Source organism: Lepisosteus oculatus, chromosome 25 (genome assembly GCF_040954835.1).
Source record: "Lepisosteus oculatus isolate fLepOcu1 chromosome 25, fLepOcu1.hap2, whole genome shotgun sequence".
NCBI classification, from domain to species: domain Eukaryota; kingdom Metazoa; phylum Chordata; class Actinopteri; order Semionotiformes; family Lepisosteidae; genus Lepisosteus; species Lepisosteus oculatus.
Genome location: NC_090720.1, coordinates 15,163,267 through 15,307,445, shown reverse-complemented (window position 1 = coordinate 15,307,445; position 144,179 = coordinate 15,163,267). Strand labels below are relative to the sequence as shown.

The 144,179-nt window shown below is 42.2% G+C and overlaps 1 protein-coding gene and 1 non-coding gene across 2 annotated transcripts; both read left to right on the top strand.

Moving 5' to 3' along the window:
- The first annotated feature begins 3,113 nt into the window (after positions 1–3,113).
- On the top strand, positions 3,114–3,254 carry LOC138225111 (U4 spliceosomal RNA). Its single transcript, XR_011183690.1, has one exon. It is a non-coding gene; the product is annotated as a U4 spliceosomal RNA (small nuclear RNA).
- A 26,380-nt stretch (positions 3,255–29,634) lies between these two features.
- On the top strand, positions 29,635–136,748 carry LOC102684299 (zinc finger and SCAN domain-containing protein 2-like). Its single transcript, XM_006643091.3, has 3 exons — positions 29,635–30,319; positions 134,788–134,988; positions 135,515–136,748. Exons 1-3 carry the CDS (start codon positions 29,968–29,970, stop codon positions 136,381–136,383), a joined length of 1,422 nt encoding a protein of 473 aa, XP_006643154.3. The 5' UTR covers positions 29,635–29,967; the 3' UTR covers positions 136,384–136,748.
- The last annotated feature ends 7,431 nt before the right edge of the window (positions 136,749–144,179 follow it).

Below are 144,179 nucleotides of genomic sequence, written 5' to 3'. Positions count from 1 at the left end.
AGCAGGCAATGCTTTTCTGGAGGGGCTCAAAGCAAGAGTGCTGAAGGAGGTGAGGGAGGACTTGAAGGGCCCTATCACAGTGGAGGAGCTGAAGGCAGTGCTTTGGTCCATGGAGAATGGCAAAGTGCTGGGGCCAGACAGATTCCCCATGGAATTCTACACCTGCTTCTGGGACACCCTGGCGGTGGATCAGGTGGAGGTGGCACAGGAGATCTTCCACCAGGGGAAACTAAGAGACACTATGAGGGAAGGCATCATCTCCCTGCTCTTTAAGGGGGGGATGTCGCAGACCTCAAGAACATTGCTCTGCATGGATGTCAAGATCCTGTCCAAGATACTGGCCAACAGACTGAGGACTGCCCTGCTCCACATCATCAACAGCGACCAGATGTGTGCGGTGGAAGGGCGATCCGTCAGCTGGAACCTTCAGCTCACCAGGGACGACATTACCTGGACTGAGGACTGAAACATGCCCATGATGGTGGTGAGCCTGGACCAGGAGAAAGCATTCAACAGAGTTAACCACAGCTATCTGTCCAGAGTGCTGGAATGCTTCTGTTTCGGAGAGAGTTTCAGCTGCTGGATAAAGATACTGTACTCTGATGTAGGCAGCAGGATCAATGTAAATGGACACCTGGGGGATTTCCTTTCAGTAAGGAAAGGGTGTACTCTTTTACCTCTTCTTTAGGTTCTCTTCACAGAGCCATTAGCGGAGATGGTAAGACAGGACCCTGTCATCGATGGCCTGGTGATACTGGGCGGCATGGGGGAAACCCTCAAGATCTCCCAGTACGCAGACAACATGATTCTGTTCCTGAGCTCAGACAGGGGGTTGAAGACAGCCCTGCAGGTCATGGAGCAATACTCCAGGGCCTCATGATCAAAGCTCTACCACCGGAAGAACAACCTGAATTTCTTCAGTCCTTGGAAGGACAGGATGACGGCACCGGAGGGTCTCGAGCTCTGCACAGAGCCCCTCAAGATATTGGGGATTTCATTCCAGAGCCAGGACAATGAGACCATCAACTGGACTGAGAAGATCGTCAAGGTAAATGTGAAGCTGGGTCTGTGGTCGCTGTCACTCACAGGGAAAGTGATGGTGTTGAAATCACATTTGGTCGGCTTCAGTTAACCTGGTGGTAGTGTACAAGCTGCTGGCCAGACTCATAGGTGTCCTACAAGGGATGGTCTTCAACTTTGTCTGGGGAAGCAGGTACGAGTACACAAGAAACCAGACGTATCAGCTTGTCAAGGAAGGGGGGAGTCATGCTGCATTTCCCCCTGAAATTCGACTGCATCCTATTCTGCGATGCAGTGACTCTGGCTAAGGATCAACTCTGTGGCTGGAAGGTTGCCAGTTCGTATCCCATAGCCTGCAGAGGAATCCTACTCCGCTGGGCCCCTGAGCAAGGCCCTTAATCCCAACTGCTCCAGGGGCGTTGTATAAATGGCTGACCCTACACTCTGACCCAACCTATTCTCCTTGTCTGTATGTCAGTGTGTCTCATGGAGAACACATTGGAATATGCGAAAATACAAATTCCTGATACAAGAAATTGTATATGACCAATAAATTGATCTTATCTTATCTTCTGCAACCTCTGTCGGGCACTGTGGGAGCCCATATGTCACAAGTACCGGTAATTTGTCAGGCTGTGGTTCTCCTTCTCGATGAGGGACCCATTCCAGTAGACAAACACTGGACCAAAAGCAGAAAAGCGACCACAAATCTACACCCACGCAGTCAAGTGGAGCCACTGTTACGAGGCCATGAGACATCTAGAGCTCTGCACCAACTACAGTGCCCTGTAGAAGGAGGCGAGGGGGTGTTCAACCCGACTAAAGGCTGTGGGTTCCCAGAAAAGTCTGGAAAGGACGCAGCCAATGGAATTAGACAACAAGCTGAAGGACTTCAACTGGATGGCTGTGCACAAGAGGCTGGTGACCAGAGAGGTCCTTTACAGACACAATTACCAGGAATCCACATTGCATCCGGGACACGTGCTTCACCAAGGAGACACAGGAGCACTGTTCTGGAGCTGCCCCTTCGCCAAAGCAGTGCGGGAGCAGAATGGACAACACCATACAACTCCCGGGAGTGAGAACAGTGCTAAGCTACCAGAGTATCCTGCTAGGATTAGCACCTACCGGATTGGATAAAGGGACAAAGTACTTCTTGCTTTGGCTACTGGTGTCCCTGATAAATCAAGGACTGTGGAATGCGAGGATCACTCTCATTCATCACAACACAGAGGAGGAGCAAGGGAGCTGGAGGAGAGGATCCTTGTGGACTTCAGAGGGAGGATGAAGCACGATGTCGCCAAATGGGGCTTCTCCATGGCAAGGGAGTGCTGGAAAGGACTTTGAGCCCTGTACAGGAACTAATGGACAAAAGTAAGTGGTAGGGTTTGGAGGGACTCTTTGATTGTGCAAATCTGGCCTCATCATCCACTTGCATTGATATATAATGGACAATTGCTTATGTCAGAAAGTTTTTTTTCATGGTAGTTTTATAATGTGTACAGATTGTGAGACTGTTTAATATTGTGAGATGTTTTTTTTAAGTTTATTTTGATTTTAAAAATCTGTCTCCAGGATTTGAGCTGATTCCACATATTGTGAATGAATCGTGATATTGTTAATTACTCTAGCTAAACATTCATATGAGTTTCATGGCCAGATGGATTGTTTCCTAACGAGTCATTGAAGTGAGACAGCACAATGCCAGCAGGATCATGTCACGCTGAACTCCACAAATTTTGATTGTCCAGTCATGTCAGTTGTCCTGCAGCTACGCAATGTTGGACATTAGGATTTGTTTGTGCAACATCCGAAAACAGTCATTGTGACTTGAATGTGAACTGTAGGTGCCCGCCTCCTTTCATCGGTAGTGTATGAGTTACTTCTGGCATGCTGTTGGTCATTGCTCTGTCTTCTTTTATTTAAGGGGTTGTATTTTTGCTGCTGAAAATGAGCAGCAAGTGTATCAGAATGGAGCATGTATCAGAAGGAGACCTTGTCTATCATGAAATTCTTTAAAACCTAAAGTTTTAAGAAGAATACAAATATGATCGCAATTTCCATAGGAGCCCCATGCTTGGATGGGAACTGTCAGCTTTGCGCAGCGGCAATATTGTAGCCTATGAGGTTTAGCCGAAGTGCAATTATTGCTAATTAAAAACTTTTCCCTATATCTCACATCCACTGATTTGAAATACAATCGGTGAAAGCAAATTTTGACAGTCCAGTGAGACACTGAGCAAGGTGTTCAAAGAGATTTTGTCATTATAAGATCACAGCAGAAAGAAGCAAGTTTTTGAACCTCAACATAAATATATAGCTCTTTCAGTGTTATGCAGGGAGCAACATCTGTCGAGATCACCTTTGAGTCAGTGAGAAACGTTGTCTGTCATCAGTTTGATTTAATATTGCTCATAGTGGCATGCTCCTTTTGTTTGTGAAACGATAAGGTTCTGTTTCTTCATGCTGAATCGTCAGCATGAGTGGAGCTTTTTAAATGTCTGTACTTACTGTGCTCCAAAAGAAAAAATTTGTCCAAGTTCAAAAGATTTACATTCACAAAGCATTTCTCACATGACAGATTGAAATGAGGAATTGATTCTGTTCCTGCGTTTGCTTTTAACCCCAACACCCCTTAACCTTTTACTGACAAAGACCCTTTTAGCCAGTGTCAGCCTGGCAATTCCACCCCTTAAACATTTTGTTATTTCTCTGCAGCACAACATAGCAGGAGCCTGGTTCAGGTCTTAAATTAAAGCAAACCTCCTTGACTTTGAGTGTAAAGAGTCAAATTTCTTGTATTTCATAATGTGTCCACTCGGCAGAAAAAGAAATGAAAAAAAAATAGCAGGTGGAATTTTTGTTTTGGTCTTCAAAGGTCAGAATTTTCCATTCTAGGCCTGCCAGGTAGCTGGAAATGATTTGTAGGCCTTGTCCTAGGTGTCTACTAGCTTGGATAAAAATCTGTGACAAATTGATAAATTTGAAAAAAATCTACATAATGTTTTGTGAAGACTGGACCTGGAATGAAAGTTCTCGCATATAATAAATAAATCATAAAAATATTGAATGCAATAACAATAAAAAAAACATTGCAATAGCTATAAAAACCTTAAGACACTGCTAGAGAGCCTTTTTCTGCTGTAAGGCATTGAAAAAAAACTCAGAGTTGCATTCTGGTGTGTAAAAATGAACACTGATAAGAAACGATAAAAAACTGATTGATAAGAAACTGAGTCAATGATTGACAGCTAGAAGGCAAGCAGAATGCAGCCTGAGGCTTCTAGAGGAAGTCTCACCCCCTAGGGGCTCTGTGTGGCCGTAAATACAATGAATGACAGCGTTTTTTACCAATCAAATTGCCTTGTTTCTGGCGGTCCTGCTTCTGTCTATTCCAAAGTCAATAACGTTCAGTTTCCTCCAGGTCTGGAGGTGGGTTAGTCTAGCCTTTTGTGGATATATACCATGCTTCAGAATAAGGTAAAAACATAGGATATATATATTTTGCTGGTTGTTGCTTTTTCAGTCTTGTTTTGCTGACTTATTGATTACCTTATTGATGCATTTTGGAAGTTTGGAAGTGCTTCATAAGATAAAAAGTGACTTTGTGATTGATTGTCTTGTTTTTTTAAAAAAAAACAATTTTTTAAAGCTCCAGTTGTCCTTTTTCGATTAATAACACGTTTTTGTGGTTTTGTTGGTAAAAAAAGATTAAATATGACAGAGGAATCAAAAGTAAATGTTGATTTCCACCATGGATGCTTGCGAATATGCCAAACACGGGACACATTTGATTAAATGAATGTTTTTTTTTGGTTCTGAAAACAGTTTTGTGAAGCTCTAGTTGAAACGTTTTCGATTGATAAAAGGTTTTCTGTAAATGTTTTGTGGTTTAGGTGATGTAAAACGCTGAAGTGAGATGCTCCTTTTAAATCACGTTTCTTAGACTGTAGCCCCATGTGGCCATGTTTGCACTAAACCTGGGCTTTAACCACCGTCTGGTGCTTTTTGCATTCTTAAAGCAGAATTTAACTGGAGCTTTGCCTGGCAGATAATAATATTAATACACAGAATGACAACAACAATAAATAAAAAGAATACACAAGATAAAACACAATTACAATATATAGAGGAGACCGTGGATGGTGGTACTAAGAAAAGCAGAGGGGTGAAGAATGGAACCAGTTAAGTAAAGGCTTTTCTAAAGAAGAGGGTTTTGAGTCTGGATTTGAAGAAGTTCAGAGAAGATGACTCTCTGATATCCTTGGGGAGACAGTTCCAGAGCTTGGGGGCATAACAGGAGAAGGCCCTGTCACCCATACAACGTAGACGGGCTTGAGGGACAGTAAGGAGAGCAGAATTAGAAGAGCGAAGGTTGCAAGGTGGGAAGTAGGGCGATAATAGTTCAGACAGGTACTGAGGTGCCAAGCCATGCAAAGCATTATAGGTGAGCATGAGGATTTTAAAGTCTACACAGAATTTGACCGGAAGCCAGTGCAAGGACTTCAGGATAGGAGTAATGTGAACACTTGCACTAGACCTGGTCAGGATTCTGGCTGCTGAATTTTGGACATACTGCAGTTTGTTCAGATTAGATTTAGATACCCCGGCAAATAGAACATTACAGTTGTCAATTCAAGAGAACACAAATGTGTTGATCAGCTTTTCAGCCACAGTTAGTGATAGCATAGGGCGTAGTCTAGCGATATTTCTGAGGTGAAAAAAAGATGTTTTGACAGTATGCTGCACATGTGGGTCGAATGTTAAGCCAGAATCTAATATAACCCCAAGGTTTTTCAATTTAAATTGAAGCTCAAGTACAGAACCATCTGCAGATAGAGTTATAGGACTGGCTTTGTGAAGTTGATGGGGGGTGCCAATAAGCATGCCTTCAGTCTTGTCGCAGTTAAGATGAAGGAAGTTTTGAGTCATACACAATTTTATGTCAGAGATGCAGTTAGATAGAATAGAGACAACCACATCAGTGTCAGGTTTGGTATGGATGTATATTTGAGTATCGTCAGCATAGAAATGAAAGCTGAGGTCATGTGATCTTAAAAGCTGACCAAGTGGAAACATGTAAATGCTGAAGAGCAAGGGGCCCAGTATTGAGCCCTGAGGAACACTGGAAGCGTTTGACCAGAGAAGAGAGATACTAGCGCTAGACCCAACAGTCTATCACAATAACTGTTGATTCCAATAACCTTAACTAAAGCAGATCAGCTTCTGCTCACGAAATTTGATTTTTAAAAATATTTTCCTTGATATAAAAACAATGACAAATTAGAATATTACAAAATTCTATATAAAATGAATGAAATAAGAAAAAAATGAAGACGATTGGATCTGACTGAGCTCATTACTGACCTCACTATACACTATACAGTATGTATGTGTGTGCATGTGTTGGTTGGACTACCTCCAATACTGAAAGAAAGTGAATCTGTGAACTTGCATTCATTTTACAGAGTTACTCAGTTAATGATCGTTTTTCTCATGTTTTTCAGGAACTGCTGCTACTAGTAAATGGAATATACATTAAGATTCCATTGGGATTTTAGAGTACCCCCTTTCAAGGGATTTTGCTGTCCTTTTGATGGAGATGCAGTGTCTTGCAAAAGAAGTGAGACCCCTGTCCAGTTTTCACATTCTGTTGGTTTCAAGCTTTTAAAATCAGGAAGCTTTTGTAGGAGCAGTTAATAATATTTGTTAAACACACAACCTACTACACATATTCAAAGCAAAAAAAAAGTAAATAAATATAATAAAAAATGGAAAAGTCATGATCATGTAATTATTCATACCCTTTGCTGCGGAATACCTAAATAAATTTAGTAGCACAAAATATAGTACCACACTGTAGCCACACACTTATTTGAGTATACTAATACAGGTTTATTTCATGCGGTTTCCTTGGAAACTACATGCGTTGAAGCGAGAGCGCCCCCTTGTGGTGTATCAAGAATACACCAGACTGGCTAGGGCTGTATTTTTGAATAGTCATCAAACTGGAATTTTGAGCAATAAAGCACTGCTGGAGTTCATAGACTATAGCAGAAGTGCAGGAGTAACTGGGAGAGGAGAGACTGCAGTTCCAGTGGGCTACAGCTCTACAGAAGCATATCCACCACTCTCACACCAGGGTCTGCTGTATCCCAGAGTGAAATCCCGCCTCCTGTAGTCTGGTTGATCTAGAAGCCTGTTTATTAGCTTTTGAGAGCCCAGATGAGAGACAGGGTCAGTCCTAAGAATAAGGGACGCATACAGGATACACACACCAGACTAGATTTGGAGTCTTTATCCTCTAGAAGCCACTTTTGTTGTACAACAACAGTTAATATAAAGAAACACAAACCCCATCTCCTGGTTCTGCTGCTCCAGACTGGTTCCACTGGGGACAAGAAGGGGCCAGGCAGCTCATGAACTGTAATATGGGTTTGTGCCATGGTGGGGGACGTATTAACTCCTCTCTCTCAGGGCAGTGTTAATGTACTGTAGTGTCCAGTGAGTCAGTGTGTCTGTATTACTCTCCTCTCTTTCTCTGTGTGTTTCACATAAGACTGAGTGAGTGGGCAGAGTAATCAAGAGTTTGACGTGTGTGGTGTATTTTTGTTCTCTGGTTTTTGTTTTTCTGTCTTCTTTTGGAAAAAGTTTTTTTTTTACACCATGGCCAATTCTGTGGGTTATGATTACCCAAACTTCTCATTTGAGAAGCTTACACAGTGCCATGGTATGAACATTTGCCCTGCAGAATTTTGTCCTCTAGAGAGGTGCATTCTTGTGGAAGATGGGTCCCCCAGCCATGCCAGAGAGGCTCAAATGGACCAGAGGGGGACTCAAATACCTGGGGGTGCACCTGGGGGACGAGGTCAGCGAGATGAAGAACTGGAAGGTGCTTCTAGAGAAAGTGAGGAGCTGTCTAGATCGCTGGCACTGGCTGCTCCCCCAGATCTCCTTCAAAGGCTGGGTTCTGATTGTCAACACACTGGTGGCTTTGATGTTATAGCATTGCCTGGTGCACCTGGAGCCACCTGTTAGACTGGTTGAGGAGCTGCAGGTGATGCTTCTCGACTTCTGCTGGGGCAGGCTGCACTGGTTCCTGCCCAGGGAGGAGGGAAGACAGAGACTCATTGACATCTGGAGCCAGGTGGACACCTTTCGTCTGCAAGCAATGCAGAAGCTGCTGCATAGCTGACCTCACTATGCGAGAGGGAGCTGACTTTCGCCCCTCTGCGTTGAGTGGAACACCTCGGGCTCAACTCATTCCTTTTCTTGATGGACACAAGCAGGGCTCACCAATGCCATCTTTGCACTGCAGTATCTTGGTGACATTTGCACATGCAGAAGGCAGAGGAACCTCTCAATCTGCACTACAGAGCCACTCATCTACAGTCCTCGAATGGATACAGAACTGGGATGCTCCTTGGACTTTACCAGCAGACTGGTCCACATCACAGCTCTAGCACCTGCTGGATGTGGATCAGGGCTGCTGGTGCCATGTGGAGTGGGCGTGTGCTGCTATAGGACTGTTCTCGCAGAGGTGTATAGAAAGATTTCTCAGTCTGCTGCGTTCTGTTCTGTCTCTCAAGCAGGTGCTGCTGGTGTCTTAATTTACCCCTGACTCTTCTCTTGATGTATTTGTCCAGGGGTTCTTGGCAATAGCAAACAGAGGGCTGGAGACATGGTTGGGAGTGATGGAGGGGTAGTTTTAGGCTAGATGTTTTTGAGCAGCTCCAAGTCAGCATATTCTTTTCAGAGCTGTTGATTACTGTGAGACGTTGTCCTGTGTGGAAATTGAACATCAAGGAGACGGAGTCCCTGGAATGCGGTGATCAAACCAATGGCACAATCGCAGCTGGTGGGGTCTAACTGAACAAAGTGACACAGTTCAAGTACCTAGGCTCATGTGTCACCTCCGACTGCACTACCCTCCAAGACGCTAAGACACGAGGCAGCGCTGCTTGGATGAAATGGCGGCAGGTCACTGGAGTACTATGCGACAAGAAGATCCCTTAACACCAAAAATCCAAAGTCTACCACACAGTGGTCAGACCAGTGGCCCTATACGGAACTGAATGCTGGCCAAACACAAAGAAACATGAACAGGCACTCCATACGATAGAAATTAAGATGCTGCGATGGACCCTTGGCTTGACAAGACTAGACCATGTCATTGTAGGGAAAACCGGCTCAGGGACGCCAAATATGTAATCATAGTGGCTCTCTGAAGGCACCAGTTCTGTAGGGTTTGGGCATTTACTGAGACAATTATAAATTGTAGCAGTAAATCACAAAGTTGATTCTTTTGATGGCTTTAGAATCCAACCATGCGACATAACTCAAACAACGCGCACACATAGGTACTAATACACGAGGATACATTTATTAATACATAGAATATGCATATAAACCTAACAGATCTTATCGAGAGGGTTATCAGAATACAAAAGGTATATTCGGTCAGTTACAAAGAGTTACACATATCAAGAGGACATACGTTCAGTATATCATTCATTAAGACCGTTTCGTAAATGAACTTGGTTATAACTTCTACATTAGATACTCAAACAAGTACATAACTCTTAGGAATTAAATTGATATCAACTGGTTTGGATAACAATTGAATTCTCAAGCTGTAATGCGTTGAAGTTGAGTACTCATCCAATCTTAGGGGATTCAGATCTCCTGCGGTCACAAAGAAACAGTTACAGGCTGTTGCTGTCCAATCCGCGCTCTCTGGCTCCGTGCCAGGCTGTGCTGTGCGGCTTGCGACGGTGTGCTGCTGATGCTCACTGACCGGCTAGTTAGTGTTGGCTTTAACTAGCAAAGTTTGTGCACAGGAGAAAAGACGACTGTGGGTCCCAGCAAGTCAGGAAGAGGACCGGTTCGTTCCTGATGAAGAGCTAATTCTGAATAGTGATTCAGCTTTCCACAGTTCCGACCTGTTCACGAGGCCTGCTGCTGGTTACTCTCTGGCAACCTCCACTCTAGACTCTTAGAACAAAGGAAAGTTCTGGCACTCGGACACACTGGCCGTTCCGTGGTTGTCCGGGCTGAGTCTCAGGATGGTCAGGAGGCGCGCTGCGAGAATGTCCTGCCCTTGGGATTCTCCTTTGAATTCCCTTTAGAATTGTTGAATCTGAATCTCAATCTCAATCTCCATCTGAATCTCGTTGAATCTGAATCTCACAGGCTCTCTGTGTTGCCTGTTTTTACCTGGAGGAACTTCAGCTCATTGATTGGCTGAAAGTTCCATGGGCATCAGAGTCCCACGTGGGTTACTCGGCCCTACCAGTCCCTGATTGGTTGATCAAGGTGAGATATGAGGCACTTACTCCTGACACTTAGTAATGCAGTCCAGATGTCCAACTGGCACTCCCTAGACAGATAGGCGCCAATGGATGACCATTGATCATGATAGCCAGGCCTAGCTAAGTGCATCCCCCTTTGGGAGCTGTACTAGGACCTTAAATCAGCCTGGCTTAGGTAGTTTCTCTGTGGCTGCACCACAGAGATGAACAGAGAAATGGGGCCTCATTTGGGAAAGCCCAGAACACTTAATTCTTTCTTATTATTAAGCCTCACCGCTACATATCCCCCCTTTTTGAAGGTCACAAGGTCCCGAGGCATTGTTGCCTTCAAAACAAAACAGAGTTAAGTGATGTACCTTGCCATTAGAACATTAATCTTAAATGTCTACATTACTCCTCGAGAATTCATACCGGAACCAGCATTGGATACAAACAGGATGAATAACATCTGGAGTATGTATAAACACGGTAGGAGACATTATCTAAGTCTAGGAGTACACATCAGGAAGTTCACTGTCAATATCTGATACCTCTGTAGAAGATATTGGGGAAGAAGTAACTTCCTTTCTTTTGACATGCTACCTTTGACTCATTCATGCTACCCGGAGTACATCTTGATGTGAGAGTACAGCATTCAGAGTACACTGTCAGTCATGATCCAGCTTCCCAGCAGCAGTGTTACAATAACAACAGTTCCTATTCCCAGCCCCCATGATGAACTACAACACCTGTGTTGGGTATCTGCTAGGGTGGTTTGGAGGTTTGTTCCATTAAAGCAAACTAACTACCTGTACCTTTTCAGGCCTTACTGTTTCTTGGATTTCTATCCAATTCAATAGTGTGGCACCTGAAGGCATCCATGACCTCAAGTTTGGTCTTATGTTGTCTGGTTCCAGACCGTATAGTGTTAAGTTCAAGCTGTACTATGGACTCCTCAGGAACTTACAGGAAAACTATTGGTTAGGTAGCTGCATTGTGGTAGCTGTATCATGCCTGTCACAAGTCATAGTGTCAGTTAAATGTGGTGTGCTGACCAGCCATTTACTTCCCACCTGCTCTTCATGGGGTTCATTAACCTCCCTCTGCTCGTTAGTAGCTTTACACCCTTCATTGGAGAATCGTTTAGACACAGCCAATGGATAGCTTTGGTAGCCATACCCATCTCAAGATTTGGAACCGAATTCAATCTTGGATTGCCTTCTGGGTGAGCTATGAGCGATGGGGTTAATGTCACACACTCCTCTACTGAGAAGAGTGGAATCAAGTGGGTTGGGATTTGTGCCGTGGTTAGACTGGCTACAGTGGCACTAAACTCCCTTAACAGGTCTTGTGTCAACATTCTGGCCTGTTGCACACAAGCATAAACCCACTGTATAACACCAACAATCATGTCCACTGGTTGGGGAATAAGGTTTAACCCTGTTGCATAGGAAGTTGCCTTTAGGGTTTTCCCTAAGCTTTCCAACTTTTGCTGCTGTTGATACAGTCTGTCACTACCCTCTGGCATCTCTGACCCCTGCCTTCTTGGGGCAGTCAGTGTGAGAGTGCCAGTAGCACACAAACCTACCAGAAATAGCAAATGCACAACAATGGTGGCAGCAATCAGTCCTCCCAAAAGTATTTTCGGGTGGCTGATCCCAGTCATCTCCTTCTGAGTGACTGTTGCCTTTCTAAGCTGGCGCAGCATGTACATGGTGTCTTTCTCAGTATGCCATGTGGCATCTTGGGCACCAACATCCTGGAAATCTGGGGAGATCTGACGCAGCGGCTGATGCTGCTCCTCCTTTTCCAGGACATCTGCTTTTTCGATTTATTCATGCCTGTGCTCTAGGAACCCTGCAGGGGGTGGTGCAGTGGTGGAGCATGCCTGACCCTCAGCTGAGTGGTCATCTGGAGCACCTGAGTGATCTGGGATTGTTATCCTATTCTCACTGTTCAGGTCCACCCTGCACACTTCCTGATTGAGGAATCCTTCTATCGGCATGTTACCAATCGTTCGCTGGGGGTAGGTGTAGGACACCTGCTCGCTCCCCCCTTCCCTCGCTAGGGGTTCAGGGAGCTGCTACAGCAGTGGGATAGCTAGTTCACTATCTTTGAACTCACTATCACTCACCAGGCCCATGTCAGTGCAGGCGGGGATTCTGATACCCCTCTTTGCGATGTCCTGCACTGGCAGGCGGGTGACTTTACCATCCAGCTCCAGTCTGGCTGAACCACTGTTGGTCAGACTCAGACTGACAAACTGAGCTGGTGGCTGTAAGAAAACCGGCTCGGCTTTCATTCCCTGTCTCTTCTGGGGGACTGGGTGTGTAGGCAACCCTACCGTTGAGGCAGGAACAATCAGGTCAGTCTCACTCACTACCTGGTAGTTGTGAGAAATAATGTTACCTGACTGCAGGTTCCCTGGGTCAAAGCAGAGGGAATCGGCATCTGGGATCAGGTGTGTCCACAGCGCAGTAGTCTCAGCGTCCAGCTGGACCTCCTGTCTAACCTGTGAATGTTGCACCAGGGGCACCTGGCGGTGGCCCAGCGACAGCTGCTCAAGCAGATCCTCACTAATAGAGGACCTCTCAGGGCTAAGGGTGAGGGCTACATCATCAACCTGCTCTCCTGCCATCTGGATCCTTTCCACCACTGCGGGGTGGCGGTCCTGACCCCTCTTGGGTGCCAGGGTACACAGGGAAAGCTCCTTCTCATCGCCAGGTGGGGAGATCTGCTCCTCTTTAGGGATGTAAAAGGGGTGTGCTTTACCTGGTGGATCAGGCGGCTGCTTGGAGCACAGCTCCTGTGGCATGGAGGCTGTTGTGACCTCAGCCGGGACACGACTTCCCTGTATATCCGGGGAACAAGAAAATATTTTTATTTCTTGTCCAGAGGGAACAGAAGGAATCTCCACATAGGCTTCTGTGTTCGGTGGGCACTGTGTGAGCACAGTCTGCCTCTTGGCCCCCCTTTCCTTCTGTACAGAAGGCTTAGGAGCCTTGACCTGTTTCCACACCTTGCCTTTCTGGTGATCCACCAAAGGTTCCTCTCTGAGTAGCGTGCCCTTTTCTTTTTCTACCCGTTTGAGCTTGCCGTGTGACTTCAAACACCTTTCAACCTCAGTGTCAATCAGTGTCTCACTGTGTAAGACATCTCCCATGGCAGCCTTGAGGTAAAAGCTTCCTGCTTTTCCTCTGTGTTTTACTGCCTGCTCTGTGACTTCAGGGGTGGAGTCAGCACTCACTTGGGAGTGGCTGACCTCATCCAGGCAGGATCCCTTCCGCTCAATCAGATAGACTGAGGGAGGGAGAGGGGGCGGGTCTCCGCCTCCTCCAGTGGAGAGTATCAGCTCATTCACGCTTCCAGCAGCCTTGGGGAGCGGTTGTCCCTGTCCTAATAAAGCTTGTTCAAGCCTGGCCAGGCAGGCGGCTACTGAATCCTTTTGTTCAGCTTTTTCTAGCCCTTTCCCTCCCCCGGTGTTCTCATGGCACTTAGGACGCTGGGTGCGGTTCTGTATGCCTGCTTTGGAACGGGGCTTAGCCAGCTCAGGAGCCTGTGCTCCTTCGAGCAGGGGGGAATTAACCCTCCTGGCTCTGACGGCGAACACAGTCGCTTTAACAGCTTTTTGCTCAGAGCGATTTTGGACATCATACTCCCAGGCTTTCTGCACGAATCTCTTAATATCAGTCATTTTCATGGTCTGTGCATCTGTATGCATTAAGATCATCTTTCTGACTGACGGGTGGAGATTCGCAATGAATAAACCCTTGAAATGTATGTTCTCTTCGCAACCCTCATCATTTCGCCCTGCAAAATAAGTTCGTCTAAGTCTCTCGTAATATTCGCGAGGGGACTCTGCTCTCTCGTGCTTAATGTTAAGAGCGGCGGCTATCGCAGCAGTCGGGTCAATAAACGCACTGTATTCTTCGATAAGTGCTTGACATAGCTGCTCAAAGTCGTTACAGATTTCTTTCATCTACCTAGCCATCCACTCACGTACAGCTCTGCTGGTAGTTTTCCTGACCAGAAACACTTTCTCCAGTTCTGTGGCGTTTGGCAGGTACTGCAGGGTATACCTGAGGTCTTGAATATAACTCTCGATATTACTCTCTGACACTGATGTCAAATCTCTCTATGTCCTTCGCTAGCTCTCTCAGAGAATGGAGATTTCTTCTAGCTTCTCCGCTGACGGAGATATGGCAGAGATCGTGGTCAGACCTGTCGCTGCTAGAGAGAGTGCTTAATAGCGACTCGAATTCAGACCTTTTAGCAACCATCGTTAAACTTAAAGAGTATTACTTTTAAGTACGAAATCACAGTTTTACCACAGAAAACCACAAGATCAAGTATGCAATCAACCAGGTAGATCGCAAAAGATCACAAAACAATCAAACACTGCTTAAAGAGCAAGGGGAACTTTTTGTCTTTCGGCTTTCAGCACACTGTATTGTCGTGTATGAAACCCGCGGCGTTTTATATTGAATTATTCCGCTTGGGTGACTAATTTCAGTCTTGCCACGCCCACCCAGGGACGCCAAATAATGTAGGGAAAACCGGCTCAGGGACGCCAAATATGTAATCATAGTGGCTCTCTGAAGGCACCAGTTCTGTAGGGTTTGGGCATTTACTGAGACAATTATTAATTGTAGCAGTAAATCACAAAGTTGATTCTTTTGATGGCTTTAGAATCCAACCATGCGACATAACTCAAACAACGCGCACACACACAGGTACTAATACACGAGGATACATTTATTAATACATAGAATATGCATATAAACCTAACAGATCTTATCGAGAGGGTTATCAGAATACAAAAGGTATATTCAGTCAGTTACAAAGAGTTACACATATCAAGAGGACATACGTTCAGTATATCATTCATTAAGACCGTTTCGTAAATGAACTTGGTTATAACTTCTACATTAGATACTCAAACAAGTACATAACTCTTAGGAATTAAATTGATATCAACTGGTTTGGATAACAATTGAATTCTCAAGCTGTAATGCATTGAAGTTGAATACTCATCCAATCTTTGGGGATTCAGATCTCCTGGGGGCACAAAGAAACAGTTACAGGCTGTTGCTGTCCAATCCGCGCTCTCTGGCTCCGTGCCAGGCTGTGCTGTGCGGCTTGCGACGGTGTGCTGCTGATGCTCACTGACCGGCTAATTAGTGTTGGCTTTAACTAGCAAAGTTTGTGCACAGGAGAAAAGACGACTGTGGGTCCCAGCAAGTCAGGAAGAGGACCGGTTCGTTCCTGATGAAGAGCTAGTTCTGAATAGTGATTCAGCTTTCCACAGTTCCGACCTGTTCACGAGGCCTGCTGCTGGTTACTCTCTGGCAACCTCCACTCTAGACTCTTAGAACAAAGGAAAGTTCTGGCACTCGGACACACTGGCCGTTCCGTGGTTGTCCGGGCTGAGTCTCAGGATGGTCTGGAGGCGCGCTGCGAGAATGTCCTGCCCTTGGGATTCTCCTTTGAATTCCCTTTAGAATTGTTGAATCTGAATCTCAATCTCAATCTCCATCTGAATCTCGTTGAATCTGAATCTCACAGGCTCTCTGTGTTGCCTGTTTTTACCTGGAGGAACTTCAGCTCATTGATTGGCTGAAAGTTCCATGGGCATCAGAGTCCCACGTGGGTTACTCGGCCCTACCAGTCCCTGATTGGTTGATCAAGGTGAGATATGAGTCACTTACTCCTGACACTTAGTAATGCAGTCCAGATGTCCAACTGGCACTCCCTAGACAGATAGGGGCCAATGGATGACCATTGATCATGATAGCCAGGCCTAGCTAAGTGCATCCCCCTTTGGGAGCTGTACTAGGACCTTAAATCAGCCTGGCTTAGGTAGTTTCTCTGTGGCTGCACCACAGAGATGAACAGAGAAATGGGGCCTCATTTGGGAAAGCCCAGAACACTTAATTCTTTCTTATTATTAAGCCTCACCGCTACATCATGAATGAAGGGGTGCGAAAAACACACAGAGTCGCCCCAATCACTGAGAAAATGAGGGAATCGCGCTGTAGCGGCGAGGCTTAATAATAATGCAGAATTAAGTGTTTCTGAGCTTCCCAAATGAGGCCCCATTTCTCTGTTCATCTCTGTGGTGCAGCCACAGAGAAACCATTCATGCAAGATGTTTTCTTTTGATAAGGACAGCTCCCAAAGGGGGATGCACTTAGCTAAGCCTGGCTATCATGATCATGATCAGAGATTGGATGAGTATTCAACTTCAATGCATTACAGCTCGAGAATTCAATTGTTATCCCAACCAGTTGATATCAATTTAATTCCTAAGAGTTATGTACTTGTTTTGAGTATCTACTGTAGAAGATGTAACCAAGTTCACTTTACGAAACGGTGTTAATGAATGATATACTGAACGTATGTCCTCTTGATATGTGTAACTCTTTGTAACTGACCGAATATACCTTTTGTATTCTGATAACCCTCTCGATAAGATCTGTTAGGTTTATATGCATATTCTATGTATTAATAAATGTATCCTCGTGTATTAGTACCTGTGTGTGTGCGTTGTTTGAGTTATATCGCATGGTTGGATTCTAAAGCCACCAAAAAAATCAACTTTGTGATTTACTGCTACAATTAATAATTGTCTCAGTAAATGCCCAAACCCTACAGAACTGGTGCCTTCAGAGAGCCACTATGATTACATATTTGGCGTCCCTGGGCCGGCTTAATCTACAGCGCCTACGATGGTATGGACACGTGCTCCGCAGCAATGACACATCAATGGCATAGACCGCCCTCGAATTGAATGTGGAAGGCCGCCAGCCCCATGGACAACCACGGCCGCAGACCGTACGAAGTGGAAAAATTGGTGCAAACAAGCAGACCCCACATAAGTGGTTAAATGCTAAGAAGCAAACGAAGAGTTGTCCTCTGTGGATGAGTAGAGAGGAGAGCTGACTGTGTGGGAAATCACCAAGGACGAGACTCTGTGCAGTGAAAAGTGTTTGATAACTCATGCAGGACTGTAGACTCATGCACATAATACTTTCACCACTTGTATCCATGTTTTTATTCTGTCATGAAAAATATATATTAGTATATACATTTGTTGTTACCAATATAAATACATACAAACAGTAAGACTGTATCTTCACTTTAAAAGTTGGCAAGCAATGGGCAGAAGACAAACTTCACCCTGGATAGGACACCAGTGTCATGTTGTAATCCCTCCCCCTTAAGGGCGCTCCGGCTCTTTCACATTTTAGTTGATTTTGTGCACCTGCCTCCTATCCAGCCCCTCCTTAAAAGCCAGATGCTCACTCTATTCCTTGCTCTACATTGGAAGACAGACACCTGGAGGCCCGCCTACCACCAAGTCGCCCTATGTCCGCAGCTTGAGGGCATAGGCCTCCTATCGGCATCCTCACCTAGCCGAGTCCAGGACTTGTAGCGCCTGGTGCCATTACCCCTTTTTATCTCCCCGACCCTTCACCGGATTCTGCTCCAGTTTTTAACTTTTGTTGTGTTTTCTGGATTTCCTGGTTTTTGGACTATTGAACTTCACCCTAGTTTTCCCCTTGGACTCCCTCGGACTTGTTAGTCTGGGCCACAGCCCCCCGAGCACTAGTGCTCCGTTGTCACGCCTCCCTGTTCATCAACCTGCCCAGTTCCTCGTCGTCTCCTCCCAGTGTTTGTTACACTCCCTTCCTGATTCTACTGTCTACGGCAAAGACACAGACACACTCACACCAAGGCCAGGTTTCCCAGAAGCCAACTAACCTACCAGTAGGTTGTTAGACTCTGTGAGGAGGCTTTGGCACCCAGAGGAAACCCACATGAACACAGGGAGAACATACAAATTCCACACTGATAGCACCTCAGGAATTTAACCTCAAGCCCCAGCACTGTAAGACAGCAATACAAACCATCGCACCACAATGCTGCACACCAGAATAGAATTATCACTTAAACTACAACACATTCTCAACATTATCAGCATGATGTTAACCACCTTAATGAATGTCTTCTCGACAGAGCTGATCAGCAGGGAGATCACACTCTAGTAGCAGAAGTGGAGATAAAGCCATACAGCTGCAACATGGGCTTTGCACCAGGTTATGCATCTAAGAACATACCAGTATAATTTGTTGCTTACACAGTGGTGGCAACAGGATAGTACTTATACATTTGACTGCATGAAAGTCCTCTTCTTCTTCCTTCTTGCTGTTGCTATATGTCTTTGATGTTAAGATTATATTATAGAAAAACACATTAGTCTAAGAGAGAGAAATTTCAGATTAAATTACATATGGCATTGTGGGGAAACGAAAAATGTCATGAGAAAATATGACCTCCAGTAAACTCTCTGCCTTCAGGGTTTAACCCTTCTCTAGATGAGGAATTTAAATTGCACTGATGTATGAATTTTCTCTCTTGTCTCCTTCTCGAGTGATCACAAACAAGGGGTTTAACCCCCTCCTCCCCGCTGGGAGATACCACTGTCTTCCACTTGGCAGTGCTGCAGTACTTCAGAAATGACCTGGTACCTCTATATTTCCTTTAGAAGAATGGAAATATTTATCAACCATCGTTTGTCATACACCAAAAGAGTGCCAACAAATAACTCACCATTATGACATTAAAAATGTCAATCACTAACAAAATGCTAACAAGTGTGTTTCTGAATGTGTCCCCTCTGTTTCACGACATGGCTCAGGCAGCACCCTCTAAAAAAGCCTTGGAAGTACACTTTTGTGATAAAAGTAAATTAGACTGTGGCCTGATAGTGCCTCGAGGTAAGAACTCAATTATTAATGTGTTTATTCTATAAGATTTGGCACTCTTTCCTGACTTCTTCAGACAATTCACTTCTTCAGGTGGATCTGAGTACACACATCTTTATCAATTTCTGTATCTAATAAGCATTAAAATATTAAAAATCATTTTTTTCTATTTGTAGCCAATGTGGAATATGTATTAAATCATGCACTAGGTGGACTAGTTTGAGTACACGTTTAAACAATCAAGTTTGTGTTAAATAGTTGTTAAAAAATAATATTTGACTAACTTTATTACTTGGTATGTATTGTAAGAATAATATCCAGAGGAAATGGCAAGACTATGCGATATTGTCAGCTCATGGTTTTGAAGGATTGTGTTTGTTTTGTAAGACTACAATGGTGTGGTGGAAGTAAATTTCTTTGACCGGAAGTTCTAATGTTGCTTGCTTGCTTCACTTGAATTTTCTAAAACCAATATTTTGTATCTTATTAACCCTTTGGAAGGTTATATCTTGGTTGTTTTGTGTCATCATAAATGGCATACTTCTATGTATAAAATATGGTTAATTCCAATTAAAGTCACTGGAGGGTGCCCATGTCTTCTAGATCTCAGTCCTCTAATTACAGCTGAAAAAAATTCCACGGATGTGTTCTAGCATGTGAATAACTCACAAGGAAATTCTAGCCTTAAAAAGATGGGTCACTGTTTTTCTAGGAGTTTTTAAGAGGGGTGTAAGACCCCAGCAGGAGAAAAAGAGACTTAAAGGAACTGGGGAACAACTGAAGAATCATACTTCATGAAAATGGGACATGGAGAGAGTTGGATCAGTGGATCAATTAAAGGATCTCTTAAACTACAGGACCCATAGAAACCATACCCTAGTGTGTGCTCGTTTATATATAAATATAATGGAACCAAACCATGTTAGTTTGATTAATCCAGATTAATCTAGCTCTTTCTCCAGCTCCCCCCAGTGGCAACAACCCAGATTACTGTTCATGAGCTCAGGGCCCCTATGCTTCAGTCTCTCCTGCTCCCCCAGTAGAAGCAGTTTGCCAAGGGTCCTAGCTAATGACGGGGAGAGATAACGGGAGAGGAAGATCCAGGCTCTGCAAGAGCAGCTCAGGTGCAGAGGGGCTTTGTGTGTTGGGAAAAGTGTGGGGGGTGAAGAGATAAGGAAGACACCTGGGAACTGAGATAATAATATAATTTTTGTATTATCATTTTTTTTTATTTTTGAAAACTATGCAGTCTAGTGGCTTGAAGTTAGCTTTGCGCCCAAGTATATAAATGTGCTGTCTGTCCTTGGTTAGTAAGATAAAGGGCATGTATGAGGTAAGCTGGCTGTGTGCCCAGAACATATGGAAGGAACTAACTTTTGTCTAGTCTGCATCTTAGATATGATTAATAACAATATTAGCATGTGTTGTTGTTTTATCATTCATTCAGAATGTGTCATAATAATTTGTTTGTTTTAAAGCACAAAAGACTAATTCTTGTGCTGTTCAGGGAGTTCGTTGGTTGCAAGCCGTTCTTCCATGTGCATATGAAATAAAGTTACTTCTACTACACAAACACCTGAACTTTGTCATTTGTATGACACAAGAGGGATTAGAGAGAGTTGCTGAGGTACAGATAATGTTAATGCACCCTATTACCTTGTCAGTGTGTCTGTATTAACCCCACTATCTCTGTCACTCTGCAGTTCTAGATGTTGCTTTGTCTGTGTAGATCATTCTTCGGGTCAGAGAGGAAGACTGGGATTGTGATGATTTACAAGAGATGTGGGTCTCAGCTCTCTGCCACTAGAGGGCAGCTCTTTGTTCAAGTTCAAGTTTCAGGTTTATTGTCATTACACTCATATACATGGTATATGGTATAACGAAATGCTATTTAGCTAGCTCTCGGACATAAGTAGTACAAAGAAAAAAAACAACAACAACAATACAATTGTGTAGCAAAAGAAAGACAGAGAACAGGCAGCGTGCAAAAAACAACAACAGATGATGTGCAAAAAACAACAACAGGCAATGTGCAAAACAACAAAAAAGTAACAGGTTATGTGCAAAAATGTGCATCAACAGAATAAAATAAAGGGATAGAAATTATGGGGAGTGAGCTTTTGACATGTATGGTAGAGGTAGATTTTCAATGTGTGTTTGGGTTTTTGGTAAGAAAGAAAGAAAGAAAGGAAGAAAGCTCTGTGAGGTTCAGATCATAGGTGAGAGGTGAGCTGAGAGTGAGAGTGAGAGAAGCTGGGAATTTAACAGTTTGATAGTGCGGGGGTAAAAACTGTCTCTGAGTCTGGTAGTCCGGGCCCGAATGCTCCGGTACCGTTTTCCAGATGGTAGCAGATCATAAAGTCTGTAGCTGGGGTGTGTGGGGTCTTTGATTATGCTTAGAGCTTTCCTCAAGCACTGTCTGTCATAAATGTCCTGGATAGATGGGAGGGTAACCCCAGTGATGTTGTCATTCAGAACGGAAATTGGCAGCAGGAGCTAGAGATTCAGCCCCTGAGGGAAATGCTGAGGTACAGAGATGCTGTGTGTGTAGGGACAGGTGTGGGGGGTTAAATAGGGTGAGGTGCTGATACTATGTTAATGTACTGTAGTGTCCCGTCAGTGTGTCTATTAACCTCTCTCTCTCATCCTCAACAGAGGCCTCTTTTCAATGTATGGCACTTTCTAACATAATCGCAATTTACATTGGAGGAATCTGTTTGAGTTTGACAGCCACACTGGAGAGACAGAGCCTGATCAGATACTGACTTGTTAGGTACTGTCCCTGTGTTCATCTCTAAAATGTTCCTGCACTGCTCTGTCATTAACTGTTCATCTTAAAAGGAGAGTCTGCAGAGTACAGGCCTTGTAGTTTTCTCTCCAGCTTCCCCCCATTGGCATCAAGTCATATTACTGTTCAGAGCTCATGTGGTTCTGTCTCCATGTCCTTCTTTTCCAGGTAATGCTCAGCTGTCCCTGCCTGTCTAACCCTTTTGAAATCTAAGACTCTTAGAATAAGGGGTGCTGGTGTTCTAAATGTTATTGAATGATTACAGACCTATGCAGATGGACAGGCTGAATTACAGATGATTTGTTCTCTCAGACAAGCAGGGTCACCCCGTGCTGTTCAAGAGCCCGGTGAGAAAATGGGTAATAATAATCCATGCAGGTCAGGTCATTCCAATGGGCAGACCTATTTTCTTGGGACTATTCCTTGGAGATTTCAGGGGGACTGAAAGTCTCTGGTGTGTTCAGCGTGCTGCCTTCTGGCTGTTCTGTTCTTTCTGTGGTCAGACCGATGAGTTAAGGTATCAGAGGAGTGGAGGGAGCGCAATACTACTGAGGTAGAAGTTGGTCTGTGGGCTCAGAGATCTCAAGAACTTACATCAGGGGAGAAGTTTCCCAGAACCCTTAAAATTTGGTGGATGCTGGCCCCACGATGTCTACTTCCACATTTTGCTGGAGAATCAATTATTACCAATGGACTTCGGAATTTCTCTAAATTGAAATGGTAGATACCTTCAGAAACAATTTGTTTATGTTTTTGTATCTGGATATGAAACTGCTGAAAATATTAGGCTGTCCTGTTGTGATGTACATTTCGTAGTGTTGTGTTTTAATTTTGCTGGTCAAAATATTTATAATACAGATGCAGCCATTCAAAGTGAGCGGTACAGACACGTACCGCAGGTAAGATGACACAGGGTACTGCGGTGCGTGATTGGTTGACTGAAAGGGGCACTCGTGGTCCGTTGGTCTGTTGTAGAAAGACTTACTATAAACGTCTTTACTGTGCACGTTGTAGATATTGAATTTTACCACTGAAGGGAAATCTTAGTAGCTGAGCATAAAAAGAATAGGAGCATACTGTAATGCGTGTGAAGGCCATAAAGGATATTAATTTTGGAACATAAACATACAGTATATAGCTGGTCTTGGTACTTTAAAGAAAAAAATACACACCAGTATTCCATTTCTCCCTAAACATTGTAAGCTTCGAAGTCTTTAACTAACGTGATACCGGAGTCAACAAGCATACTTTTAGAATTTGATTAAAAGGGAATATAATATGGAATCACGTATCTAAAGAATTTAATAACGGTATGATTATATCCGTGTACTGCGACAGGGCTGTGTAGGGCTGTTTCGCCTCCCTGTTCATGCGAGCTGTCTCGTAGCCTACTGGTCTAGGTGCGTGACTACCAACTTGCAGGTTGTGTGTTTGAATCCAGCTGGTGCTGGAGTTCTATTTTAACAAACATTTCTTCGAAAAAATAGGTAAGCGATATTATGGACAATCAATTGACTTTTATATTTCAAAATATCGCAACATACATTTTCATACAGAAAATGTAGAAATGCATTAGCCTGATTATGATTAAAAAACACATAATTAAACACGCGTTTGCGATTTAAATCAGAACACGATTTTAATCAATATAAATGTTTATATTGTAACGCATACTGTCCAGCCTCCATTTCTCTATAAAAATTTACTCTGTTGCACACACACACACACTAGAAGCAGGAACCGCTGTCAGAAGGGAAGATATGTTCAAAATATCGCAAATATCGATCATGTTGCGATATCGCAAATATCGATCATGTTGCGATATTTTGAAATATAAAAGTCAACTGATTGTCCATATCGCTTACCTATTTTTTCGAAGAAATGTTTGTTAAAAGAAAAGTCCGGCACTAGCTGGTTTCGAACACACAACCTGCCAGGTTTTACAAGGCGACGCCGGATAGTTAACCACGTGACACACGTTAACTGCGTGATACCGCGTGATACTGCGACACGCCCATCGGGGTATGCCGCGAAATACCTCACCCATTTTGAATGGCTGCATCTGTACCTCCATTGTGCAGTTTCTGTCTAAAGTGTCATTGTTGGCATTATGCTTTGTTTATTATGATATTTTGAGAAATTATTTAAAAAAATTTGTTTTAATAATGATAATAATTGCTTACACTTATATAGCGCTTTTCTGGACACTCCACTCAAAGCGCTTCACAGGTAATGGGGACTCCCCTCCACCACCACCAATGTGCAGCATCCACCTGGATGATGCAACGGCAGCCATAGTGCGCCAGAACACTCACCCCACATCAGCTGTCAGTGGGGAGGACAGCAGAGTAATGAAGCCATTTCATAGAGGAGGATTATTAGGAGGCCATGAGAGAGTCAGGACATCGGTTTTACGTCTCATCCAAAGGACAGCGCCTGTTTACAGTACGGTGTCCCTCTCACTATACTGGGGCATTAGGACCCACATGGACCACAGGGTGAGCGCCCCCTGCTGGCCCCACTAACACCTCTTCCAGCAGCAACCTTAGTTTTTCCCAGGAGGTCTCCCATCCAGGTACTAACCAGGCTCACACCTGTTTAGCTTCAATGAGTTGCTAGTTGTGAGTTGCAGGGTGATATGGTAGCTGTTTTTAGTGATGGAAAGTGTAGCGTTAGAAGTGAATTGACACTCGTAGTTGGATGGGCTTACAATGGAGTTGATAGGGTTAAAAACAGTTTCAGGTTCTAATCTGGGCTCATCTGTCCACAGAACATTCTCCCAGAAGGATTTTGGCATGTTCAGGTGTATTTTGGCAAATTGCAGTCGGGCTTTTTGGTAAAGCACACCATCTCTGAATGAAGCCTTCAAAGAAAAGAACACCTTCCCTACTGTGAAACATGGAGGAGATTCAGTGATGTTTTGGGGTTGCTTTGCTGCCACTGGCAGTGGGTGCCTTGAATGTGTGCATGGCATCATGAAATCAGGAGAAAACCAAGGCATTTTGGAGTGCAATGTCATATCCAGTCTCAGAAAGCTGGGTCTCCATCGAAGGTCATGGGTCTTCCAGCATGACAATGACCCTAAAAACACTTCAAAAAGCAACTAGGAATGGTTCAAGACAAAATGCTGGACTTTTCTGAAGTGGTCAGCAATGAGTCCAGATCTAAATCCCATTGAAAACCTATGGAGAGATCTGAAAACAGCAGTTGGGAAAAGGAACCCTTCAAATCTGGGAGAACTGGAGCAGTTTGCACAAGAAGAGTGGTGTCACGGTCATCATCCCTCCTCTCGAGGGTGCTCTGATCTTTCGTTTTTAGTTTCATGATTATGTGCGCCTGTCTCCCATTTTCCTGTCACTACTTAAGTTTGGCACCTCCGGGCTTCAGGGCTTGGTTTTGGAAGATGGACGCCACAAGGCTTGCCTATCCCACTGGCTCATGGATAGCCCGGGGGCAGGTCTTAATGCCCAACGTCCTGACAATCTTGGTCCGGGGCTCGGAGCACCTGGCTCCGTTATGATTTTATTTCCGTGTTCCTGATTCCTCATTCCCGTTCCCGTGTCTTTGTTTGGCTGGATCTCCCGTCTTTGGACTTTTCGACTGCTTCCTGTTTTCCCCTTCTGGACTGTTTTGGACTTGTTCGCCTGTGCCACGCCCCCAAGCACCAGAACACTGCTGTCACGCCCCCCTGTCAGTCATCCCATCCTGATCCTGTCGTGTTTCCCTGTTGCCCTTCTTCAATCTCTTCTGGATTTTACTGTCTACATAGGGTCCTAAATACGCACTAGACAGGAGTCAGGATCGGAGTAAGCGACAAGTGGACCAAACTGCTAGTATAGAGGTGCAGGAAGCTTATCTATAGCTATAGGAAGCACTTATTTTGACCAACCAAATATTGAGTCTGGGGTGTCAATAATTTTGTTAATGCCATTTCTTTTTATTTTCTGATTTAAAAGGTTATATAAGTTCTGAATCAAAAACAAATGTTCTGTAATATTGACAGTGAAATAAAGAATTGTGGAGACTAAATACTTTGGACAATTTCAACTTATTTGTGAGTTATTTGCAAAAAGTGCAAGCATGCCAATATTTTTAGCCATGATTGTAGCTGTGTGAATCTGTGGGTAATAGACAGAAGTAGAGTAATGGATGGTTAATGGATAGGTTTATGTCTAAAAACAGAAGCATTTTTTATCCTCTCTATTCATTTGCTGGATTCAAGTTCACACCACCTGAGTGTTCACTCTGCTTCTCTCCTGCTTCCACCTCCTCTCTACTTCCAGCTTTCGTTCTCCCATGCTTTATCAGCTGCTAACTTTCCTCTCTTTCTCACAACCGAAGAAGGCTCCACAGCCAAAATGTTGTTTATTTTTCTTCTCTTCAGTATGTCTGAAGGAATGTACTTTTATTTTTGTACTTAACATCTGCTATTCCATACAAAGCTGTTCTATTTCTTTAGGAGACATAATTATTTTTATATTTGCTGGCATTTCTATGCTAATTGCTAACTTAAGGAATCAGCTGATGAGTACACCTGATATATATATAAACACACTCTTGGATGCTTTGATTTAAACGTATTTTAAATGTATTAAATGTAGCCCAGCAAAGAACACACAGTATTACAATTAATAAAAAAGGGTTATTTTTATTCTGGATCTGAATGAAAATCATTAAAATGAATGTTTTTATTATCTGTTTGTGGGCCACACCTCAGCAAATCTGAGAGAATGTAGAATCCCTGTTACAGAAACTTAGATTGGAAGCAGTATAACCGTTAAACCAAAAGTTTCACATATGCAAAGATAGATATACATACACAATGATGCACAAAGATCTACTAAAATAACAAACACAAATAAAAAAATAAGGTAATGGCAGTTTCCCTAAGGAAAGAAATACCCCACATTAGTTTGATGCCACATTATTCATTGGTCCCATTACATCACAGAATTTAAAAAAAACTACTCTCTTTGATCTCTTGTCTAACCAAGACGCATGGAAGATCAGTCTTCTTTTAACACACTATGAACAAGTTAAACAAAATAAGGTCATTCTCAAAGTACAAAACAAATAATTTCCTCCACAAACTTGAACTTGAACTTGAACTTTATTGCCATATGTAACCGGTGCTGGTACAATGGAATTCTTACTTACAGAAAGTCTCTCGATTGTAAAACAAGTGTAAAAAACAAAACAAAGTGCAAACAGTGCATCAAGACAATGTACAAACAAACAATAGACAATGTGGAAGTAAACATGCAGTTTGAATGTAAACAATACAGACGTGTAAACAATGACTGGAGACATACAATAAATAAATTACAATGAGGTAGATGGTGATGGTGTAGGTGTGGTCCGAGGGGGATGGCTAAATGTGTTCGCCAGTCTCACTGCTTGTGGATAGAAGCTATTGAAGAATCTAGTGGTAAGTGTCCGTATGCTCTTATATCTCTTGCCTGAGGGCAGTGGGGTGAAGAGCTCATGTCCGGGGTGGTGACTGTCCTCTATGATGGCCAGAATTCTACCACGGCAGCGATCCTCATAGAGCTGTTTAATCTCGGTGAGACCGCAGCCGATGATCTTCTGGGCCATATTGACCACTGTTTCCACTTCCGTTCCATCAATACTGAGTGGGCTGTGAGTGTGTGGCCTGTGTCTCCGAAAGTCCACTATTAGCTCTTTCGTTTTCTTTATGTTCAAGTCCAGGTTATTGCTATGACACCACCTAAGCAGCTGTACAACTTCATCCCTGTAAGAGGACTCGTCATCATCACTGATCAGTCCTATTATAGTGGTGTCATCGGCAAACTTAATGATGCGGTTGTTGCTGTGTCTTGCTGTGCAGTCATGAGTAAATAGGGAGTACAACCTTGGACTCAGACAGCAGCCTTGTGGGGTTCCAGTGCTCAGGGTGAGTGGTGTTGATGTTTTATTGCCTATCCGCACCACCTGTGGTCTCTCGATAAGAAAGTCCAGCAGCCAGTTGCAGACAGAGTTGCACAGACCTAATCCCCTGAGCTTTGTCACCAGTTGACTGGGTATGATGGAATTGAACGCTGAACTGTAGTCCACAAACAGCATTCTCACATACGAGTTCTTAGTGTCCAGGTGTTCCAAGGCTGTATCCAGAGCCAGGGAGACAGCATCATCCACTGATCTGTTGTTCTGGTAGGCGAACTGCAGGGGGTCCAGGGACTCTGTGATGGAGGAGTCACAGGAGTCACATTTCTTTAACCAAACAATGGTTAAAGAAACACAAACATCTAACAAAAATGCATGACCATTCAACGTTGTGGACATTATTCCTGCAAACTCACGCACACAGCACTGGAACCTCATGGGCATTGGAATCACTTCATCCCCAAACATCCACACATCTTCTCTAATATGTCACCATCCATATATCAACAATATACGTCTCTTTCAAGGATAACCAAACTTCATTTTCGATACTTACAAAATCAACTGAATTGTGAACATTTACCTCTGCATTCACATCACACATCCACACCCCACACTTAACTTTACAATGTCCACCCCCACACTTACTGGCGCGCTAACGTCACTCATACTGTACGTCCATGCCTTAAAGCGACAGCTACCAATTTCAGTGTCAGATTTCAAATACTCCCTCCATAACCACCTGGTTACATAAACATAACTTGAACAAAAGCTGGTGTGAAAAAGGATATTCAAAATAAATGTAACTGAACATTTTACATGTCTACTTTAAGCCGCTGCGTTGAAAATAATGTGCATAATTATGTCGTTGAAGATGTAGCATATGTGATGGCAAAGGCATGGAATTCATATACACAATTTACAGATACAAATACAACAAGAGGACCAGAATCATGTACAAGAGAAAAAAAACCCAGCAGAAAAAAACACCTAACCACCAGAGGTGATTAAGTAATTATGTGATCAAATTGTATGTTTTACATATATCATGTTTTCCTTGCTTTAATATTTCTCAATTATTTATAGAATTTAGTTTCAACATGCATGCGTTTCCTGTAAAAAATAAAACTCAGCACACAGTTTTTTACAAAAAAAAACATTTTTCTTTTAACAACATTTCGAGTACCTCTGGCATTCATGAAAAAGACATACACAAAAGCAAATAACTAACTCTAAATTATCTAAACTATTGATTTTTTCAAAGAACCAGAACTATAACAGTCCTTAATACTTAACTACACCATTCCAAACTAACACTTAATAAAGGTGGGTAGCTGCGTCAGCATGCGTAGGCTGCAAAGGAACAAGTAATAGGTTTACTCCATGCTGAAAAAAAGAAGAAAGAGAACACAACGTTTCGGCCGTGGAGCCTTCTTCAGGTGACACCTGAAGAAGGCTCCACGGCCGAAACGTTGTGTTCTCTTTCTTCTTTTTTTTCAGCATGGAATAAACCTATTACTTGTTCCTTAACACTTAATAAATACTAGTATATACTGGTATAACAAATAAAACCAAACATAATTATAAACCGAGCAGTCACTGGGAGCGAATCTCCTTCCCGTCTACAAAGGCCCTCGCTCCCACAAAGTAGGCTCTCCTCCCCTCTCTTCTGGCAGCTTCAACCTGGGGCCACAGCTGGTTCCTGGTGCTCCTGTCCGCGGCGGACAGGTCCTCTGCAAACCTCGGTTTGTTCTCAATCACATACTCATTCCCTCTAGCCGCACGCCACAGCGTGTCCCTCGCCGTCCTCTTGGTGAACTGGTGAACTGTATTATAATCGTTCTGGGGCCCACTTGCCCAGACATGTTCGCCCTCCTGAGGCTGTGAACAGAGTCAATGGCCGATATCACGTCCTTCTGGTCCGGCAGGGTCCTTTTACAGATACCCTTCACTGTTGCAGCAATGTCCTCATTATGTTGCGCCTTGGTTGTTTTGGATTCCCAGCAGCTCCGGTGAGTGACGTCATCATGCGGCGCGGCTGTACATACATTTCAGTTCGTGGCGGTGATTGAATCAGCTACTTTAAATGAATAATAAAAACAAAAATGGCTCTTTTGTAAAAATAAACTTTTAAACTCCTGGAGGCGCGATCCTATTTTGCTGCAGCTCTGTGCAGACTTCACAAGTCAGCAAGAAGATGGCGAATTGGCTGTTAATTCTGCAAAGCGAGCTCCACTCTTTCATGGAGGTTTTGCTCAAATCGATCGTCTGTGAAGTTTCCGAAGTTTTCCAAAACAGGATGTCTGATTCTGAGGACAAGTTTCAAGACAAACTCCGCAGCATCTCCCAGATTCTGGTGAGGCGGGCTGTGTTTAAAATCTCACAGTGTGTGGAGGACAGTTTCGGGAGTGAAATGGCGCAGCTGAAGAAGGAAAACGAGAGCCTGAAGTGGAGATTGCAGTTGTTGGATAAGGAGTCGGGAGTGGGAGGTGATCAGGGACAGACTGCAGAAATAAAAGAAGAAATGGATACGAAACTTGAGCAGTCAGGTCAGTGCAGTGACTTGTATGAAATCAGTGTGTGTGTGTTTAAAAACAGTGTCTTTAACGTCCTCACTGGTGAGAATATAGTGGAGAGGTGCAGAGTGAAGTGGGAAAGACTTGTGTGATGTAGCAACGGGATTCTTTACTGGAAACTGAACTGTTATTGTTCGTTCGTGGTACTGAAAACGTCTATCATACAGTACCGGGTGAAAACACCTCGTCTAGACTCAGCAATCGTAGAATAAGGTCATTCCATTGTAAATCGTTTTATTTACAATTAATTTACTTTTGGCAATTTAGTTGGAAATTAGGTAACATTTTTGTCCTCAACATATGGGCGTTCGTTTTTATGAATTAGTTCGTTTTTCGCATTTTTGATGTCTTTCATGCAAAAACATCGTATATACAGTAAATGTAAATTGGAACAGCCATAGGAGATCACATTCAGGTGGGAAAGGCTTAAAGTAAATAAAAATGATGTTTTAAAAACTTAACACATTTCTGAAATAATTGTGGTGTATATAGGGAATTCAGACTTAAAAATATTGGTTGTGTGACCCTACTTTCTTGTATCATGTAAATAGCCTGAGTACAGAGATTAATTGAAGGTACACATAATATTTGCTCAACTTTTCACCATCTGGTATTTGATTCTGGTTACCAGTCTTCTTATTTCATCATAACAGGAAAAAGAGTAGAATATATTGAATATTCGTCTACAAAGTTATTGTTTTATGTTAAAACGTACAAGAACAGCTAAGATCAACGAGACACTGCTTTGCAATGTGAAAAATCCTTGAACGTTATAATTGATCATTTAAACCACATTAGCCATGAGTTTTTGGAAATCTAACAGAAATAAAAAAATATACACATGTAAATTTATGTAAAATGTATAATTAGGAATGAATTAGTTGTCCTCAATTGTTAAAAGACCTGTGATGATATGTGTTTGTATTACAAATAAAGATTGATCTTTACCACATGAAAGCATCAGCAGCATATCTTAAGAGTAATTTTTGGTTCTTTAATTAATGCCTTTACCATACAGTGCAGAGAACTACTACACCTACAGATGTATCCATTCAAAATGTGCTGTAAAACCCTGTACCACGGGAAATGATCTACAGGCTACCGCAGTATGTGATTCACTGGCCAAAGTGACCGACAGGTGGCACTTGTAGTGCATTAGTTGTTAGTGAAATGATTGCTTCATTTAATCTCTGCATGTTTAAGTCCGCTTAATATAGAATATTAATATGGCATTTTACAATAAGGGACATTTTGGTAGCTGAGCATAAATATAATAGGAGTCTCTGAATTTCATAAATGATATTAATTTAGTCATATAAATAGATTATATAAACTGTATATGGCTGGTAGTGGTAGTTTAAATAAAAAATACACAACAGTATGCCACTTTCCGCATAAACATTTTATGCATCAAAGTCTTTCACTCGGTCACTTACTGTGATTATTTTGGAAAAGTTTTGACATGCTCATTCTGACTATATTAAGTTTATATACTGTATAAAAAGCTATAATTGTTTAACCTTTTTTATAAATACTTGTGCTCCTTATCGCAGTAAAAAATGCAAATTTTTTAGAATCAGCTTAATAGTGAATATAATATGGAATCGCCTAACTAAAGAAATTAATAACGTTATTAATTAAAGGATCTAAATTGACTCATTCATTCGCAATTATTTGGAAACATTTTGCCTGCTCTTTTTAGCTATAGCCAAAGCTGCCGAGTGGCCTGTTGGCATAATGGCTTTGGTGCATGTTCTGGAAGCTGGGGTTAAATTCCTTCTCAGGGTATGTTTTCCTTTATCAAATAAATATTTCTTTAAAATAGTAAATATTATGGACACTTTATTGAATTTGGTATTTCTATATATCACAAGGTGATCAAAGTTAAATTATATCAACAACATGAATGAGCAAATGTGTATACTTTCAACAGTGGGAGTAAAAAACAGTTCCAAAAAACAGTTTAATTCAAGTCAATTCAAAATACCTTATTCATTCAAGCGGGGCAATCAAAGACAAGCCTTTACAACAAGCCTTAAAACGAAATCATATATATTATAATTATAATCAAGAATGACAATACAGTATTAAAACGACTGCTGAAAACTGAACTATAATAACGTACCTGATATTTATTAACTATGAATTTATTAATAACTAATAATTTCAAACTGCTTGTATTTTAAAATTGTATTGTGTTGGGGGTGATTTGTCAGTGTTTTCATAACCTTTGTTTTCTTAGTAAAAAGCCTGTTTTTGAGACAGGGTGGTACAGACCTCTCTTTAATTTGTGAATCTCCCTCTGTGTTTCCCGTATTCACACAGATAAGAAAAAACTACATATGCAAATCATTTCAGAGGTGGAAAGTTGTTCTGTGCTCAATAGCTCTTCCACCACAGTAAGCATTATGTTAGTAATTCTGAAGTCTGTCAAAATCATAAAAAAATGTAACCAAATAGTGTAGGTGAAACTTCTACCTGTCCTGGGAAAAATGATTACAAAATAGACTGGTGGGTTAACATTTGTAAAAACAATCCAATTTCAATGCAGTACAGCAGATATTATTAATAATAATAGTAATGAATGACCTTTGACAGTTTGTAATGTCGGGTGCTCTGAACGAATTAAGCTTTGATGCAGTACAAATAAATATTTCCCACAAGCTATACTGTAGTGGCTTTAAAACAATACAACATTGCACTGTTTGCATGTTGCACGTCTTTGTTGAAGTTTTAAAACTACAGTATTGGAAAACGAGTGTTAAGAAAATACAGGACATTTGATTGCTGGTTGCCTTATATTTATTTGAAATAAATTAAATAAAAAGTAAGATACAATGACATGTTCCTGCCTAACTCAAACATTGCGTGACTTCAAAAGCTGTAAAAAATGGTTTAGATAGCAGAAAGTCACCTTGCTTTTACAAGCGGCTCTGTTAAGCAGAGTTTGTGTTAATCTAATGAGTTAATTGATTCTTAAAAATGTAGAGAGCTTTGAAAAAAAAATATATTGGTGCTTTTAGATAATATTTCAAGGATACAACTGCTATGCTACAGTACGTGCAGAATTTTAGAAAACAGTTCGTCAACAAAGTACACTGTTTAGGTTAGTTTAGAAGACAATGTACCAAAATAATATATGCTGTCTGGGTCATTAGAATTAGCTGAAAGTAACTGATAAGCTTTGAATAACAAATCTAGTTTTCTTCTCTCGCTCTATGATGTAATCTGTTTTCTCTTAGAGAAAGGGGAAGTTTTAGAAGGGACCAAGTGCTGAACTTTTTTACAGCGCAACGTCTTATAAAAACCCTGTACTGCTTGTAACAAATTGAGTCTCTGGTTGCACTTGGCGAAGTGGCAGCAGGGCTCCCAATATTGCAATATTGAAATAAAGACCTTACTCAGGTGAGAACTCTCTCTTGTGGCTTCCTTGATAGTTATATTTCCATGACAGTTTGGGGGCTCGTCCGGGATCACAAACCTGAACGCGAACGGCTGCTGAAACTCCATCCGAACCCGGACAATTTTAGCAAATTGGACGAACCTCGGAGGATAAACTGTTTATCCTTCCAGAGACGCGTCTGGAGAATTGGCAGCTGTCTGACGTCAGTAAGTGATCCTTTAAAATTAATAGTTTGAGAAGCGAGCCACAGGGGTGTTCTCACGCGGGTTTGATGAGTCTGGGACTCATATAAAGAACTTATCTTAACACAGACGTGTGGTTTTTGCTCTGCGGAGTAGTTAATGTGATAAGGTTCTAAAGTAAGGCACCGATCGGTAAAAATGGGAAATTAAAATTCAAAGACGAAAATGGGACTGAGCAGTCCAGCAAAAGTACATGTACGACAAATTCGGAGAAACAATTATAGCCTGGGTTAGGGAAAAAAATTATGTTCATGAACTGTAAAGCTAGGGTAAAAGGTGTAAGGGAACTTGCACATAATTTATATATGATAATTAGGGGCCCATAACTATGAAGGATCTTTGTAAGTGAATCAGAATGGACAGAGGAAAGTTGAATTAGGAAAAAGAAGTTTCCTGAAGAAGGGGAAACTTAGAAGAGAAGGAGAAGAAATGAAAGAAAATGAATTGGAAAACTTATTTAATGGAAAGAGGAATCACAGAAATAATGGGAAGCTTAAAAAAAAGACTAGTCTTGAAACTAAAGAACAGCAAGCTGCAGCTAAAGTCATGGCCATGCGTACTAAAAAGAAAAAGTCTCCACCGAAATTAGAAAGCGGTCCGGAGCCACTTGTTTGTGAAATACCAATGTGCACTTTTTCAGGTCCAGAAGGAACTCCAGCATATGTACAGTACATTGACATTGGTCTCCTAGTGAATTATTTGCATTAGTTAAGTCTTTTCCTTAATTGCCTGATGATCGTAAAGAATTTAGAAGAAAGGCAAGCGCCTTGTTCTTGATTGTCTTAAGCCTAATTACAGTGACATAACCTTGTTGCTAGATCATATTGTTCCTAAAGGTTTACAACGTCCTCTAAAAAGGAGGAGGCAGATTGGCGGATACGTGACCCAAATGATGAAGAAGTATCCATCTAAATTAAACCACACGGACATGGAGAGGAAAAGTTAGGCGGCCGCTTCTAAAAGGAGGTAAGGACTCCTCTTTTCTAAAAAGTCCCTTGTCCTCTCCATGTTGCTGTGGTGGGTTCAGGGTTTTCCTGAAGCTGAAGCGAGTACAACAGAAAAATGAGTTAATGGTGTATGTGTTTTAGATGCCTGTTTTGTGAAGGTGGGGTAGAAAAGGAGGGATTGCTGAAGGAATAGCATCTCGCCCTGCCCGTGCGAAAAAATCCAGGTGTTGCATCCTGGTACACGACTGCAGTACGGCTGAAGGTAGTAACTAGAACTGTACTCGCAGAAGAGCCGAAAATGGTAACTCGATTCAACTGTGTGTTTAAAGCCAGGATTTGGAACCTGGTCCGTGTTCCCGAATTGTGATAGTTCGTCAGTTTGTCTCGACTGGGGGATTCCGCGGGGCGCGTGGGAGACGTGAAAATGGTTTGGTGTGAAGGGAAAAAAAAAGTTTGATTAATCCAAAGTGAAACTTAAAAGAAATATTGACTGTCAGGAATTTAGGCTGAACAGGAATGTAGAAAAGTGTATGAACCTTGGATAAAAATATTTAGAGGAATATTTGAGAATTCAACAGAATATCATAGATAAGACGGAAAAATCCCTGATGGAAAAGCTAAAAGCAATGGCTGAACGAAACGAAGTTGTATATGTAGAAAAAGAAAAAGCAAAAGAAGAAATAGAACGCCTTAAGAGAGAATCTGGGAGAAGGGTGGGAATTAGTGTGGAGATTTTTGAAAGAGCATTTCCCACCGAAAACTGATTAGAGAAAAGTAACAGCATGTCAGCAGAAGGAAGTGAGGATGTTTTCAGATTTTACAGAAAGGTTTATAGCTTTATGGATAGTATACTCGGGGTTAGCCGATGAAAAGGAAGTGAATAAAGATACTTCCACAGTAATAAAACAAATTTACTTGAGTGGGTTAAAACCTGATGTTGCCAAGAATGTGCAACTATGCTTTCCTGATATTACAAACAGAGACAGATGTGATTTAATAACTCGCGAAGCATGCATGCAGAAGTGCGAGCGCTGCAAATGGGTGGTAAAAAGACTCCCAAGGAGGAGAAAAGGGAGCCGCCAGTTTGTCGAAATTATTGTGCGACTTGAATGTTATACCGAGATATAAAACCTCAAAGACAAAACTACTAATAAGCTGGTGTGCAGTTACTAAAAAAATGTGTTTTTTGGAGAAATTGTAAGAAAGAGGCTTGATTTCACAATTAAAGAACGTCAGAAGCTGAAACGAGAGCCGTGTGTGAACTAACAGTTTTAATCTAGTAAACCCCTCTGTAGCCTTCCTAAATTTATCTCAGGATTTAAATAAAAGTGAAATAATCTTACAGTGTGCAGTAACTGTGGGGCACAGGAGCACAGCTGTCCTGTTTTTAGACTAAAACAGCATAAAAATGTGATATAACGTTTTCTAACAGGTAACAGGAGGCTACAGGAGAAGGGGTGTAAGGGTTGTGTTTAAAGCAAATGTAAGCTGTCACAGTCTGCTTGGGTAAAGATGTACAGTTTCAACTACTGATGTGGGTGGGGGACACCCCAGACCTATTGGGCTAGGATGCCCTGCAGCATTTATAAGGAATTTCTGTATGAAATAGCATTTATGTGAACTACCTTGAAAGAGTTATGTGATATTGTGATTGTTTTACCTAATGAGGGAATCCATAAGGCCGGGCTACTCCAAGTATTGGATCTTGAGAGGAAGAAAAAGGAGTATAAAACCAATTACATGATAAAGCCAGGGTGAATGCCTTCTCAGAACGAGCTTGTCTAGTGACGTATTGGTTTAAGGGGGCTAGTGCAGTCTAAAGACAAAATTGCCTTGACCCCTGCAGCAGAAACCGTTTTTGATGTTTTGAAACAAGCTTTCTTGCAGGCACTGGCCCTGGACAGGATTCCCTCAGACGGATCATCTGTATGTAATCTGTATGTAAGTGAAAGAAATGGATCGTGAGCTGTTGTGCTGGTGCAGGAGGCATGGAGATAGGCATCGTCTGGTGGGTTATTATTATTCAGGACCCCTTGATGCAGTGGCCAAGGGGCCGTGTTTATGTGTTGTGCAGGCTACCTGCCTGGCTGTATAAACTGTGAATAATCTGGTGTAGAACTAGCAGACCGAATGAAAAGATTTAATTGAAACTTGTAAATATGCTAAATGGAAAATTGTAGCAATTTATATAGACTGTATATATACATTTGGTGTATGCCACAATTTTGGATGGCAGTGAAGGAATAGGGATTTCCCCAACATGGCAGGGACTCCAGTTAAGAATGCTGGGTTTGTCTCTGAACTGTTAGAAGCTTTGCAGCTGCTGACTGAAGTAGCTGTGGTAAAGTGTAAATCACATAATAAAGAAATGTTTCCAGTAACTCGAGGGAACAACTTTGCAGATGTAGCTGTCAGGTGATCAGTAATCGTAGAACAGGAGTGTGAGACCCCTGTGAGACCTCTGTTGGTGAAAAGGGGACAGCTACAGGATATTCAGGCTGAGGCCTCTAAAGCAGAGAAAAGGACATGGTTAGAAAAGAGTGTGGTGCTACCAGCACACTGGACGCTCTGCATGCCCTCACAGCCTAATGCCCTTTATAGCTCGACAAATGCACTCTGTCGGACACCTGGGTGGGGACCGTGTTTGAAGCAGTAGCCACTTATGTGGTATCTCAATGTGATGCTTATCAAAGGAACTCAACTACAGTTCAGGTGCAGGTGCTACAGCTCAAAAGGCCTGCTCCTGAGAACCTTTCATGCAGTAGCAAATGTTTACAATTTACATTTGTAAAGGGAAACCTTGGCTCTTATAATCTGTTTTCCCAGTGGGTTGCTGTCACTGCCTCTGTGTCTACCAAACACTTGATGATGGAGATAAGCCCTCGGTGGGCACTGACCTACCGCTTGTATTATGATCAAGGGACAGGCTGTGGCTGGATTATTCGGGGTGAGATGGACTGAGATCACCCTCAGTCTGCTGGAACAGTGGAATGAAGGAACAGAACTCTAAAAGATCGACTAGACATCAGACTGAAGGAACGCCATGGAATGCGGGCTGGATCAAACAGAACTGTGTAATAGAGCCTGTTTGATATCATCACAAGCCAATCAACAAAACTTCCTGGAGGGATGAATTTGGCTAATGGATTGTTGAATTTGCTAATTCTCTATTGTAGTATTGTAGGTTGTTAATTGAAGTGGTGCATGGGGCTGGTGAACAGGTGCTGGACACTTGGAGACCTCCAGTAGAGGGAAGACACGACCTGATACCTGGCGAGTGGGTATGGTGAGGAAGATATACCCTGCCAGATGTTGCAACCCTGCTGGGAAGGACCATATCAAGTGCAACTGACTACCGACTCTGCCATCTGAGTGACAGGATGAGATCGCTGGATCTACGCATTGCGCTGACACCGAACCACTGCACCAGAGACTGAGTGAACATTAATTATTATATTGTCACTGTTTCTGTGTTTGTTGAGCTTCCTGAGGGGGGGCGACAGTGTACCTGTTAAGTGTAATGAGTTTTACTTTGATAAAATGGGGATATGGAATCAATACTTTATCAGTCAGCCACAAATAATAATCAGAGCTCATGTTGGGATTGTATTGCTATAGAAGATGCTCATGGGAGTAATCCCCTTTGATAGAGGTGATTATTTAGGTTTATTGGCATGGGTAAATAGCCCTGCTTTTAGTCTGAGTGTAACTCAGATATATTAAAATGGAAATAACTGTATGCTCCTCGCTATAATCACAGTTTTAGGCCATTCTCTATTAGGGTGATAGACAGCTGTTTAGGTAAGCAAAGACTAAACAGTACTTGTATTCTAGACAATTATTAGCAAATTAATGACTTAGCAAAGCACATCTTTGAAAAATATATATCACAATTATAATCCAGATGATTGGGGCATTGGTGCATGGCTACAGTCTGTGCTAGGAACCTGGAGAGGGTCTCTGGTTCAATACATATTTGTGTGTCTGGTATTATTCGTTATGATCATACTGTTAATATCCTGCTTGAAAAACATGTGGACTAAAGCTGCTGCTTCTGTGCTAATTGTACGCCCTGAAGGGATCATGAAGGAAAAAAAAAATGTAGAGAAAGGTTCTCCTATCTAGTGGCAGAACCTGATGGGTAGAACAATATAGTTTTAAGGGGAGTTACCCTTGGGAATGATTCCCATAGATGCACATTATTATTATGGTTTGTTTGTTTATAATAAGATGTTTTGGAGGAACGGACCAAAGAGAAATTTTACAACTTCAGCTAGAATTGTTCTGCAAAACGGCACAGCTGAGGCAGTGGAACAATGTGTAGATTTTTCTAAGAGTTATTACCCAGCTGTTGACCAATCTTGTAAAAAAAAAACCCTAAGAAAAATGCTGGGCTCCAGCCCACAGGGATTTACCTGTGCTGTAAGAACTAATGCGTGAATAAGGAGACTGGATTCTGGTGAAAGACAGGAAAAAGAGGTGGTGTTCGCTCAGGTGGAGGGGGCCGTGCCAGGTGCCCTGAATTCATGCTTCCCACTGTAAAAAGGTCACAAACGAACTGAGCAAAGCACAGGAGTGATGTCTCCACAGGGATAGATGGGAATCACATGCTTGGGACTGATGTGCACAGCCTTTTTCCTTTTTATGTGGAAGCCTGTTACCACCCAGAAAGAGGAAGAATCTAAACGCGAAGCCTCTTTGTATACAAACTGGCTGAATGAAACTGATAATGAGGGGGATATGAGTAATTTGTGGTACAAATTTATAAATCATACTGTAAAGTTAAAGAAATTTAATGCATCTTGTTATGTATGTGCTTTAATGCCTCATTCTACAGCCTCACCCATTTCTCTCCTGGTTAGAATCACTGTTTGGGCCAGGGGGAATGTTTTTCTTTAAGTTACTAACACCGATTATAGTAGCTGTGATACTTGTATTTCTGTTTTTGTGTTGCTGTACAAAATATATTATTCCAATGCTTTGAAATATGGTAATTAATATGTTTGCGCATCAGTATGTTCTGATAAAAACGGAAGAATCTGAAGTATGGGAGCCTCCTGGGAGTCCATATGAAGAATCTAACTTTTAATCATTTTCAAGAATAAAAAGGAGGGAATTGTAGTGGAAATCTAATGAGTTAATTGATTCTTAAAAATGTAGAGAGCTTTGAAAAAAAAATATATTGGTGCTTTTAGATAATATTTCAAGGATACAACTGCTATGCTACAGTACGTGCAGAATTTTAGAAAACAGTTCGTCAACAAAGTACACTGTTTAGGTTAGTTTAGAAGACAATGTACCAAAATAATATATGCTGTCTGGGTCATTAGAATTAGCTGAAAGTAACTGATAAGCTTTGAATAACAAATCTAGTTTTCTTCTCTCACTCTATGATGTAATCTGTTTTCTCTTAGAGAAAGGGGAAGTTTTAGAAGGGACCAAGTGCTGAACTTTTTTACAGCGCAACGTCTTATAAAAACCCTGTACTGCTTGTAACAAATTGAGTCTCTGGTTGCACTTGGCGAAGTGGCAGCAGGGCTCCCAATATTGCAATATTGAAATAAAGACCTTACTCAGGTGAGAACTCTCTCTTGTGGCTTCCTTGATAGTTATATTTCCATGACACACAACACAGCTTTGTCTGTCAGTGAAAAAAATGACCGTGGGCACTTTTCCTACCCCCCAGGGCAAGGTGACAATGCGGGAAACGGGTTTTTTTATTTTACTGGGAGTGTGAACATTGAGTGAGCACTGGGGCTAACTGAGACTAAAACAGTGAGATTACTGAGATGGATAGTTTTAGTAAATATGTTGACAAATATTTGAATTTCTGCAAGATAAAATCGTATCCAGCTGTGAATCGGCTACGTGACCTTGCCCCCGTGAAATTATGGGAAAGAGGTTTAGTGGACAGCGTAGTGACCATAGAGTGTTTTAATACACTGTACAGTATAAAGGAAGTTTGTTTTTTTTAAATGTTTGTATCACTATTCTTGCAAGTACATTTTGTATTCAGTTTGTTTCTGTGTGTTAGCTAGTGGGCAAACGTATTTCCCATGAGGTGAAAATGTATCCACAAGGAGTGTACCTTTAAAGCAGAGAAGACCACACCAAACTTTTTCGGCTCTGTAAGACGCTCAAGCCATTTCTCTTTGACACATTCTTTAGTCATAGAGGTGGGAAGACACCTCCCCCTCCCCCCTCCCTCTGCCTGACTTACCTGTTCCCATTTTTAACCATTCTGTGTCTGAATCTCAGTGGGTTGCAGGCTCTGTGTCATCTGTTCACAAAGTTATCTCATAAATAGGTATTTTAATAAGTGAAGCTTATGAAAACTGAAGAAAGAAATGACTCTGAAAAAGATACAAGAAGCTTGAAATTATTATTATGAAATCAGTACTGTTAATAATGACCAGACACATTATTATAGTTTCAGTGGTATTTTAATACCACTTTGTTATTCCTGATTCTAATTACAATATATGCAATTTCATTTTAAGGCTTGTGACGTCTGTTAAATTGCCCCACTGAACAAAGTGTTTTGAATTAAACCGGTTGAACAGTTGACAGTATTCATTTTTGCTAATTCATGTTTTTATTTCATTATTAATATAGCTTAACATTGAATATGTTATAATTTATATTAAGAAAAACATGTGTGCATAATATAATATAGTGTAGATAATACTTCATCATGCGTGAATAAGTCAAATTAAAAATAAAACTTGTTTACAAAGAAAATTGATTACAGCAATACTAACAGCTATATACAGCCATTCAAAATGAACGGAGTATGCTGCAGTACAACGCGGTGGGCGTGTCGCATCAAAACGCATCATAATGCATCATTTCTCATAATAGTATCCAGAATCACCTTGTAAAACGGCCAGGTGGAGCTAATAAAGATTAACCTCTCATGTACAGCATTTGAGCTGTCACCAGAAAACAATCGGTTTCAAATCCCAATCACTGCTGTAGAGGTTTGATGGGTTTACTGAGACAATTGTTAATTGTAGCAGTAATCACGAGGTGGTTCGTTGTGGCTTTTAGAAAATCAATCATCAGAACAACTAAGAACGCACACACACGGGTTCAATACACGAGATACATTTATTAATATAAATTGTGCACCAAACATATACTAGTCTGCCTGGATACAAGCGGCAGACCTTACTGTGAGGGTTACCAATATACAAGGTATATAACCTCGAAGAGATGCAAACACAAAGAGATACACAACAGAGAATATATGTCGATATATATCGTTCGGCTACCAAATCACTAATCAGTGTTATTACCCACTGTTACTCTAAACTCGGAAGTAAATACATTACTCATGAATTAAATTGATAACAACTTGTGTTGAGGTACAATTGAATTCTCGAGACGCAATGTAGAACATGGGGTTTACTTATCCACTGTGTATGGATTTGGAATTTCCCGGCATGAACACCAAACCAGCTGACAGGCTCTGTTGCAGCCTCTGTTTCAGCGGTTGTCCAATGGGCGTTGTCCCGGCGTCCTCTGGCTACCGGCCAACCAGTCGAAGTGCAGCTTGGAGTAGGACGGGCGGAGGAATCTAACTGCGGCGCGCAGGGCAGTCGTTGCTCCGGGGGGATCTAGCAGCAGTCCGGCTGGCTAGTAGAAAGTCTCTATGGACAGAGTGTGACCGCGGGTCCTCGCAAGTCACTCTTTTGCCCGGAAAGAAGTTGGTTCGTTCCCGGTTCAGCGCTGCTTCTAAATAAGCTATTCAGCTTGTCGACGAGGGTCCAGCTGTAGGCTGCCGTTGATCAAGCGGAGCATTCACGTTGGTAGAATTCTGAGTGTGTACGGGATCCTCGGCCTCGCGCTTGGAACAAAGTCCAAGTCCCAGTGCAGACAACAGCAGTTGTCACGTGATTGTCTTTGAGGATGCGCGAAAATGGCCAAGGAGAGACCCGATCTGAGCTTGCGCTCCCTTTTTGACCAAGACACAGATGTGTGCTGATTGGTTAAGAGTTTGGCGGGCATTGGAGACCCACGTGGTGTTACCACGCCCTGCCAATCCCTGATTGGTTGATCAAGGTGAGATATGAGTCACTTACTCCTGACACTTAGGAATGCAGTCCAGATGTCCATTTGGCACTCCCTAGACAGATAGGCGCCAATGGATGACCATTGATCATGATAGCCAGGCTTAGCTAAGTGCATCCCTGTTTGGGAGCTGTCCCTTATCAAAAGAAAACATCTTAAATCAGCCTGCATGAATACTTTCTCTTTGGCTGCACCACAGAGATGGAGAGTGAGATGGGGCTCATTTAGGAAAGCACAGCAACGCTTAATTCTGTCTTATTAGCAAGCATTGCCGCTACACTGCTGAGGGACAATCTTTATTCAATTAAGAATTTAAGTTGTATACTCTTTAGACTTTTAAATTTAAACTGCGTATTACAGCATTTTAATCATTATACATTAAAAAGTTGGTATATTTTATGAAAGCAAGATTGCTCAGTTGGACAAAAGTACACAACCTACCACCTTTATCATAAGTATTTTAATTACGCAGAAGTATTTTATGCATCAAAGTCTTTACCGAAGATATTACTTCTTCTTCTTCTTCTTCTTCTTTTTTCACAGCCTTAGTTCCAGACTGTCCTGGGGTCAGCTGCTTTGGTTGCTCTTCTCCACTTGTCTCTGTCGAGCACATCTTCCTCACTCACTTCACACCTCCATATCTTTTCTCACACAATCTATCCATCTCTTTCTAGGCCTGCCTCTTCCCCTGTTACCTTCCACCTCAAATTCCATTACCCTCTTTGTTACTTCCTCAAAGTCCCTCCTCATGATATGTCCATACCACCGTAACCTCGCCTCTCGCATCTTCTCAACCACATCCACCACCCTACATGGTCTACGGATCTCTTCATTTCTGATCTTATCCTTCATTGAAATCTGCAGAATCTATCTCAACATTCTCATTTCAGTTCTTCTCATCAAGTTCTCTTCCCTTTTTCCAACTTCCAAGCATTCAGCTCCGTGTAGTAGTACAGGTCTAAGCACAGTCTTGTACATTTTGCACTTTAACTTTCTAGGAATTTTCCTTTCACAGATTATTCCAGTTATTTCTCTCCACTTGTTCCATCCAGCTTTCACTGTTTGTTTTACTGCCTCCAGTGTTTCTCCTCCCTTTACCAGTTTTGATCCAAGGTATTTAAAGCCATCAACCTGTTTCAGTTTTCCTCCATTTGTCTCCTCAACATTGGTCATTGTATCTCCTCTTCTCTCCATTACCATTATTTCAGATTTTTCTGCATTTATTTTCAGTCCACCCTTTTCCAGACTCCTCTGCCATTTGAACACTTTCTCCTGTAGTTCTACTTCTGAATCTGCCATCAGTGCCACATCATCAGCAAAGATGAGTTCCCAAGGCACTTCTGTTCTTACCTCCTCTGTCAGTGTGTCAATAATGTTTATAAAAAGGAAAGGACTTAGTGCTGATCCTAGGTGTACTCCAACTGTGATTTCACCATGCTTTCTGGTACTCCTTTCTTCCTCAAGCACCAATACACCGAAGATATTACTAATAGTATTAATAATGAATGACCTTGGGCAAGCTGTAAACGCAAAGTATTACCCAGGTCCACATTCTTTGTAACCGTCTTTGTAAACGGAAAGACTTTATTTTTTAATTGACAAAAAGTAACATCACAGCATTTCGATGATCAGATCTCGCATTCGTTTCCAATTATACAAAGTAAGTCTTCGAATTTCTGATTCATCATGCCTTTCACATGCTCATAAAATATATTAATTTAGGAACATAAACATATTACTCTATGTAAACTGTACTGTATATGGCTGGTCTTGGTAATTTAAAGACAAAATACACACCAGTATTCAATTTCTCCCTAAACATTTTAAGGATCAAAGTCTTACATGTGGTTATTTCAGAAATGTTTTTATGTGCTCCTTCTGACCATATTATTGTACGTTTATATACTTTGTGAAAAGTGATCGTTTTAACCTTTTCTGCGAATATGCTCGTTATCGGAGTAAACAAAAGCATACTTTTAGAATTTGATTAGTAGGAAATATATTATGGATTCGCGTATCTAAATAAATTAATAACGGTATATCTATATCCATGTACTGTTGCACAAGCAGTAGTATAAGACTTTCCATTGTTATGTGTATGGCTGTTTCAGTGGTTGTCACATGACTTGCCTTGGTGGCGTGATAGCTTAAGTTACTGATTTATAACCATAAGGTTAGGTGTTCAAACCCAGCTGCCGCCATTAGTTTTCTTTTAACAAATAAACATTTCTTTGAAAAACTAAAATAGGAAATACTATTGGCATTATATTGGCAATTTTATATTTCTATATGTTTGTACTGTATGTACACAGCAGTACCGCAGGGTGTAGGGCGCAAATCCACGTGAGCCCGAAAGCCCTACATTAATATTGCGCATCGCCTGGCGCTGCACGGTTTTAGCATCTCTCTCTCTCTCTCTCTCTCTCTCTCTCTCTCTCTCTCTCTCTCTCGACCCCCCTGCCCCCGGGAGTGCTGCCTGTGCCGAATTTCACTCCACTGTCTGAGTCTCTGTGTCTGCATTGTTTGTAAACAAACTGGTTTCACAGGTATTTTCAAAGTAGAATAGGGCAAGTCTTCCAATGAAAGACACACACTCCACCTTCTCCCATGGACACATGTTTTCTTAGAAAAACAGATTCACAACGCGAAGCTGTGTCAGTTTTCTGTGTAAAAAAAATCGGTTTGAACAACATGGGTGCTGTTTTTAAGATGCTGCTGAATAAAGTATAGGAATTTTCCTGCTGTCAGCAGTATCGTGTATATAGTTGATCCTTACCTGAATGAAAACAGGACATAAAGAAAGGGTTTCAGAAATCAAACAAAGCTTTATTCCTGTGCTTACAGTCTGAGTAATTGGAGGCCAGGCTGTTATGCTTCCTATGGTGATATACAGGTTTTTCACACTAAGCCGTATTAAGCAGTATTTATCGCGTTGTGAACAAGTGTACACAGCGATCCCTTTGGGTTCCAGTTATTGCATAATTACGCATCGATGAAGAACCGTAGGTTTCGAAAAAGAGAATTAGGTCACTGATAGTTTTATGTGCAAGCTGTGAACATGGTCATGGTCTTTAAAATGCATTTGGTTTGAAGGCTTTCTGTGTTTCCCTTCTATATGAACAAAAGAATATTCGAGCGTGGTAAAAAAAATGGCTTAAAAACGACATAGTGAAGGCTGTGAAACAGTCACAATGTACCATGTACACACAGCAAATGTTCATAACTCTAGGAGGTTTCGTGAAAAAGCTACAGGCGTGCCAATATCATTTTCAAATTTCAAGCTAACTTTACCCCAGTGTGGGCACCGCATTGTTATCTCAATCACCTGCTAATTCGTTTTACACCACGGGAAGACAGGAGAATGTAATTGTATTGTATCTGTATGGAATGTGTGTTCCGTTTTCAAAATTAAAGTGTTTAAAATGTATAATTAAAAATAAAAAAAACTTGCAGCTTAATCAAAGATTCTAAGATGATCACGAGGAAGTGTATTGCATGTCTAATGGTCTAACAAAAACGACAGTATGCTTAAGAGTTGTTAAACCGGTTTTTATTTTTCGGCACAGCCTGCTGGCATGAACCACACAGACACCAGCTAGCCTGCTAGAGCGCCACAATACACACTCAACCACATCACAGATCATAGATCAGTCCCAGTGTATGAGATATTGCTGTTTGATCTTTGATCTGAGCTTTAATAGAGAGTTTATCTTTATTAATATAAGTATCGGGTGGTATTAAATAAATACAGCTTTTTAATATAGATTACACTTTTCTAAAATGTATTTAAAAAATAAAACTCACAATCTAATCTTTCCACGTTTGATCCCAAGAAAAATAAATCTAATAGGGGAGAAAGCTATGCTGAAAGTTTATTAAGATACTTAGAAGACAAAGATAACGATTTACATTGCGTTTGTCAGATTGTGAATCAATAAAGACATTTAATTAAACACGTGTTTGTGATTTAAATCAAAATGGGGGTAACGGGGACTGTTATTATTTCTCTCTCTCTCTTATCAACACTCATTCAATTGTGGTTCTTTTGGTTTCACGGAGGGCTTCTCAGATAGTTGGGCATTCAGGTAGATTGCCAGGCGAAAGGATTAGTAAATATATTTTGTTAAAGCAAGTCAGTTTTTTGAGACACATAAAAGACATATTATGGAATTATTCTATAGGACGGACACAGTGACTCAGACACTCGTTGAATGAAAAAGGGCACTTTAGTTTTTGGTACAGCTGGTACAGCACCCAAACAAACGCAAACCCATTTTTAATAAAAGGCTTTTATTCATTCATAATCTGACTCACATAATTTACCCGAATCTTACCCACTGCAATTCGGGCACAGAAGGGTTAAAAAGAAAGTCAGACAGGCATGGGGGAGGGTGAGTTGTGAAACTGTTACCTGTCCTGGATAAAGCGGTTAGAAAATAGGTCGATTTACACCTGTGAAAAACGTTCCAATTTTAATGCAATACAGAATACATTATTCATAAAAAATGATCTTGTACGGTCTGTAAACTGAAAATGTATGAAGGAGACACGTTGTGTATCGCCTCTTTTTACACTTAGAAGAACATTCCAATGTTAATGTGACACTGAATATATTATTGATAACCTTTTAAATCTGAAGGGAGATCTAAAGGGATCCACACGGTACAGGTTCCTGCTATTGTAGCTATTCAGAGGGAAAGACGGTGACGTCACCGCGCAGGCGAGCAGACACACCCTCTAATGTCAGGCGTATGCAATAAATATATTTAGATCTTTGAATTAATATCGTTATTGATTTCTTTAGCCTCACAACATTGTCCAATAATACTCCTCTTGTGTCTAAGTTTTAGTTAAGCAGGATTTAAGATACAGACCATAAAAAAACAGGATTAACTTTTTTCACATATTGATGATAATGATATCCAGTAGCAGTTTGAAACTATTTGTTGTTATTAATAAATGCCTTAGATTCGAACATGTTGTAATATTAAGAAATATAAAAAGTCTATCGAGCGTCCATAATATTGCTATTTTGCTATTGCTATTTTAGTTTTTCAAATATATGTTTGTTAAAAGAAAACTCGTGGCGATAGCTGGATTTGAACACCTGACCTCTCGCTTATAAGTCAGTCACGTAAACCATCACACCACTGACGCAGTCAGGTGATAAGCACTGAAACAACCTTACACATATCAACAGATATGTGTATATACCACTGTTTGTGTTACAGTACATGAATATAATTATATCATTATTAATTTATTTAGATACGCGATTCTGTATTATATTCCCTATAAATCAAATTCTAAAAGTATGCTTTGTTTACTCCGATAACGAGCATATTCGCAGAAAAGGTTAAAACGATCACTTTTCACATAGTATATAAACGTACAGTAATATGGTCAGAAGGTGCACGAAAAAAACGTTTCTGGAATAACTACATGTAAGATTTTGATGCTTAAAATGTTTAGGGAGAAATGAAATACTGGTGTTTTTATACCACCAATACCAGCAATATACAGTTTACATAATATGTTTATGTTCCTACAGATGCAGCCATTCAAAATGGGTGAGGTATTTCGCGGCATACCGCGACACGCCCATCGGGGTATCACGCGGTTCACGTGTGTCACGTGACTAACTATCCGGCGTCGCCTTGTAAAACCGCCAGGGGGAGCTTAACCTCTCATGTACAGCACTTGAGCCTTTAATTTTGAACTGTGTATTACAGCATGTTAATCATCAGTCATTAAAATGTTGGTATATTTTATGAAAGCAAGATTGCTCAGTTGGACAAAAGTACACAACCTACCTTTATCAGAAATATTTATGCATCAAAGCCTTTACTGAAGATATTACTAATAGTATTAATAATGGATGACTTTGGACAAGCTGTATACTCAAAGTATAATTTCTTTAGCACATTTGTACAAGCACTTGGAATCTGTCCAAGCCATACTTTGTCAGGCATTTTGTTTTACTTCAACGGGCATAAAAACTTCCTTGCTTTTAACAGGGCGTTTCATAATTTCTAACTACGAAAATGATTTAAAATGCGACACCTATCATGAAAAGATAAAAATACACACCAGTATTCCATTTCTCCCTAAACATTGTAAGCTTCGAAGTCTTTAACTAACGTGATACCGGAGTCAACAAGCATACTTTTAGAATTTGATTAAAAGGGAATATAATATGGAATCGCGTATCTCAAGAATTTAATAACAGTATGATTATATCCGTGTACTGCGGCAGGGCTGTGTAGGGCTGTTTCGCCTGCCTGCTTATGCGAGCTGTCTTGTAGCCTACTGGTCTAGGTGCGTGACTACCAACTGGCAGGTTGTGTGTTTGAATCCAGCTGGACCTTTCAGTTTTATTTATTTATTTTTTAATCGCGTAACATAAACATATTACCGTATGCAAACTGTACTGTATACAATATGTATATGTATATTTAATGTCTTAACTGTGCCCGTTTAAGTATTGAATATTCATATCTAATTTTACCACTGAAGGGAAATCTTAACATAAACATACAGTATATGGCTGGTCTCGGTACGAAAAAAATACACACCAGTATTCCATTTCTCCCTAAACATTGTAAGCTTCGAATGAAACCACTAAATAAAGACATAAATATAGAAATCTTAAGATTTGTTTTATTTAATGTTGGTAGCAGGATGAACTGTCAGAGTGTATATTTTGTCGCAAAGTTGCTACAAGATGTAAACAGTGAAAAAGGTATTTAGAAATAAGTTATTTCAAGATGAAAAAGAAAACATACACGAAACATGGTTTCATTACGACCAGAATCGGTCTTGAGATATTTTTAACTTGATTTACAGTATTTGAGAGGTATGTCTTAACACCGATACTACAGTGCTTAAGTACTGCTCACGTATATGTTTCTAGGTTTATATTATGCATTTCATACGGTCAAATTACTTTTGAGCAACTAATAAGAAGCGCGAAACGGTATGCGTTTTAGTTTCGTTTTGTGCTGGAACCCGTGGATTGATTAGAGATATCAAGTACATACAAGTCATTTTTTAAATGTTGTAGTTCGTCTTGAAAAAATGTTACGAGTACATCATCTATCAACAATTACACAGGTTCTGTTTCCATATTGCGGATTTTGGTTAGGTACAGTATTATCAAATCCATTGGCGCTGTGTGTTACTTTACTGAGTCCCATGTCACATGGTCCGTGATTGAAACCTGTAAAACCGGTTTAATTCGTCACAGCCAGCACTCTTCAGGTGTGAGGGTCTTCTGCTCAGAATGAAACGCTAAAATGTTTGTGTATATTCTAATGGTTAGTGGGGGCAGGGTGTGTGGGAACAGGTTTGGTTGAAATTGCATTGGAGATCTATGTTCTTCACACCTGAAACATTTTCTCTGAAAGGATTTTCTTCGCAGTTTAACCGAACTTGTTACAGCATGTTACAGTTTACTATTATTAACCATATTAATTTTAAGTGCTTAATGTAAAATCTTGTAAAAATACATTTTCATTGTTCAAATATACATTAATATACATTAAGTCTGACTATCATATAATAAGTTAAATACAAAACTAAAGAAAAAATAGGGTTAAATATAGTTCAAAATATTTTGCTAACAATGTTAACTGTTTATGAATAATAAAATGTATTAACTAAGGAGTAGGATGGCACAGTTGTTAGTATGTTTTTTGTTTTGTTTCTTTTTCATAAATACAACAGTAGTACCTGATGTCTCAGTGGCTTTCAAAATTAAATTATGCATGCAAACCTGTGAACTAGAAAGATAACTAAGATTTTAATACTAATTAAATGACCGCGGGCACTTTCCACCCCCTCTGCATTCTCAGAGTAGAACAGACTAACCTTCTAATGAAAGACGCTCCACCCCCACGGACAGGAAAAGTGCCCACAGGCACTTAAACTTAATATGGTCAGTAACAGTAAACAGTAACATGGTAAGAAGGAGCACGTACAAACGTTTTCGAAATAACCACATGTAAGACTCTGATGCTTAAAATGTTTAGGGAGAAAGTGGAATACTGGTGTGTATTTTTTCTTTAAACTACCAATACCAGCCATATACAGTCTGTAACGTAGGGATTTCTATATGTCTTTATTTAGTGTTTACATTAGTGACAAAAGCTAAACTTTTAGCTTCAGTAACGTGTACATATCTCCCCTTTTTATAAAACGACTTGGTTGAAAACTGTTCCAGAGCCACTGTTGTTTCATCATTGAAAAGTACATCATGAAATGCCTCTCCCTGTTCAATCCACTGGAAAAAAGAAAAGGAGCATAAAGCTTCTGATGGTTATAAACGATATTCATTTAGGAGCAGCATCAGAGGTATGTTTTTAACTGCACTGCATTGGAGAGAACACCATAGTGTGTTTTTTTTTTACTCCCTGGCGGAAACTGGCTTCCAGAAGAATCAGTATGGCTCAGAGATTAAATAAAACTTCACAGACATTAACGAAGAGCATAACGCGTGTACTGTATACACTGCAAGTACAACCCAACTCTCTGCAGGAGAGGCGAGATTTCCAGCGAAAGACACCCCCCCCCCCCTCAAAAACCCAGTAAGTACAGTACTTACTAGTTAAAGGCTAGGCTCCCGACTACGGCGAAAGGAACCCTTCTTTCATTAGAAGACAATGAACATATTTTAGCCCTGAATGAATTAATAGCAAACATGGTTTACATAAAAGACATTTTTCTAAGAAAGTTTAGCCTTTGTCACTAATGAAACCACTAAATAAAGACATAAATATAAAAAACTTAAGATTTTTAAAATACATGACTTTGCTAAAATTTATTTGAAAATAAAAACAATTACAACCGCCAGGGGAGAGAGAGAACAGGGGAGGGATGTTGGTTTTACATAAGGGGCGGGGCTATGGAAATTAGGTATGTTTGGGAATGTGTAGTTACATGTTCTGGCTGTTTGTGAATTATCGTTGTTGAGTATGGAGTGTTGAGGTATTGATTTTGTGTAATGTTTTATGTTGAAAATTGAGGTGGATTTTGTTTATGATAAACAGGATAAACTGGGATGGGAGGAAGGTTTGGTTTTGCATAAGGGGCGGGATTATGATAATTGGAGGACTTTGCGAGAGTAAAATGGTTTGATTATTTGATTTTGTATTGTGGTTGTTATCTATGTTTTTGGTTGGTATTATGTTTATATGGTTGTTTTTGTTGGTTGGTTGTTATTATGGTTATTAATAATACGATCTATAGTTGAAATCTGAGCCTAAATAAAAAGAAAAAGCAAGTGATTAGGTTTATGTGCAATCTAATTACTTATTTGTTTAAAAAGCTATATAAAATAAAGTTTATTATTAATTTGCTGGACAGAGCGGTGAACATTATTATGCATAAGACAAAGATAACGATCCTGATCAGTTTAGAAATCTGTGTACGCTGTAAGGTTTTTACTTCTTAAACTTTTAAAATACACGTTTTGAATAGAAAGAAATCCTCTTCCTGGTACAGTATGTATAGCAAACCAGCACGTCTTTTTTCTCCAATCAGAGGGGTGTCAGATGGTGTCAGCCAATCACCATTCTGCGTTGGGTAGCAACGGGTGACTGTTCTCAGGTGGAAGATGTAAACAGCTTAATGTTCGTGTTAAATATTTTTTTTAAATTAAAATTCATTCTATACAGCAATCGCATATTGTGTACCGTTTCATAAAACTTTCATGCTTAAAATGTTTAGGGAAAAATGGAAGACTGGTGTGTATTTTTTCTTTAAACTACCAAGACCAGCCATACACAGTACAGTTTACATACATACAGTAATGTTTATGTTCCTAAATTAATATCGTTTATGACCTTCAGATGCGTTATGCTCCTCTTCTTTTTAAGCTCAGCTACTAAAATTTCCCTTTAGTGGTAAAATCCATATAAATATTCAAAACTAAGCGGATTAAAATGTGCACAGTAAAGACATTAAATGATTAAATCTTTGCACTACCAACCAATGCACCACGAGTGCCCCTGTCGGTCATTTTGGCCAGCCAATCACTTGCCCTGCGGTACCCTCCGGTGCCCCGCGGTGGCTTGTGGGTAGGTTACTGTACCGGGGTTTTTACCGCGCATTTTGAATAGCTGCATCTGTATATTAATATCATTTATGAACTTCAGATACGTTATGCTCCTCTTCTTTTTATGCTTGGCTACTAAAAATTCCCTTTAGTGGTAAAATTCCATATAAATATTCAATACTAAGTGGATTAAAATGTGCACAGTAAAGAGATTAAATGATTAAATCTATTCACTACCGACCAATGCACCACGAGTGCCCCTGTCGGTCATTTTGGCCAGCCAATCACATACCGCGGTACGGTGCGGTGGCTCACTCGTAGTTGCCCGCGGTATGGGTTTGCACCGTGCATTTTGAATGGCTGCATCTGTAAATACATATATTTAGATCCTTTAATTAATTAATATCATTATTAATTCATTTAGATATGTGATTCCATTTTATATTCCCTATTAATCAAATTCTAAAAAGTATGCGTTTCTTTTGCTGTGATAACGAGCGCAAGTATTCATAGAAAAGGTTAATCACTTAACTCACTTAACTTTGAACGTGTTTATAGCTAGTTTCCTAGCTGGCATCTGGAATCCTTATCAGTTATCCCCCTTTCCTGCCATAACTCTAGCCTGTAACTTAGAAGTCCTGTCCTCATGCAGAAAGGAATCAGTTAACACCTTCTTCACATCTTGTATCTTTCTTCATTCCCCCCTTATAAAATATGGCATACGTCAGTGCTGCCAATTTGTTTACACAAACAATGTCAGGGCAGATCTTTCCTTTCTAGGTGTACAGGCATGTATTACCATAACAGTGTGCGTTCCACGGTTACACCAAGATGTGATTAATGTCTTTGTACAAGTGATGGTAACAATTACACATATAAACAATACTAATCCTACAAATAAATATTGTAATAAAGTTCCACCCCAGGACCCAAACGCAGACCTCAGCCATGTGAGGATCTATCGACAGGATCTTGGAATAGCAATATAGACCCAACTCTGATGATCATTTTTGGCTGATAGATATGTCAACACCAGGAATGTATCAATACCATATTCCCCAGTAATGATCCTCAGGCCTAACACCTTAGGAAGCATCAGACACAGAAACAGTAACAACATTTTTCTTTCTGTTCACTCAGTCTCTGGTGCAGTGGCTTGGTGACAGTGCGATGCGTGGATCCAGCGATCCCATCCTGTCACTCAGATGGCAGAGTCGGTAGTCAGTAGCACTTGATATGGTCCCTCCCAGTAGGGTTGCAACATCTGGCAGGGTATCTCTTCTTCACCCACACCCACTCACCAGGTATCAGGTCATGTCTTCCCTCTTTTGGAGGTCCCCAAGTATCCAGCACCTGTTCACGAGCCCTGTGCACCGCTTCAGTTAACAACCTATAATACTGTAATAGAGAATTAGTTAGCAAACTCAACATTCCATTAGCCAAATTTGGCCCTCCAGGGAGTTTCTTCACTTGCCCGTGATGATCTCAAATGGTCTCAGTCTCACAGTTACGTTTGCTCCAGCCTGCAGGACCGCAGGTAGAGCATCTACCCACGGTGTTCTTTCCGTTGATATTTCATCAGTCAGTCTTTCAGAGTTCCATTCATTCCACCATCCCCACAGACTGTAACAATGTAACAGCCTGACACACCTTCCCAGTGTAGTATGCCCCTAGATCAGTATCCAAGCGGCAGGGCAGTCCGCACCATCGGATTATCTTTGTCATCAAATGTTTGTGAGTTATAGAGATAATGGCCTCAGCCCCCCAGGAGAAAAAATTCACCATCGTTAAGAATCCAGTGTTTCCTTTACCTCTCGGCAAGCTACAATAGTCAATTTGCCAGTACCTGACAAGTCCCTCAGGGGCTGGCCTTCTGAGCCATAGCACCCACACCTGAGCTTCCTTTGCCAAGCATCACATCGAAATACAACATCAGTGGCTGCTGCTTTAAACCCAGTCCCTACCCAGTTTCGGAACAACTGGCTCACCATTTGACTCACACCTGGGTATCTGACAGCATGAATTTGTCGGGCTACAAAATGGCATTAGGCTGTGAGGGCATGCAGGGCATCTGGTGTGCTGACGGCCCCACACCCCATCATCATACGGCTCCACATTCTTTTCACATTCTTTTCTAATGATGTCTATTAGAGGCCTCAACCTGAATTCTCCCCTTTTCACCAATAGAGGCTTAAAAGAGGTCTGGGACTCCTGCTCTCCCAGTGCCGCTCGCCTGGCATCTGCATCTATGCGGTTGTTCCCTTGGGTTACTGGAATTATTTATTTATTGTGTTATTTACAGTTTACTACAGCTACTTCAGTCGGCAGCTTCAAAGGTACAAATCAGTTCAGAGATAAACCCAGTATTCTTAACTGGAGTCCCTGCCGTGGTGATCCTATTTCTCCACAGCCCTCCAGAATTGTGGCCTGCATACAGTATATACATATAACCTTTTAACATCTTTCCTTTTACAATCTTTCATCAGTTCAGTTCACCTTTTAATAAAAAACATGGCTGAGGTCATTCACACCTTTATTCAAATCTCAAATGAAGGAAGACTGTATCACATAGAAAATAATTATTTCCGTTACCAGGCATTTGGCGGTTACTGCAGCTGTAGCATGTTTTACAGAAAAATCCTCCACCCACCAGGAAAATAGATCCACCATGACCAGCAAACCTGTCTTTCCCTTACAGTTTGGTAGAGTACAATAATCAATCTGCCAGTGCAGAAATGGATCTTCTGGTGCTGGGTGTCATAGTTGGGGAATCCTCGCTTGGTGTGACATGGAATTTAGTTGGCACACTCCACATCTCTCAATGACGTCCCTGCCATGTGGAAAAACCAACTCCTGCCAAATTCTGTACGAACCGTTGAACCATTTGCTTCTCCCCAGGGTGTCCCACAACGTGTATTTGCCTCGCAACAAAAAGCATCAATGACTTTGGGCATGCCAAAAAAACGCCACAAACCATTTTCCCCCAAATTTATGTTTCTCTCCAATGCCCATTTTTCCTCTTTCGGGACTTCTTTCTGAAGCTCCTTAATTTGACTCTGTTTAAAGGCCACTGGTTCCTGATCTGGCCACCAGTATTTCATGGCAGTTTTCCTGGCTGCCGCATCTGCTAAAGCATTTCCCTTGGCCACCAAGGAGTCTTCCTTGTTATGACCTTTACATTTTACCATAGCTACTTGTTTTGGAAGAGACAGAGCTTCCAATAACTCTGATACTAGCTTAGCATTTTTGACCAGAGTCCTGGTATTTGTAAGGAAGCCCCTGTTTTTCCATAACTTCCCAAAGTCATGACAGACTCTAAAAACATACCATGAGTCCGTATAAATAGTTACAATTTGATGATTAGCATATTTACAAGCGTCTATGAGCGCCTTGAGCTTGGCCTGCTTGTCTAACACCAGATTATTCATAGCTTGTACAGCCTGGCAGGTAGCCTGCACAGCCCTTAAACAGGGCCCCCGTCCCTTGCCACCACATTGAAGAGTCCTGAATAATAACCCCCTGGGCGATGCCTGCCTCCGTGCTCCTGCGCCAGCACAGCAGCCCAGAACCCATTTCTTTCACTTACATACAGAAATAAAAACAGTTAATCCATCTGAGGGAATCCATCTCATGACCATTTCCTGCAAAAGCTTGTTTCAAATCATTAAAAGCCGTTTCTGCTGCAGGGGTCAAGGCAATTTTGTCCTTAGACTGCACTACCCTCCCTTAAGCAAGTCCATCACCAGTTAAGCTCATTCTCTAATTCTTTCTTTAAATTGTCAGTTTTCAATATTAGTTAACCATTTTGTCTCCTTAGTCATGACTGATAACAAGCGTTTCATTTCTCTCGCTATGTCTTTAGTTTCAGTTAGAGCCTTTTGTGTCTTATCCCATTCAGTCTTCTCAATAGTTTTTTTTTGTCGGGCTCTTAGATGTTTCCCTAAAACAAGACCCGTTTCTGTTTGTTTGTCTTTACTACAGTTTTCATACACTGTCCTAAATTCTTGTTCAGACCATATACCGTCTGACAATCCATATTTCTTTTTTAGTTTTTCTTCACATTCACCAAGTTTCTTTCTTTCTGACATCCAGTTAGAGACTTCAACTAATTTGTTCTCACACCAACCCATTCTGTCTAACTTTCGCCTCCCACGCGTGCCATGCAACCTCTTAAGCGAGACAAGTGTTCTGGCTAAACAACTGAAACACGCGGACCAAGTTCTTATCCTTAGCTAAAACGAACCGAGTTACCATTCCCGGCTCCACTGCAATTACAGTGCATGTTACCACCCTTGGCCGTACTGCATCTGTGGGTTTACCGCACTGACCAGGCAGAATGCCTCTCTGCTGACTGATGTTACTGTCTCAGTGTTCTATACATCACTGACAGAGGAGGTGAGAGAGGAGGCTGTCTATATTAGTACAGTAACTGTAATACTGAACTTGAACTTGAACTTTATTGCCATATGTAACCGGTACTGGTACAATGGAATTCTTACTTACAGAAAGTCTCTCGATTGTAAAACAAGTGTAAAAAACAAGACAAAGTGCAAACAGTGCATCAAGACAATGTACAAACCAACAATAGACAATGTGCAAGTAAACATGTAGACAGTTTGAATGTAAACAATACAGACGTGTAAAAAATGACTGGAGATGTGCAATAGATAAGAAATCATAAAGAGGTAGATGGTGATGGTGTAGGTGTGGTCCAAGGGGGATGGCTAAATGTGTTTGCCAGTCTCACTGCTTGTGGGTATAAGCTATTGAAGAATCTAGTGGTCAGTGTCCGCTCTTATATCTCTTGCCTGAGGGCAGTGGGGTGAAGAGCTCATGCCCGGGGTGGTGACTGTCCTCTGTGATGGCCAGAATTCTACCACGGCATCGATCCTCATAGAGCTGTTTAATCTCAGTGAGACCGCAGCCGATATGGCCATATTGACCATTCTCTGCAGTGCCTTTCTTTCTCGCGAAGAGGTGTTGCCATACCACACGGTGATCCCGTTGGTCAGGACGCTCTCGATGGAGCAGCGGTAGAAGTTCACCAACACATGTATTGGCATCCCCCATCGCTTGAGGCACCTCAAGAAATAAAGGCGCTGCTGAGCCTTCTTCATGATCGAGTCAGTGTTCACAGTCCAGGTTAGATCTTTAGAGATGTGAATTCCCAAAAACCTAAAGCTGGTGACTGTTTCCACTTCTGTTCCATCAATACTGAGTGGGCTGTTAGTGTGTGGCCTGTGTCTCCGAAAGTCCACTATTAGCTCTTTCGTTTTCTTTATGTTCAAGTCCAGGTTATTGCTATGACACCACCTAAGCAGCTGTACAACTTCATCCCTGTAAGTGGACTCGTCATCATCACTGATCAGTCCTATTATAGTGGTGTCATCGGCAAACTTAATGATGCGGTTGTTGCTGTGTCTTGCTGTGCAGTCGTGAGTAAATAGGGAGTACAACCTTGGACTCAGACAGCAGCCTTGTGGGGTTCCAGTGCTCAGGGTGAGTGGTGTTGATGTTTTATTGCCTATCCGCACCATCTAAGGTCTCTCGATAAGAAAGTCCAGATTATACTGGTTGATGATTCTGTCTCAGTGCTTTATGCCTCAGTGAGAGAGGTGAGAGAGGAGGTTGCCTACATCACTACAGTAATTGTAATACTGACTGTTTTCTTTCAGTAGTTGTAATTCTGTTGTGTTTAATTGTGATTGAGAACATGAAAACCTGTTGATATTAGACGGGTCAGTATCTCTCCTGTGGTGGGAGCTGAGGTATCTGTGACAGATACAGATGTTGACAGATGTTGATTACATTGATTATATTGTTGGCAGTGGCCTAGGGCCCCTCATACACCCTGTTATTGTCTTTGTGGGTGTAGTGGCCAACATCCATTATTATTTAATTATAAGTAATAATACTGAACATGTTTACTCCAATGATTATACTTAGGTTTGGAAAGGCACATTATAAATTAAATATTGTGTCATATTATCTGATATCTGGGTATATGTGCTCATTTCTTGCTGACAAGTCAGTCTGCATGTCTGTATCTGAATAATGGGGGATTTGTTATTCCTTGTAGCTCCACAAAGGCTACAAAAACTGTGAATTTCTCTCTGAAGGAGAGATAAGAGTTGCACAGACATGGCCATGAACAAAATAGGCCTGGAGATTCTGAAGTCAAGAGAAGAGATTCTCCAACACCAGAGACAAGGCTATAAATCCAAAGCCAGTACTTGGCAAGGAATGCAAGAAAGGACATTTGTTAACTTTCAGTTTTAAGAAACTGCTCAAACATACCATAAAGTCATCCATATAAATATCATATGTACCATGAGCACCATGTTTTATCATTCTATTAATATTGAATGAAGAAATCACATGGGTATACTCCAAAGAAGCATAACCTACTGCATTAAATCTCAGGAAACATGGGACATCTGAGCAAATGTCTAGCAATTTATAATAACGCAGATGAACAGAATTCAACAAAATTGCATCTAGCATTACTGAAAGTATTAGAAAACAGATTATTCTGATCAGTCCACATCAATTGAGGGTCCAGATTAGGAAAACTGACTCACCCTTCTAGTGGTGAAATGAGGTTGTGACCACCCATAAACCAGCATTCCTTATTGGTAAAAGACTACCTGAAGTACTGGATGTGTTGCCACAACCCCTACTTCATTTTCACTTTCATTCCCTTACAAAAGATAAGATGAAAATATTCAGTAAAAATACAATATAAAGCAACACAATTATTCCAGGAAGAATTGGGTTATGCTTCTTTGGTATCAAAAGAATGAGCGAAGCATACGTACAGATGCTGCCATTCAAAATGAGTGAGGTACACTGCGGTAAAACGTGGTGGGCATGGTGCAATATGCTTACATAATTAGAATATGGTAATCGTATCTGGAAGCACCTTGTAATGCCTTTTAAAACTGCCAGGTGGAGCTGATAAAGCTTAACGTCTCATGTACAGCATTTGAGCTGTTGCCAAAAAGCACTGTTGAGGGACAATCTTTTTCCAATTAAGAATTTAAGTTGTATACTCTTTAGACTTCTAATCATTTTAAACTGCGTTTTACAGCATGTTAATCATTAAACATTAAAAAGTCGGTATATTTTATAAAAGCAAGATTGCTCGGTTGGACAGAAGTACACAACCTTCCACCTTCATCATAAATATTTTAATTATGCAGAAATATTTTATGCAACAAAGTCTTTACAGAAGATATTACTAATAGTATTAATAATGAATGATCTTGGACAGGCTGTAAGCTCAAAGTATTACTGTATTCTTTGTAACCGTCTGCATCTGTTTAACTGTTGCAACACGAAAAGACTTTTGTTATTCCATTGACAGAAAGTAACACCACAGCATTTCATTGATCCGATCACATATTCGTTTCCAATCATATCAAGTGTAGCGGCAATGCTTGTTAATAAGACAGAATTAAGTGTTTCTGTGCTTTCCCAAATGAGGCCTCATCTCTCCCTTCATTTCTGTGGTGCAGCCCTGTGGCTTTAGAAACTATTCATGCAGGCTGATTTAAAGATGTTTTCTTTTGATAAGGGACAGCTCCCAAAGGGGGATGAACTTAGCTAAGCCTGGCTATCATGATCAATGGTCATCCATTGGCGCCTATCTGTCTAGGGAGTGCCAGATGGACATCTGGACTGCATTCCTAAGTGTCAGGAGTAAGTGACTCATATCTCACCTTGATCAACCAATCAGGGACTGGTAGGGCCGAGTAACCCACGTGGGACTCTGATGCCCATGGAACTTTCAGCCAATCAACGAGCTGAAGTTCCTCCAGGTAAAAACAGGCAACACAGAGGGCCTGAGAGAATTCTGTGGACTTTTTGGGACTTTTCTAGGGAATTCAAAGGAGAATTCCAGGGCAGGACAGCCCAGGAGCAGAAGGCTCTTAAGGGCAGGACATTCTCACAGCGCGCCTCCTGACCATCCTGAGACTCAGCCCGGACAACCACGGAACAGCCAGTGTGTCCAAGTGCCAGAACTTTCCTTTGTTCTAAGAGTCTAGAGCGGAGGTTACCAGAGAGTAACCAGAGGATCCACCCGAGGTTAGCACCAGCAGCAGGCCTCGTGAACAGGTCAGAACTGTGGACATCTGAATCACTATTCAGAACTAGCGCTTCATCAGGAACGAACCGGTCCTCTTCCTGACCTGCTGGGATCCACAGTCATCTTTTCTCCTGTGCAAACTTTGCTAGTTAAAGCCAACACTAACTAGCCGGTCAGTGAGCATTTGCAGCGCACCGTCGCAAGCCGCACAGTACAGCCTGGCACCGAGCCAGAGAGCGCGGATTGGACAGCAACAGCCTGCAATTGTTTCTTTGTGCCCGCAGGAGATCTGAATCCCCAGAGATTGGATGAGTATTCAACTTCACTGCATTACTGCTCGAGAATTCAATTGTTACCCCAACCAGTTGATATCAATTTAATTCCTAAGAGTTATGTACTTGTTTTGAGTATCTAATGTAGAAGTTGTAACCAAGTTCAATTACGAAACGGTCTAAATGAATGATATACTGAACGTATGTCCTCTTGATATATGTAACTCTTTGTAACTGACTGAATATATACCTTTTGTATTCTGATAACCCTCTCGATAAGATCTGTTAGGTTTATATGCATATTCTATGTATTAATAAATGTATCCTCGTGTATTAGTACCTGTGTGTGTGCGTTCTTTGACTTATATCGCATGGTTGGATTCTAAAGCCATCAAAAGAATCATTTTGTGATTTACTGCTACAATTAATAATTGTCCCAGTAAATGCCCAAACCCTACAGAACTGGTGCCTTCAGAGAGCACACTACACAAGTAAGTTTTGAGAATCTCCGATTCACCATGGCTTCCACATGCTCATAAACAATATTAATTTAGGAACATAAACATATTATGTAAACTGTATATGGCTGGTATTGGTAGTTGAAAGAAAAAAATACACACCAGTATTCCACTTTCTTCCTAAACATTTTAAACATCAAAGTCTTACATTTGGTTGTTTTGGAAACATTTTTACGTGGTTCTGCTGACCATATTAAGTTTATATACTTTGTAAAAAGTTATAATGTTTTAACCTTTTCTGCGAATACGCTCGTTATTGCAGTAAACAAAAGCATACTTTTAGAATTTGATTTATAGGGAATATAATATGGAATTGTGTATCTAAAGAAATTAGATATAATTATATTCATGTACTGTAGCTCAAATTATCACATTAGTACACTTCTTTGGATACGTCTACTTCAGTTTCACTCCTTTCCACGTGATTATGTCTGTGGTGTGATGACTTAAGTGTGTGCCTTATATGCTTGATGTCGGATGTTCGAGCCCAGCTGTTGCCCTTAGTTTTCTTGTAGACTTCCTTGGACCCATCTAGAGTCAAGAATCCTCTGGGGCCGGGGTTCTTCTGAATCTTCCAGAGGGTGAGTGGGTGACTCACCAGGTGTCAGTAGTGCGGGTGCAGGTTTCAGCAGAGAGACGTGGAATGTTGAGGTCTTTGAGCTGAGTGTCCTGGGGAGCGCAAGGCGGTAAGTGACAGCATTCACCTGCTCCATGATTCTGAATGGGCCGATGTACCGAGGTGCCAGTTTCTTGGAGGGTACCCGCAGTTGGAGATGTTTAGTGGAGAGCCAGACCCGCTGCCCAACCCAGAGTGGAGGATGTTGTCTTCGGCGTCGATAAGCAGTGGCTTCCTGACATTGGGTGGCCCTCCGAAGTTTTGCCTGCACAAGTCACCAGACTCCTTCCAGATCTCTGGTCCTTAGGTCTGTGGCTGGCACTCATATTGGCATTCGAAGGGTGAAACTCCTGTGGCCGAGTTCACAAGGCTGTTGCACGAGGACCCAGGGTAGATGTTGCACCCAAAATGCCGATACATGGCACCTGAGGTAGGTTTCTAAGTCCTGGTTCACCCGCTCCGTTTGTCCATTCATTTGCGGGTGGTATCCGGAGGACAGGTCAGTCCTGATTCCCAGTCTCCGGCAGAAGTCTCGCCAGAATTTGGAGACAAACTGGGGCTCTCTGTCCGAGAAGATGTTCTTAGGGAATCCGTGTAGCCGGAAGATCTCCACCATCTGAGAGGTGGTCGGGAGACAGGGCAGTGGGATAAAATGAGCTGCCTTGGAGAATCGATCCACTACTGTTAGGACAACTGACTGTCCTCGGGATCTAGGGAGAGCAGTGATGAAATCCGCGGATGCTCCGGGGGCGGGAGGGATTGGAGGAGTCCACTCCTCCAGTGCCAGTTTTATAGCCAGGAGCTCTCTATTGCCAACGTCATAATTCTTTTCGGATGGTGTGAGCTTTCTAGAAAAAAAGGCACAGGGATGCAATTTTGGAGGTGAGCCAACCAGTTGAGAGAGCACTGCACCTACCCCTGCTTCAGATGCATCCACCTCAATTTCAAACTGTCGCTCCAGGTCCAGGTGAGGCAGAACAGGTGCAGAAATGAATTTTCTTTTGAATTGTTCATAGGCTTCTTGAGCCTTTGCACTTTCCACTGTCCTTGCGTTCTTCCCTTCTTCGTCAGGGCAGTGATGGGAGCTATGAGAGAACTGAAATTTTTAATAAAGCACCTGTAGAAATTAGCAAAGCCAATAAAACTTTGGACGTGTTTCTAGTTAATGGTGACAGGCCAATCCTGAATTGCGGAGACTTTGGATGGATCCATCTTTCTGCCTGAACAGGAGAGAATGTACCCCAGGAAGGCAATTTCTGAGCAATGAAAATTGCATTTTTCTATTTTAACATAGAAATGATGTTTCTGGAGTTGGCTTAGCTCCATTCGTACATGCTGCATATGCTCCGTATAATCACGAGAGAACCCTAGGATGTCGTCAAGATAGATGATGAACTTACCTAGGTAATCTCAGAAGATGTAATTCATAAAGTGCTATAAAACAGCTGGCAGATTGCACAATCCGAATGGCATTACTAGGTACTCGTAATGTCCAGTTTCTGTGCTGAAGGCGGTCTTCCATTCGTCTCCTTCTTTTATTCGAACCAGGTTATACGCCCTCTTGAGGTCAATCTTTGAAAAGATCTTGAAGCCTTGTCCGGTAATGCCGGTATCAGAGGTAGTGGGTACTGGTTCCTTCGGGTAATAATAATAATAATAATAATAATAATAATTGCTTACACTTAATATAGCGCTTTTCTGGACACTCCACTCAAAGCACTTCACAAGTAATGGGGACCCTCCCTTCACCACCACCTATGTGCAGCATCCACCTGGATGATGCCACGGCAGCCATAGTGCACCAGAACGCTCACCACACATCAGCTGTTAGTGGGGAGGAGAGCAGAGTAATGAAGCCAATTCATAGATGGGGATTATTAGGAGGCCATGATTGGTAAGGGGCAATGGGAAATTTGGCCATGACGCCAGGGTTTCACCCCTTCTCTTTTCGAGAAACACCCTGGGATTTTTAATGACCACAGAGAGTCAGGACCTCGGTTTTACGTCTCATCCGAAGGACGGCGCCTGTTTACAGTATAGTGTCCCCGTCACTATACTGGGGCATTAGGACCCACATGTATTGCAGGGTGAGTTCCTCCTGCTGGCCCCACTAACACCTCTTCCAGTAGCAACCTTAGTTTTTCCCAGGAGGTCTCCCATCCAGGTACTGACCAGGCTCACACCTGTTTAGCTTCAGTAGGTTGCCAGTTGTGAGTTGCAGAGTGATATGGCTGCTGGCTGTAATTTTGTTGAGCTCTTGGTAATCAATGCACAGGCATAAAACACCGTCTTTCTTTTCAACAAAGAAAAAAAGCAGCCCCGGCCGGAGAGGTAGAGTGTCGAATTAATCCTGAGTCGAGATTTTCTGAGATATATTCTTCCATAGCTTTGGTTTCTGTGGGAAACAAGGAGTATAACCAGCCTCGAGGGGGTAATTTCCCTGGGACTAGGTCAATAGCACAGTCATATGGTCTGTGGGGTGGAAGTTCCGAAAGAGCCTTTTGGTTACTGAAAACATCTTGAAAATCCCGATATTCAGTAGGTAACTTGTCAAGATCAATGTATGTAGAGGCTAGTAATTTGGCTCTGAACAAACACTGGAAGTTACAGTTTTATAATGTTTTGTTTTTTTTATAATGTTTCTTTATTAGCCCTATACAATTTTTTGCATTAGGAATGCATCTTTTCGCATACCCCAGCTTTTCTCCAGGGAGACACAGACACAGAGACAGGGAGAGAAGCTTGGGGTCAGAGCACAGGGTCTGCCATTGTACGGCGCCCCTGGAGCAGTTAGGGTTAAGGGCCTTGCTCAGGGGCCCAACGGAGTAGGATTCCTCTGCCGGCCGCGGGATTTGAACCGGCAACCTTCCAGTCACAGGCGCAGATCCTTTTGCCACAGAGCCAACGCTCCGCCCAGAAGTTGTGACTCCAAGAGAGTAATTCTCTCTTTTTCCAGTCTATATGCGGGCTATGTTTCTGTAACCAGGGAAAGGTGAGAATTATATTTTTATAGTGTCTTCATCAATAAAGTTACCGGCCGCCCCAGAGTCTATAAATGCAGACAGATGCACTTCACCGTCTGCCCAATGGAGAGAGTCTGGTAACAGAAGTTTATCTGCGACTAGAGGAGACTGAAAGGCTCGGTTCAGTAAGGCTCCTTCCTTTTTACTGAGCGGACACCATTTCCCCAATAACTCAGGGCAAGTACTTTTTCAATGGCCCTCCTTTCCACAGTACACACAGTTTACCTCAATATCTTCTTTCTCTTTCTTCCACCGAGAGTCTCGTTTCCACAATTTGCATGGGCTCTTCCGAATCTGAAGCCTGTGAGATTGGAGTCTGAGGCAAGCAAGTTAGTAGTGGCAACAGGGGGTTTGGTCTCACCAGTTTCTGAATTTTTTCTGAGCATCCCGGAATCGATTATCGAGCTGAGTTGCAAGTCATATGAGCTCCTCCAGGGAGTCCAGGAGTTCATTCCTTGCCAGCTCATCCTTGATCCTTTCAGCAAGGCCATGATAAAAATATGAACACAGGGCAGCTTTGTTCCACCTAGTTTCCAAAGCTAAGGTCTGAAACTTAATAGCATAATTGCTAACGGAGAGGTTGGTGACTGATTGCTAACTGAGACAGGTGAAGGAGATGATGCTCCATTTTTTTGCATACCCTGTAGGTTGAAAAACCTGAAGAAGCTTTTGCGTAAAGGCTGAATAGTTTTGGCAAACTAGGTCTCCTCAGTACCACAATGCCGTATGCCCATGCCAGAGCTCTTCCTGAGAGTAGAGGAAAAAATAAAAGCTAACTGGGTGGCATCACTCGGAAATACTGAGGGCTGCAGAGACACGGTCATCTCACATTGCATGAGAAAGCCTCGACACTGGTCTGGAGCCCCAGAGAAAGAGATTGGAGGCTGCAATCTTAGCTCATGCCCTCTTGCAAGAAATGGCAGGAAAGATGGCCACTGACCTGTATTTTGAGACTGAGGAAGCATCGGAGCTGAAATCTGTGGCTGAGGCTGGGAAGCAAATCCCCCCCGGAGCAAAAAAAACTGAGACCTGGGTCCCGAGACGTGTGGCTGAGGCTGAGGTCTGGGTATCTGAAACCCTGGAACCTGCAGCTGTGGCTGAGGAAAGGCTGAGACCGCCTGAGGTGAGCAGTGACCTTTGGGCTGGATTGGCAACTGGAGAGGCTTAGGGCTTGAGAGAGGGTATCGTATCCATGGAAGAGGTGGAAGGAGTTAACCGTGGAGGTGCCCCTCAGGGCTGTGTGAGCTCTCTCAGAAATCCAAAGATTTGTGCAATGGTGTGACAACAAGCCTAATATTGAATTCTAAAAAAACTAAATAGTTTTTGATCCCAGAAGAGTTGGTGATCACTCACAGGTAGTAATCCACAACGAACTTATCACTCAGGTTGATCCATAGAAGTACTTAGGTGTACGCATAGACCGTGACCTGTGTTGGTCTACTCATGTTAAGAGGGTTTGCTCCAAAGTTCAGCAGCGCTTATATTTCCTGCAAAGACTAAGAGTGTTTGGGGTTCAACAGGAAGTAATGCTTCTCTTTTTACAGTGCTGTAATCAAGAGCATGATCAGATATGGTATTTTCAGTGTGGTTTGGTAATCTATCAGTTCATTTTAAATCACAAATTACCCATCTCATCCAGACAGCTTTGAAGGTCATGGGAGTGAAACAGCACCCCTCCCTGCAGACAATCTTTGAAAAATCAATAATTAAACAGGCAGGAAAAATTATTTCAGGTCCTTCCCACATCCTCTACTCTGAATATCAATGTTTTCCTTCTGGCAAATGTTTTAGGGTTCCCAAATGTAAGTCAAACCAATACAAACATTCCTGTGTTCCACTATCCATTAAAGCTGTCAATGCAAATGTCAAGGATAAACATAATTTTGACTCTTACAACCCACTTCGTATGTTTTGTGATGTGTTATAAATGTTACATGTTGTTATGTGTTATACCGTACATGTGCAATTGAATAATGTGCAATGTTTTTCTTCTCTCTTTTTTTTTTTGCATTCTATTTTAATGTACAGGAGTGCTGGGGGTCCCAAAATTTTCCCTCAGGTGACAATAAAGCCTTATCTATCTTATCTTATCTTAAGGTGTGGAGAACAGTCTATGGTGATCACTTTGCGAGAAAACCATGAAAGTTTTCATTTAATGTGGGTGATCATGTATGGGTGTCCAAAATAAAGGGAGTGTTTGAGAAGGGGTATGAACAGACCATCACAGATGAAATTTTCATTGTCAAAGACCTCGGCTCTAAGACCCTATTACAAACTGCAGGACTACGCAGGCTCCTTCTACGCAGAAGATCTACAGAAGGTAAATCCAAATCCAAATCCAAAGCATCTACCAAATCCAAAAGATTTTAGCATCCAGGGGGCATGGCAAAGTGGCGCGGCTGGAGCGATAAATTCAGTAGTTGGGTAAAGGCTTCCAAGGTCAGAGACATATAGAGGTGCTGAAAAAAATGAACCCCAACGGCTTCTATGTTTCACTGGCCAGTAATTCATCTTCAAAGATGTTTTCAAAGAACACCAGCACGTGCTTCACAGAGTATCTAGCAAAGGCGATTGACCTGGATGGGAGCTGGGAAGTGGGTCTGGTGGAGCTAAACGCTAAACACGTTTGATGGAGATGAAGATTTTCTGCTCATCAACGATTAAATCGATGCTATATGGACCTGTACCATACCCAGAGGGTACTACAGCAGTATCGATCAGCTCATGCTTGAAATGAAGTGCGCTGTGGACAAAACCAAGCTAACTAATGTAGGTTTTAAATACAACCCCATTAGCCAGTCTGTAAGGATTGTTGGGGATAACCGGCTTGTTATGCACATGCATGACCGTCTGGCGTTGGGTTTCAAATCAGGTGTCGGAAGTGTAAAATCACTGTACCCCATCGATATGACGGGTGGGTTTCAAGTCAAGTTCAAGTTTATTGTCATTATACTCATATACAGGTATATGGTATAACGAAATGCTATTTAGCTAGCTCTCGGACATAAGTAGTACAAAGAAAAAAACAACAACAACAATACAATTGTATAACAAAAGAAAGACAGAGATAACAGACGGTGTGCAAAAAACAACAACAGGCAATGTGCAAAACAGCAAAAAGGTAATAGGTTATGTGCAAAAACATGCATCAACAGAATGAAATAAATGGAAAGAAATTATGGGGAGTGAGCTTTTGACATGTATGGTAGAGGTAGATTTTCAATGTGTGTTTGGGTTTTTGGTAAGAAAGAAAGAAGGCACTGTGACGTTCAGATCATAGGCGAGAGGTGAGGTGAGAGTGAGTGAGGCTGGGAGTTTAATAGTTTGATAGTGCAGGGGTAAAAACTGTCTCTGAGTCTGGTAGTCCGGGCCCGAATGCTCCGGTACCATTTTCCAGATGGTAGCAGATCGTAAAGTCTGTAGCTGGGGTGTGTGGGGTCTTTGATGATGCTTAGAGCTTTCTTCAAGCACCGTCTGTCATAAATGTGCTGTATAGATGGTTGGCAACCCCAGTGATGGACTGGGCAGTTTTCACCACCCGCTGTAGGGCTTTGCGGTCAGCAGCACTGCAGTTGCCATACCACACTGTGATGCAGCCTGTCAGTGTGCTTTCTGTAGTGCATTTGTAAAAGTTAGTGAGGATCTGGGGACATATCTTAGCCTTCTTCAACCATTTTAGGAAGTACAGGCGCTGTTGCGCTTTCTTGATCAGACAGGTGGTGTTGAGAGATCATGTGAGGTCCTCGGTGATATGGACACCAAGGAATTTAAAGTTACTGACCCTTTCCACTTCAGTCCCGTTGATGTGGATAGGGGCATGTCCGGTTTGCAGTTTCCTGAAATCAACGATCAGCTCCTTGGTTTTGCTGACGTTGAGGGTGAGGTTGTTGTCATCAAATCACTTGTAAGGAGATTGACCTCCTCCCTGTAGGCCTTCTCATCATGTCTGTGATCAGACCTACAACTGTTGTCATCGGCAAACTTGATGATGAAGTTGGTGTTGTGTTCGGCCTTACAGTCGTGGTTATAGAGGGAGTAGAGCAATGGACTAAGCACACACCCCTGGGGGACCCCAGTGTTCAGAGTTAGTGTGGTTTCCAAGCCTGACAGCCTGAGGTCTGCCTGTCAGAAAGTCCCGAATCCAGTTGCAGAGTGTGGTGTTGAGACCCAGTGCACTGAGTTTCTTGACTAGTTTCTCTGGGATGATAGTGTTAAAAGCTGAGCTGAAGTCGATGAATAGTAGTCTTGTGTATGTGTTCTTTTTGTCCAGATGGGATAGGGCAGTGTGTATGGCAATGGAGATTCTGTCATCTGTGGATCTGTTGGACCGGTAGGCAAACTGGTACGGGTCCACTGTGTTTGGAATGGTGTCCTTAATGTGCTTCATGACCAGGCTCTCGAAGCAGTTTAACACTATGTAAATATATATACAGATATCATAGAAGACCAGTTAATAGGCGACATCTATGCACCGCTTTTGCGATGTGTGCCCTTCAAAGGCGTGGATGGTGAATTCATCACTGTATTGTATGACAAGCCCCAATACATGCCGGTGAGCATCGATCATTTTAACATCATCACTATTGAAATAAAGACGGATCAAAACGAGCACGTGTCATTTGCATTTGGTAAGGTCATCGTTAAGCTGCATTTCAGACCTGTGAAAGCGACAAACATCTAAAAGGATGACTGTCATCAAGAGCTACGGGGATCCTTCTTTGTACACACACCACTACAAACCATAGGCTGGGTATGGATTACCAGGATTTTCGGGACTGCCAGTTCAGTATGGAGCTAGTACAGGAGTTATTTTAAGAGCACTATATAGAAAAGCCGTACCTTTTCTGAAACTAGGGTTTCAAATAGCTAAGCTGCATATGGCATCGGCAGCTAAAAACATCACCAAAGACAGGTTTGGAAAGTTACAAGCGCTGTCATGTCTAAAGCGGTAGCACAACATCAGGAAGGTTCGGGTCTTGCTTACATCCGAAGGGGCTTCAAGAGAAAAAGACAGACATCATAATTTTATCGTCAGGGGCCATCGAAGCCTGATAAAAGAATGGCCAAGAGGAGGCAGACATCTCATTAAAGCTGCAGACCAACCAAGAGGAGGACCGTGACACGACTTAATCGATGAGACACGAAACGCGTAATATTTTGAATATGGTTTTTGTTCACAGCGATGTCTGCAGAATGTGCCAAGTCGGAGATGGACATATTTCAATTAACGCCTACCCAAACAAGCATCGAGAAAAGCTTTTACATAGAAGTTCCGTCCCTCACGGCCCTTACAGAAAATGCACCTCTGGAATTTTACATCGCCGGCAACGGAGAAGATTATTTAGATTTAAACAACATGCAGCTCTATTTGACCTGTAAAATAACGGGAGCAGACGGCGGGGACATTGATGTGGCAGCCCATGTGAGCCTGGTGAATCACCACATCTCATCCATCTTCAGCCAGGTTGACATCACCATGGGCTGATCAGTCGGAGCAAAAACTGCTATCCATACAGGGACTTTATAAAGTCTGTCCTGAACTACAGCGAAGAGACGCTGAAGACAGTATCCAGCCGGGCATTTTTACAAAGACACAGCTGGGCAACACAAGTCCACAGTTTTGAATAGACCCAATCTGGGGTTCCAAAAAAGGGCACCATACATGTCGCAAAGCCGAAAACTGTTGAACAGTGTTGACATTGCGTCCGTGAATATTTTAATCTGGTGGAAACACCTGGGAAGCGACTGAAAGACAAGCCAGTTTTGGTGGACCGTGAGGAATATGCGTGTGGTTATACTTTGTTTGCTTTCAGCCTCAGTCCCGACAATGAGGGCATTATTCATTATTCACTTATTAAAACGGGTAATCTGAGAGCTGAACCACTACCCACTACAGTTAACATGGTCGAGTACGCTCTGTTCAACAATGTGATAGAACTTGATATGAGACGCCAAGTCATTTACAACTTCAGCTGAAAAAACCTGGAGCCCCACAACCTTCACCAAGCAGCTGGAAGACATTCTAACCCAAGACCGCTACACCAGAGACAGTTTTCTGGGTGTGTTCTCTAGGGATGCAGACTGGAGTGACGGCCTCTGAGTTTATTATTTAATACTCAACCTCACGACCTCCCCGGCGAACACTGGCTCGCTATTTACATGCCAGATAATGGCGGTACAGAATTTTTGGATTGTGTATTACAGATTTTCATCCGGTTCTTTTTTCTTTCCCAAGAACATTATTGATTTCTTAAACAGAAATGCTAATTCTATATTCTATAACAACAGACAGTTGTAAGATACTTTTGCAGTGACCTGCGGACAACATTGTGTCTTTTTTCTATACCATAGACTTAAAGGCTTATCTTTTAGACACATTTTAGAACGTGTTGCAATCCAGAATGATCGCATGGTTGAAATGTTTCTGAAAAAACGATGGCGTGTGAGAAGAAGACCCCTGAACCTATTTAAACCATTTGAAAATACGAATGTCCAGTTATGCGTGTTTACGACAATTTAAAACACGCCATAAATGTTAATCAGCCGTCTAAAATAAAAATGAATTCATGTCATTTCATTGTCTGTGTGATTATTATTTTAAAAAAACAAAAATTGTATTAAATTCACAACACTATTTTATTATTACACTTTCTCGGTTATATAAGGCTATAATGCTCACACTTTTTTAATACACATTGCATCCAAGTCATTTTATTACAAGCATTTCACGGTAAAGCTCACACTTTTTAATATACATTACAAGTCAAGTCATTTATAACAAACATATACCCTTAGGAGAAAATAAATGTTACAAAGACAATCAGGTGGATCTCGGTATTAATGATCGTCTCCTATGCATTTCTGCTGTTAGCTTAGTGGTCGGCATGGCAGATGACATCTATACAGGGGGTTTTAAAGTTTTGACAGATGCTGTGCACCCCAGGGGGGCAGATTTGCTTTTTTCAAGTAGCTCTCTGTTACCAGCATTGGCGATTAAGGTGCCTGGTACCATAGCCCCCATGAACACATCCTAACCTTTTGGCTTCTTACCGGCCGCCACTGGCTGCTGCTGTGTGAGAGCTCTGACAAGATAAATCATGTGAGAGCCCTCAATGGGTGAGCCTTGTACACAAATTTTCCTTTTTCATTCCAGGCTATTAACAGCTTATTGCGAGCCATTGTCTTTAACAATATCTCGGCATTTCTCTGGAACCTCTGAGACACACTGTCTAAAATATACTCAATGTCAGCGTCGGTCGATGACTGTGGTTGTGGCAACGAGGGTGATAGATCGTCGGGTGCATTTTTGGGTAGTACAAAAGTTAAAGTCCCCTTTTCAGAAGCTTCCTGTCGTACTTAGGTCAAAAACCTCTGTAACACCTGACTATACAATTTCACTTTTCCATATTCGGTCAGATGTAAGTTTTGAAGAATGTCTCTCATTTTATCATCCAACCTGCGGGTTGTTATTTTTCTCACATCGCTCTCATTGCCAGACTGCTCTCGGAGCCGATCGATCCATTTCTGGGGTACGCCGTTGTAGAAGCCCCGTAATCAATGGTACTGCAATACTCAACAGTGTCCCGATAAAACCGCCGGACTGGTTCACTAAGTCTCTTTTAAGAGAAACAGCCATCGACTCAAAGTCTTCAGGGTTCCAAACTGTTTAGCAGATAACAGTATGTTCCCTTTTGAAGTATGCAAGGTGATTTCAGCAATTGCCTGAACAAGGTCATCGGAGGCCCGGCTGAGAATAGCTTTCCACTGACTGGGCCGGCTTTTATCAGAAAATGTAAGAGTGTCAGGTTTCTCTGAATGCGTGAAGGACGTCGTCGGACTGAATGTGTTTTTTCGACTGAGTCTATGGTTGCGAAATCACCGACTTTTTGATTTTTTGAATACATAAGCCGCTGGTACATCTAGGGGGAAAAGACCTGTTCTCAAGCAATAGTCATCTGGGGTGTCTGCATTTAAATCCACCAGCAAGTAACTGAAAGTTTTTTTAGTAGCATTCTCGAACGCTTCCCAACAAAATGTGGCCTTACCAGGGTACATCTGACGGGACGGTGTTGTAATCTGTAGTTTATCTCTAGGGTTTTTAAACAACACCATGTACTTTGTATTTAATGCGATGGTTCTACTTTTCTGGCCCTGACAAAACACATTTTGTACAATATACATAATGCTAAGGTTTCTGTGGTTTACATATTTGGTAAAAGCTTTTTCTATCTCATTATTTTCACACGCAGACTCCATCAAATCAACTATAATCAAATTTACTCTATCAGGCGACAGTAACTGATTGTCGGAAAACCATGCCGGTAGACCTTCTATAAACTGGATGTATGGAAATTTCACAAGCAACTCCGAGTAAAGAGGTTGCCAGCAGCTGTAACACCAGATGACATTTTCAGGTTTACAAGTTATAATGGCATCACCGCCCTCCAAGGGCTGTTTTATAAAATAACTTATACCACACTTCGAAGGTCCGGACAAAATGCATGAAAACCTTTAACCTGACATCCATCGTATTAATATCTGTATGGCAGCAATGTAAAATTTTCTTGCAGCACCCGCTTGTCGTACACCACTTTCTGTGTTTTCTTTAATGTCCGGGTCTCGATGCCCCAGTCCTTTTTAACACACACACGATCATCGGCTGTTGAATAGAAATGTGTTTAAATTCCCGGCCCTCATCATAAGGGTTGACGCCAAAGTCTAAAACCAAGTCCCGCAGACTCTCAAAGTTAACTTTTCCGCAATTGCTCACATTGAGCTTAATACCTTTCACATTTAAACAGGCTTTCCCTTCAGACAGCTTGTACCCATACGACTTGGGTCCTGTTGATACAAACTCGGTGATGTGTTGGCCAGCATCGATTTCATTGGTCAACGCCCCCAAGTAGTCACCTAGTTCCAGATTCCACTCCTCCGTGCAGTTCACAAAGATGATCAAGTCTGTCTTGTGGTACAAACAGTGGTCTTGCAAAGCATTTAGCAATGTGTATAACTCCAATCTGGCATAGGATATCTTTAAGACTCACTCAGACCATAAAGCGTTATGCAAAACATTATCATAATTACTCACCAGCGTTGGAGAATACCACAGAAGCCAATCGTTTGACCCCCTCCGAGCCTGCGGGCTGTGGCATCTGGGCTTTTGGAGCATCTAATGGAAAAGAATAGGTACACGCACTCACTAGCCATGGTATGAAGTTCTGTACATCTGACATTCATGTTCGCTACAATCATTAGTGGATGTGCTGACTCACTCAGAGCGTAAAGCGTTATTCAAAACATTGTCGTAATTATTACTCACTTTGTTGTGGAGTTCTGATGACGTTGTCCATTTATTTCCACTCGAACTTGATATCTGCGTCACTACACTGGGGCATTAGGACCCACATGAGCCGCAGGGTGAGCGCCCCCTGCTGGCCCCACTAACGCCTCTTCCAGCAGCAACCTTAGTTTTTCCCAGGAGGTCTCCCATCCAGGTACTGACCAGGCTCACACCTGTTTAGCTTCAGTGGGTTGCCAGTTGTGAGTTGCAGGGTGATATGGCTTGTGCGAAGTTTGTAAAGTTTGCGCATCCTTAGTGAAGAATGAAGAGATAAGAGAGATGCCTAGGAAGTGGGATAATAATATCATTTTCATGTTTTTATATGTTTTTTGCAAACTATGTAGTCTAGTGGCTTGACGTAGGCTTTGTGCTCAAATATATATAAAGATGCTACAGATGCAGCCATTCAAAGTAAGCGGTACAGACACGTACCGCAGGTAAGATGACACGCGATACCGCGGTGCGTGATTGGTTGACCGACAGGGGCACTCGTGGTCCGTTGGTCTGTCGTAGAAAGACTTACTGTAAACGTCTTTACTGTGCCCGTTGTAGATATTGAATTTTACCACTGAAGGGAAATCTTAGTAGCTGAGCATAAAAAGAATAGGAGCATACTGTAACGCGTGTGAAGGCCATAAACGATATTAATTTTGGAACGTAAACATACAGTATATAGCTGGTCTTGGTACTTTAAAGAAAAAAATACACACCAGTATTCCATTTCTCCCTAAACATTGTAAGCTTCGAAGTCTTTAACTAACGTGATACCGGAGTCAACAAGCATACTTTTAGAATTTGATTAAAAGGGAATATAATATGGAATCGCGTATCTAAAGCAGAGCAGATACTGTACTGCAGCAGAGCTATGTAGGGCTGTTTCGCCTGCCTGATCATGCGAGCTGTCTTGTAGCCTACTGGTCTAGGTGCGTGACTGCCAACTGGCAGGTTGTGTGTTCGAGTCCAGCTGCTGCTGGACTTTTCATTTTTATTTATTTATTTTTTAATCGCGTAACATAAACATATTACCGTATGCAAACTGTACTGTATACAGTATGTATATGTATATTTAATGTCTTAACTGTGCCCGTTTAATTGAATTAAAAAAAAATATTTAACACGAACATTAAGCTGTTTACATCTTCCGCCTGAGAACAGTCACCCGTTGCTACCCAACGCAGAATGGTGATTGGCTGACACCATCTGACACCCCTCTGATTGGAGAAAAAAGACGTGCTGGTGTGTTATACCAGGAAGAGGATTTCTTTCTATTCAAAACGTGTATTTTAAAAGTTTAAGAAGTAAAAACCTTACAGCGTACACAGATTTCTAAACTGATCAGGATCGTTATCTTTGTCTTATGCATAATAATGTTCACCACTCTGTCCAGCAAATTAATAATAAACTTTATTTTATATAGCGTTTTAAACGAATAAGTAATTAGATTGCTCATAAACCTAATCACTTGCTTTTTCTTTTTATTTAGGCTCAGATTTCAACTATAGATCGTATTATTAATAACCATAATAACAAAACAAACCAACAAAAACAACCATATAAACATAATACCAACCAAAAACATAGATAACAACCACAATACAAAATCAAATAATCAAACCATTTTACACTCGCAAAGTCCTCCAATTATCATAATCCCGCCCCTTATGCAAAACCAAACCTTCCTCCCATCCCAGTTTATCCTGTTTATCCTAAACAAAATCCACTTCAATTTTCAACATAAAGCATTACACAAAATCAATACCTCAACACTCCATACTCAACAACGATAATTCACAAACAGCCAGAACATGTAACTACACATTCCCAAACATACCTACTTTCCATAGCCCCGCCCCTTATGCAAAACCAACATCCCTCCCCTGTTCTCTCTTTCCCCTGGCGGTTGTAATTGTTTTTATTTTCAAATAAATTTTAGCAAAGTCATGTATTTTAAAAATCTTAAGATTTTTCTATTTATGTCTTTATTTAGTAGTTTCATTAGTGACAAAGGCTAAACTTTCTTGGAAAAATGTCTTTTATGTAAACCATGTTTGCTATTAATTCATTTAGGGCTAAAATATGTTCATTGTCTTCTAATGAAAGAAGGGTTCCTTTCGCTGTAGTCGGGAGCCTAGCCTTTAACTAGTAAGTACTGTATTTACTGGGTTTTTGAGGGGGTGTCTTTCGCTGGAAATCTCGCCTCCTACTTTGAAAATACCCGTGAAACCGGTTCAATTCGTCACAGCCAGCACTCCTGCAGAGAGTTGGGTTGTACAGTACTTGCAGTGTATACAGTACACGCGTTATGCTCTTCGTTAATGTCTGTGAAGTTTTATTTAATCTCTGAGCCATACTGATTCTTCTGGAAGCACACCAGTATTCCACTTTCTCCCTAAACATTTTTAGGATCAGAGTCTTACATGTGGTTATTTCGAAAACGTTTGTACGTGCTCCTTCTTACCATGTTACTGTTTACCGTTACTGACCATATTAAGTTTAAGTGCCTGTGGGCACTTTTCCTGTCCGTGGGGGGTGGACCGTCTTTCATTAGAAGGTTAGTCTGTTCTACTCTGAGAATGATGAGGGGGTGGGAAGTGCCCGCGGTCATTTAATTAGTATTTAAATCTTAGTTATCTTTCTAGTTCACAGGTTTGCATGCATAATTTAATTTTGAAAGCCACTGAGACATCAGGTACTACTGTTGTATTTATGAAAAAGAAACAAAACAAAAAACATACTAACAACTGTGCCATCCTACTCCTTAGTTAATACATTTTATTATTCATAAACAGTTAACATTGTTAGCAAAATATTTTGAATTATATTTAACCCTATTTTTTCTTTAGTTTTGTATTTAACTTATTATATGATAGTCAGACTTAATGTATATTAATGTATATTTGAACAATGAAAATATATTTTTACAAGATTTTACATTAAGCACTTAAAATTAATATGGTTAATAATAGTAAACTGTAACATGCTGTAACAAGATCGGTTAAACTTCGAAGAAAATCCTTTCAGAGAAAATGTTTCAGGTGTGAAGAACAAACCTGTTCCCACACACCCTGCCCCCACTACCATTAGAATATACACAAACATTTTAGCGTTTCATTCTGAGCAGAAGACCCTCACACCTGAAGAGTGCTGGCTGTGACGAATTAAACCGGTTTTACAGGTTTCAATCACAGATTGGGACTCAGTAAAGTAACACACAGCGCCACTGGATTTGATAATACTGTACCTAACCAAAATCCGCAATATGGAAACAGAACCTGTGTAATTGTTGATAGATGATGTACTCGTAACATTTTTTCAAGACGAACTACAACATTTAAAAAATGACTTGTATGTACTTGATATCTCTAATCAATCCACGGGTTCCAGCACAAAACGAAACTAAAACGCATACCGTTTCGCGCTTCTTATTAGTTGCTCAAAAGTAATTTGACTGTATGAAATGCATAATATAAACCTAGAAACATATACGTGAGCAGTACTTAAGCACTGTAGTATCGGTGTTAAGACATACCTCTCAAATACTGTAAATCAAGTTAAAAATATCTCAAGACCGATTCTGGTCGTAATGAAACCATGTTTCGTGTATGTTTTCTTTTTCATCTTGAAATAACTCATTTCTAAATACCTTTTTCACTGTTTACATCTTGTAGCAACTTTGCGACAAAATATACACTCTGACAGTTCATCCTGCTACCAACATTAAATAAAACAAATCTTAAGATTTCTATATTTATGTCTTTATTTAGTGGTTTCATTCGAAGCTTACAATGTTTAGGGAGAAATGGAATACTGGTGTGTATTTTTTTCTTTAAAGCACCGAGACCAGCCATATACTGTATGTTTATGTTAAGATTTCCCTTCAGTGGTAAAATTAGATATGAATATTCAATACTTAAACGGGCACAGTTAAGACATTAAATATACATATACATATTGTATACAGTACAGTTTGCATACGGTAATATGTTTATGTTACGCGATTAAAAAATAAATAAATAAAACTGGAAGGTCCAGCACCACCATTATGTTTATATGGTTGTTTTTGTTGGTTGGTTGTTATTATGGTTATTAATAATACGATCTATAGTTGAAATCTGAGCCTAAATAAAAAGAAAAAGCAAGTGATTAGGTTTATGAGCAATCTAATTACTTATTCGTTTAAAACGCTATATAAAATAAAGTTTATTATTAATTTGCTGGACAGAGCGGTGAACATTATTATGCATAAGACAAAGATAACGATCCTGATCAGTTTAGAAATCTGTGTACGCTGTAAGGTTTTTACTTCTTAAACTTTTAAAATACACGTTTTGAATAGAAAGAAATCCTCTTCCTGGTATAGCACACCAGCACGTCTTTTTTCTCCAATCAGAGGGGTGTCAGATAGTGTCAGCCAATCACCATTCTGCGTTGGGTAGCAACGGGTGACTGTTCTCAGGCGGAAGATGTAAACAGCTTAATGTTCGTGTTAAATATTTTTTTTTTAATTCAATTAAACGGGCACAGTTAAGACATTAAATATACATATACATACTGTATACAGTACAGTTTGCATACGGTAATATGTTTATGTTACGCGATTAAAAAATAAATAAATAAAAATGAAAAGTCCAGCAGCAGCTGGATTCGAACACACAACCTGCCAGTTGGTAGTCACGCACCTACACCAGTAGGCTACAAGACAGCTCGCATGATCAGGCAGGCGAAACAGCCCTAAACAGTTCTGCCGCAGTACACGGATATAATCATACCGTTATTAAATTCTTGAGATACGCGATTCCATATTATATTCCCTTTTAATCAAATTCTAAAAGTATGCTTGTTGACGTATCCGGTATCACGTTAGTTAAAGACTTCGAAGCTTACAATGTTTAGGGAGAAATGGAATACCGGTGTGTATTTTTCCTTGTGATATTTTAAGCTCTAGTTGAATGATAGGTGTCGCATTTTAAATCATTCTCGTAGTAGAAATTATGAAACGCCCTGTTAAAAGCAAGGAAGTTTTTATGCCCCGTTGAAGTAAAACAATTTGCCTGACAAAGTATGGCTTGGACAGATTCCAAGTGCTTGTACAAATGTGCTAAAGAAATTATACTTTGAGTATACAGCTTGTCCAAAGTCATCCATTATTAATACTATTAGTAATATCTTCAGTAAAGGCTTTGATGCATAAATATTTCTGATAAAGGTAGGTTGTGTACTTTTGTCCAACTGAGCAATCTTGCTTTCATAAAATATACCAACATTTGAATGACTGATGATTAACATGCTGTGATACACAGTTCAAAATTAAAGGCTCGAATGCTGTACATGAGAGGTTAAGCTCCCCCTGGCGGTTTTACAAGGCGACGCCGGATAGCTAGTCACGTGACACACGTGATACCGCGTGATACCCCGGTGGGTGTGTCGCGGTATGCCATGAAATACCTCACCCATTTTGAATGGCTGCATCTGTACCTGTCCTTGGTCAGTAAGATAAGGGGCATGTATTTGGTAAGCTGGCTATACACCCAGAAAATGAAAAGAACTAACTGTTGTCTAGTCTGCAACTTAGATATAATTAATTGGCAGGTGTTGCTGTCTTATCATTTGTTTAGAACATGTCATAGTAACTCTTTGTGTTTTAAGGTATAAAGGACCATCTTCAGCTACTTATTTTTTAAGTCTGGTGGTCGCAAGCCAGACTTCCATATCCATATGAATAAAGGGACTTCTGCTTCACAGACACCTGAACTTTGTCATTTGTTTGACACTACAATTTGGCGCTGCGAGCAGGGTACTCCCAGCCGAGGGAACTCTGACAGAGAGGTGGAGAAGAAAAGTTAGGCGGCCGCTTCTAAAAAGAGGTAAGGACTCCCTTTTCTAAAAAGTCCCTTATCCTCTCCATGTTGCTGTCGAGGGTTTTTCTGAAGCTGAAGCAAGTACAAAAGAAAAATGAGTTTATGGTGTATGTGGTGGTAGACGTCTGATAAGTGTGCCGGCTGTTTTCCCAGTTGAAAGATACTGGACGTGTTTTCCCAGTTGAAATATACTGGACGTGTTTTCCCGGTTGAAATCTACTGGACGTGTTTTCCCGGTTGATATATACTGGATGAGGACGGTGGGGTTGAGAAAGAGGGATTGCTGAAGGAATAACGTCTCGTCCTGCCCGTGCGGAAAAACCCAGGTGTTGTATCCTGGTCGGGTGTTGTATCCCAATACGTGGAAAAATCCAGGTGTTGTATCCTGGTACACAACTGCACTGCGGCTGAGGGTAGTAACTCGAACTGTACTCGCAGAAGAGCCGACGGTGGTAACCCGATTCAAGTGTGTTATTCAAGCCAGGATTTGGAACCTGGTCCGTGTTCCCGAATTGTGATAGTTCGTCGGTTTGTCTCGACTGGGGGATTCCGCGGGGCATGTGGGAGACGAGAACATGGTTTGGTGTGAAGAAAAATTAGTGGAGGTGTCTGACTGGTTGTCAGAAAAAAAAAAGAAATTAGGTTAATGCATAGTGAAACTTAAAAAGAAATATGGACTGTCAGACGGAATTTAGTCTGAACAGGAATGTAGAAAAGTGTATAAACATTGGGATAAAAATAAACAGAGAAGGTTTTATTTTAAGGGAAACATTTGAGAATTCAACAGAACATGGAATGGCATAAGACACAAAAATTCCTGAAGAAAAAGTAAAAGCAAAAGAAGAAATAGAACGCCTTAAGAGAGAATCTGGGAGAAGGGTGGGAATTAGTGTGGAGATTTGTGAAAGAGCATTACCCACCAAAAAACTGATTGGAAAAAAGTAACAGCGTGTTAGCAGAAGAAAGTGTTTCAGATTTTACAGTAAGGTTTATAACTTTATGGATAGTATACTCTGGGTTAGCCGATGAAAAGGAAGTGAATGAAGATACACAGTGATAAAACAAATGTACCTGAGTGGGTTAAAACCTGATATTGCCAAGAAGCAACTATGCTTTCCTGATATTACGGAGAGCAGAGACAGATTTGATTTAATAACTCACGAAGCATATAGACAGAAGTGCGAGCGCTGCAAATGGGAGGTGAAAAGACTCCCAAGGAGGAGAAAAAGGAGCCGCCAGTTTGTCGCAATTACAGTGCAACTTTAATATTATACTGAGATATACTGTAAGACCCCTTCAAGAAAATAATGAGGACTGGGATAAATCTTCTGATTGGGCATATTCAGATGGGGGAAAAGGGGGACAAAACCCCAAAGATAAAACTACTAATAAGCTGGTGCGCAGTTAAAAAAAAACAGCGTTTTTTGGAGAAATTGTAAGAAAAGAGGCTTGATTTCACATTTAAAGAACATGTCAGAAGCTGTAACATGAAATAATAGATTTAATCTAGTAAGCCCCTTTGTGGCCTTCCTAAATTTATCTCAGGATTTAAATAAAAGTGAAATAATTTTGCAGTAACTGGGGGGCACAGGAGCACAGCTGTCCTGTTTTTAGACTAAAACAGCATAAAGATGTGATATATAGTTGTCTAACGGGAAACAGGAGGCTATAGGAGAAGGGGGGCAAGGGTTGTGTTTAAAGCAAATAGAAGCTGTCACAGTATGCCTGGGAAAAGATGTACAGTTTCAACTACTAATGTGGGTGGGACACCCCAGACCTATTGGGCTAGGATGCCCTGCAGCATTTATAAGGAATTTCTGTATGAAATAGCATTTATGTGAACTACCTCAATAGAGCTACAGTTTGTGATATTGTGATTGTTTACCTAATGAGGGAATCCATAAGACCAGGCTACTCCAAGTATTAGATCTTCGGACGGAAAAAAGGGTATAAATCCAACTACATGATAAAGCCAGGGTGAATTTCTTCTCAGAACGAGTTCGCCTGGTGACAAACTGGCTAAAGGGAGGTAGTGCAGTCTAAAGACAAAATTGCCTTGACCCCTGCAGCAGAAACCGTTTTTAATGTTTTGAAACGAGCTTTCTTGCAGGCACTGGCTCTGGACTGGATTCCCTCTGACAGATCATCTTTATGTAATCTGTGTGTAAGTGAAAGAAATGGGTTGTGAACTGCTGTGCTGGCGCAGGAGCATGGAGGTAGGCATCGTCTGGTGGGTTATTATTCAGGACCACTGGATACGGTGGCCAAGGGGCCGTGTTTATGTGTTGTGCAGGCTACCTGCCTGTCTGTATAAACTGTGAATAATCTGGAGTAGAACCAGCAGACCTAATGAAAAGATTTAATTGAAACTTGTAAATATGCTAAAATGGAAAATTGTAGCGATTTATATACTCTATATATACATTTGGTGTATGCCACAATTTTGGATGGTGGTGGAGGAATAGGGATTTAAGAATTAAAGAATCAGTTAAGAATGCTGGGTTTCCAGTAACTCGAGGGAACAACTTTGCAGATGGAGGTGTCAGGTGAGCAGTCCTGGTAGAGCAGGAGTGAAACCTCTGTTGGTGAAAAGAGAACAGCTACAGGACATTCAGGCTGAAGCCTCTAAAGCAGAGAAATGGACATGGTTAGAAAAGAATGTGGGGCTACATGATGATTGGTTGTGGTGCTGCTAGCACACTGGATGCCTTGCATGCCCTCACAGTCTAATGCCCTTTGTAGCCCGACAAATGCACTGTCGGACACCCAGGTGTGAGTCAAATGGTGTGCCGGTTACCCAGAACTGGGTGGGAACCGGGTTTGAAGCAGGAGCCACTTATGTGGTATCTCGATGTGATGCTTATCAAAGGAACTCAACTACTGTTCAGGTGCGGGTGCTACAGCACAAAAGGCCTGCTCCTGAGGAACCTTTCATGCAGTGGCAGATTGACAATTGTAAAGGGAAACCTTGGCTCTTATAATCTGTTTTCCCGGTGGGCACTACCCTGCCGGTTGTATTATGATGAAGGGACACACTTCACAGGGAAAGTGTGTCAGGCTGTGGCTGTGTTGTTCGGGGTGAGATGGACTGAGATCACCCTCAGACTAATGGAACAGTGGAATGAAGGAACAGAACTCTGAATGATCGACGAAACATCAGACTGAAGGAACATCATGGGTAGATGCTCTGCCTGCTGTCCTGTGTAGCCTGTGGGCTGGATCAAACAGAACTGTGTAACAGAGCCTGTTTGATATCATCACGGGCCAACCAACGAAACTTCCTGGAGGGCCAAATCTGGCTAATGGAACATTGAATTTGCCATCTCATTCTCTATTGTAGTATTGTAGGTTGTTAATTGAAGCAGTGCACGGGGCTGGTAAACAGGTGCTGGACGCTTGGAGACCTCCAGTAGACGGAAGACATGACCTGATACCTGGCAAGTGGGTGTGGGTGAGGAAGATATACCCTGCCAGATGCTGCAACCCCACTGGGGAGGGACCATATCAAGTGCAACTGACTAACGACTCTGCCATCTGAGTGATGGGATGAGATCACTGGATCTACACATCCCACTGCCACCGAGCCACTTCACCAGAGACTGAGTGAACATTATTATGTTGTTACTGTTTCTGTGTTTGTTGAGCTTCCTGAGGGAGGCCGACAGTGTGCCTGTTAAGTGTAAGGAGTTTTACTTTGATAAATGGGGATATGGAATCAATACTTAATCAATCAACCACAAATAATAATCAGAGCTCATGTTGGGTTTCTATTGCTATAAAAGATGCTCATGGGAGTAATCCCCTTTGATAGAGGTGATTATTTAGGTTTATTGGCATGGGTAAATAGTTCTGCTTTTAGTCTGAGTGTAACTTAAATGTATTAGAATGGAACGAACCATATGCTCCCTGCTATAAACACAGTTCTAGACCATCCTCTATTAAGGTGACAGACAGCTGCTTAGGTGAGCGAAGACCAAGCAGTACTTGTATTCCAGACAATTCTGAGCACATTAATAACTTAGTACAGCACATTTATGATGAAGAACAATAAAAATAGATCATAATTATAATGCAGATGGGCATTGGTGCTTGGCTACAGTCTGTGCTAGGAACATGGGGTGGGTCTCTGGTTCAATACATATTTGTGGGTCTGGTATTATTCATAATGATCATATTGTTAATATCCTTCTTGAAAAACGTGTGTTCTAAAGCTGCTGCGTCTGTGCTAATTGTACGCCCTGAAGGGATCACGAAGGTCAAGAATGATTTCCTGGGAAAGGTTTCTACATACATAATTGGTAGAACAATAATGTTCTAAGGGAGGACTGAAGAATGAAGAGATAAGAGAGATGCCCAGGAAGTGAGATAATAATATTATTTTCATGTTTTTGTATGTTTTTTGCAAACTATGCAGTCTAGTGGCTTGACGTAGGCTTTGTGCTCAAATATATATAAAGATGCTGCCTGTCCTTGGTCAGTAAGATAAGCTGGCTATACGCCCAGAACATGAAAATAACTAACTGTTGTCTAGTCTGCAACTTAGATATAATTAATTGGGAGGTGTTGCTGTCTTATCATTTGTTTAGAACATGTCATAGTAACTCTTTTTGTTTTAAGTTATAAAGGACCATCTTCAGCTACTTATTTTTTAAGTCTGGTAGTCGCAAGCCAGACTTCCATATTCATATGAATAAAGGAACTCTTCTTCACAGACACCTGAACTTTGTCATTTGTTTGACACTATATTAGCATTTTTTTCATTAACATTTGTTTTTCTACGATGCAGAACATAATTTACATTTATAACCCTAACCCTTACCCAACCAATTGAGAATGTCTTGAGCTATATAAGCGTGATTTGGCGTTTATGTTTAAAAAGAGATGACTTGCCAGTCGTGAAGTGCATCACCTGAACTGTCAGGCCTAGATAGTGACTGCTGTGAAGATGGCATCTATGAGTGGCGAAACATTGGATTCCTCTGCTGTGAAAAGTGATGAGGTAGGCTACTAAAATATTTTCTCTGATCTGGGATTGTTGTTTCAATCTGCGCTTAGTGTATGTCATTCTCAACACTTGGCTTTTCTTTTTAGCAAAAGCTGACCTTGCACCCTGTGGTGTTTAACTGTGACTTTCATACCCAGTCTGACGGTGATTCGGGTGTTGAGGTGTTAAAAACGGTAAATATGAAACCGCATCGAGTTCTGAGAAACCGAAAAACTCTAACGCCAAAGAGTCATTAAGTCCCGTAATTAATAAATTAATTAATAGTTATTAATAAATTACTTAGCTTCGAACATGTTGTGAAATTTAGAAATATAAAAAATGTCAATATAGTGTCTGTAATATTTGCTATTTTACTTTTTCAAAGAAATGTTTATTTGTTAAAACTCATGGCGACAGCTGGGCTCAAACCTCTGACCTTAGGCATATAAGGCACATGCTTAACCAATCACAAATTGTTCCTTTTATTTCTTGAAAAGGAACAATTCAAGGGAAAAATGCAAATAGTATTGGCTCCGTTCCAGGCTGTGCTGTGCGGCTTGCGAAGTTGCGCTGCTGATGCTCACTGACCAGCTAGTTAGTGTTGGCTTTAACTAGCAAAGTTTGTGCACAGGAGAAAAGATGACTGTGGGTCCCAGCAGGTCAGGAAGAGGACCGGTTCATTCCTGATGAAGCTAGTTCTGAATACTGATTCAGCTGTCCACAGTTCCGACCTGTTCACGAGGCTTGCTGCTGGTGCTAACCTCGGGTAGATCCTTTGGTTACTCATGGCAACCTCCGCTCTCGACTCCTAGAACAAAGGAAAGTTCTGAAGGGAAGAGATACCGGAGTCAACAAGCATACTTTTAGAATTTGATTAATAGGGAATATAATATGGAATCGCGTATCTAAAGAATTTAATAACGATATGATTATATTCGTGTACTGCGACAGGGCTGTGTAGGGCTGTTTCGCCTCTCTCTTCATGCGACTGTACCAGGAAGAGGATTTCTTTCTATTTGAAACGTGTATTTTAAAAGTTTAAGAAGTAAAAACCTTACAGCGTACACAGATTTCTAAACTGATCAAGATCGTTTTCTTTGTCTTATGCATAATAATGTTCACCGCTCTGTCCAGCAAATTAATAATAAACTTTATTTTATATAGTGTTTTAAACGAATAAGTAATTAGATTGCTCATAAACCTAATCACTTGCTTTTTCTTTTTATTTAGGCTCAGATTTCAACTATAGATCGTATTAATAACCACAATAACAACCAACCAACAAAAACAACCATATAAACATAATACCAACCAAAAACATAGATAATGACCACAATACAAAATCAAATATATCAAACCATTATACTCTCGCAAATTCCTCCAATTATCATAATCCCGCCCCTTATGCAAAACCAAACCCTCCTCCCATCCCAGTTTATCCTCTTTATCATAAACAAAATCCACCTCTATTTTTCAACATAAAGCATTACACAAAATCAATACCTCAACACTCCATACTCAACAACAATAATTCCCAAACGGCCAGAACATGTAACTCCACATTCCCAAACAGAGCTCATTTCCATAGCCCCGCCCCGTATGCAAAACCAACATCCCTCCCCTGTTCTCTCTCTCCCCTGGCGTTTGTAATCGTTTTTATTTTCAAATAAATTTTAGCAAAGTCTTGTATTTTAAAAATCTTAAGATTTTTATATTTATGTCTTTATTTAGTGGTTTCATTAGTGACAAAGGCTAGTGACCTTTGTTTCATTAGGGACAAAGGCTAAAAGGGCTTTTATGTAAACCATGTTTGCTATTAATTCATTCAGGGCTAAAGTATGTTCATTGTCTTCAAATGAAAGAAGGGTTCCTTTCGCTGTGGTCGGGTTGAAATTAGAAGCTTGCCACGCCCGGACTGTTTCACCAACATATTAGCATGTTAAAGCGATTTTATTGAGGAGCCTCGCCTTTCTTAACTAGTACTGTACTTACTGGGTTTTTGAGGGGGGGAGGTGTCTTTCGCTGGAAATCTCGCCTGCTTCTACTTTGAAAATACCTGTGAAACCGGTTTAATTCGTCACAGCCAGCACTCCTGCAGAGAGGGGGTTGTACTTGCAGTGTATACAGTAGATGTGAAAGCCAGAGCCGATCTCTACGCCGCCCACGTGTTATGCTCTTCCTTAATGTCTAAGCCGGAACACATCATTATATCTCATTTTGTATTTCATAAAAAAAAATCGTTTGCCCAGCCTAACAGTATTGTTGTTATTGTTTTTAACCTGTAAAGCGCTTGAGGAGCCACCTTTAAAGGCGCCATATACAATAAAGTTCATTATTATTACTATTGTTAATTTGCTGGACAGAGAGGTGAACATTATTACACAGAAGACAAAGAAAGCGATTTACGTTGCATTGTGCATGCTGCTGCTGTAATACAGTTTTAAATAATTAAAAGTCTAAACAGTATCAGCTTTATGGGTTTTAAATAAAGGCGATTTAAACGTGATTTAAATCAATATAAATGTTTATATTGTTACGCCTAGGTGACTATTCATTGTTATTAAAATGACTTAAATTCGAACATGTTGTGATATTTAGAAATATAAATTTGTTTGGTGCAAGTGAGGTTTTTTTCCCCCAACAACCTTCCAGAGGAGCTATAAATATTTTAAATAAATACACACAGTATTGCTCATAAGGTCTGCTATTTGAGGTCCAGTTATTTAGTTGCATACATCTTATTTTATCTCAGCTTTTCAGCTGAGATACACAGATCATTCATAAACAATGCAGTAAAAAAATGTCTCATCAAGTATTTAATCATTAGGTATAAGTTTCCCTTTAGGCCTCTGAAAACACCACCTTCTACCTTGTGAATACCAGTACCTCCTAATTGTCTAAAGGCTTTATTTAAAAAATTAAAAAAAAAACTGACACGCTCTGCAGAAAAGGGGATGGTTGTTAGGTCAGCTTCAGTTTTACACGTACAGTACACATTTGATTTCATTAAAATTATGAGGTACCCTGTATCTGCAGGACTCAAGAGGCTCTCAGTCATGTCACTTTGCAGTTGATGTCTCCTAGAGGTTCCTAGAGTCTTATTGTAAATAAAAGGAACAGCATACAGTGGGACTTTTTAAAAAACGGGGAACAAATTTCAACATCCGACTGCACCGAGCACACAAATATTGGTTCTAGGCTCCTGAATCACCTTTGGTCCCTGGATCATTGCTTTTAACCATTTACACAAGGTTTTTACTGTAAAGCACTTTCACAGCTCAACATAAATGGACCTCCTGGGGCACAGGCTTTAAAGGAGCATTTAAAAAAAAACAGATTTGCCTTTCCTGTTATAAGCTATTCTTTTAGCATATGACAAGCATGCCCTTATTATGGCGATATCCTCCTAAACATTGGAGAAATAACTCTAGAAGTTCAATTAAAACAGAAATGCTTCAAATCACTTGGGATACAACAAAAAAGTGGTGTATTATAAAGTGTGTTAAAAATGTAGCTAGTTTGTTTTCATACCTTAGATTATAATAAAACCTCACTATTTAACACCAACAGGTCTTTTCTTGAAGTCTGCTAGCTTCAAAGTTTATGGTTTGGCTTTTGTGTATAATGATAGTGAACTGCATTGGAAAACTTAAAATCTCTCGCATTAAATTGGCTACAAATGCAAGAATTCAACCAGATATTCTTACTTGTAAAATGTCTACTGTTGCATTGCAGTTAGTTAATGTAGTTAGTCCATAGTCAGCAATCTAAACTTTATTGTTAAGCTTTAATGATTGATGTTGTCCCAGTAACCTTTAGAAATACTATAGTACTTCACAAATGCTTTGTGTGTTTGGAAATCTTTTGAGTAAAAGCCTTATAAAAATAGGTTTAGTTTTCACAGGACATCACAAAGAAATAGGATTGTATAATTCTTTGTAGAATGTAGAATTTAGATTGTAGAATGTAGATTGTAGAATGGGACCCAGCTATGCCAACATTTTTGTCGGCTGGGTAGAAGAACGCTTCTTCGCCTCCTACACTGACTATGTCCCTGACCTCTACAAACGATATATTGATGATTGCGTCGGTGCCGCCACATGCTCCAACGATCAGCTCGAGTTCTTCCTGCACCATTTCACCAACTTCCACCCATCCCTCAAATATACAGTTCACATATCTTCCACCACTCTTCCGTTTCTAGACATCCACTTGTCTATCAACTACCCCCAACTTTCCACTTCAGTTTATTACAAACCCACGGATTCACACAGCTACCTCCTGTACAGCTCATTTCACCCCAACCACACTAAAAACTCTCTTCCTTTTTCACAGTTCCTTAGGTTACGAAGACTATGCAGCGACGACATCGACTTCGAGAACCAAGCCCTCGAAATGTACTCATTTTTTATCAACAGAGGATATCCCAGCAGTGTGATTGACAGGGCCCTTGCCCGAGCCAAAAACACCCCCCGGACCATCAACCCGATCAGGAACTCCCGCCGTAAAAAAAACCTGCAAGTACACAGCCACCACCACACTCATTCAAGGCCCCTCAGGACAATTCCGGATCACCCAGACAGCATCTTGTACCTCCAGCAACCTTATTTACTGTATCTCTTGCAGTAAATGCCCAGCCATCTACATTGGAGAAACAGGAAGGAGACTCGGAGACCGCTTCAGAGAACACGTCAGGGCTGTGAAGATTAAAGATCTCTCCAAGCCCATTGTTTCTCATTTCACCTCTGACGGCCACGACCACACTAATCTCTCCGTCTGTGTTCTCAAAGACGGTTTTCCGAACTCATACATCAGAAAGACCACCGAAACTAAAATTATTCTGCAGTTAGGATCACACATTCTCCCTTCCCTTAACGACAGATTACTGTTCTTTTAAATTTTCTCCATTCATTGGAAGTTTCATTTCACACCTCTCTGCACCTATTCTGACTTCACACCTCTTGATTGGCCTCTCTTTCTGTCCCCTGCTCCCGCCTCTCACTCCTCCTACCTCCCAACCTTTGTTCTCCCGCTACTTTACCTTTGCCTACTGCCCTGTCTCTCTCACACCTGAAGAAGGCTCCACGGCCGAAACGTTGTGTTCTCTTTCTTCTTTTTTTCAGCATGGAATAAACCTATTACTTGTTCCTTAATTCTTATAAATGCTTAGTGATTGTATTTGGAAGATTATGGACTAAACAGACTTCAGGGATGCCAGTGGATCATTGTGCTATTTGGAATTATTCCAAAAATCAAGTGACCTCTTTGCTGTAGTATCTTTAGTATTATTTATTTAGTATTAATATAGAATAGATTTATTAAAGTCGTGCGATGTGTAAGCGGGATATGTAAATAAAGTTTTTAATTATTGTTATAGAGAAACATGATCAGATTTTCCCTGGTTCAGAAAAAAGACGATTAAAATCTGTAATCTTTCCACTTGTACTGTATGTCATCGGACATTAACGAGTACAACCCCCTCTCTGCCGGAGTGCTGGCTGTGACGAATTAAACCGGTTTCACAGGTATTTTCAAAGTAGGAAGTACAGTGTTAACTGGTAGCTAGGCTCCTCAATGAAATCGCTTTAACATGCTAATGCATTGGTGTAACAGTCCGGGAGTGGCAAGCTTCCAATGTCAACTCGACTCGATTGGAAGACAATGAATGTATTTTAGCCCTAAATGAATTAATAGCAAACATGGTTTACATAAAATATATTTTTCCAAGAAAGTTTATAATAATATGATCTATAGTTGAAATCTGAGCCTAAATATAAAGGAAAAGCATTTTCAGAGAGCAATCATGCTGTGTTTATGTAGAAAAAGCGATTAGGTTTATGAGCAATCTAATTACCTATTCGCTTAAAACGCTATATAAAATAAAGTTTATTTAGAGATGAATGATAAGTGTCGCAGTCTAAATAATTTTCATGGAGGGCTTGGACAGATTCCAAGTGCATTTTTGCAATATACGTTGCATTGTCCAATGTGCTGTTGTAATACAGTTTAGAATACAGTTAGTCTAAACTTTATCAGCTTTATTTATGGGTTGCAATTTCGAAAAAGTCAAAAACCGCACTCAAAATGCAATTTAGGCAAGAGGAGACACCCAAATTATAATGTAACATGCCACTGTTTGTGCATGAACAACGTTATACTGCAATTTTCCTTAGATACGCGATTAAAAAAATAAATTTTTTGAATCCCCGGCGGAACACACTCCATAAGAATCAGCGCTTTTATACAGTATATCGCCTTTAAACACATATATTTAAACACACGTTTACGATTTAAATCAAAACGTGATTCAAATCAATATAAATGTTTATTTTGTAACGTATAGGTGACTATTCATTGTTATTAAAAAGACTTAAATTCGATCATGTTGTGATATTTAGAAATATAAATTTGTTTGGTGCGAGTGAGGTTTTATTTAATCTCTGACCAAGGGAAATGTTTGTTAAAAAATAAAGTCATAGTTCTATGGGATTCAATCACAGACCATGTGACATGGGAGTCAGGAAACTAACACACTAACTCTTTTATGAGCATGTGAAAGGCATCGTGAATCGGAGATTCTAAAAAATTACTGTACTTTGCATGATTGGAAAAAAATGCGTGATTGCGAAATGCTGTGGTGTTACTTTTACAAAGACGGTCAATGAAAAAAAGAATGTGGACCAGGGCAATATTTTGAGTTTACAGCTTGTCCAAGGTCATTCATTATTAATACTATTAGTAATATCTTCGGAAAAGACTTTGATGGCGACACCTCAAACATGAGAGGTTGAGCTTTATTAGCTGCACCTTGCGGAAATTCCGGATACTATTATTTTACTTGTAGTACTATAGGAGAATTTACGGTAACTCGCGGTAGATTGCATAAAGCGCACCGTAAAATAATGCGGTATCGCCCGCTTGTTTTGAATGGCTGCATCTGTATGTATAAACAAGGTAGGAGACATCATCTCAGTCTAGGCATTACACATCAGGAAGTTCACTGTCAATATCTAATACCTCTGTAGGCAGATATTTGGGAAGAAGTAACTTCCTTTCTCTTGACATGCTACCTTTGACTCATTCGTGCTACCCGGAGTACATCTTGATGTAAGAGTACAGCATTCAGAGTACACTGTCAGTCATGATCCAGCTACCCAGCAGCAGTGTTACAATAACACCAGTTCCTGTTCCCAGCCCCCCCCCTGATGAACCAAAACACCTGTGTTGGGCACCTGCCAGGGTGGTTCGGAGGTTTGTTCCCTTAAAGCAAACTAACTACCTGTACCCCTTCAGGGCTTACTGTTCTTTGGATTCCCATCCAATTCAATAGTGTGGCACCTGAAGGCATCCAAGACCTCAGGTTTGGTCTAAGATTGTTTGGTTCCAGACCGTACAGTGTTAAGTCCAAGATGCACTATGGCCTCCTCGGGAACTATTTTGGTTAGGTAGCTGCATTGTGGTAGCTGTATCATGCCTGTCACATGTCATAGTGACAGTTAAATGTGGTGTGCTGACCAGCCATTTACTTCCCACCTGCTCTTCATGGGGTTCATTAACCTCCCTCTGCCCGTTAGTAGCTTTACACTCTTCATTGGTGAATCATTTAGACACAGCCAATGGATAGCTTTGGTAGCCATACCCATCTTAAGATTTGGAACCGAATTCAATCTTGGATCGCCTTCTGGGTGAGCTATGAGCAATGGGGTGGTTAATGTCACATACTCCTCTACTGAGAAGAGTGGACTCAAGTGGATTGGGATTTGTGCCATGGCTAGACTGTCTTGTGTCAACATTCTGGCCTGTTGCACACAAGCATAAACCCACTGTATAACACCAACAATCATGTCCACTAGGTGAGGGATAAGATTCAACCCTGTTGCATAGCAAGGTGCCTGTAGGGTTTTCCCTAAGCTTTCCAACTTTTGCTGCTGTTGATACAGTCTGTCACTACCTTCTGGCATCTCTGACACCTGCCTTCTTGGGGCAGTCAGGGTGAGAGTGCCAGCAGCAAACAAACCTACCAGAAATAGCAAATGCACAACAGTGGTGGCAGCAATCAGTCCTCCCAAAAGTCTTTTTGGGTGGCTGATCCCAGTCATCTCCTTCTGAGTGACTGTTGCCTTTCTAAGCTGGCGCAGCATGTACATGGTGTCTTTCTCAGTATGCCATGTGGCATTTTGGGCACCAACATCCTGGAAATCTGGGGAGATGCAGTGGCTGATGCTGCTCTTCCATTTCCAGGGCATCTGCTTTTACCATTTGTTCATGCTTGTGCTCTAGGAACCCTGCAGGGGGCAGTGCAGCAGTGGAGCATGCCTGACCCTCACTGAGTGGTCATCTGGAACACCTGAGTGATCTGGGATTGTTACCCCATTCTCACTGTTCAGGTCCACCCTGCACACTTCCTGATTGAGGAATCCCTCTATCGGCATGTTTACAATCTTTGGCTGGGGGTAGGTGTAGAACACCTGCTCGCTCCCCCATTCCCTCTCTAGGGGTTCAGGGAGCTGCCCCAGCACTGGGATAGCTAGTTCACTGTCTTTGAACTCACTATCACCAACCAGGCCCATGTCAGTGCGGGCGGGAATTCTGACACCCCCCTTTTCCGTGTTCTGCACTAACAGGCAGGTGGCTTGACCATCCAGCTCCAGTCTGGGTGAACCACTGTTGGTCAGATTCAGACTGACAAACTGGGCTGGTGGCTTAGAGAAAACTGGCTCGGCTTTCATTCCCTCTCCCTTCCTGGGGACTGGGTGTGTTGGCAACCCTGCCGTCGAGGCAGGAACAATCAGGTCAGTCTCACTCACTACCTGGTAGTTGTGAGAAATAATGTTACTTGACTGCAGGTTCCCTGGGTCACAGCAGAAGGAATCGGCATCTAGGATCAGTTGTGTCCACAGCGCAGTAGTCCCAGTGTCCACCTGGGCCTCCTGTCTAACCTGTGAATGTTGCGCCAGGGGCACCTGGTGGTGGCCCTGTGACAGCTGCTCAAGCAGATCCTCACTACTAGAGGACCTCTCAGGGCTAAGGGTGAGGGCTACATCACCAACCTGCTCTCCTGCCATCTGGATCCCTTCCACCACTGCAGGGTGGCGGTCCTGACCCCTCTTGGGTGCCAGGGTGCACAGGGAAAGCTCCTTTTCATCTCCAGGTGGGGAGATCTGCTCTTCTTTAGGGATGTAAAAGGGGTGTGCTTTACCTGGTGGATCAGGCGGCTGCTTGGAGCACCGCTCCTGTGGCATGGAGGCTGTTGGGACCTCGGCCAGGACACGACTTCCCTGTTTATTTGGGAAACAAGATAATATTTTTATTTATTGTCCAGAGGGAACAGAAGGAATCTCCGCATAGGCTTCTGTGTTCGGTGGGCACTGTTTGAGCACAGTCTGCCTCTTGGCCCCCCTTTCCTTCTGTACAGAAGGCTTAGGAGCCTTGACCTGTTTCCACACTTTGCCTTTCTGGTGATCCACCAAAGGTTCAACTCTGAGTAGCATGCCCTTTTCTTTTTCTACCCATTTGAGCTTGCCGTATGACATCAAACACCTCTCAAACTCAGTGTCAATCAGTGTCTCACTGTGTAAGACATCTCCCATGGCAGCCTTGAGGTAAAAGCTTCCTGCTTTTCCTCTGTGTTTTACTGCCTGCTCTGTGACTTCAGGGGTGGAGTCAGCACTTACTGGAGAGTGGCTGAATTAATCCGGGTAGGAACCCTTCCGCTTAATCAGATAGACTGAGGGAGGGAGAGGGGGCGTGTCTCCGCCTGCTCCGGTGGAGAGTATCAGCTCATTCACGCTTCCGGCAGCCTTGGGGAGCGGTTGTCCCTATCTTAATAAAGCTTGTTCAAGCCTGGCCAGGTGGGCGGCTACTGAATCCTTTTGTTCAGCCTTTTCTAGGCCTTTCCCTTCCCCGGTGTTCTCACAGCACTTAGGACGCTGGGTGCGGTCCTGTCTGCCTGCTTTGGAATGGGGCTTGGCTGGCTCAGGAGCCTGTGCTCCATCGAGCAGGAGGGGATTCACCCTGCTGGCTCTGACGGCAAACACAGTCGCTTTAACAGCTTTTTGCTTAGAGTGACTTTGGACATCATACTTCCAGGCTTTCTGCACGAATCTCTTAGTCATTTTCATGGTCTGTGCATCTGTATGCATTAAGATCATCTTTCTGACTGACGGGTGGAGATTCGCAATGAATAAACCCTTGAAATGTGTGTTCTGTAGGGAAAACCGGCTCAGGGACGCCAAATTTGTAATCATAGTGGCTCTCTGAAGGCACCAGTTCTGTAGGGTTTGGGCATTTACTGAGACAATTATTAATTGTAGCAGTAAATCACAAAGTTGATTCTTTTGATGGCTTTAGAATCCAACCATGCGACATAACTCAAACAACACGCACACACAGGTACTAATACACGAGGATACATTTATTAATACATGGAAATGCATATAAAACTAACAGATCTTTTCGAGAGGGTTATCAGAATACAAAAGGTATATTCGGTCAGTTACAAAGAGTTACACATATCAAGAGGACATACGTTCGGTATATCATTCATTAAGACCATTTCGTAAATGAACTTGGTTATAACTTCTACATTAGATACTCAAACAAGTACATAACTCTTAGGAATTAAATTGATATCAACTGGTTTGGATAACAATTGAATTCTCGAGCTGTAATGCATTGAAGTTGAATACTCATCCAATCTCTGGGGATTCAGATCTCCTGTGGGCACAAAGAAACAGTTGCAGGCTTGTTGCTGTCCAATCCGCGCTCTCTTGCTCCGTGCCAGGCTGTGCTGTGCGGCTTGCGACGGTGCGCTGCTGATGCTCACTGTTGGCTTTAACTAGCAAAGTTTGTGTACAGGAGAAAAGATGACTGAGGGTCCCAGCAAGTCAGGAAGAGGACCGGTTCGTTCCTGATGAAGAGCTAGTTCTGAATAGTGATTCAGCTGTCCACAGTTCCGACCTGTTCACGAGGCCTGCTGCTGGTTACTCTCTGGCAACCTCCACTCTAGACTCTTAGAACAAAGGAAAGTTCTGGCACTCAGACACACTGGCCGTTCTGTGGTTGTCCGGGCTGAGTCTCAGGATGGTCAGGAGGTGCTTCGAGAATGTCCTGCCCTTGGGAGCCTTCTGCTCCTGGGCCGTCCTGCCCTGGAATTCTCCTTTGAATTCCCTTTAGAACAGTCCACAGAATCCTCTCCAGAATCTTACTGAATCTTGTTGAATCTGAATCTCCCTTAATCTTGTTCAATCTGAATCTCTCAGGCTCTCTGTGTTGCCTGTTTTTACCTGGAGGAACTTCAGCTCATTGATTGGCTGAAAGTTCCATGGGCATCAGAGTCCCACGTGGGTTACTCGGCCCTACCAGTCCCTGATTGGTTGATCAAGGTGAGATATGAGTCACTTACTCCTGACACTTAGTAATGCAGTCCAGATGTCCAACTGACACTCCCTAGACAGATAGGTGCCAATGGATGACCATTGATCATGATAGCCAGGCTTAGCTAAGTGCATCCCCCTTTGGGAGCTGTCCTTATCAGGAGAAAACATCTTAAATCACCCTGCATGAATAGTCTCTCTGTGGCTGCACCACAGAGATGAACAGAGAAATGGGGCCTCATTTGGGAAGACTCAGAACACTTAATTCTGCCTTATTAATAAGCCTCGCCGCTACAGTTCTCTTCAGAACCCTCATCATTTCGCCCCGCAAAATAAGTACGTCTAAGTTTCTCGGAATATTCGCGAGGGTACTCTGCTCTCTTGTGCTTAATGTTAAGGGCGGCGGCTATCGTGGCAGACGGGTCAATAAGCGCACTGTTTTCTTGGATAAGTGCTTGACACAGCTCCTCAAAATCGTTACAGACTTCTTTCATCTGCCTAGCCATCCACTCATGTACGGCTCTGCTGGTAGTTTTCCTGACCAGAAACACTTTCTCCTGTTCTGTGGCGTTTGGCAGGTACTGCAGGGTATACCTGAGGTCCTGAATATAACTCTTGATATTATTCTCTGACACTGCGGGGTCAAATCTCTCTATGTCCTTCGCTAGCTCTCTCAGAGAATGGAGGTTTATCCTTCTAGCTTCTCCGCTGACGGAGATATGGCGGTGATCGTGGTCAGACTTGTCGCTGCTAGAGAGAGTGCTTAATAGCGACTCGAATTCAGATCTTATAGCACCCATTGTTGAACTTAAAGAGTATTACTTTTAAGTACGAAATCACAGTTTTACCACAGAAAACCACAAGATCAATTATGCAATCAACACGGTAGATTGCAAAAGATCACAAAACAATCAAGCAGTGCTTAAACAGTGTAGATTATGCCGGTTCAGGGACGCCAAATATGTATTGTTAGTGGCTCTCTGAAGGCACCAGTTCTGTAGGGTTTGGGCATTTACTGAGACAATTATTAATTGTAGCAGTAAATCACAAAGTTGATTCTTTTGATGGCTTTAGAATCCAACCATGCGACATAACTCAAACAACGCGCACACACAGGTACTAATACACGAGGATACATTTATTAATACATAGAATATGCATATAAACCTAACAGATCTTATCGAGAGGGTTATCAGAATACAAAAGATATATATTCAATCAGTTACAAAGTGTTACACATATCAAGAGGACATACGTTCAGTATATCATTCATTAAGACCGTTTCGTAAAGTGAACTTGGTTACAACTTCTACATTAGATACTCAAACAAGTACATAACTCTTAGGAATTAAATTGATATCAACTGGTTGGGATAACAATTGAATTCTCGAACTGTAATGCATTGAAGTTGAATACTCATCCAATCTCTGGGGATTCAGATCTCCTGCGGGCACAAAGAAACAGTTGCAGGCTGTTGCTGTCCAATCCGCGCTCTCTGGCTCCCTGCCAGGCTGTGCTGTACGGCTTGCGACGGTGCGCTGCTGATGCTCACTGACCGGCTAGTTAGTGTTGGCTTTAACTAGCAAAGTTTGTGCACAGGAGAAAAGATGACTGTGGTTCCCAGCAAGTCATGAAGAGGACCGGTTCGTTCCTGATGAAGAGCTAGTTCTGAATAGTGATTCAGCTTTCCACAGTTCCGACCTGTTCACGAGGCCTGCTGCTGGTTACTCTCTGGCAACCTCCACTCTAGACTCTTAGAACAAAGGAAAGTTCTGGCACTCGGACACACTGGCCGTTCCGTGGTTGTCCGGGCTGAGTCTCAGGATGGTCAGGAGGCGCGCTGCGAGAATGTCCTGCCCTTGGGATTCTCCTTTGAATTCCTTCTGAATCTTGTTGAATCTCTCAGGCTCTCTGTGTTGCCTGTTTTTACCTGGAGGAACTTCAGCTCATTGATTGGCTGAAAGTTCCATGGGCATCAGAGTCCCACGTGGGTTACTCGGCCCTACCGGTCCCTGATTGGTTGATCAAGGTGAGATATGAGTCACTTAGTCCTGACACTTAGGAATGCAATCCAGATGTCCAACTCGCACTCCCTAGACAGATAGGCGCCAATGGGTGACCATTGATCATGATAGCCAGGCTTAGCTAAGTGCATCCCCCTTTGGGAGCTGTCCTTGGACCTTAAATCACCTTGCATGAATGGTTTCTCTGTGGCTGCACCACAGAGATGAACAAAGAAATGAGGCCTAATTTGGGAAAGCTCAGAAACACTTAATTCTGCCTTATTATTAAGCCTCGCCGCTACAACAGCAAGGGGAACTTTTTGTCTTTCGGCTTTCAGCACACTGTATTGTCGTGTATGAAACCTGCGGCGTTTTATATGAATTATTCCGCTTGGTTGACTCATTTCAGTCTTACAAGGCCCACCCAGGTACGCCAATTATGTAGTGTGCTCTTACGAGGCACCAGTTCTGTAGGGGTTTGGGCATTTACTGGGACAATTAATAATTGAAGCAGTAAATCACAAAATAATTATTTTAATGGCTTTAGAATCCAACCTTGCGATATAACTCAAACGCACACACACAGGTACTAATACACAAGGATACATTTTTTAATACATAGAATATGCATGTAAACCTAACAGATCTTATCGTGAGGGTTATCAGAATACAAAAGGTATATATTCATTCAGTTACAAAGAGTTACACATATCAAGAGGACATACGTTCGGTATATCATTCATTTAGACCATTTCGTAAATTAACTTGGTTATAACGTCTACATTAGATACTCAAAACAAGTACTAAACTCTTAGGAATTAAATTGATATCAACTGGTTGGGACAACAATTGAATTCTCGAGCTGTAATGCAGTGAATTTGAATACTCATCCAATCTTTGGGGATTCAGATCTCCTGCGGGCACAAAGAAGCAGTTGCAGGCTTGTTGCTGTGCGGCTTGCGACATTGCGCTGCTGATGCTCACTGACCAGCTTGTTAGTGTTGGCTTTAACTAGCAAAGTTTGTGCACAGGAGAAAAGATGACTGTGGGTCCCAGCAGGTCAGGAAGAGGACCGGTTCGTTCCTGTTGAAGCTAGTTCTGAATACTGATTCAGCTGTCCACAGTTCTGACCTGTTCACGAGGCTTGCTGCTGGTGCTAACCTTGGGTGGATCCTTTGGTTACTCGTGCATCCTCCGCTCTCGACTCTTAGAACAAAGCAAAGTTCTGGCACTCGGACACACTGGCCGTTATGGTTGTCTAGGCTGAGTCTCAGGATGGTCAGGAGGAGCGCTGCGAGAATGTCCTGCCCTTGGGAGCCTTTCTGCTTCTTGGCTGTCCTGGCCTGGAATTGTCTCGCACCCCTGGAATTCTCCTTAGAATAGTTCTGTTAGAATAGTTGCCTGTTTTTACCTGGAGGAACTTCAGCTCGTTCATTGGCTGAAAGTTTCATGGGCATCAGAGAGCCATGTGGGTTACTCTGCCCTACCAGTTCCTGATTGATTGATCAAGGTGAGATATGAGTCACTTACTCCTGACACTTAGGAATGCAGTCCAGATGTCCATCTGGCACTCCCTAGACAGATAGGCGCCAATGGATGACCATTGATCATGATAGCCAGGCTTAGCTAAGTGCATCCCCATTTGGGAGCTGTCCCTTATCAAAAGAAAACATCTTTAAATCAGCCTGCATGAATAGTTTCTCTGTGGCTGCACCACAGAGATGAAGAGAGAGATGGGGCCTCATTTTGGAAAGCACAGCAACACTTAATTCTGTCTTATTAACAAGCATTGCCGCTACACAGCAGACCTGGAGTGCGCTCCAGACACTGATGGATATTTACTGTGTTAAACTGGTAGAAGCATTTTGAGAAGAGTAAAAGAAAGAAAAGCTGGGGCTCTGAGACAGGAATGCGAGCCAAGGAATAGAGAATAGCAAACAGGGGTGGCAGGTGGTGTGGCGCTTTTTAAAAGAACAATATCCACCTAAGACTGATTGGAAGAATGTTACAGCAGAAGGAGTGAGGATGTTGCAGATTTCAGAGAGAGGTTTATTTCACTGTGGATTGAATATTCAGGACTAGCTAGTGAGGAGGAGGTCAATGAGGATACCTCCTTGATAATTTAAACAGATATATACTATATATGTATAAATAGAACAGAATATGTGCACTAAAGTACATGCACTTAAAATAGGAACTTCAGATTTGGAGAAAAAGAGATCTGGGGAGCCCATCTTCAAGCATTTGGGGAATCAGCTTGTCATTTGTCATTATTGTCGACAATTTAGTAATGATCAGAAGACTTGCAGAAAAAATGGTTGGATGCAAAAAATCAGAAGATAAGAAGGGAGACGGGAAACCAACAGCCTATAACCTGACAGACAGAGAAGGGCAGAAGGGGTTGCTGTGTCAGATAAAAACATGAGTGTGGCCATGAAAGGGGCTTTTCATAAAATTATGGATTGAAACTATAAGGCCTTCTTGTAGCCTCCCTATGTGACCCAGAGTTTAATAAGAGGGAACTTGTTTTACATTGCACTGTGAATAATGTAGAAGTACCATTGTTATGTGACACAGGTGCGCAGCTATTATATTTGTCTGTTAAAACTGTGGAGAAATGTAAAGATAGATACCTCAAGTTACGGTATATTCTCACACAGAACGGTATAATACCGCATGATAACGCAGGTCAAATAATACAGATGCAGCCATTCAAAACGGGTGGGGTTTTTCGCGGTGGGCGTGTCGCATCAAAACGCAGTATAACGCGGTGTATCGCGTCATTTGACGTCATGCCGGAAAGTATCCTGAATCACCTTGTAAAATATTCCACATTCTTTCTAACCGTCATTTTAAGCGAAAATACTTTCATTTTTTCTTTGACAAACACCACAGCATTTCGTTGATCTAACTAACGAGGACAGGACATTAGCTAGCCAATACGTTAAGGGAATGACTTTTTTTGCTCATATCTTTAGCACATTTGTACAAGCACTTGGAATCTGTCCAAGCTCTACTTTGTCAGGCATTTTCTTTTACTGTAACGGACATAAAAAAAACCTTGCTTTTAACAGAGCATTTCATAATTTCTAAGTACGAAAATTAGTGGTAAAAAAAGTGGTAATTTTACGCTTTTCATCTAATATAATATGGAATCGCGTATCTAAAGAAATTAATAACGATAGAATTATATTCGTGTACTGCGACAGGGCTGTGTAGGGCTGTTTCACCTCTGCTCATGTGACTTCCCTGGTAGCCTGCTGGTCTATGTGCTGGACTAATAACTCACAGGTTGTGTGTTCAAATCCAGCTAGTGCTGTGACTTTTCTTTTGTTGTAACTGAAGAAATAAGGTTCTTGATCCCGAGATGAAGTAAAACGGATGAGTTTATTGCATGCAAGGAACAGTAAAGCCGAAGTCTTGTTTCCCGCAAGAAACAACAAAACCGAAGTATTGTTCCATGTACTGTTACAAACTTCTGGGTTATATAGTGTTTTCTTCTCCGTTTCTGACGTCACTTGGTCTGATGGTAAAGAGGGGGGTTCATGGTATTTGGCCAGTTTACGATGTTCTGGACAAATGGTCAGTTTAACATTACACCCAGGGGGGTTCCTAGCTTGCATCTGCAATCCTTATCAGTTAACCCCATTTCCTGCCATAAACCCCAGCTTGTGAAGTCTAAACCCCCTACAGAAAGGATTAAATTCAAACCCCCGTCTTCACATCTTTCTTCATTCCCCCCTTATAAAATATGGCATACGTCAGTGTAGCCTATTTTTATACATACAATGTCAGGGCAGATCTTTCCTTTCTTGGCGAACAGGTATGTATTGCCATGACATTGTACGTTCCACGGTTATAGCAAGAGGTGATACATGTTTTTGTGCACGTGATGATTACAATTATACATATAAACAATACTATTCCTACAAATAAACACTGTAAAAAAGTTCCGCCCCAGGCCCCAAACACAGACTTTACCCAAGATCCAATTCCCCAATTTTCAGTATAATAGTCCTGATATTTCTGTCCCTCATTGTAAATGTGTTGGGCCAGATCTGAGATGTGCTCAGAATTATCAGGAATATATGTGCAGCATTCAGTGCCAATTACTGCACAAGTTCCTCCTTGGGCCGCCAGTACATAATCTAAAGCTAGTCGGTTCTGCATGGCCACTGTTCTGAGGGCTACCATCTCATCATTAACAGCCTTCAGACTAAATGAGGTAGAATTTGCTAATTCTTCTAAACTCGAGGCCATTTGAATTAACTCTCGACTCAGAAAGTTCATGCCGGCTTGTGGAAATATTATACCTAAATCAGCCCAAGCAGCCAATTTTCTTTGTGGTCTGTGGTTAGGTCCAAAGGGGCTGTGGGTTTGAACACGGATATGAGGAACCACATATCCTAAATAACATGAGCCAGACCACTGGGCTGGCAATCATGGGTAGGCTCGTTTTCCACAAATTAAATATGTTCCGTTTGGCGCTCCCCATGCCTCTGAAAATAAGAAACTTATACCGAATTGTGGGGTGTGCCGATCCCATCCTGGAATTTGGAAGGTAGAGGTGGATTTATTTGCAGCAATGGTAAGGTTGCAACGACTCCATCCAACCAAGTGCAGACCATTAGTGTGCTGAAAACATATGTTTCCCTCACGTTCCTTATTTAGAGTCAGGTATGGTGGTGTATGGCTTCTGTTATATTTAGGAGCGTAAGAGCCTGTGAAACTCGTGGGCTCTAAGCCTCGCTCCTGTAGATATTGTAATGTTGTGCAGGTTAAAGTCGTGTTATGGCAACCCCCATAGTTTGTCATATTAAAATCTCCTAAATTATCCCTCCAAATGATCATGCCTATGACTTCCTCGAGACGCCAAGGAATGGCCCCCATAGGAAGTCCTCCCTGTACATATTTGGGTAATGCGGCACACACCCAGCAGGCACTTTGGTTGGTTTTCTTAGCTGTCAGATAGGAGAGGCCTAAAAAGGAATTAATTCCATGTTTTCCTTTGTGGGAGAGATGATCATTAATCCCTGCGGAACATAGTCCTATAGCAACAATTATTATTATTGACAGAAATGATTTCATTCTTGGTCTGGGGATGAGGCTCGTCGGCAGTGTGTCGCGTGGATCCAGCGGTCTTTTCCTTCCACTCGAACCGCAGACTCGGTTGTCAACAGGATCTGGTAGGGTCCGTCCCACCTGGGCTGGAGAACCTGTGAAGGAAATTTCCAGATCCACACCCACTCTCCTGGGATGAGGTCGTGCCCTCCTTCAGGTGGTGGTCCCCACGCCTCCAGGACCTGCTCGCGGGCTCCTTGGGTGGCCTCTGTCAGGAACTTGCAATAATACAAAGGAATGGTTGATCCATCTGAGGAAACCCCAGTCTCAGCACCTGTAAGAGAGCTTGTTTCAAATTATTACAGGTGGCCTTTGCTGCGGGAACCAAGGCAATCTTGTCCTTGTACTGCACTCCCCCTTTAAGCAGATCTGTTAAGAGTTGTGCTCACCCTGTAAAAACATTGCACCCAGGCCCTGTTAAAATTTCACAATGCTAGACACAAAAGGGCCTTATCATAACTGCTTCTATTAGACACTCTAAAGCTGAAGCAACTCAGACTTGTGGGTTTCCTCGTCAGGGGAAGCACTCAGAATACCATCAACATACTGAGTGATCACAGCCAGTTGAAGCCACGTGATACCCTGTACTGGATAGTCATTCTTTGTAATGCATAATATTCCAACCCAATAGTTCTGGAATAAAACCACCCATTAAAATCTGGTACTCGGCAAGTAAAACTTGCTGTCCCAATACTCCTGTGGCCTCCTGCCGTCTTCCCATATACATTAATCTATAGCACACTGTCAAACAGAGGAGTGAAACAAGCATGACAGTAGTGCTCCAGTATCCCCTAACAGAGAAACCAACACTCCATTAACAGTACATTTTTAACCACTGGACTGGGACAGACTTAGGGAGGCTACAAGGGATTTATAGGATCTAATCGTTAGGTAAACAGATTTTCTCACAAGACGTTATTCTCCCCAGTCTCGATTCTAAACCTACAGCGTTTCAGCATGGCTGGTTTCGAGACATTCGAATAAAACCAAATTGTTTCCATTATTGCAACTAATTGTATAAAAATACAAAAAAATGTTTAACTACTTTTACGTCCACCTGTACTGTATTTATACGTTTCAGACGCTCTTATATTTTCCAATCTCCTTAAGTTGATTTTCGTCAAGTCTCTTTAGTTACGTCTCTAGCCAGTCCTGCTGGCTAAACACACTCACACCGTCATTTAGTAGACCAAAACTCACAGTTACACACATACATGCCGGCACACAAATTCATAAAACACACATACACACTCAGCTCCAGAACCCCGGGCGCAATTAAGGCCCACACCGATTCTGAGCCACAGAACTTTGGGCGCAATTAAGGCCCACACCAGTCCTGAACTACGTGCATTTAATGCACCACTTGCTCTAGAACCCCGGGCGCAATTAAGGCCCACACCGATTCTGAGCCTCAGAACTCCGGGCGCAATTAAGGCCCAAACCAGTTCTGACCTTCAGAACTCCGGGCGCAATTAAGGCCCACACCAGTCCTGAACTTCACGGTAAGGGTCCAAAACCCGTTCAAAAACTCCACGCGCAATTAAGGCATACACCAGTTTCGAACGCCTGTACACAATACCGCGGAACCCCTGCCAGACCAAATTCTGGGCTTACAGCAAACAACCCATTACATACACCGGTGTCTTCCCCGGGCCAGAGGAATTCAGAAACTCACGTTTACTCCGTCATCTCTGGCGATTCTCGCAGGGAGCAGAGATTTCCCAATCGGTCAGAGAGAGTCGGGACTTTTTTTTTAAAAAAAAAGGAGTCCTTACCTCTTAGTAATGTGAGCGCTGACCGTCTCTCCTGCCGATGGGAAATTCTGCGCCTTCTGGAGCATCCGCCGACTACGCCAAATTTATTGTAACAGAAGAAATAAGGTTCTTGATCCCGAGATGAAGTAAAACGGATGAGTTTATTGCATGCAAGGAACAATAAAGCCGAAGTCTTGTTCCCCGCAAGAAACAACAAAACCGAAGTATTGTTCCACGTACTGTTACAGACTTTTGGGTTATATAGTGTTTTCTTCTCCGTTTCTGACGTCACTCGGTCTGATGGTAAAGAGGGGGGTTCATGGTATTTGGCCAGTTTACGATGTTCTGGACAAATGGTCAGTTTAACATTACACCCAGGGGGGTTCCTAGCTTGCATCTGCAATCCTTATCAGTTAACCCCCTTTCCTGCCATAAACCCCAGCTTGTGACTTAGAAGTCTAAACCCCCTACAGAAAGGATTAAATTCAAACCCCCGTCTTCACATCTTTCTTCACTTTTAACAAACATTTCTTGGAAAACATAGTATAGCAATATTATGGACAATTAATTGACTTTTTATATTTCTAAATATCACAACATGATCGAATTAAAGTCATTTTTAATAACAATGAATAGTCACCTTCTTTCCTTCTGTCAACTGTCCCTGCTTCTGCTTCCTGCTTCTATCGTGTGTGTGTGGGGGGGGGATCCCTTTAGATCTCCCTTCAGATTTAAAAGGTTATTAATCATATCTTCGGTGTCGCATCTTCCCAGTGTAGCTGATCTTTTGCTGCCTGGGTAAATCACAAAGCTTAAAAGAACTTAACGTTTCTATTATCAACAAATTGTAAATACGACATTTACATTGGCATTATTAATTTTTCACTTGAGTGTATGGAGGATTGTCAGCTGTCACTGAGAGTAGACCCCCCCCCCTCAAACGATCTTTTAAATGTTTATAGAGAAATGGAGGCTGTACAATATGCGTTACAATATAAACATTTATATTGATTTAAATCGCAAACGCGTGTTTAATTATATGTGTTTTTTGATTCACAATCAGACAAATGCAACATAAATTGTTATCTTTGTCTTCTAAGTATCTTAATAAACTTTCAACATAACTTTCTCCCTGTTTACATTTATTTTTCTTTTATTTTGGGATCAAACGTGGAAAGATTAGATTGTAATCATTTTTATTTTTTAAATACATTTTAGAAAAGTGTAATCTATACTAAAAAGCTGTACACTACGTGCTATATAGATACATACTGTATGTTAAGATATTTAGATATTTAGACCCAACACGGCACTGAGAGAGGGAGGAGGCGCGGAGCTCAGTTCTGCTGCCTGGGGTGCTTAATACATCAATCGCATCTGCATTTATAACTTAGTATAGTATAAATTAGTCAAGCAATATGAAGCATCTCTTTTTACTTTTAAATCCCTTAGTTATCATTAAGCACAGCTTTCTCACCACTTAGACTACTTTTTGATACCATCCTTAGACAAAGCAGAAACTTCTTGTACTTTCTAATGACATACAAGTGGAAAGATTACAGATTTTAATCGTCTTTAATTTTGTTACATTATACATTTTAGAAACGTTTCATCTATACAAACACCACAAAACTATTCTCGATTGTATTTCTGAATGGTATGTTACTCTTAGTTCAATGTTTTAAATACATCTAATTAAGAAAGTTAGGTGTTAGCATAAACTATTAGTAATCAATAATATTGAATTTAGCACTGTAATAAATTGTTGCACTTTCCCCCGCATCTTTTTAAAATATATTTTCATTGTTCAAATATACATTAAATCTGACTATCATATAATAAATTAAATACAAAACTAAAGAAAATTAGGGTAAAATATAATTCAAAATATTTTGCTTACAATGTAAACTGTTTATAAATAATAAAATGTATTAACCAAGGAGTAGGATGGCACAGTTGTTAGTATGCTTTTTATTTTGTTTCTTTTTCAGAAATACAACAGTAGTACCTGATGTCTCAGTGGCTTTCTAAATTAAATTATGCATGCAAACCTGTGAACTAGAAAGATAACTAAAATATCCATCCATTTCAAATGGTGGCAAGGTGGTTAGCATTGCTCTCTTGCAGCACTGGGGTCCTAAGTTCAATTCCTGCCGTCCTGTGTGTGGGGGGTTTGCATGTTCTCTCTGGGTTACATGGTTTTTCTCCATATGTGTGATATGACTCCCTCTCGCACTCCAAAACATACTGGTAAGTTAATTGGTTTATGTTTAATTGGTGTCTGTCCTGTGATGGACTGGCGCTATGTCCAGGGTGTATTCTGCCTTGTGTCTGTTGCTTACTGGGATAGGCTCCAAATCCTCTGTACTGGATAAAGAGATTAGAAAATGGATGGAAGTAAAGGCACTGTGTGGATGGAACTATACACAGTGTTAGAAACCCACTATGAAATGGCCCCATTCCTTCAATCAATGTGCATCCAACACACAGTTCAATGCTAGCAACTACACAAAGTCTGAAATACAATCCTCATTTCAGTATCTATGTAAACATACAGTCTGTTAACTTCATCATCTTCATCAAAAGTATGCCTTACCCCATTAGGAAGTGTTCTTGTAATCAGTGTATTCCTCAGCTTTCCCAAAATTATCTTTTTCTTACCAACATCTCTAGTCTTTTATCCTGCAATAACTCAGCCAACACTTAAATCCCCAAAAGCTGCTTGTGTTAATTTCTTTAAATCACAAATATCATATGTAAATACTGGACATGTAATACTCTGCATTGTAGAATAATAGTTTATTTTAAAGGGAACTAGAGAAACTAGGATCTAGAGAAATCAAGAAAGGCTTTTTTTTCCCTCTTCACCTGGTCAGCCGTGATGGTCAGCCTGGCCTGGGGGATGGTGCTCATAGCGCTTTCAGTGCTGCAGGTGTTAATAACTGAGGTATTGGAGAGTGGCAGCTGTGGGGGATGGGGGGGTGAGTAGCTGTTGGGGGTTGTAGCTGTAGGTGGCCATGGTGGTGGGGGGATGGAGGAGGTGTTGGGCAGTCACAGCCGTGAAGGGTTAGGGAGCATGTGGCTGTGGGGGGATGGGTGTTGAGCCACAGAGGACCCTGAATCAAACCTGTTAAAAAAACTGATTTACCCTGTTTGAAGCCAGTGATCTACAGTAGGTACTGAATGAGAATGAGGATTTTGAAGTTGACTCGAAACAGGAACAGGATGTGCTATTTCAATTGTTAGTTAAAGACTTCGATGCTTAAAATGTTTAGGGAGAAATGGAATAATGGTGTGTATTCTTTCTTTAAAGTACAGAGACCAGCCATATACTGTATGTTTATGTTCCAAAATTAATATTGGTTAAGGCCTTCACACGCTTTACAGTATGCTCCTATTCTTTTTATGCTCAGCTACTAAGATTTCCCTTCAGTGGTAAAATTCCATATAAATATTCAATACTAAAACAGGCACAGTAAAGACATTTAAATCTTTCTATGACCGAGCACATACCACGATTGCCCATGTCGGTCAACCAATCACATACACGCGATGACGTAGCCAACTACCCGCGGTACGTGTCTGTGCCGTGCACTTTGAATGGCTGCATCTGTAAGTGAGCGTGAGGGCTCTGCACTGCTGTGCTCACCCAGGAACACGAAGGTAGGTTTCGGCCGGTTGGATATTGCTCTGGACAGTTGGATGCAATGACAAAATGCCGGGGACCGTGCCTTAGAGCAATGCAGGCAGGAAACAGTATAGTGCTGGACCAGGGCCTGATTGTGCGGTGACCCTGTGCAGTACATGAGTCTTTATGCATGAGAAAAAAAAGACGGGATGGGCTGTAGTCTCAGATACTAAGGTTCTCACAACAGGGAGCATGAGTACTGGGAAGCCAGCACAGCAGGCCAAACTCAAAGCACTCACTGAGGCTTGTAAATAAGCTAAAGGCAAGATTGCCACTATATACATAGACTCACGGTATGCTTCTGGGGTGTGTCATGATTTTGGGAGACCATGGAGGAATAGGGATCTTTTTCACAGCAGCTGGCACGCCTGTAAAAAATTCTGAATTGGTAGCGGAGTTATTAGATGCTGTAATGATGCCACGACAGGTTGCAGTGCTGAAGTGCAAGGGACATTGTAAAAATGATTCACTGGTGGCTAAGGGGAATGCTCTAGCCGATACAGCAACACGAAAGGTGGCCTTAAGACTTGAAGGGCAGGATGGAGAAGGTGAGGCCTACATCAGGATGGTGCATGCTGGCAAGCAGCTGCAGGAACTATAACAGGAGGCTCCTCGAGAAGAAAAGTGGACATGTTTAGAACTGAACATTGGCTTTGGAGACAATGGTCTCTGACGCATCAAGACACAGGGCGGCCCATGAGGCTGCCGAGTAGCCCAGACTTAACCAAAGGAACTTTGGGTTTAATTACTGATTGTCTGTTGTAGTATATACAGCTTTTGACAGAGACCAGGTGCTGGAGGCCTGGGGACCATCACCAGAAAGAGGACATGATCTGCTCCCTGGCGAGTGGGTTTGAGTCAGGAAGTTTCCTTCACGCACTTTGCAGCCCCATTGGGAAGGACCGTTCCAGGTGCTGCTGACCACTGCATCAGCCATCAAACTTGTGGGGAAAGACTGCTGGATCAGCGTCGCTCACTGTCAGCGAGCTTCTCCAAGTGAAGCAGATTTGAGGACTAAAAAATGTTGTATTTTGCCTTTTTGCTGTTTGATGTATCAAAAGGCAGTCCAACAGGGGACATGAAGCGATGTACAGATGCAGCCATTAAAAATGGGTGAGGTATTTCGCGGCATACCCCGGTGGGCGTGTCGCGGTGTCACGCGGTATCACGTGGCGTCACGTATCATTTGACGCTCTGCCGGAAACTATCTGGCGTCGCCTTGTAAAACCGCCAGGAGGAGCTTAACTTCTCATTTACAGCATTTGAGCCTTTAATTTTGAACTGTGTATTACAGCATGTTAATCATCAGTCATTAAAATGTTGGTATATTTTATGAAAGCAAGATTGCTCAGTTGGACAAAAGTACACAACCTACCTTTATCAGAAATATTTATGCATCAAAGCCTTTACTGAAGATATTACTAATAGTATTAATAATGGATGACTTTGGACAAGCTGTATACTTGGAAAAATACACACCGGTATTCCATTTCTCCCTAAACATTGTAAGCTTCGAAGTCTTTAACTAACGTGATACCGGAGTCAACAACCATACTTTTAGGATTTGATTAAAAGGGAATATAATATGGAATCGCGTATCTCAAGAATTTAATAACGGTATGATTATATCCGTGTACTGCGGCAGGGCTGTGTAGGGCTGTTTCGCCTCCCTGTTCATGCGAGCTGTCTTGTAGCCTACTGGTCTAGGTGCGTGACTACCAACTGGCAAGTTGTGTTTTTGAATCCAGCTGGTGCTTGACTTTTCATTTTTATTTATTCTTTAATCGCGTAACATAAACATATTACGGTATGCAAACCCTATTTTTTCTTTAGTTTTGTATTAAACTTATTATATGATAGTCAGACTTAATGTATATTTGAACAATGAAAATATATTTTTACAAGATTTTACATTAAGCACTTAAAATTAATATGGTTAATAATAGTAAACTGTAACATGCTGTAACAAGATCGGTTAAACTGCGAAGAAAATCCTTTCAGAGAAAATCTTTCAGGTGTGAAGAACATAGATCTCCAATGCAATTTCAACCAAACCTGTTCCCACACACCCTGCCCCCACTACCATTAGAATATACACAAACATTTTAGCGTTTCATTCTGAGCAGAAGACCCTCACACCTGAAGAGTGCTGGCTGTGACGAATTAAACCGGTTTTACAGGTTTCAATCACAGACCATGTGACATGGTAGTCAGGAAACTACAGTAACACCGTATTTGATAACGCTATAAAAACGCGATAAAATAATGTGACTTGGCACAGAACAAGTTTACAGCACAGTACAAAAATAAATGCTGACCATGACTTTAGAAGCATAAATTGCCTTACACTCAATTTAAACACAAGCTGTCTTTAGCCCTCTAAGCTGGTTCATACAGAAATGTAGAGATCCAGGCTCAGAACACACAGCTTCATTAGCGAATACATATGCAGGACAACTAGAGAAGACATTTTACAGAGGATGGATTTTTAGAAACATCCCATCAGACATCCCATCATATTCACAACGTGAAATGTAGAAAATAATATTATGTAACCAAAATCCGCAATATGGAAACAGAACCTGTGTAATTGTTGATAGATGATGTACTCGTAACATTTTTTCAAGACGAACTACAACATTTAAAAAATGACTTGTATGTACTTGATATCTCTAATCAATCCACGGGTCCCAGCACAAAACGAAACTAAAACGCATACCGTTTCGCGCTTCTTATTAGTTGCTCAAAAGTAATTTGACCGTATGAAATGCATAATATAAACCTAGAAACATATACGGGAGCAGTACTTAAGCACTGTAGTATCGGTGTTAAGACATACCTCTCAAATACTGTAAATCAAGTTTAAAATATCTCAAGACCGATTCTGGTCATAATTAAACCATGTTTCGTGTATGTTTTCTTTAAAGTACCGAGACCAGCCATATACTGTATGTTTATGTTCCAAAATTAATATCCTTTATGGCCTTCACACGCGTTACAGTATGCTCCTATTTTTTTATGCTCAGCTAGTAAGATTTCCCTTCAGTGGTAAAATTAGATATGAATATTCAATACTTAAACGGGCACAGTTAAGACATTAAATATACATATACATACTGTATACAGTACAGTTTGCATACGGTAATATGTTTCTGTTACGCGATTAAAAAATAAATAAAAATGAAAAGTCCAGCACCAGCTGGATTTGAACACACAACCTGCCAGTTGGTAGTCACGCACCTAGACCAGTAGGCTACAAGACAGCTTACATGAACAGGGAGGCGAAACAGCCCTACACAGCCCTGCCGCAGTACAAGGATATAATCATACCATTATTAAATTCTTGAGATATGCGATTCCATATTATATTCCCTTTTAATCAAATTCTAAAAGTATGCTTGTTGACTCCGGTATCACGTTAGTTAAAGACTTCGAAGCTTACAATGTTTAGGGAGAAATGGAATACTGGTGTGTATTTTTTTCTTTAAAGTACCAAGACCAGCTATATACTGTATGTTTACGTTCCAAAATTAATATCGTTTATGGCCTTCACACGCGTTACAGTATGCTCCTATTGTTTTTATGCTCAGCTACTAAGATTTCCCTTCAGTGGTAAAATTCAATATCTACAACGGGCACAGTAAAGACGTTTACAGTAAGTCTTTCTACGACAGACCAACGGACCACGAGTGCCCCTGTCGGTCAACCAATCACGCACCGCAGTACCCCGTATCATCTTACCTGCGGTACGTGTCTGTACCGCTCACTTTGAATGGCTGCATCTGTAGGGATCACGGAGAAAATTTGTTTCTGTATTTCTCCGCAATAAAGAACAATCAGAGCTTGTGTTGGGAATGTATTGCCATACCACTTTACACGTTATAAGGAGGGTTGCCCTTGGGGGGTAATTCCTTTTAATATGAACGACCATCTAGGTATACCAGAATGGAAAAATGGAACTTCTCTGAGCATATATGCCAATGTAAAGGGAGGTAACTTAACGCAGCCATATAGAGAAATGGCTAAGGGGCAGGGGTGGAATCCGACAAATTTTGAGGGCTGGTACGCACCTCATTATAATCACAGTTAACCACCTGCCTTGTGCTTTGCCAGGCCATTCAGGGGATGGTTATGTTTTAACAGGACACATAATTGGCATACACAGTTTATGGGAAGAAGTGTATGTAATCAAACAGAAACAGCTCCATTCTTTATAATGAAAAGAGACATTAATACTTGGGGAGTGGGGAAGTACCCGTTAGATGGGTTACTGCCCAACGCACCTACTTAGTATGTGGGAAGAATGCCTATCCCTGGCTTCTGCAGAATCAATGATGAGATGGTAGCCATGAGGACTGTCACAATGCAAAATCAATTGGCTTTAGACTACTTGTTAGCCTCTCAAGGGGGGATGTGCGCAGTAATTGGAGCTGAGTGTTGTACTCACAGTCCTGACAATTCAGAACGTTTGTTACATTTGTTTGTGTAGAACAAGATTGGAAAATTGTCAATATGTTCTAAAGGGGGGACTGAGGGATCAAACATTGATTTCTCTTATTTTATCCTTTTCTGCTTTTACTGTGTAAATAATTTACTAACATCATTTTACTAACTATCCTGCTAGAATAATGGAAAATTACTAACTGCAACTTAAGTGTGAGCTGGCTGCGTGCCCGGAACGTGAAGGGCAGAGCCAGCTTCGGGCAGCCTGACCAGAACTGAGAGTGCCCGATATCTGCTTAAGCCATGATTAACAAAATTTAGAAGTACATAATGTCTGCTTAAACAATAATTAAAAGGAACCCAAGAATATTCTTATTGTTTATCATGTACCAAGGCTAGCAGCCTTGGCTTTACACCATACATGGCATGTAATTGTACTGAAACTGTTCTGGGTGTGTTTTCTGTTTGTGATTTTGTATAAAAAGTGTCCTTTTGTATCAGTAAGTTGAGTCAGTGCTTCATCGGCTTTGGCTCCTGTATGCATACGTAATAAAGGTAATTCCTGCTACATACACACCTGGATTGGTTCTCCTTTTTTGGACAATAATATATTAGCAACTTGCACTTTTTTAATTCTGTTTCTAAGCATTTTCTCATATCTTTCCATAAGCCTTTTACTTGCATAATGTTATTGCTAATAAAATTTCCTATTGTAATAAATCGAAGCAATCCTGATTTGAATTCATGCAGATCAACCTTACTATCTTAAGTTCAGGTTGTTAAACATTGTGTTAATTATCGCATGAACCTGGCTGTGTTTTCAGAGAACACAGTCACTCAAGGGTTGGTGTGCTTATTATCACTAGGTCACATGACCTGTCTCATCCTTCTCTTGGTGTTTCAGTAGCCTAGGACACGTGGTTTGGGTCTTGTGCTGGAAAGCGCTTACAACAGGGTGTAGCGGCAATGCTTGTTAATAATACACAATTAAGCGTTGGTATGCTCCTAAAGGAGGCCACATCTCACCCTCCATCTCTGTGGTGCAGCCACAGAGAAAGAATTAATGCAGGCTGATTTAAGATGTTTTCTTTTGATAAGAAACAAGCTCCCAGACGGGGATGCAATTAGCTAAGCCTGGCTATCATGATCAATGATCATCCATTGGCGCCTATCAGTCTAGGGAGTGCCAAATGGACATCTGGACTCCATTCCTAAGTGTCAAGAGTAAGTGACTTATATCTCACCTTGACCAACCAATCAGGGACTGGCAGGGCGTGGTAATACCACGTGGGTCTCCAATGCCCGCCAAACTCTCAACCAATCAGCACACATCTGGGTCTTAATCAAAATGGGAGCGCAAGCTCAGATCGGGGTTCTCCTTGGCCATTTTCGCGCATCATCAGAGACAATCACGTGACAACTGCTGTTGTCTGCAAAAGGACTTGGACTTTGTTCTAAGCGCGAGGCCGAGGATCCCGTACGTACTCAGAATTCTACCAATGTGAATGCTCCGCTTGGTCCACGGCAGCCTACAGTTGGACCCTCGTCGACAACCTGAATAGCTTATTCAGAAGCAGCACTGGACCAGGAACAAACCAGTTTCTTCCCAGGCAAAAGAGTGCCTTGTGAGGACTCGCGGTCACACTCTGTGCATAGAGACTTTCTACTAGCCAGCCGGACTGCTGGTAGATCCCCTCGGATCAACGACTGCCCTGCGCGTCGCAGTTAGATTCCTCCGCCCGTCCTACTCCGAGCTGCACCTTGACTGGTTGGCCGGTAGCCAGAGGACGCCGACGCAATGCCCATTGGCCAACCGCTGGAACAGAGACTGCAACAGAGCCTGTCAGCTGGTTTGGTGTTCGTGCCGGGAAATTCCAAATCCAAACACAGTGGATAAGTAAACCCCATGTTCTACATTGCGTCTCGAGAATTCAATTGTACCTCAATACAAGTTGTTATCAATTTAATTCATGAGTAATGTATTTACTTGCGAATTTAGAGTAACAGTGGGTAATAACACTGATTAGCGATTTGGTAACTGAACGATATATATTGACATATATTCTCTGTTGTGTATCTCTTCGTGTTTGCATCTCTTCGAGATTATATACCTTGTATATTGATAACCCTCACAGTAAGGTCTGCCGCTCGTATCCAGGCAGACTAGTATATGTTTGGTGCACAGTTTATATTAATAAATGTATCTCGTGTGTTGAACCCGTGTGTGTGCATTGTTAGTTGTTCTGACGATTGATTTTCTAAAAGCCCCAACGAACAACCTCGTGATTACTGCTACAATTAATAATTGTCTCAGTAAACCCATCAAACCACTACATTTAATGGCGTCCCTGGGTGGGCGAGTTTAGAATGAAATGAGAATCAATCGCACAGAATAACTGATATTGCTGTGAGTTCAAGTTCAGCACAGCACCGTGGCTTCTATACGCGAATACCGGGTGTGCTGATAACTGCGTAAAGAAATCCCCCTGTTTTCTAGCGTTTAGTGTAACGTGTGCTAATTGGAAATCCATCTTCTCGGGTGTTTAGATTCCATACTGTATTTTGGTAAAAGGAAAAAAAAGTAATACTCTTAAAGTTTCTCTGACATAATGACAATGGCTGCTAAAATGTCTGAAGTGGAGTCGCTTATAAGTACTATTTCTAGCGATGAAAATCCTGGTTACTGGAGCGGTATCGAAAAGTTGAACTTTGATGATATTGAGACGCTGCAAGTAGATTTAGTAGCTAAGGTAGCTAACCAGCTTAACACAGGAGGGTCTGTGAACGTAGTTCAGGTCCTATCGAGTTAGCCTTAAATCTAGCTAAACAGCTGGAACTGTCTTTGTCCGAGCTGACAAAGTTTCAAAAGCTTCAGGGAAAGCTAGAAAGATATAAGGCGGAGCGAGTTGAGTTGTTGGATATAATCAGAGAAAAGAGAGTGAAAAATGAGGAAAGTGAAGACAGACTCAGGGAAGTTCTAGGTAAATTAGATGACTTGCCTGCTAGAGAAACTGCGGCTGAGGTAGCTAGGAGAGACCTGGAAGCGAGCTTGAAAGAAAAAGAAAAAGAAATTGAGAGTTTAAATGAGCTCAGCCAGAAAAGGCAAAAGGAGTAGTGGAAGCAAAACAGGCTAGATCCCACTTGCATGCCAGCCCTACTAGCAGCCCAGAGCGCTCACCCAGCGCGCCGGGAGGAGGTTTCTCCCGGCCAGGGTCTGTGGTTGGATCGGCATGGGGGAGATCGCCGAGTCCTGTGCGAGACGCAAGGGCGATGCAATTCAGGCATAGACCCCCTGCCCGCGGAGAAACCGTAAAAATTAACCTCCACTCCCTGAGGCAGTTAGCCAAAGATGTAGAAAGGTTTGACCCATCAGTGTCAGGGAATAATGTGGAAACCTACATCGATGAGCTGAGATATACTTTGCAGTTTATGCCCGGAGCGTCCGAACAGGAAAAGGCTATGTTAGTAAGGAAAACTACCAGCCGAGCGGTCCACGAGTGGATGTCTAGACAAGGACCGAAGGTCTGTAATAGCTTTGAGGAGCTGTGTCAGGCAATGATCGGAGAATTTTCGGCTTTAATCGATCCCATAGCTGCCGTGGCCGCTGCGAACCATATTAAGCACGAAAAAGCTGAAGCCCCTCGCGACTATTATGAGAGGCTTAGGCGCACTTATTTTGCAGGGCGGAATGAAGAGGTTTCCGAAGAGAACGTGAATTTCAAAGGTTTATTCATTGCTAATCTGCATCCCTCAGTCAGGAAAATGATTGTGATGCACACTGATGCAAAGGCGATGAAAATGGCTGACATTAGAAGGTTGGCTCAAAAAGCCTGGGGAGCTGAAGTCTCCGCTTCCTCAGAGCGAAAACCCGTGTTCGCCACTAAAGCCAGCAGGGTTGACGACTCGCCTCAGCTCGAGGGAGCTGAGGTTCCTGAGCCCACTAAGCCCCGGCGCAAAATAGGCAGGCAGGACCGCACTAAGCGTCAGAGCCACCGTGAGCGCTACGGGGAAGGCAAGGGCACAGGCAGAGCCTATCATAAGGCTGGACGAAGGGAGTCGACTGCAACCCGCCTGGCCAGGCTTGAACATGCCCTGCTTGAGAGATCAGGACAGGGTAAACCGGTGGACTGCCAGCGTGGAAAATTGTGGGCTCAGGTCAAAAACCCTAAGCCTGTCGTACAGCAAAAAGGGGTGTTCAGTGGTTATGCTATGATCACACAGTGCCCACTGAACACTATAGCTGAGTTGGAGGTTCCACCTGGTTCCTCTGGATGAGAAATAAATGTCTCTTCTTGCTTTCCAAAACTACAGGGAAGTCCTGCCCAGGCCAGCACTCCCACGGTCTCCCAACTACAGGAGCAGTGCTCCGAGCAGCTGCTTGATCCGCCAGGTAAAGCACACCCCTTTTCCATCCCTGAAGAAGAGTGGATCTCCCTGTCTGGTAATGAATTGGAGTCCTTTCTCTGCGCCCTGGTACCTCAGGGGGACCAGGACTACCACCCCATGGTGGTGGGAGGGGTCCAGGTGGCAGAAGTGCAGGTTGATGATGTAATTCTCAGCCTCAGCTCTGAGAAGTCCATAATCAGTGAAGGTCTGTTCGAGGACCTGTCGCAAAGCCGTCAGGTGATCCTGGTGACGCAGTCACAGGTTCTGTGGTGGGCACCCCCACCTCATAGGTCCATTTGGAGCAAAGGAAGCTGTGTAGCTTCCATCTCCATCGGAAAAAGGAAGTTTGCAACTTCCAACAAACAAATTCCAACAAATTCGGTCTGGGCGCCCAGTTGGACACAGTAAACAGTGTGCTGTGGACACGGGTGAACCCAGATGCCCACTCTCTAAGCGGCGACCCCGAGAACATTCGGTCAGGTCAGACGATTCCTCAGGCCTGCCAGGTAGTAAATGAATCGGACCTGATCGTTCCTGCATCAACAGCAGGGTTTCTGGTACGCCTTGTCCTGAAGAAGGGACAGAGAATGGATGCTGAGATGGTTTTCTTCCAACCATCAGCCCAGTTTATCAGACTGAACCTAGCAGTCTGTGGTACCCCCAGACTGGAACGGAATGGCCGAGCCACCTGCCTGTTTGTGCAGAACAGCAAAACAAGATGTCACAATCCCTGCTCGCACTGACATGGGACTGGTAATTGACAATGGTTTCTATGATTTCGAACTGGCCATCCCAGTACTGGGGCAGCTCCCTGGTCCCTTGGCCAGGGAGGGGGGAACCGAACAGGTGTACTACACCTACCCCCGGCGGATGATTGCAATTATGCCAATAGAGGGATTCTGCAACCAGGAGGTGTGCAGGGTGGACCTTAGCGATAAGGATGAGATGGTTGTGTACACAGTACACGCAGCTGTTCCGACGGACCACTCAGCCAAGAGTGCGACCCGGGATACCGCCATGCCGTCAAAAGCGGGGTTCCTAGAGCAGGTACAGGAACAGGTTGGTAAGGCAGATGCCCTGGAAACGGAAAGCCAGCGTCAGCAGCTGCGTCAGATCTTCCAGGATTTCCAGGAAGTGTTTGCACGGGACGCCTATGACTGCGGGGTGACGGATTTGCACACAGTGCGCATTCCTACGGCCCCTGGTGCCCGCCCAACCTATGTCAGGCAGTATCGCATTCCCCTCATGGTATACGAGTCCATAAAGCAGACGTTGGATGCTCTACTAGAGCGTCAGATCATAAGGGAGTGTAACTCCACTTATAACTCCCCACTGTGGCCGGTGCTGAAACCCAATGGTAAGTGGCGTCTGACCATTGACTACCGGCAGCTGAATAAACAGGTTCCTTTGTCACGATGGCCAATGATCTACCTAGATCAGGAGTTAGCCAAGGTGACAACAGCGAAATATCTCACCACAGTAGATGTGGCCAATGGGTTCTGGACCCTTAAGGTAGAACCAACAGACCAGTACAAACTGGCCTTTTCCTTTGGAAACAGGCAGTTCACCTGGAATCGATGCCCCTTTGGGTATTCCAACTCCCCAGCGGAGTTCAACATATTTCTGCACAAAGCCATGAGTGATGCAGCCGCCAGGGGCAACCTGGTCTATGTGGACGATATTCTGATGCGGAGTCAGACCTGGGAAGAACACATGGCCGAGATCAGGCATGTGTTGACCCAGCTCTCCCGTGCAGGGGCCAAACTGTCTCTGGCTAAGGGACAGTGGTATAGGACCCAAGTGGAGTACGTGGGACTGTTGGTTGAAGCCCAAGGCATACAGCCACAGTCCAGCAGAGTCCAAGCTATCCAGAATATGAAGTCGCCCACTAACCTGTCTGAACTGCACAGCTTTCTGGGAGTATGTAATTATTCCCGGCAGTTCATTGAGGATTACGCTGAAATAGCAAGGCCCCTCCACAAGCTGTTGCAGAAAGACGTGCCTTTTGAGTGGGGGCCTTCCCCAGAACAGGCTGTGATGGAGCTGAAGAGCAAACTCGGTAGTGCGCCATGCTTGGCCTACCCTGACAAAAATAAGGTCTTCTACCTTGAAGCAGGGTTCTCAGAGCACTGCCTTGGGGCTGCTCTGAGTCAGGAATATGACCGAAGGGCGATGGGTGGTGGTGTATGCCAGTCGAGCCCTGAACCCAGTGGAGCAAAAGTTCTTGGACTGCGAGAAGGCCCTGTTATCTACGGTCTGGTCGGTAGAACACTTCCGTAGTTATGCTGGGGGACAAAAGATCATCATCGAAACATGCCACCAACCTGTGACATTCCTGCATAGCCAGAGACTGAAAGCGGGCAGGGTGTCAAATAGCAGGATTGTGGCATGGATGATGGCCCTACAAGGCTATGAGATAGAGGTACGTTATGCACAGAGCAAGAAAATGTACCTGGGACAGGGCCTGGCTTTGGGCCAAGTGTGTCATGGCTGTGACACTGACATGGAAGCTCCAGAAACAATTCCCGCTTCTGAGCTACCGAACAATCATCGGTACTACGATGAGAACGTGGGCCAGGGCTTACCCATGGCCTATGTTGACGGTTGCTCTTTTCGCCACGAACAGCAGGTGCTAGCAGGGGTAGGAGTAGTCTGGCAAGACAATACTCCCTGTGGGCCGACCCGCTATAAGCTAGGACCAAAGACTAGTCAGTATGAGGAAGTAGCTGGGGTGCTGATCACCCTCCAGCAGGCCCTGACAAATGGCCTTAAACAATTTGTCATCTGTAGTGACTCGAACTACGCCCGACATAGCTTCGTGTCCCATCTTCCGTATTGGAAGGGTAACGGCATGAAAAATGCCCGGGGCAAGGAAGTAAAGAACAAAGAGTTGTTCCTGGCCAGTGACAAGCTCACGACCGAGGCTGGAATGATGGTTTACTGGAGGAAGGTGAAGGGACACTCCCAGGTGAAGGGACCCGACAAAGACGGGAATGATGAGGCCGACCAGCTGGCCAAATCTGGCGCCTTAGAGGGTGAACCCTGGCAGTTCCAGCAGGAATGGCTACCCCCAGAAACCGTGGCTGAGGTCAAGGTGGTCACCCGAGGCAGGGCTAGACAGGATGTCGGAGCTGACCCTCAATCTGTACTGTTTGGGTCACAGGGTTTTAACACCGATCTTGTGGAAATGCAGAAACAGGACCCAGCAATTGGGCAAATGTATTAGCATATCACTGACCCAGTGCATCAACCTCTTTCGGAGCAGGTGCTGAGCCAGTCTCCGGAGCTGAAGGAGCTGGCAGAGGTGAAAGACAACCTAAAAATTATAAAGGGGTTGTTGGTTTGTGTACCAGTTGCACAAGGTGTCCCAAAGTGGGTAGTTCCCCGCTGTCATCGGGGGGTCATGATCCAACACGCTCATGACGAGCCCTGTGGGGGTCACCGGGGAATCAAGGCCACATACGACACTATCCAGCAGGTGGCATTCTGGCCTCACATGGGCCAAGACATCGCTGCGTATGTAAAGGGGTGTCTGACGTGTAGCCAGTTCCAACCATCACGGCCCTTGCACCGGGCACCACTCCAGAAAAAGGGCATGACATTCCCCTGGTCCAATCTACAAATGGATTGGGTGGGGCCGCTGGTGAGGTCATCCAGAGGGAACAAATATTTCCTCACTGTTACGTGTGCATTCACAAAATGGATTGAGTGCCTCCCAGCACCCAATGACACGGCAGAGACAACTGCAGTGCTGTTGGTGAACCATGTGTTCAGTCGATGGGGACTCCCCCTGACCGTGGACTCGGATCGGGGAACCCATTTCACAGCTACAGTAATGGCAACCCTGTGGAATATGCTTGGGGTCAAGGCCCAGTTGCATATCTCCTACCACCCTCAATCCTCGGGCCAGGCAGAAAGGGCAAACCGAACGGTGGTTAGTATCCTCAAAAAGTTTGTCTCCACCAGCAGTAGGGACTGGGACATTAAGCTGCCCCTGGTTCTGATGGCCATCCGAGCCACGCCCCATTGCTCTACGGGGGTCCCACCTTTTGAGATGATGACAGGTCGGAAGATGACTCTTCCCCTACACTGTCTTTATGGGGTGGAGGACCTGAGCACGACGGGGGCTGCTACGGCCCATCAGTATGTGTCAGACCTGAGAGCACATCTGCAGGCAACCTTTGCTTTTGCTCAGAACAATCTGGGAAGGAGTGCAGAGGGTAGGAAAGCATACTATGACCGAAAGGCAGTTAACCAGGAACTTCAAGTAGGAGACAAGGTCCTGTACTTCCAATTTGCCAAACCCACAGGGGTGGCCCGGAAGTTCTTACCCAGTTGGACAGGACCCCACGAGATTGTCGATAAGGTATCACCGGTAGCTTATCGAATTCGGATTGAAAAGGGAAGGCAATCTCTGGTCTACAAGTGGGTGCATCGCAACCACCTCTGGTTGTATCGCCCACCTCAAATGGCGCCGGAGGACACAGAATAGGGTTAAAAGTCTAAACCCGATCAAAGAGGGGGTTGCCCCTTTGTAGTTGCAGGTAGTTAGGTACTGTAGTGTAGGTCCTGCTAGGAAAATATATTCAAAAATATAGTGGAACTGTACCATCTGCCTCATCTGTGTTCCAGAATGGGAATCCTAAAACTGCCACGGCTGGTCCTGACAGTACTGTGGATCGCCTCAACACAGCCCCTTGAAATTGTGGAACCCGGTCCTCCTACCGGCATAGTCCTGCAGGACGCTCCCGGATTGTTGTTAACAAATTGCAGAACATATACTCAGCGAGTGTATGTACGGCTGGACCCACATAATGTGTTTCGGAAGCACATCAACATGAACAGTAGGGTGTCCTATCATGGTAGGCAGTCGGCTGGGGATACTGTATGGCATGCCCAGCTAGACACTATACACATGCTCCGCCAGCTGAGGAAGGCAACAGTCACCCAGGAGGAGATGACAGGCCTCAGCCGCCCCAAAAGGTTCTTGGGGGGTCTGATTGCTGCGGCCTCCGCCGTGGGTTCGCTATTTTCAGCTGGTCTGTTTGCTGCTAACACTGTCACCCTGACCACCCTGAGAAGGCAGGTGTCTGGGTTACGTAAGGAAATGCCAGAAATGTATGACAAGCTGTATTAACAGCAGCAGTGGCTGGAAAGCCTAGGGAAAACCTTACAGGGCACAATTTTAGCAGTAAACCTTCATGCAGCAGTGTTAAATAACACCCTCCACACCGTGGGCAGGATTGTCGACGTGTTACAGTGGGACTACGCTTGTGCAACAGGTCAGAATGCTGATGCAGGATCTGCTTAGGGAGCTTAGTGCCACAGTAACTAGCCTAGCCATGGGACAGATTCCAACCTACTTGGTTCCACTGTCCTTAGTAGAAGAAGTACTGAAGACAACCACTTCCGAGATGGTGCAGCCATTGCAAGTACATCTTGCATACAGTCTAGGCAGTGCCATTCCCATACATGTCAACCCCGAAGCCAAGGAAATAGGTTTCCTGTTGAATCTCCCATCGTGAGTAGCAAGGATATCTATAGACTCAAGTCTATATCGAACGTTGGCTTCTGGAGGGGGGACATGCATGTGAAGTTGACCACCCCACCGCTCGTAGCTTACCAGGAGGATGATCCAAATTTGTACCTTGTTCCAAACCTGGAACTGTGTATATCAACCAAGGATATCCACTGGGTATGCCCAAGTAAGCCATTCCTTAGGGACACAACTCAGAGGTTGTGTGGTATCAGAAAGGGGGCTGCCACTGAAAAGTGTAAAGCCACAGTGACGAGCAAAAGTGAGGTTAACGAACCCCAGGTTGAGCAGGTGGGAAAGAAATGGCTGGTCAGCACACCACAGTTAACGGTTACAATAACCTATGACAGACATGATACAGCTACCTAAGTGCAGCTACCCAACCAAACAGTTTTTCTACAAGTTCCTGAAGGAGCTATAGTGCATCTCAACGATTTAGCACTGTATCACCTGGAGTCAGAACTGTATGAAACGGAACTCGAGATTGTGGACGCTTTCAGAGGACACAGCGTTGAGTTGGATGAGAGAATCCAAGAGACAGTAAGTCTTGAGGGTGTACAGGTAGTCGAATTTGTTCTCAATGACACAAACTTAAAAATAACACTGGTAGGTCCCAAGCACAGTTGTTGTGGATCCTCTGGGGCGCTAGGAACAGTAAACGTGGTCATCTTGACACTGCTGCTGGGTAGCTGGATCATGGCTGGGGTAATGTGTTGGATGCTGTTCTCTTGTATCAAAGCCTTGCGGGGTAGTTTGAATGAGACAAAGGGAGCAATGGTAACCACTCCCAAACGTCTGCCTGCTGCAGAGCTATCCGATACTGATAGTGAACTGTCGGAAGTTTAAGGTCTAGGGCTAATGATGATGCCCAATGCCTCATTTCTAGGTACCTTATAACTGAGAGCAGGAATACGCAATGTTCTTTCCAACACTATTTCCTGTACAAATTCTCGAGAGGTAATGTGAATATTGGGTGGTAGAATCCACCGTGGTACAACAGACATCACTTAACTCTGTTTATGTTTTGAAGGCAACAACGCCTCAGGACCTCGTGACCTTCAAAAAGGGGGGATAGGTAGCAGCAATGCTTGTTAATAAGACAGAATTAAGCGTTGGTATGCTCCTAAAGGAGGCCACATCTCAACCTCCATCTCTGTGGTGCAGCCACAGAGAAAGAATTCATGCAGGCTGATTTAAGATGTTTTCTTTTGATAAGAAACAAGCTCCCAGACGGGGATGCAATTAGCTAAGCCTGGCTATCATGATCAATGGTCATCCATTGGCGCCTATCAGTCTAGGGAGTGCCGAATGGACATCTGGACTGCATTCTTAAGTGTCAAGACGCTGGGTGCGGTCCTGTGTGCCTGCTTTGGAACGGGGCTTAGCCAGCTCAGGAGCCTGTGCTCCTTCGAGCAGGGGGGAATTAACCCTGCTGGCTCTGACGGCGAACGCAGTCGCTTTAGCAACTTTTTGCTCAGAGCGACTTTGGACATCATACTCCCAGGCTTTCTGCACGAATCTCTTAATATCAGTCATTTTCATGGTCTGTGCATCTGTATGCATTAAGATCATCTTTCTGACTGACGGGTGGAGATTCGCAATGAATAAACCCTTGAAATGTGTGTTCTCAATACAGTGTGCTGAAAGCCGAAAGAAAAAAGTTACCCTTGCTCTTTAAGCAGTGCTTGATTGTTTTGTGATCTTTTGCGATCTACCAGGTTGATTGCATACTTGATCTTGTGGTTTTCTGTGGTAAAACTGTGATTTCGTACTTAAACGTAATACTCTTTAAGTCTAACGATGGTTGCAAAAAGGTCTGAATTCGAGTCGCTATTAAGCACTCTCTCTAGCAGCGACAAGTCTGACCACGATCTCTTCCATATCTCCGTCAGCGGAGAAGCTAGAAGAATAAATCTCCATTCTCTGAGAGAGCTAGCGAAGGACATAGAGAGATTTGACCCCGCAGTGTCAGAGAATAATATCGAGAGTTATATTCAGGACCTCAGGTATTACCTGCAGTACCTGCCAAACGCCACAGAACAGGAGAAAGTGTTTCTGGTTAGAAAAACTACCAGCAGAGCTGTACATGAGTGGATGGCTAGGCAGATGAAAGAAGTCTGTAATGATTTTGAGCAGCTTTGTCAAGCACTTATCGAAGAATACAGTGCGTTTATTGACCCGACTGTCGCGATAGCCGCCGCTCTTAACATTAAGCACGAGAGAGCAGAGTCCCCTCGCGAATATTACGAGAGACTTAGACGAACTTATTTTGGAGGGCGAAATGATGAGGCTTGCGAAGAGAACACACATTTCAAGGGTTTATTCATTGCGAATCTCCACCCGTCAGTCAGAAAGATGATCTTAATGCATACAGATGCACAGACCATGAAAATGACTGATATTAAGAGATTCGTGCAGAAAGCCTGGGAGTATGATGTCCAAAGTCGCTCTGAGCAAAAAGTTGCTAAAGCGACTGCGTTCGCCGTCAGAGCCAGCAGGGTTAATTCCCCCCTGCTCGAAGGAGCACAGGCTCCTGAGCTGGCTAAGCCCCGTTCCAAAGCAGGCACACAGGACCGCACCCAGCGTCCTAAGTGCCATGAGAACACCGGGGGAGGGAAAGGGCTAGAAAAAGCTGAACAAAAGGATTCAGTAGCCGCCCGCCTGGCCAGGCTTGAACAAGCTTTATTAGGACAGGGACAACCGTTCCCCAAGGCTGCCGGAAGCGTGAATGAGCTGATACTCTCCACTGGAGGAGGCGGAGACCCGCCCCCTCTCCCTCCCCCAGTCTATCTGATTGAGCGGAAGGGTTCCTGCCTGGATAAGGTCAGCCACTCCCAAGTGAGTGCTGACTCCACCCCTGAAGTCACAGAGCAGGCAGTAAAACGCAGAGGAAAAGCAAGAAGCTTTTACCTCAAGGCTGCCATGGGAGATGTCTTACCCAGTGAGACACTGATTGACACTGAGGTTGAAAGGTGTTTGATGTCACACGGCAAGCTCAAACGGGTAGAAAAAGAAAAGGGCATGCGACTCAGAGAGGAACCTTTGGTGGATCACCAGAAAGGCAAGGTGTGGAAACAGGTCAAGGCTCCTAAGCCTTCTGTACAGAAGGAAAGGGGGGCCAAGAGGCAGACTGTGCTCACACAGTGCCCACCGAACACAGAAGCCTATGCGGAGATTCCTTCTGTTCCCTCTGGACAAGAAATAAAAATATTTCCTTGTTCCCCGGATGTACAGGGAAGTCGTGTCCCGGCTGAGGTCACAACAGCCTCCCTGCCACAGGAGCGGTGCTCCGAGCAGCCGCCTGATCCACCAGGTAAAGCACACCCCTTTTACATCCCTAAAGAGGAGCAGATCTCCCCACCTGGCGATGAGAAGGAGCTTTCCCTGTGCATCCTGGCACCCAAGAGGGTTCAGGAACACCACCCCGCAGTGGTGGAAGGGATCCAGATGGCAGGAGAGCAGGTTGGTGATGAAGCCCTCACCCTTAGCGCTGAGAGGTCCTCTATTAGTGAGGATCTGCTTGAGCAGCTGTCACAGGGCCACCGCCAGGTGCCCCTGGTGCAACATTCACAGGTTAGACAGGAGGTCCAGCTGGACGCTGAGACTACTGCGCTGTGGACACACCTGATCCCAGATGCCGATTCCCTCTGCTGTGACCCAGGGAACCTGCAGTCAGGTAACATTATTTCTCACAACTACCAGGTAGTGAGTGAGACTGACCTGATTGTTCCTGCCTCAACGGCAGGGTTGCCTACACACCCAGTCCCCCAGAAGGGACAGGGAATGAAAGCCGAGCTGGTTTTCTTACAGCCACCAGCTCAGTTTGTCAGTCTGAGTCTGACCAACAGTGGTTCAGCCAGACTGGAGCTGGATGGTCAAGCCACCCGCCTGCCAGTGCAGGACATCGCAAAGAGAGGTGTCAGAATCCCCGCCTGCACTGACATGGGCCTGGTGAGTGATAGTGAGTTCAAAGACAGTGAACTAGCTATCCCAGTGCTGGGGCAGCTCCCTGAACCCCTAGCGAGGGAAAGGGGGAGCGAGCAGGTGTCCTACACCCAAGCCCAGCGAACGATTGTAAACATGCCGATAGAAGGATTCCTCAATCAGGAAGTGTGCAGGGTGGACCTGAACAGTGAGAATGGGGTAACAGTCCCAGATCACTCAGGTGCTCCAGATGACCACTCAGCCAAGGGTCAGGCATGCTCCACCGCTGCACCGCCCCCTGCAGGGTTCCTAGAGCACAGGCATGAACAAATCGAAAAAGCAGATGCCCTGGAAAAGGAGGAGCAGCATCAGCCGCTGCGTCAGATCTCCCCAGATTTCCAGGATGTTGGTGCCCAAGATGCCACAGGGCATACTGAGAAAGACACCATCTACACGCTGTGCCAGCTTAGAAAGGCAACAGTCACTCAGAAGGAGATGACTGGGATCAGCCGCCCGAAAATACTTTTGGGAGGACTGATTGCTGCCGCCACTGTTGCACATTTGCTATTTCTGGTAGGTTTGTGTGCTACTGGCACTCTCACCCTGACTGCCCCAAGAAGGCAGGTGTTAGAAATGCCAGAGGGTAGTGACAGACTGTATCAACAGCAGCAAAAGTTGGAAAGCTTAGGGAAAACCCTACAGGCAACTTCCTATGCAACAGGGTTAAACCTTATTCCCCAAACAGTGGACATGATTGTTGGTGTTATACAGTGGGTTTATGCTTGTGTGCAACAGGCCAGAATGTTGACACAAGACCTGTTAAGGGAGTTTAGTGCCACTGTAGCCAGTCTAACCACGGCACAAATCCCAACCCACTTGATTCCACTCTTCTCAGTAGAGGAGCATGTGACATTAACCCCATCGCTCATAGGTCACCCAGAAGGCAATCCAAGATTGAATTCGGTTCCAAATCTTGAGATGGGTATGGCTACCAAAGCTATCCATTGGCTGTGTCTAAACGATTCACCAATGAAGGGGGTAAAGCTACTGACGAGCAGAGGGAGGTTAATGAACCCCATGAAGAGCAGGTGGGAAGTAAATGGCTGGTCAGCACACCACATTTAACTGACACTATGACTTGTGACGGGCATGATACAGCTACCACAATGCAGCTACCTAACCAATAGTTTTCCCGAGGAGGCCATAGTACAGCATGGTAACTTAACACTGTACGGTCTGGAACCAGACGATATAAGACCAAACTTGAGGTCTTGGATGCCTTCAGGTGCCACACTATTGAATTGGATAGAAATCCACGACACAGTAAGCCCTGAAGAGGTACAGGTAGTTAGTTTGCTTTAATGGACCAAACCTCCAAATCACCCTAGCAGATACCCAACACAGGTGTTGTGGTTTATCGGGGGGCTGGGAACAGGAACTGTTGTTATTGTAACACTACTGCCGGGAAGCTGGATCATGACTGACAGTGTACTCTGAATGCTGTACTCTCACATCAAGATGTACTCTGGGTAGCACGAATGAGTCAAAGGTAGCATGTCAAAAGAAAGGAAGTGACTTCTCCCCAAATATCTACCACAGAGGTATCAGATATTGACAGTGAACTTCCTGATGTGTAATTCCTAGACTGAGATAATGTCTCCTACCGTGTTTATACATACTCCAGATGTTATTCATCCTGTTTGTATCCAATGCTGGTTCCGGTATGAATTCTCGAGGAGTAATGTAGACATTTAAGATTAATGTTCTAATGGCAAGGGACATCACTTAACTCTGTTTTGTTTTGAAGGCAACAACGCCTCAGGACCTCGTGACCTTCAAAAAGGGGGGATATGTAGCGGCGAGGCTTAATAATAAGGCAGAATTAAGTGTTTCTGAGCTTCCCAAATGAGGCCTCATTTCTCTGTTCATCTCTGTGGTGCAGCCACAGAGAAACCATTCATGCAAGGTGATTTAAGGTCCAAGGACAGCTCCCAAAGGGGAATGCACTTAGCTAAGCCTGGCTATCATGATCAATGGTCACCCATTGGACATCTGGACTGCATTACTAAGTGTCAGGACTAAGTGACTCATATCTCACCTTGATCAACCAATCAGGGACTGGTAGGGCCGAGTAACCCACGTGGGACTCTGATGCCCATGGAACTTTCAGCCAATCAATGAGCTGAAGTTCCTCCAGGTAAAAACAGGCAACACAGAGAGCCTGTGAGATTCAGATTCAACAAGATTCAGACAAGATTCTAAAGGGAATTCAAAGGAGAATTCCAGGGCAGGACGGCCCAGGAGCAGAAGGCTCCCAAGGGCAGGACATTCTCGCAGCGCGCCTCCTGACCATCCTGAGACTCAGCCCGGACAACCACGGAACGGCCAGTGTGTCCGAGTGCCAGAACTTTCCTTTGTTCTAAGAGTCTAGAGTGGAGGTTGCCAGAGAGTAACCAGCAGCAGGCCTCGTGAACAGGTCGGAACTGTGGACAGCTGAATCACTATTCAGAACTAGCTCTTCATCATAAACGAACTGGTCCTCTTCCTGACTTGCTGGGACCCACAGTCATCTTTTCTCCTGTGCACAAACTTTGCTAGTTAATGCCAACAGTGAGCATCAGCAGCGCACCGTCGCAAGCCGCACATCACAGCCTGGCACGGAGCCAGAGAGCGCGGATTGGACAGCAACAGCCTGCAACTGTTTCTTTGTGCCCGCAGGAGATCTGAATCCCCAAAGATTGGATGAGTATTCAACTTCAATGCATTACAGCAATGCGTGACAACTGCTGTTGTCTGCAAAAGGACTTGGACTTTGTTCTAAGCGCGAGGCCGAGGATCCCGTACGTACTCAGAATTCTACCAACGTGAATGCTCCGCTTGATCAACGGCAGCCTACAGTTGGACCCTCGTCGACAACCTGAATAGCTTATTCAGAAGCAGCACTGGACCAGGAACGAACCAGTTTCTTCCCAGGCAAAAGAGGACTCGCGGTCACACTCTGTGCATAGAGACTTTCTACTAGCCAGCCGGACTGCTGGTAGATCCCCTCGGAGCAACGACAGCCCTGCGCGCCGCAGTTAGATTCCTCCACCCGTCCTACCCCGAGCTGCACCTCGACTGGTTGGCTGGTAGCCAGAGGACGCCGACACAACGCCCATTGGCCAACCGCTGGAACAGAGGCTTCAACAGAGCCTGTCAGCTGGTTTGGTGTTCGTGCCGGGAAATTCCAAATCCAAACACAGTGGATAAGTAAACCCCATGTTCTACATTGCGTCTCGAGAATTTAATTGTACCTCAACACAAGTTGTTATCAATTTAATTCATGAGTAATGTATTTGCTTACGAGTTTAGAGTAACAGTGGGTAATAACACTGATTAGTGATTTGGTAACCGAACGATATATATTGACATATATTCTCTGTTGTGTATCTCTTTGTGTTTGCATCTCTTTGAGATTATATACCTTGTATATTGATAACCCTCACAGTAAGGTCTGCCGCTCGTATCCAGGCAGACTAGTATATGTTTGGTGCACAGTTTATATTAATAAATGTATCTCGTGTGTTGAACCCGTGTGTGTGCATTGTTAGTTGTTCTGACGATTGATTTTCTAAAAGCCCCAACGAACAACCTCGTGATTACTGCTACAATTAATAATTGTCTCAGTAAACCCATCAAACCACCACAAGGGTCTAAGCTTTAGTCACATGTACATAATTGACTGGAGGTTCAGACATCCCTCCAAAACCACGTGATCCACAATATATTATTACTTATGTATATGCATTGCATATATTGCATTAGTATGTTTTCCTTTTTGTAAGATAACCCAGCTGTTAATTGACATACAGATGCAGCCATTCAAAGTGAGCGGTACAGACACGTACCGCAGGTAAGATGTCACGGGGTACCGCGGTGCGTGATTGGTTGACCGACAGGGGCACTCGTGGTCCTTTGGTCTGTCGTAGAAAGACTTACTGTAAACGTCTTTACTGTGCCCATTGTAGATATTGAATTTTACCACTGAAGGGAAATCTTAGTAGCTGAGCATAAAAAGAATAGGAGCATACTGTAACGCGTGTGAAGGCCATAAATGATATTAATATTGGAACGTAAACATATAGTATATAGCTGGTCTTGGTACTTTAAAGAAAAAAATACACACCAGTATTCCATTTCTCCCTAAACATTGTAAGCTTCGAAGTCTTTAACTAATGTGATACTGGAGTCAACAAGCATACTTTTAGAATTTGATTAAAAGGGAATATAATATGGAATCGCGTATCTCAAGAATTTAATAACGGTATGATTATATCCATGTCACCGTGCCAGGCCACCACTGCGTCACACCACACAGCTGCCAGCGCACCTCACCGTGCCAGGCCACCACTGCGTCACAACACACAGCTGCCATTGCATCTATACATACCCGACCACCACTGCATCACACAGCTGCCAGGGCACCTCACCGTGTCAGGCCACCACTGCGTCACACATATTTCAGCGCCATATATTTCATGGATATTATGGAATATAATGGATGGATATCTTAATTATCTTTCTAGTTCACAGGTTTGCATGCATAATTTAATTTTGAAAGCCACTGAGACATCAGGTACTACTGTTGTATTTATGAAAAAGAAACAAAACAAAAAACATACTAACAACTGTGCCATCCTACTCCTTAGTTAATACATTTTATTATTCATAAACAGTTAACATTGTTAGCAAAATATTTTGAATTATATTTAACCCTATTTTTTCTTTAGTTTTGTATTTAACTTATTATATGATAGTCAGACTTAATGTATATTTGAACAATGAAAATATATTTTTACAAGATTTTACATTAAGCACTTAAAATTAATATGGTTAATAATAGTAAACTGTAACATGCTGTAACAAGATCGGTTAAACTGCGAAGAAAATGCTTTCAGAGAAAATGTTTCAGGTGTGAAGAATATAGATCTCCAATGCAATTTCAACCAAACCTGTTCCCACACACCCTGCCCCCACTACCATTAGAATATACACAAACATTTTAGCGTTTCATTCTGAGCAGAAGACCCTCACACCTGAAGAGTGCTGGCTGTGACGAATTAAACCGGTTTTACAGGTTTCAATCACAGACCATGTGACATGGGACTCAGTAAACTAACACACAGCGCCAATGGATTTGATAATACCTAACCAAAATCCGCAATATGGAAACAGAACCTGTGTAATTGTTGATAGATGATGTACTCGTAACATTTTGTAAAGACGAACTACAACATTTAAAAAATGACTTGTATGTACTTGATATCTCTAATCAATCCACGGGTCCCAGCACAAAACGAAACTAAAACGCATACCGTTTTGCGCTTCTTATTAGTTGCTCAAAAGTAATTTGACCATATGAAATGCATAATATAAACCTAGAAACATATACGTGAGCAGTACTTAAGCACTGTAGTATCGGTGTTAAGACATACCTCTCAAATACTGTAAATCAAGTTAAAAATATCTCAAGACCGATTCTGGTCGTAATGAAACCATGTTTCGTGTATGTTTTCTTTTTCATCTTGAAATAACTCATTTCTAAATACCTTTTTCACTGTTAACATCTTGCAGCAACTTTGCGACAAAATATACACTCTGACAGTACATCCTGCTACCAACATTAAATAAAACAAATCTTAAGATTTCTATATTTATGTCTTTATTTAGTGGTTTCATTAGTGACAAAGGCTAAACTTTCTTGGAAAAATGTATTTTATGTGTTGCGGAAAAAACTGACTTGCTTTAACAAAATATGTTTACAAATCCTTTCACCTGGCATTTTCGTAGTTAGAAATTATGGAACGCTCTGTTAAAAGCAAGGGAGTTTTTATGTCCGTTGCAGTTCTTTTGCAACATGAATATAATTATATCGTTATTAATTTCTTGAGATATGCGATTCCATATTATATTCCCTTTTAATAAAATTCTAAAAGTATGCTTGTTGACTCCAGTATCACGTTAAAGACTTCAAAGCTTACAATGTTTAGGGAGAAATGGAATACTGGTGTGTATTTTGTTCTTTAAAGTACCGAGACCAGCCATATACTGTATGTTTATGTTAAGATTTCCCTTCAGTGGTAAAATTAGATATGAATATTCAATACTTAAACGGGCACAGTTAAGACATTAAATATACATATACATATTGTATACAGTACAGTTTGTCTGACAAAATGCCTGACAAAGTATGGCTTGGACAGATTCCAAGTGCTTGTACAAATGTGCTAAAGAAATTATACTTTGAGTATACAGCTTGTCCAAAGTCATCCATTATTAATACTATTAGTAATATCTTCAGTAAAGGTTTTGATGCATAAATATTTCTGATAAAGGTAGGTTGTGTACTTTTGTCCAACTGAGCAATCTTGCTTTCATAAAATATACCAACATTTTAATGACTGATGATTAACATGCTGTAATACACAGTTCAAAATTAAAGGCTCAAATGCTGTACATGAGAGGTTAAGCTCCCCCTGGCGGTTTTACAAGGCGACGCCGGATAGTTAGTCACGTGACACACGTGAACTGCCTGATACCCCGGTGGGCGTGTCGCGGTATGCCGCGAAATACCTCACCCATTTTGAATGGCTGCATCTGTATGGTTGACTTGCCAGTTTACATTTTATTTTCATTTCTAGCATTATTATTATTATTATCTAACTTCTCAAAACTCTTCCTTGATATTCATTTTTGATAATTATTGCTGAATTGATAATTGAATGCACTGTTTTTCTTGTCCTGTGTTTTCAGACTCAGAGGCTCTCCCTGATGCTGGGGAAAGGGCTCTTCTTGAACAGCAGCAAAGTGAGGAGGAGTGGGGCTCCAGTCTGTTGCAGGAGACAGAGCTCACTGCTGCAGAAGGGAAAGAGAAACTCAGTGAGCAGCAAACAGAGAGCAGACAGAGTGTCGAGGATCTGGATTCTGGGCACATGATGAAGATGGAGCCTGAGAGTAAGACACCTGCACTCTTAATATTTACAGAAAAGATTAATAATCCGGATACCAAGAATATTTGCAGATCATTGTAATGTACTTGACTGTGTCTCTGTACAAGAACTCAAAGAAGAACTGGGTGAGTTTAATCTTACAGATCAGGACATGGAGCTCCAATTTGACTGACCCTGCAGATAAAATAATCCAAACATACATTAACTTAAGTCATACATTAACTGAAATATTATTAGCTTTCTACTTTTGTGTGCATTGCATGTGTAGTCTTGTGCTTGTGCCTTTGCATGGCTTGTTGTTTGATAGATGTTAATGTTAATAGAGATGTTAATCTCTATTATTATTATTATTATTATTATTATTATTATTATTATTATTAATTATTATTATTGTCATCAAAAATTTTCTTTGGTCTTCATTGTTGATAATTATTCAGTTATTGCTACTTTAAATTTTGTTTTCTGAGAAGCTTTTGATCTCTACCCTCAGGCCATGTTAAAGGTCTTGTTCTCTTGTCCTGTGTTTTCAGACTCAGTGGCCAGTGCTCTCCCTGATGCTGGAGAAAGGGCTCCTCTTGAACAGCAGCACAGTAGGGAGGAGTGGGGCTCCAGTCTGATGCAGGAGACAGAGCTCACTGCTGCAGAGGGGAAAGAGAGACTCAGTGAGCAGCACACAGAGAGCAGACAGAGTGTTGAGGGTCAGGACTCTGTGCACATGATGAAGACAGAGCCTGAGAGTGAGATACACGGTCCCTTAGTATCTGAAGATTTTACAGAGAAGATTAATCTGAACTCTCATCAGGACTCATCTGAACATCAATCAAGTAAATTAAAAAGTGACCAGTGCACACACAAAGGAGAGAGAGTTTTCATTTGCAGTCAGTGTGGGAGGAGTTTTAGTCGCTCTGACCATTTAAAAACTCACCAACTTATTCACACAGGAGAGAAGCCATTTAGATGTGGTCAGTGTGGGAAGACATTTACTAGGACAGGCAGTTTAAAAAACCATCAACTAATTCACACAGGAGAGAAACCTTTTAGTTGCAGTCTGTGTGGGAAGAGTTTTCTTCGAGCAGACAGTTTAAAAACCCACCAGCTTATTCACACAGATGAGAAACCATTTAAATGTGGTCAGTGTGGGAAGAGATTTACTGTGGCAGGCGGTTTAAAAAATCACAAACTTATTCACACAGGAGAGAAACCATTCACCTGTAGTCAATGTGGGAAGAGTTTTAGTCAGGCAGGTAGTTTAAAAACCCACCAGCTTATTCACACAGGAGAGAAACCATTCAGCTGTAGTCAGTGTGGAAAGAGATTTTTTCAGGCAGGCAACTTAAAAACCCACCAACTTGTTCACACAAGAGAGAGACACAGGATAAGACAATACACAGAAGGTTAGCACTGTGTAATGATTTATTAATTAAAAAAATAATTATTTCTGTGTCTTTCTTAATCTATTTTGGCATGGCTATATCATGAAATAAATGAGTATCTGAGGTCTTTAAGCTTACAGCTGCCTGTGTCTGTACAGGGCTTCATTTACAACACCCTTAAGTTAAACATCATCATAAACAACATTATTTTAAGTAACATGGAGTATTGTTCATGCAAGTGATCTCCAAGATTCTCCAAATCCAACCATTAAATTTGTTTTCACAAGTTCCAAGCACTGAAGACAAACTCAAGATGATAATAATAATAATAATGATTAATAATTGCTTACACTTATATAGCACTTTTCTGGACACTCCACTCAAAGCGCTTTACAGGTAATGGGGACTCCCCTCAACCACCACCAATGTGCAGCATCCACCTGATGAGATGACCACAGCCCTTGTAAGAATCCCACTTCCCCAACAAATGCCTGACACATTTTTTATGACAATATTGTTAAAGTTCAGAATGAAAAGCCCTTTTACTAGACTTCCATATACTGCAGGTTTTGGGGTGCATTGTATGAACTTAAAGGACACTAATTTTTTTATAGGTGAGTTTCTTGTTCCATTTCTTTGCCAAAGATCAGCTTGATTGTTTTATAGGATGAGTACAAAAGCCATCACCTACATACCTATCATATAACTTTTTAACATAATTAAACACCCCTGATTATGAATGATGTACAAGCAGGGTATTCTTCTGACACTTTACTTCCATTAATCTTTTAATGAAAAATACATGGCTGAGGTAATTCACCTATTTGGCCAAATCTCAAATCCAATAAAACAGTGCTAGAAAATTAGATTACTTAATATTAAGAAGTACCTTTTTTCCAGAAGAGCATTCAGATGGCAGAACACAGCTTTATAGCTTTTTACTGCAGCTGCACCCCTTTGTTTTCAAAATCTGATCTGAAGTAGGTTAGTTCTTTAAACATAAGATACATAGAATGAAACAGAATTATTATTTTTAATTTTGCAGTAAAATTATGAATACATGAACAAAAACAAAAGCACTGAGGCTTTTTATCAAAGTAGTGTTTACAAAGACAAATGCCAAAACATGTGAAAGAATAAACAACTTGACATACAAAATAAACCACAAACAATTTAAATACAACACACAGTATACACATTGAATTAAAATATATTGTATTGGGTTTTTTTTGCCCCACGCACTGAAAAGTCCTGTTTTTGCTGCATCATGTGTCTCTTCCTGAAGCAGCTGCTGTCCACAACCAGGCATTGAAACACATTGCAGCCCTTCCACTTCCAAGGGGCTTTGGTGAGAACTTTGTCCTCAGGACATTAATCACAATCTCTGTGCCTGGCAGCGGATTTCTCAGGGGTCAACTGCCTGTCTTTTCCCTGTGTAAATGTTGAATTTACAGGTGCATCCACTTGTGGCATCAGCAGGACAAAGACTTAGAAGCTCCACTCTGTTGGCTTTCCCTTCATGTACTGTTTGACCCCATTCCTGGGGTTTTGAGGCCACCATACACTCTTTAGCAGAAAGGTTCTGTCAGAGTGGGAGTAGGACTGACTGGCCAAGGAATCTAGAGGGTCTGAGGTGGTCCCCTAAGGCAACCATATACTGTACTGGAGTTCTTTCTTTTCATTATTGTCCTCGTCTTCCTTGGGGTTGCTGGTATACAGAATCCAGGGGATGACCTCAGACCTTGTCCTGGACATCACACTGGAATACTGTATGGCTTCTCTAACATTGTCAGCTGTTAGTAGCCCCAGCACTGAAACATATCCCTAAGTGACACTTAATTCCATCTCTGATTCACCATGTCTATAATCCTTTCCCGAAGATTAGAAAGTAATTTTCTAGTTTGCCTGTGGGACCGTTGAAGTTAACAAATGTGGTCCACACCCAGTAGGTTTTAAAAGTCACCAAGTTCTGAAACAGAAGAGCAGCATAACGGTCGGCTCTCACTCTCCCATCTATGCCTATGCACTGTGCATACAATTTCTTCTCCTTCTCTTGACTGATGGATATAAGTTGGATATCAGGGAGAAGTGTATGTGGCTTTGGCATCAGTGAATTCACCAGTGCGTTGGTCCTTGTAAGTGGTGCTTATTGAGGGGAATGAGTTGAAGATGATACCTTCCAGTTCCTAGGAGTTGGTGAGCAGAGAGGTAGAGATGACCCATCCTGAGCCGGTGTGTGCGGAGACTGCATGTACTTTGTTGGTGGTGAAGGTGAGCAGAGAGGCTAGGATGGCATGTTTTGAGCTGGTGTGTACAGAGACTGCATGTACTGTGTTTGGGGAGGGGGTGAGCAGAGAGGTGGGGATTGCACAACCTGATCTGGTGTGTGTGGAAATAGCTCTTTGAGGGGTGGAGGGCTGTGTGGAGACCTGTGATCAGCTGGGTACTGCAGCCTGCACAGCACAGCCATGCTCTCTTCAGGATGATTTGTGATTTTTTAATAACCCTCACTTTTATTGTTTTGCTTAATCATTTACTTTTAAGACACAATATTTCAATATCAACCACTTTGCAGGGAGAACACACAGAACACTCAAACCACTAATGTAAAAAAGCCTGCTACTTGTGAATTGTTTCACGTTTTTTTTTTAATATCATAAAAAATTAAACTAAAATTGTGCAAAACACACTAAAAATACGCTGGGCAAACGTTCCAAGGTCAAATTCTTCCAGCACGGGGGTACCTTTAAAGCAGAGACGACGGCACCAAAATTTTTTGGCGCGCCTTCTCTTTAAAGCCCTGGCCAAATATGAAGACAGTACGTACAGTTATAATTCAAACGGAATTAAAAACTACTCATCCCAGTAACCATGGTGGTGCTTGTGATCATTGCGTTTAACCAACGAAACAGGGCGAAAAATCAGTCACATGATTTTGGGGCAGAGTTTCGAAAGCTTAACCTATCAGCAATAAAGCAAAATTTACACGATAGGCTACCTCAAACTGTCAGTTACACGACTGTGTATGTCGCTTAAGCCACTCCTATTTGGCATTTTAGTTCTGGAGGCGAGAAGACGCCCCCCCCCCCCCCCGGGTGCCTGATTTGCCGCCATCTTTAACCGCTTCGTGTCCAAATCGCAGTAGCTACGCATACAAAATAAAGTTCATCCCAGCTACAAAACATATATTTTTGTAGTAAGAGGGAGCTAAACATCAGTATTTACTGCTATTAATTAGTGTACGATTTATAGTTGAAATCTGAGCCTAAATATAAAGTTAAAATCTCGACAAAGCAATGTAGGATATACAGAGAAAATAAATCCTTTCTGACATCTAAAATCAGTTTCGATCAAGGTCTCTAAAACGAACAAGAAAAAGAGGATTTTCGGAGGGCAATTACACTGTATTTATATAGAATAAGTGATTTATGAGCAATCTAATTTCTTGTTCGTTTAAAACAGTGAAATGTCAGCTGCAAAAGATCGCACCAGAAACAGCACTCTCTCTGCCTGTCATAGACGTTCAGGAAAGGCTGAATGAAGTCATGGTGATCAATAATAAAAGTTGTAGGACAAGAAACAAAAGATAGTGAAAACTTAAGATTTTTAAGGCTAAAACTCAAATTCATTCTACAAATTAAGGCAAATGAAAATTCAGGACGTTAAAGTGCTAGAGGTGTAAAAAAATACAAAAATGCACATGAGCAAAAAGTTTTAGAAATGGAGCAAACAGAATAAAAGCCATGCCTATAGTGCAGAAGAGGGATGCAGGAACACTTGCTTAGATATACAAAAAAATCACAAAAAGGTGTATGTTACAAAAGAACATGTAAACATGTACATCAATTTCCCTTCGCGATCAATAGTCTTATCTATAAACATGAAACAGAGTGAGGAATCAGAAATTAGCATGCATAAAAACAGCAATTCTGTCAGTGAGCCCTAAATGAATTAATAGCAACTATGGTTTCATGGAGGGCTTCTCAGATAGTTGGGCATTTAGGTAAACTGCCAGGTGAAAGGACTTGTAAACATATTTTGTTAAAGCAAGTCAGTTTTTTCCGCAACACATAAAATACATTTTTCCAAGAAAGTTTAGCCTTTGTCACTAATGAAACCACTAAATAAAGACATAAATATAGAAATCTTAAGATTTGTTTTATTTAATGTTGGTAGCAGGATGAACTGTCAGGTTGAGCTAAGGGTATATTTTGTCGCAGAGTTGCTATAAGATGTTAACAGTGAAAAGGTATTTAGAAATGAGTTATTTCAAGATGAAAATTTTCAGAATTATTGCAAATCTAGCAGGATAGAGAAAGCACAGAAAACTGGCAGTTAGATTGATCAGATTAGTATTAAAAGTCATTTAGCAAAGGGAATAAGAAGAGTGACAAACTAGTATACTTTAGATCTTTTTTTCTGAACCAGGGAAAATCTGATCATGTTTCCTTATAGCAATAATAAAAAAAAATATTTTATATATTACCATTAAAGGTGGTGTCACGCCCTCTGCAGCCAGAGGGCGCTCCTTCTCTGTCCTGTCCCTAATTTCCGGTCTGCTGTCCTTCCTGTCCCTCGTTTGGATGTCCTCAGACCCGCCTAGCACCAGGGCGCCCCACATCCACTCCCTGAGGGCATAGGTTTCTATACGGCATTCCTGAACTCTTTGCACTAATGAGCCCGGGCCTTTTTCCCGTCTCGCCGCTACGCATATGGGTCTTTTTCTGCTCTCCTGCTCCCCACGGTTAGTCCCTTTGGACGTCCGTGACAGGTGGCATCTCAAAGCAATACAGTAGATGTAAAAACAGATAAAAGGACCACAGATTACAAAGTAAATACATATAAGAAAGACAAGCAGTTAGAGGTGCTACCAAAATTAGAAAATGAAGCAGATACAGACACTAAGTCTTCTGAAAAGAAAGGTTCTGAGGTTAGATTTAAATGCACTCAGGATACGTGACTGATATCACTGGGAATACAAATTGAGAGCTCTGGGGTGCAGCTAGAGAAGACCCTGTCACCCACAGAATGTAGATGTTCTTGAGGACAGCTAGAAGACCAGAGTCAGACGGACAAAGGTGGTGGAGTAGACAGATAATAAGCCATATACTGTAGGTACAGAATGAGGATGAGGAATTTGAAGTTGACTCGAAACCTGATAGGTAACCAGTGCAAGGACTTGAAAACAGGTGTCATCATCATTGATAGGATTCTCGCTGTCATATTCTGAACATATTGAAGATTGCTCAGTGTTGATTTAATTTTCCCAGTGAACAGGATGTGCATTTATTAATTCTAGGAAAAAAAAGCCTTTCTTAATTTCTCTAGTTCTTAGTTTCTCTAGTTCCCTTTAAAATAAACTATTATCCCACAATGCAGAGTATTAAATGGCCAGTATTTACACATGATATTTGTGATTTAAAGAAATGAACACAAGCAGCTTTTGGGGATTTAAGTGTTGGCTGAGTTATTGCAGGATAAAAGACTAGAGATGTTGGTAAGAAGAAGACAATTTTGGGAAAGCTAAGGAATACACTGATAACAAGAACACTTCCTAATGGGGTTAGGCATACTTTTGATGAAGATGATGAAGTTAACAGACTGTATGTTTACATAGATACTGAAATGAGGATTGTATTTTAGATTTTGTGCAGTTACTAGTATTGAACTGTGTGTTGGATGCACATGAATTGAAGGAATGGGCAAACATAGCTGATGCGGATCCACAGAGCCAGCATATTAAGATGTTTATAATTAGAGGTAATTTGTTTAAATAACTAGGTATGGATACTGATGTGCAAGAGAGGTGAAAAGGCCAGCACTATAAAATATTTTATTCTCAGTGAGATGCTGTCATTTCATAGTGGGTTTCTAACACTGTGTATAGTTCCATCTATTTCTAATCTCTTTATCCAGTACAGAGGATTTGGAGCCTATCCCAGTAAGCAACAGACAAAAGGCAGAATACACCCTGGATATAGCGCCAGTCCATCACAGGACAGACAGACACAAACACACACACACCAGGGCCAGTTTTCCCATAAACCAATTAACTTACCAGTATGTTTTGGAGTGCGAGAGGGAGTCATATCACACATATGGAGAAAAACCATGTAACCCAGAGAGAACATGCAAACCCCACACACACAGGATGGCAGGAATTGAATCTAGGACCCCAGTGCTCCAAGATAGCAATGCTAACCACTTTGCCACCATTATAAATGGATGGATATCTTAGTTATCGTTCTAGTTCACAGGTTTGCATGCATAATTTAATTTTGAAAGGCGCTGAGGCATCAGGTACTACTGTTGTATTTATGAAAAAGAAACAAAACAAAAAGCATACTAACAACTGTGTCATCCTACTCTTTAGTTAATACAATTTATTATTTATAAACAGTTAACATTGTTAGCAAAATATTTTGAATTATATTTAACCCTATTTCTTCTTTAGTTTTGTATTTAACTTATTATATGATAGTCAGATTTAATGTATATTTGAACAATGAAAATATATTTTTACAAGATGCGGGGGAAAGTGCAACAACTTATTACAGTGCTAAATGTAATATTGATTGCTAATAGTTTATGCTAACACCTAACTTTCTTAATTAGGTGTAATTAAAACAGTGAACTAAGTGTAACATACCATTCAGAAATACAATCGAGAATAGTTTTGTGGTGTTTGTATGGATGAAACGTTTCTAAAATGTATAACGTAACAAAATTAAAGACGATTAAATTCTGTAATCTTTCCACTTGTAATGTCATTAGACAGAACAAGAAGTTTCTGCTTTGTCTAAGGATGGTATCAAAAAGTAGTCTAAGTGGTGAGAAAGCTGTGCTTAATGATAATTAAGTGACTTAAAAGTAAAAAGAGATGCTTCATATTGCTTGATTAATTTTAAAAACTAAGTTATAAATGCAGACGCGATCGCTGCCATAAGCGCTCCAGGCAGTAGAACGTTCGTTCTGTACTGCTAAGCTCCGCGCCTCCTCCCTCTCTCGGTGCCGCGCCCCTCTCTGACGGAGCGCAGTGGGCGGTACGCTATTTTCAGAGCCTCTGATTGGGAAAAAAAGACCTGCTGATGAGTTTCACACAACAGGAAGAGAAAAGAATGGGATTTTTTCTCTTCGAAAAGTGTGTTGTCTTTATGAAATGTGTGTATTTTAAACGTTTAATTAAGAAGTAAAAACCTTACAGCGTACACAGAGATTCTGAGCTGATCACGAGGAAGAAAAATCTCCCATTTTTCGCGCATAAAAAGTGGTTTTTAACTCTCGTAACCCATTTTTATAGGTTTTAAAGTCGTGCAATGTCTAAGTTAAGCAGGAACACATCATTATATCTCATTTTTTATTTCTTTAAAAAAAAATTTAAAAATCGTTTGCCCAGCCTACTAAAAACAACATATAAAACTACTTTATGTAAGTACTTTTATAATGTATCTTTGTTTCAGGATATATTGATTATTGTCTTTAATTTGAACTTTGCAAGTGTTTACAGGAAATGTTAAAATGAGTATGTCAGATTTTTCCCAAAAGATCTTTGATGCAGGGATTATTTATGAACAAATTGGGTAAGTAGATTTAAAGAAGTAGGACTACAGATGAAGCTAATGTTTTCATCAAATACACCATAAGTCCTTGCCGCAGTGTAGCAGTCTATTGTTGTGATGCATGGGTTGGCATTTTTTTTACCCGCACCCGACCCGATTTAAAATGATAAAAGTACTGACCCGAAGCAGGTCTGAACTTGCTCCATTAAAACTTACACCAAACAATATCTGAACATTTATTTGATCAAGATTTATTGAAACAG

Coding starts and splice junctions, on each gene's coding strand:
- LOC102684299 (XM_006643091.3), top strand. CDS start 29,968: ATGGCGAATTGGCTGTTAATTCTGCAAAGCGAGCTCCACTCTTTCATG. Junction 30,320..134,787: donor TACGAAACTTGAGCAGTCAG/GTCAGTGCAGTG, acceptor CTGTGTTTTCAG/ACTCAGAGGCTCTCCCTGAT. Junction 134,989..135,514: donor GATGAAGATGGAGCCTGAGA/GTAAGACACCTG, acceptor CTGTGTTTTCAG/ACTCAGTGGCCAGTGCTCTC.